The following is a 144,179-nucleotide window of genomic DNA, read 5'->3' on the forward strand; positions in this document are numbered from 1 at the left end:
GACATGTTCAGGCAGGAACAGCTATGCACAGGTGGCAGCTGGGAATTCGAGAGGCGGTACTGAGAAGGGGTCCGGGCTACTTCCAGGAAATGAGGGCACAGTCGCTGATAAGAGGCAGCGAGATCCGGAAGTTAGGAGGGAGTGGCAGAGTACCCTAGTGCTTATCGCTGGTGACTCAAACATGGGGCGCTGCAAAAGAGCTATTCTGGACCGGGTGAAGGGTGATAGGCGGGTAGCAGTCGGGGTGTTTCCAGGAAAGACAATGGACGATGTCCTGACAGCGACTAAAAGTGAACTTTCCGAGAAGGCTGCAAGGCGTAACTTGGTAGTGGTAGCGGCGGGGCTAAATGATGTCCTGAATGGTAACGCCGCACAAGTAGGGAAAACATTAGCTGAGGGAGTTGACGGTATAAGGGCGATAGCACAGCAAGCGCAGATCGTGGTGTGTACAGTGCCTGAGGTACAGGGAAGGAATGCAGAGGTTGCTAAAGACGTTGTGAATCTTAATCGCGAGATAAGGCAGTTAGGCCTCGAGAAAGGCTTTGAGGTGGTAGAAATAAACAAGGAAGTGCACAGGGCAGGTTCGGGCAGAGACTTTGGACGAGATGGCATCCATTTCAGTGGAAGGGTAGGAGAAGAGATAGGCAGGCGCCTGGGAGGCCGAGCGGTAGCTTTTTTAGGGGGTCCACGGTGGCTCAGGGCGTAGGTGTAGGTAGAAGCGATGTAAATGTAACAATGGCGGCTGATCCCAACAAAATGGCCACTAGGAGGCCCAGAAAGAAAACTACGAAAAAGAAATTTAACGCCAGGATCAGTTACATAAACATGCAAGGGGGTAGAAAGAGAGCGAAATGGCTAGAAATAGAACAGCAGTTAAAGGACGAAGCAGTAGGTGTGTACGCTCTATGCGAGACACATCTGAGGGATCTAGAAGATCCACCTTTCATCGATGGCTATGTCTGGGAAGGGTGCAACAGAACAACAACGGAGAAGAAGGGAGGAGGAGTAGGTATGCTGATACATCAAGGAACAAATTGGCAAAGAATAAAATCAACTTGCAAAGAACAAGTCTGGGTATCAGGTACAATTGCTGGCAAAAGGACATGGCTAGGGGTAGTTTATTTAGGGACCGGGGACAAATGCAGGCAAGAAAACAAGGATCTAGTTAAGTGCCTCAATGACGATATAAAGCAGATTGGAGACGGTGTCGATATTATTTTGCTTGGAGACATGAACGGCCACATCGAGGATCTGGATGGATACACAGATTGTAACGGGAAGTTAATGCTAGACTTGTGTGAGCGGCACAACTTAGTTATTGTCAATAGAGAAACTAAATGTGAGGGACAAATCACGTGGGAATCCCGTAACAGGCAAACAACCATTGACTACTGTCTAATGTCGCAGGGCATCTATAGCAAGCTCGCAATAATGGAAATAGACGAAGAGGGGAAGGACAGCCTAGGAAGTGATCATAAACGTATTAGTCTACAGTTGGGAGCCCTAGTCAAAAGAGAAATGCAACGAAGTCCAAAAGACAACGCAAAATTAAATGATGAACAAATAGCGCTAATATCAGCCGATATAGAAGAAATAATTGAGAAACGCCACATGGAAAATTGGGATTATAATCAGTTGGAACTGCTCATCGCTACAAAAATGAAACAAGTGAAAGGAGTTAACCGCTGGAGAGGAAAGAGGAAGCCACGAAGCTGGTGGAATATGGAAATTAAGGAGGCCATCGAACAACGACGGGTGGCTTCAAGGGAACACAGAGAAGCAAAGAGGGCGCAGTTATCTGTAGAGGAAATAGGAAAAAAATGGGAATCTTATCGACAAAAGAAACAGCAAGTTCAGGTCCTAGTCCAGGCTAAAATAAAGCAGTCCTCTGATAAATGGCTGGCTGAAGTTCGTGAGGCAAATAAAGGGGGGCCAAGAAAATTCTGGAACCATATAAGCTGGTTGGGAAAAACAAATCAAAGAAAGCAGGAACAGATTATAGATGCTGAGGGAAAATGTTTGGAGGGAGACGATGCTGTGGACTACATTACGTCATTTATAGCTGCGTCTTTTAGCGACGCCAATGGGGTAATCTCCCCAAGTGAGGCGGCAACACAGGACAGCACAAAAGAGAACAGCTTAGAACTGACTAGTCTTAACTGGGAAAAGGCGGAAGCGAATATTCCTAAAACCACATCCGCAGGGATAGACGAAATTCCAATTAAGCTGATTAATGAACTTGGCCCAAGAAGCAAGGACGCGCTGATAAAAGCATTGGAGGCAGTCATAACAAATCAGCAAATTCCGCACAGCTGGAGACAGAGTAAAATGAATTTGATTTATAAAGGGAAAGGAGATAAGATGAACATAAAATCCTTCCGTCCGATTACGATAACATCTGTTATGTACAGGCTGGCAATGCAGGCGGTGAAATTAAAAATGCAGTCATGGGTAGAAGGGAATAGGATACTCGGAGAACTTCAGAATGGGTTCAGAAGGGGTAGGCGGTTAGATGATAGCCTGTTCGTGCTTACCCAATGCATAGAAATAGCTAAGGCGGAAAATAGACCTCTGTTTATAGCCTTTCTAGACATAAGCGGTGCATACGATAACGTGAACAGGGAACTCCTGTGGAGCATATTGAAAGATTTAGGTATTGGTGATGAGGTAATTGATTTTCTACAGGAAATCTACCGAGATAATGAAGTTGAAATTACATGGGAAGGGAAAAAAAGTACCACAACTGTAGGGGTGCACAAAGGATTAAGGCAAGGTTGCCCTCTATCACCGCTGCTGTTCATGCTTTACGTGATAAATATGGAAAGAAGGCTAGAAGAAAGTAATCTGGGTTATAATCTATCGTACAGATTAGGCGGAAATGTAGTTGAGCAGCGACTCCCGGGTTTAATGTATGCGGACGATATTGTACTGTTAGCAGATAGCCAGGAAGATTTACAAACTTTGGTTAATTGCTGTGGAGACGAAGGAGACGCTCTAGGATTCAGTTTTAGTGCAACTAAATCAGGTGTGATGATTTTTAACGATACAACTGATCAGGTGCTTACAATACAAGGCCACGAAATACCCAAAGTGGCCGAATACAAATACCTCGGGATATGGCTAAACGAAGGGCAGATATACACGGAAAAGCATGAACAGGCTCTTAGGGCAAAAGGACGAAGAGACGCCGGGATAATGAAACATAGGGCATTATGGGGGTACAACAAATATGAAGTACTAAGAGGTATTTGGAAAGGAATAATGGTGCCGGGACTTACTTTCGGCAATGCGGTTCTGTGCTTAAGGGCAGAAGTTCAGTCGAGATTAGACGTAAATCAGAGAGCTGTTGGAAGATTAGCACTAGGTGCCCACGGCAAAACCACAAACGAGGCAGTACAAGGGGATATGGGCTGGGCATCGTTTGAGGCACGGGAAGCTAAGAGTAAAATACTATATGAAGAACGCCTGAGGAAATTGGACGATAACAGATGGGCAGCTAAGGTATTTAAATATTTATACAGAAAGAACGTTGACTCACAGTGGCGGAAAAGAACTAGAAAACTAACCAGTAAGTATGCCGGTCATGAGGACGGAGAAAGAAAGAGCATTAAACGACAGGTTAAAAACGCGGAAGTTAAAAATTGGATGAATTCAATGGAAAAGAAACATAGTGTAGAACTATATCGATTCTGGAAAAGGCAGATCAGGAAAGAATTTTTCTATGATAACTCAAGAGGCAGTGCCCTACTTTTTGAAGCTAGATCAGGGTGTCTTAGAACGCGCAGCTACAAAAAGAAATTTAACGAAGAAGATGACACATGTGCAGTGTGTGGTAGATCTGTGGAAACAATTGAACACCTCATAATCAAATGTGATGGTATCCATCCGGATGTCGATGCAGGCACAGTCACTCTTTCTGAGGCCCTAGGGTTTAAAGATAACAATGGTCATGTAAATAAATCTGCAGTGGAAGTCAGCAAAAAGCGATTGGAGGATTGGTGGTTGAAAAGCAGAGATGTGGCATAAGGTTAGAATAGTAGGAAACCGTAGGCAAAGTTGATGGAGAATCTTAATGAGAATTGCCAACACAGTAAACAAAAAAAATAATAAATAAAGAAAAGCTGAGCATGGTGGCAATTGCCACCACCCCGTTTCAAAGGGGGCGCTCCTATCCATCCATCCATCCATCCATCCAGAAAAACTTAGCATGCATAGAGGCCCTAGCTTGTTTCGGTGTGAAAATGAATTGACCATGCTTTAGTTAATTGATTTTCGAGCTGTTTTTCGCACACAAAGTTATCGTTGGCTCGCTTGTCCCCGTACCCTTCAAGGATGCTTTCCAGCTTAAATAAAAACCAAGTGGAATCAAACATAAGTCGGAAGAGAGTCAGAGCCACGAGGACTGCTGCAAAATCAGCAAACACTAAAAAATAACCAAACATTCAGGATCGCACAACAATCCTCCCGACAAGTTTTTTTTTTATCTCAGAAGAAACATTTTTAGACGTAAAACACAATGCGGTCGAGCGCCGATTAGGATGAATTAGCAGCTGCCTACAGCTTTTTTTATTTTTTGGTGAAAAGGTCTTCTCATGAGACCTTATTATCATACGCGCGAAAGATCTCCACGCATTTTTTTGTCTCTGTTCGTATAACAGTTAAAACTTTCCTCCCTTTCATTCATGCGTAAGCGTTTTACGTTTCTGACTCCAATAAACTTCCTGTTCGGCCAGGCCTCACTGCGCCCCGTGCCATTGGCCCGCTTTGTCGGGCCAGCGGGTGCCAAGTTTTGGTGGCAAAGGAGCAAAGCAAGTACTCCCCCACTCCATAAACACTGGCCTCGGGTGCGGAACCAGCGTTCAGAGAGGCAGGAACGAGGGGAAGGGTGCGGCATTTACCTCAACCGGAGGATGGGGTCGTAAGAGGTGCGTTTGAGCAGGATGAACTGGTTGAAGAGGCGCGAACTGAGCCCCAGGCCGCGGCCTTCCATTCGCGGCGGCAGATCGGCGCCCGGCGTCGACTCGGAAACGACGGCGGCGGAGGAGGCGGCGCAGTGACGGCTACGACGGGAAGCAATCGTGGCGGGGAGCGGACGGTCTCTTGGCACCGCGCAGGCACGTAGTAAGGTTGAATGCCGAGTGGCGACGGTGGTGCTCCGTGCGCTGCGAGAGACGTTGTCGGTAGGGAGCGAAAAACAGGCGCCTGTTCGGGGCTGGGGGCGACTCAGAATAGCAGCATGCCCTCAGGGGGCCAGGTTGGGGGCTGGCGCAGGGGGAAAGGAGGAGGTGGTGGAGGAGGAGAAGGAAGAGTTTCTGAACACCGCTGCCGCCACCATCTCGTCTTCGGAGTCCCGAGAGCGCGTCGGTGAGCCTATCGCGAGCGATTTCTCTTGAGGCACACGAAGCGCTCCGAGCCTGCCTGCCTGGCAGTCGGGCGTGCATGGTGACGAACTCGTAAGTTTTAGAAATGAGAGAGAGTGAGAGAACACGGAGAAGTGAGAGAGAGGCGAGAGGGTGCAAGTGAGATCACCGAAAAAGAGCGTCAATGCTACGTTGAGACTCGCTCGCGGCAGCTTAACGTGTGGGTTGCAGAAGTGCGCTCAAGGGGGGGTGCACAGTTATGACGAAATGCTGTGCCGAGTGCCAAGATAAATAGCCTCAAGCCAGAGTGAAAGAAACGGACAAAAAGAAAGTGAAATACGGGATAAACAATAAATAAAAGGGAGAGAGAGAGAGTAAGCAGGAAATTAAAGAAGGAAAGAAAGGAGGAATATAGGCAGGAAAGCTCACTGAGCGAGCACTCAGCGAGCATGCACTCGACCCCACGGAAGTACTTGTAGATGGACGCCTTAGGCCATGCACCCGAATGTGTGATTGTCCCGAACGAAGGTAACTCAGGTGTACATGTAAATAACAAACCGATTGGATCCCAGAGTTGTGCCGAAGAGTGGCCCCATTGGCTAGTTACTTATCCTGTGCGGTCAGCACTCGCGCTTCTGCTGTCTGCTCCATAGCGGCAAATGGCTTTACCCTTACCAATGTTCTCATTATCAAAGCAAAGCGCAGTTTTTCTGCGTTCGCAGTTTGAACGACATCCCCCAAATCGGCGGCTTTTGAATCCTCAACAAATGAAGCCTCCGCCCTGCAGAAGCATCACCACCGACCACCTCGCCAAACAAGCCCCCCCCCCCCCCCCCCTCCCAACCTCACCCCTCCGCCCCGTACCTTAATTTCACCCACCAACCGAACCCTCCACATACCACGCACCATACTATCCCACATACCATACCATACCCTTCAAAAGTCTTCGCAGCAGTGCAACGAAAAAGCGCCGGCGAAATACAAAAGAGTCGCAGTCGGAAACCAATCAACGTAAAAGCCAAATGTACAATCCCTAGTGCTAACGCAGATTTCTCGCATCACTATGTATGATCGCAAGCTAGCTTGTTATCTTGCTCTTTGCTTTTAGGCAGACATGATGCCCGGCCTACAAAACGTTTGTTGCCTAAGCTGACGTGTTGTCGGCCGACAGAAGCATTTACGTATGAAGGCCGAATCGTCAACTGTTCACTTCACTCGCAGTGTTTAGCCCGGCTTCACGGAGTCTGAGCAGCTAATCGAGCGGAAAATGGACTACTGCAGCGACCTCACGCGTGGTCAAGGTTGCCGGGCACAATAACGAAATAAGCAAGCAGCAGTTGTACGTCTCTGGATTTCGCTCAAAACGAGCGCTCTATAGCGAGTGCGTCCTTTTTCGCCATGTGCAGGGAAGAAGCCTCCATTAAGCGTTACGGTTAGCTTCTCGTCCGCGACCTGAACAAGCAGTACCTCTGGTACAGAAATAAAGGGGAAAATAAAGGTCGTACCGCTCTGTTGACGCACCTTTACGTAATATGAAGTAGTAGGGGCCTTTGAAGCTAGGACGGGGATCGTTAACAAAAGAATCACTGTTTAGTTACCAACTTCATGCAATATTGGTTATGAGAGTTGTTCGTTTATTGGGGTTTTACGTCCCAAAGCGACTCAGGCTATGAGGGACAAATTCGTGTTGAGAGTGTTAGCTCTGCTGTTCGCGTTTCGAGCCTCCGAGTTATGCTGATTACACGGATAGAACCCAAGGTGGCTACCTCCATAGCAAGGACGTTGTACCCAGTGGTTTGTCACGGCAACCGAAATGGTTACATAATCGAATAAAATAATTACAGGCGGCAGCGTTTTGCCCGAGCGCCACAACACGAAACTAAACTATGTCGATCCGGTATATACATATATCCCTGTCTGGCAGGAGTCAAAGTCAGGCCGTTTAGTACAGACATTCGTGTAAAATCTGTGGGCCAACCGTTTGCCGCTTAATGTTCCGGATGATGTCACATGATTACAGCATAAATTTACTAGTTGAGTTAGAGCCTAGCTCACGGCAGGGATTCGATCCGGCGGCCTATGTACCCCCAATTCCATGTATTTATGAATCTTCACATGAACACCGCGGATAAACCGTTTATCGAATAGTGTTTCGAGGTGGTGGCATACGATTTCGCGTTTCGTGCAGCATAAACCTACTAGTTAAGTTAGAGTCTAGCTCGCGGCAGGGATTCGAATCGGCGACCTATGTTAGGTGCATTAACGCTCGATATTCCATCGCTACCTAAGCGTCAACTCATTTTTTTTTTTACCTGACTGCCAGTTTCGTAGAAAGAAAACAGAGTCTTGTAAGTACTTTTCTGATGGAGCGAAGGATCATTGACTGGTTGCAAGTGCAGCCATTATACTTCGAGTGTGTGTAAGCTATCATTCTCTGTCTGGGTAAGTGTGTGAAGAAACACTGTGTCTAGACGTTAAATCACGCATACCATACCATACCATACCATACCATACCATACCATACCATACCATACCATACCATACCATACCATACCATACCATACCATACCATACCATACCATATGTGTTAATAAGCACCAGTCCAAGTGCCGTGTCGAAACATGAAACCCCACACACCACACCACATCACATAGTACCGTAGCTTACCTTATCTTACCTTACCTTATCGCAGGGGCAACACTGCGAGACAGAAAGCAACATAGATGGCAAAAGTAAGGGCAGGTAATGATGTCCGTGCTGAAATTAAAAGGCTGAGATTCACTTGGGCGGGGCAGTGTGACGACGGAAAAAAGACAGCAGGTGGTGCTTAAGATGACATCGCGTATTTCGAAAGAACTCAGTGTGCCCACAGAAAGGGGAGGCTGAGTCAAATGGGGAAATGAGATGTGAAAGGCTGGCTGGGACAGAGTGGTCACGGCAGGTTCAGGACAAGGTTATTTGGAAACCTGTGAGAGGAGCCTTCATTCAGGAGTGCTCTTCCGCTGTTGATTAAGGGAAGAATGGATACTAATCACAGCTTGTTTGCACCATGATCGTCGAAACGGTTTCCATCTTTCCTCTGCCTAGAATTCTTGGGAGACTTAATTGCTGCCACGAACTCCTGTAATTTGTTGGAAGTGATCTTTCTCTTCGTAAAACATATATCGGTAAGTGAATTCCGTCGTATACAAGTGAAGTTTCTTTTTGTTTTTTTTTTTGAAATTGCATCCCCGATTCGCGTCACAAAGGTATCGTCAGAAGCCTTTAAGTCCACTTTTATTTATTTCAGTGCCTGTACCACCGTCATAACGGCATCAGAATGAATTGAGGAGTTTTCGGTGTCATCGCCGTCGCTGTTAAGTTGTCATGGCGACAAAAGAAAATTCAGCGACCACTGCTAGACCACGTGGCTTCTCCGAAACAAAAATGAAACCGCAGCATTGCCGTACTGACCGGTTGTCCTTTGAAGAGGTGCTCCTCATGGGCCTTCGTTCTAACGTCTTGAAAAGAGTGTCTTTTGTGCGGAAGAGGCGAGGGCATTATGCTACTTTGGTGAATACTTTTCGCGTTGACACTAGAGAGTACAGTTAGGGATTTTTCTTGTGTGTCTTGGTCCGCAGCCTCCCTGCTGCGCCATGCGAATGTGTAACTGATAATGAAAAGTTACGGGATATTTCAGGATACTTGGTTCAGTTTTTATTTGAACAGTACATCAACTAATTCTCCGGAAATAATTGTGAACAGAAGAGTAGGACTGATGATCCATATTGCTACCAGCTGCATCGGGATTGCGATGAATGAAACGGTGACGTCGCAAACATTTGACCGTGGCGTTGATTAAAAGAGAATATCTTGATAAATATGAAACCCCCTCAGCGAAGATGCTGTAGCCTTGCTTTGAGAGAGAGGGATTTTCATGACCTTCAGTATCACAGCACGGTCAACAGTTGAGGCCGCGGGATGTGGGAGTAGTTCTGGTTCCTACCCAGATGCGAGGTGCAGGGTTCTGGGAGGCTGCAGAGTTCTATGTTAGTCGACGTGCGTCATGACAACAGTACCATTCCGTGAAAAGTTGAATCCCAGTGCATAACCTGCATGCGGATTTCCTTGTGTGGTCACAAAAATATTACAAACATGAACACTGTAGACATTGAGAAAGAGAAATATTTGAGCATAGAAACACCTTTCTGGCAAAACAGCAATCTTAGCGTGAAATCATCAAGCAGAACAAAAAAGTTCTTACGCTCATTTTCGCTCTGGTAAGAAAAGCGCAAGGCGAAATTTTGACCTGAGTGCATGTGTAGCGTTACAGAAAAAGCAGTCGGCCATTTGTTTGCCATCTATTCAGATTGAGGAGGAGTTTTTTGCTTAATAAATTTTGGAGGGCACCACAACCGAAGTTCATGTTTTATGTGACCCTGATGCTCTCATGATGGCCGCTACCAGCAAAACTCAGACTTGATGTTGTAGTACAATGCGAGAGCACAGCGCATTTAATGAAGATGGAGAATGATTTCACAGGAGTGGATTGCATAATATGGCGGGAAAACGGCTTTGTATTTCAGGTGCCTTCGGTGAATGCGGTGTCTTAGAATCATTGTAAACAAAAAAATAACAGTTTAATATGTCAAGGACAGACAGAGGGTAATTTCATACGTTTGCTGAGATTAGAAAAAAAAAAATGGTTATGAATAGAGAAAGAGGGAATTCGAAAATTCGTCGGATACAATATTGTAGGTACATCGAAAAATAGAGCGAACAAGACAGAGTTTACGTTTCTTGAAAGAGTGCCTGCAAGAGCTACCGCGTTTTCACGTTAAGCACATATGTTACAGAAGGATACGCTCGCGTAGTGCTGTACAACACGACCGCGCGCGTACAAACATTGAATAGAAGAATATAACACATTTGAAGAGCTTCCACCATATATTCAAAGGAGGCAAACCTTCGGGCTAATCGCACAGAACTTCATTCATTCAAAGCAGGCGACTGCACTCAACTGCACTCAATTGCACTCAACTACATGTCTCGGTTAAAGATTTCTGCTTAGTCTCACTGGCTAGCACAAGCTAATTTTTTGACGCTGAAGCATAAACAACAGGCAATTAGTGAGCAAGCACACTGCCGTATTTGTACCTCCTTTTTTTAGCATTCCTTCGTCGACGGCACCGGATGCTTGAGATGTGATATGCGAGTTCCCGGTATAGTTAAGCGCTGCAGCCATGCGAAGCTACTGCCAAAAGAATCGGCGTTCAGAAGGAATTAAGAGACTTAAAAAATTCGGGAAAAAAATACCGCTCCCTCTTTCTATAGCTTTGTGTAAATGGAAGCGAACCGGTAATTAGTTAAGGTTAATGTTTTCGCAAATATTTTGTTTCGTCGGTCTTTTGCAAGTTATGTAGCCTCGCGGAAGGGAAATCCGTTCTGTCTTTATGGTAGGCGCACTTATCTTAGGGGACGAGAAGGGAGAGGGTAGGACTAGGGTCTGTGATTTTAGAGATACGAGTGACATCTACCAACGACACTATTAGCAAAGGAAGTGAAAGGAAATAACGTCAGTTTTGTGAACGAATGGCTACATTCCTAATAATGGATACATGAGGACATATGCAAGGTGCGGGTAAGAAGGACGCGACAGATTGATCGCGGCAGCAGTTTCTAACACCTCGGCTTGACACTCATCGTTAGTACGAATCTAAAAGTGAAGGCTGCCTTGCAGGTTGCCGATGGAGGCTGTAAACGATTCATACAGTGTTCCACACACTTTCCCAGAGCTCGCGAGAAGTGCATTGCGTTGTGCGTTGGGATCGCTTACGAGTGGCTTGGGGCTCGAAAGGGCATTCTGCTATGCGTGTGTTTTCTTGCGGGTCGCGGTTTACTTCTCATGGCTCAAAATGTTCTGCTGAGCATACAGGGCAGGCAAATGTCGTCAGTGAGTACATAATTAAGGGCGCAGTTCAAGCGCTCTAGAAAAGTGCGTCGGGGCCTATACCGCACACCACACGCTTGTCTGGAACGCTCAATGCGTTATTGACATTTACACTTTCATCCTGAATTAGATATAAAGCTTTGGGGAGGGATAGGTAAACCGCGACTTACGCGAAGACGTACAGCCCCCTTCAGAAGCACACAGCTCAAGGAGTTTGCTTCTAAGCTGTTTAGCGGGCCTTGGGAGGTTTGAGGACGCAGAGTCCTTCTTCTTGGGCCGTATACTTTGTACACTGCCGTAAAAACTATACCCATTGGACCGTATGCTTTTTACGGGGGAGGGATGGGGTGGTGAGGGGTGTACATGCGGTCTGAACATGGACACAATCTACAGGTGTGAATCTAGTAGGTACAAAGCCCGCCCTCAAGCGTATACTCATAACAATACTGAGGCGTGCAGCAATCTGCTGCGATTATCGATCCCCTGTGGCAAAACTACAAAACGCTGCGGCCCCGTTCTGACTTGGAAGAAGCTTCGTCGACATATATTAATATTGCTTGAGACATAACTGCAGAGCAAGACCACATTAACATTAGCAGGACACACACACGGACGGACGCTGCACTCAGAATTGGTTTATTGCAAGCAGGCAAACTGAATATAATACTTTACTGCACATGCGCGGTCCGTCTAAACAAAGCCAAATAATGTCTGTCTGCCCATGTGCAACGCAGGTCTTATATTCATTGGTATTAGTATCTAGGGCTTAACATCTCGAAGCGACACATGGGCTATGAAGGGCGCTGCAGTGGAGGGCTCCGGATTAGTTAAATTTACCTTTGGTTCCTCAACGGCCGCTGACATCATACAGCAGTGTGGCGCTTTTGCGTATCTCTTCCATCGAAATGTAGTCGCGGCGAGAGGGGGATTCGATCCCGTGACCTTGGGATCACCATCCGAAGTCCAAAGGCCCTGAGCCACAGTGGCGGGCGGTCATGTATTCAGCTTGCTTTCTTACAATTAACCATTTGTCAGTGTAACATTCATCCCAGTGTGAGTGTCTTCCTAATGTGAACATGGTTGTCGCTCAACAGATTTGTCTGAAGAATCAAACCAATTCGCCCGAAAGCTCGTTTTATTTCTGCACTGTTGCGCTGAGAAGCATGGCTGCGAACGCTGAGCTTTTAGTGAATGCAACTGCACGCAGGTCTGCGAGGTACCGACCACGAAGACTCGCTCTTTGCAAGTGCAAACCAGCACCTCTTGTGCGGCTTTTCACAAAGCTACATGCAAAAAAGGCACGGAATAAAACTATAATCCCATAATGTCGACTCGTGATCAAAAGCATGACACAAGGATTCAGCTTTTGTTGATTGCGATACCATGGCGTTTAGAAGACAGACGCATATCTTCTGCATAACTCTAGGTTTATCTATGCAAAACTTCAAAACACTCACGTTATAATGACAAGTCAGGTTCGTACGAAAGTACTGCGACATTGCAGCACGCAGTCGTTGCTTATCTTACAGCTCACAGAGACAGACTATGTTTAGTGCCTTTCGTGCCGTAGGAGTGTGAACGAGGGTGCGCCTCACTTGATGCTGCCTCCTGCAATACCTCAATTTAAAAGAAATGTTTCTGAAGCAGCCCTGATATTTTTGCACGGTGTAGGACTGAGCGCGCGTCCGCGACCCCCTTCGCGTCTTATTACATTTTGCGCTTTCCTAGCTCCTTTCGGTTCGCAGATTGTTGCTGTCATCATCATCAACATCAGCCTGACTGCGCCCACTGCAGGGCAAATGCTTCGACCATGTCTCTCCAATTAACCCTGCCCTGTTTTCATCTATGGTTACCATTATCGCCAACGACATGCTGCCACTACCACAAGCATAATAGGGCACTGTATCAGCTTGTCATTTAGAGCTCGTAGATGATGCTACTAGAGTCCGCAGTACACCGCTCGCGTGCTCTGGAATGGTGTGCGAAGCACTGTACCGAGAACTCTGCATACAGATAACACACGACAGAAGACGGTACGTGACTTCTATCTACGCGTTACAGAAGCCTCTGAGCTTGAACCGCATATTCACTGGCAAAGCATTCAAAAGGCAATGATTGCACAACTTTCTTTCTTGAGCACCGCTGACACTTCCCCATAGACAAGTTTCTCATATGTTCATCGCTGCAGTGGCACATATTTCTCAAGATGCAACACTCCTGAAGTAGTTGAGGAGAAGGGTGAAGTACGAGTTGAAGACGACAGGGGTATGAGAATAACTGTAGTACTGGCCTTGACGCAGAGAATGCACGTGAAAGACGCGCCCACATGCAGACAGAAGGAAGAGGAGCCCAAAGCAGCGTTACAATCTGTAGGTGGGGTGGGTGTACGCATCCTCGACGCTATCACCTTATCCCTGAAATTTTAAGGACAGAAGTGAATGGAGCAGTGAATGCAATCAACTCATGCAGTTAACTTATTCCCCGTCTATAACTTTTAGCAGAGATTTCAGAACAGAGAAACAAAGAAAGAGAAAAGGAAGAAGTTTTGTTAGAAAAGAATCCTGGTTGGCAACTGCCCATAAGGGAAAGGAAACAGCGGGAGAAAGATTCAGTTATTATAACCATCGGAGCGCAGTGATACCTAAAATGCCTGTACAATGCTAAGAAGCCACACATGCTCTGGCAAACCCTGTAGACCACAGCACAGTAGCCAAACGCGACGCACTTTTTCATTTAGTTCTGTGTAATGTATTCTGCACATCACCGCACTTAGTGCCACAGGTGGCGAAGAGGTTTGTAGCGGCCTGCTTGGCTCGAGGCAGAGTGACGAATCTTCTGCGCCCTGAGTTGAAATGCGAGTATTACCGTCTTTGACGCACTCGGTGCGTCGGCTTGAGATTTACTGCAGGTTTTAATGAGTAGGGGTTCTCTCTGGCCTTATGGTCACTAACCGAACTCCTCCTTAAGAGGAACCCTGACCTTCCGAGGTCGCACTCTTCTTCAGCCGGCTGAGAATGATTTAATGACGACATTCTCGGATAGTTCGTTTATATCCAGGCCGGAAAATAAAATGGATGGACCTGCTAGCAAGTTCGGTCAGCACGGCCGGAGCAGCCCAGTTATTTAACCTTTTTCTCACACGAGGAACACACCGTCGAAGAAAAAGAAAAAAAAAGGTCGCTGTGCAGTTGTGTTCGGGTCCTTCTTGCAATGTTCTTCGCTGTAAGGCGCAAGCACTAAGGGAAGCATTCTGCCTTTATGCACGTCTTCCTCGATAACGTGTAGCACACTGAAGGTAACTCGAAGCACGTCTCTCACCACTCTCACATAAACACATCAGTACAAACACAACCAGGCCGGACGAAAGGGCCACGTAGCATATCGTTCCAAGGCGACGATTTCTGAGAAGAGCGCTGTTTTGTTTTTTGACACTGACACTGGAGTACACAGTCGAAGCGGCTTCACGGTCCTGTTTTGACGGCAACTGGAGAGCGCTCGCTTCTTTGGAGGAGGGGGGTCGGAGGAAGTTGGACGGGCAAGAATGTCAGTTCCAGGTCTCCTCCTCGAGCGCGGTGCTGCCGTTTCGCGCACAGATGTACTTCTTGACGGAGCCGTTGTTTGGGTTGAGCGAGTCGCCGACCGACGTGACGTGCGTAGACACGGACATGCGGGTCATGGCCATGCTGTGGCCTCTGCGACTCGAGAAGCCCCGCTGCAGGCGGTAGCGCCCGTACGAACGTCGCAGCAGGTACAGCACCTGTGAAGGCCGCGTAAGAAGGGGGAACGGGCATAACATTTATTAGAACCGGAGGCATTTGCGCCGAGTAATGAGACCAAAATAAACAGCTACTAAGCGGAGCATGCCGCGACAGACACTCTCGCGGAGAGCTGCACCTTTGATTTCGAAATAAAAGGAGAACTAATAAGGAAGCAATTACTCATTGACATCCCCCCAAGCGCAGCTATACGGCTACAAAGGAAGGGAAAGGTGGCCCTGGGTCGTACCTTGGACCAAGATGAATTTCTTTTTAACTGCGAAGTTTCTGAGAAAGCTGTTTAGGTTTCTTTTGTAGCCATATGGCTGCGCTTGGATGGATGTCAATGAGTAATTACTCCCTTATTACAAATCTACTCCACCTTGAGGGATACCCCTAAGCATTTTACCAAAAGGAAAACTAAAGTTGTTTCATGTCAGAGTGACAGTGTGGCACATATGCTTTGCTAAGGGTCATGCTTTCGAACATTTATGAGGCAATATATTCTGCACAGTACTGCAGACGGCTGTTTTATTCCATGTAGCAATAAAGCACAGCGCTTAGAATTGATGATAATACAAAGAAACAGGGCTATTTTTCATGCTAAGTGAATATAAACAAAGCATATGGTGAAAGAGCGTTGCAGGAAGAGAAACTACGAGTAGCAATGTTTGAACTCCAAAGAAAGCTGTGGAGTTTTAAAACACACGGGCCAACTCACTGCAGCATTTTATCTGACGAAATGTATAGAGAAAGAATTTTAAATAGACTGTAAATCTTGAAAATCTGTAACTCTTGTGCTGGCATGTATCTTCCGAAAGGAAAGTTGAGGGCGAAATACTTGGTCGTCTTGAGTCGCCCTCATTGACGAGCGAATCTTTTATTTGTGTTTACAACAAGGTTTGGAGCGGATGCCCATTAACGGTTACACATCAGCGATTGTACGTTTCGGCTATATACACCTTCCACTTTCTCCGTCTAACTCATGCCTGCTTCAAGTGAATTTATACAGGATGCAGTGCAGATACCTAAGCAGTCCATGCTACCATGTTACTAGCAAAAGTAGTCTGTGTACTCCTAAAAAAAATCTTTCTGGTAGAATTTTCTGCACCCAAGGTCAGTACCAAGTATTGCTACCACAGGTTCTGCTGTACCCTTTGTGTTGTTCATTAATCAAAAGAAGAATACAACGTGTATGGTTGCATTCATCTGCATAGCGTCAGAAACAGTAAGCATAACGACGTAGGTTTAGAGTACTTTCCTTTTTGAAACACTGTGGCCCAAATGCCTACAGGAATGTGTGCAGTTATCTGCAGATATGTGCAGAGATAAAAGCTATGTGCCGGAGAGAGGGCTGCAGTTCATTCATACAGGTTAGTTTAACTGAACAGTAGAAAGAGAACAAGGACGTTGAAGAAACGTACAGACGAGGACGAAGCATCGTCCTCGTCTGTACGTTTATTCAACGTCCTTGTTCTTTTTCTGCTGCTCAGTTACACGATCATGAACCAACTAGCTCACCAAACCACCTTATTACAGGTTAGTTATTTTGAACATGGCTGGAGTGAAAGCAACCTCACCTCTCGAGGTCATGCGAATACTGGATGATGTGCAATAAAATCGTAATTGCAGAAGAACTGAAAACCTTTCCAGGTTGCGCTGTTTTAGCATACAGAACGACTTCTAGGCAAGAAAGTGCCTAAAACTCGCCAATCAATAAGAGGGCATGCTAAATTTGGCAGAGCCGTCCGAAGAGCATGCAAACAGACACTGAAGCACTCGTGCAAGCAGTCCCATAAGGCAGCAATTTTTTGAGGAGAATAAAATGAAATAATGCGAAAAGTTTTGTTAAAACGGAAACAAGCCTTACTGCCTAACAACAGCGCCACATCGTTTTATGAAGACGCACAATAAAAGGACAGAGGCAGTCAACACATCCACATTATCAAAACGGCAGGTGTGATAGACATGCTGCCGCAGAGGCGTGTGCTTGTGGCTTAACCAATACTTAACAATCAGTCACTAGAATTGCTGCATCGAAGATTGCAGAGGATATCTTTGGGAAGTACAGACTTGTTTCGTTTTGAGATATCATGCCAACTGAAGTATCAGAGCACGAGTTTAATCCCAAGCGTTCACAGTACACACTTAAGCAGTCGCCGTCGAGGACAGTACAAAAAGAAGGAACTGTATGGCTAACTTTCCAGTGAAAGCTATCCTTCTTCAGGCGCGACGGCAAAGGTCCTAAGATACTGACTCTTGGTATCGCGTGCAACTTTTCCAGCGCAGGAACCAAGCAGAAGTCGGCAGCCGAAACAGGACACTATGAAGCCTAATCCGCTTTTGAGGGTCTGCACAACAGTGCCCACCAAGATGCCACAAGCAAACGCCTCGCATTTCTTAGAAGACATCTGCAGTCAAGGACATCAAGGACACAGGATAGGGGCGGAGATTGTGCACAGCGTAATATCTCCTTCAAAAACGATAGACCTGGCGGGAAAAAAACGGGGCTGAGAGAGAGAGAGCATGCAGACACGGAACGTGGGGGAGGAGGGAAGCGAATGGCGCTGCACTCACGGAGCACGGCCGAGGGAAGTGAGGGCAAGGCCGAGCACGCTTAGCTGGCAGCCACGACGTCGGAGGCGCCCTGCCGGCGGCGGGGCGAGCGATGCGGAGGCCCCGCCCACTCAGCAAGCTAGGACCTGGGTGCGCGTCGAACGCCGCCGGTCGCTCGCCCTGCCCAGCGACGACTCCAATTTCATCAGTTCGATGGACCGCGAGATTTGGCCCTGAATCTGTCGGGGACACAGGAGCGCGTTAATCACCGTGGATGCTCCCGGAACCATTCCGTCGGCACCGATCTGTGGCTCAGTGAATGTTTCACAGAGAAGCATGCAACGCAAAACATGTGTCCTTGTGTTTCTGATATACTGATCCTATACTTCTGTCAGTAGCTGTGAATTTGGAATAACGGACCGCTTACAGCTGAGAAAATTGTCGGATCTTTCAGAAGCGAGAGCCAAACTGGTTAAGCTCTGGCAACATCCTGCAACCTCCACTGTTCTTTATTTCGCAAACGAAAGCCTTTGGCCGTCTTTTCGATGAATTATAGGCATAGCCGTGGTGCAATGTTTTGCTGTGAGCGAGTGTTTCCGACAGGACAGGTGCATGCTTACAAACGGGTTGTATCAAACGAAAGAAGGCTGATGTCCTCCAGCTTTATATCGCGCTAGTTCCGTGCCTTTCCCAACAGAAAGTATTGCCTGATATGGAGATTTATCACTCTCAATAATGTCACAGAACTTTCCACAGTTGATCAGTACTGAGAAAATATTGAACCAAATCCTTGCTTTGCTCAACTCCTTCGAAGCGCGGGCTCTTCAACTGCTCGGCTTCATGACTAACGGCTTCATAACGATGGAACTTCGTACACGAGTACCTTGCACTAAGTCTAGTAATTCTTTCGCGCATACGAAAAATTTAGCACAATTGCATTATTCAAATGGTTTCAAGACGAAAGTATACCATATGGCGCTGTTGCTAGGCGGTCATGTCATAAGGTGCACATCTCACACTAGCTTTTAGCCTGACGTACCAGGTGGCACCCAACCTCTGCCATGCTGCTTTACCCATTGCACTAGTGCTACATTGTAATTAAGAAAGGTGCTTTTGCGAAAAAGCAACTAAATAACACACAGCCAGACGTGACTGCAGGCACTGCGAATGAAGTTTAGCACTAAGAAAAAAAAAAGAAAGCAACAAATCAAGCAGTGCAAGACATGCATGCCCTGGGAAAGCGAAGCTGGGGGCTTTGGGGTGCGAAAATGCTTATTTTGTTAGGAATAAAAAGTACCCGTTCAGAGTGATGCAGCAGTGCTGTAAAGAGCTAAAGCAGACTACAGTTTGTTCCGAGTGGTAGTAGGTAAGAAATACGCTGACTGGAATGCGAAGGTGCGCTTTACTAGCGTCTTTCTGCAACAAGAGCCTCAGTTTGAGATATCTACCTGATGTACAGGAATTGAGAAGGCATGTTTGTTTTTTTCTTTGAGCTCACAGAAGCCAGCGGTTCTCAGTGTTACCATATGACCGGCAAGTGGGAGTTTCCCTGAAGGTTATAGAAATGCCAATGATGTTTATATAGTAGCGAGTCAAAACGAAGGATGGCCAGTACGACGTGTGCCTATAAAAGCAGGCATGCCGTTAAAGTATCAGGGGGAGGTGGTGAGGAGCAGTGGATACCAATATAGCCACCGACATATTATGGCTACACACGTTCCAAGAGACGATGCAAACAGAATATGTTTGTTTACGATTTGCGATTATGTGCTGGTGTGTCAAAATAGTAAACTCTTTGTTGAAGTCATACGTTTTGGCTAATACGCGGGTTTGCGCTAACAAAGAGCTGGTGAATTTTTTTCCAAAGGCACTTTGGAAAGAAGCCGATAGTGCGTATCACTTGCATATAAGACGCTTGGCTGTGCAGCATATCACCTGTGTTCGTGTCTAATTAATAATGGTTTCCTGTAATATTCCTTGCTTGATGTGTACTATTCATTCATAAGTATATTTAAAAACGTAGTTGGTAAGCACACTTGTGGGATAGTTGAACCAAATTTTGAATATGTTAACACCACATAACTTGACACAATTCATGCAGGTCATGCCTGCACTTATGACCACGCTAGTTGCGTTATCGCTTAATACTCTATGAATATTATCAGCAGCCCAGTTGTCACCCTCCAAGCTACAAGTCTCCCACAGTTTCCTCACTCATCAAGCAAGTGGTAGTTTAGTTTCCGGCCGACATTATTAGTTTTACTAAATAGATAACAGAGCCTAAGAATGACTTTTCACTTACCTCTCCATTGAGATAGCAGAATATCACAGCTACAAAAAATCCCTGCAAGAAAAAAAATAAACATAATAGAGAACATGATTGCCATTTCTCTTAGAAATACGCAAAAAAAAAAATCTTCCCAACTGCGCACATGAATGGTACAAAATGTGTCGAAAATGGCTCCATGTGACGCATGCACCAGTCAACTCATTTCCAGAGTTATATAGAATAATAGTTTGTAATATCAGCCTTCTGCATTGAATATGGGAAGAAAGAAATATTTTTATGTTATGCAACAAACAAACAAAAAAAACATTAGAGCTTACTGCGGCACCCGCATTGGAGAAATGCGTAAGCATGAGTTTTCAAACTTCGCGCCTTGCTTTGTTTTCAAATTTGGCGCCACGCGCTGGCTTCGCCGACACTTCCGGTCACGTGGTGCCACAATTGTGGCGTTTCAAATTTGGCGCCACTTTTGTTTCGGCCCCGACCACTTTTTGAACATTTTTGTCTCTAATTAATTAAATAATGAACCTACCTCCACCCCCCGATTTCCCGCGCGAGAGTTTTTGATGCTCTATTCGATGGTGCTTTCTTTTTGGCAAAAACTCATTCATTCGGACGTAATCGTGCGGACAAGCTCATGATGACACGAAACCGCCAACTTTTCGGACATTTTTGGCTTCAATTAATTAAGTTATTAACCCACCTCAACCCACCGATTTCGCGTACGAGATTTTTGGTGCTCTATCCGATGGTACCATTCTTTTTCGCATAAACCCATTCACTCGGACGTAATCGTGCGGACAAACTACGCAAACCTAGCCATACAATGTTTACGCATTAATAAAAAAGATTGAATTCGATCACACATGTGATCAAGTTGAACAAAGAATGCATTTAGTACTTTGAATGCCCTTGGTTTCAAAGCTCAGTCGAAGAGGATATCGATATTTACCGACGGACTAGGGAATGCGCATCACCCGCATTTATCACCTTTGCATATTACGTAGATAAGACACTCTCCGGATGGGCTGTTTTTCCAGTCCTCGGTTGCTCAAAGCCCTCACAAACTGCACGCGATAGCTCTAAAAGGCACGGGACCTCGGTTCACGATGTGGCTATTTTACAACGCCCAAGCTGCGCGTCTAATTGTCCCTTAATCTTGCCTGGAATGGAATTTGATACAATTATTTTCCGCTCAACGGCTAGCTTAGCATTTCGACGGCACTGGGGAATCGGGGGAATCTACTCCAGCGTTGCGGTAGCAGTTTCCACTGCTAGTGAAGTGCTCATTAAATCACAACCCAGCGTTGCGGCTTCGTTAAAGCCCTCCCCATCGCGCAGGGGCAGGGTCAGTGCGGGGCTTCTGCACGCTTCAATAACTTCCACATTAGAAGGTGCACGAAGGATCTTGTTAGTTGGGGCTTATCTCTCCAGCAGTGAGCGCAGCTGATTTCGGTCGGCGGTTGCGCCACGTCACCCAGTCACGCCCTGCGGAAGCATATTAATGTAGCTCGGTGTTCTAATTAGCTCAGCGAAAACTCCTGCGCGGCGATCCCTAGTTTCCGGTTAGTTGAATTTCGAAAGCACTGATGTCAGCACGGTTCGACGGGCAGCGCTGGGCCTTAAGACGGTCAAACCGGAAGCCGCGAACGGTGTCTTTCGCGCGCGCTTCTTCAATCCGTATGCTAAATTTCTGCATAATAGACGGCTGTGCGTATGCTGACGTCATCACCTGAGCCGTGTGTGCACGTCGCTACTTAGTCAGGCCGCTTGAAGCTGAGATCCAAAGCGTCCATTTAAGGGTCCTGTCTTATCTCTGGAGAAGGTGATGGGTTTATCCCCATTCCTTGTGATTTATATATTTCTGTGCGGGCCTTTAGCGTCTGAGACGTTTCATATCAGCGTGAAACTATAGTGGACAGTGCAGCTTGTAGCAGCTGGCCAAAAATTAATGCGGAGCTGTTCAGTAGGGCGTGCTTAACACGCTCACTACGGCGGAGATTTGCGGAGCCCTAATCCCTGTGCAGCGTAGCCCAACGGTGGGCCACCTGTAATTGTCTTGGGTGCGTTACGGCAGAGTTGCAATGCACAGGGAGCCACGGCGAAGCCAACTTCTTGGAAACGCCAATAAACGGCAACAGCGACATGGCATGTGTGCTCTTCACATGTTCTTTGATAAATCAGAGCTGACCCACGGATTCATCGCGCGACTCAGTATCCATTGCCGCACAACATGAATACACGGCGTGACCCACCGGAGACCCACGACGCAGTGAGCGTTTTAAATGCCGCTCCTTCGCTTTTGGCATTTAAAATGAGCCAACTGATATTAACTTGTGGTTCGTAATTTGAGGCGAATCATTCTTACGCCACTAAAGGTGCTTCCTTACCGCGTCCTGCTTTTTTTTTTCTTTGCGTACGTGGCTGCTTATATTGATCGCATATCCGGCGCATGAATGCTGCCAGAATATTTCGAAAATTCAGGTGAAGGGCAGTGCAAGTGAATTATGGGAATTTTATTAGGAACAAAGTAAAAAGACCTAAAGGAAAAACTGTTGTTGTCACTAGGAGTACCAGTTTCATACACTAACAACTGCACAGAAACTGCAATGGAAGAAGCATTCTAGACTCAGGCCAATGCACAACATACTTCGAAGTGCTCAGTCGGCTTACCAGCCAACACACGCGACCCGAAAGAGGAAGAGGAGCGAACAATCCTGCGTTCTACCTGGAGGCCATCTGACGCCTTGCTGATGTACTGGTAGACCTCCCAGGCCCCGCAGTTTGCTGGGCTCCGGTACACCGTCATCAGGAAGTGCATGCCGAACAGCGGGAACAGCACCAGCACGGCTCGTACGGCTTTCCTGGACAACAGAACAGATAAAGGCTCGTGGTTTGCAAATACCCGTCGGTCTAGTTTTTTATGAAGTTCGAGGGTCATATTTGTGGACACCAAGCGCCTGGAAAAAGTCACCGCAACTTGAGTTCAGTGCACACCGCTCTCCTCGAAGCATTATCACTTTGGGTTGCAAGACACAGTAGGTAGCATGAATCAGACGCTGTGTGAGAAATACAACTCATTGGCCTTGTGGGCAGGACGTATGCGTCTGTAGTCTGACTGCGGTCACACACGTGTTCTGATGAAGCGGCTTCGTTATTCTGTTTACGCGAGCTCGTGGTTTATAGCGAAATGCCGTACAGACATATTTGATAGCCAGGGGCAAAAGGCATTGCTTCGTCCTTCTGACAAGAGCTCATTACAGCCACAGGTTCCTTCTGAAAATTTCGCAGCATCTGGCACATAATTACTTCTCATCGTTTCCACCCGCAGTACTACAGAGCAAGGTTACTAGGCGTGCAGCGGCTTGCCGATCACAACTGAGACATGTCTGATTCTTGGCCAATTCCTCCAAACAGATTGTTATGGTATGGTATACGCATGGGGTTTGATGGCCTGGAGCGACATATGGGCTATGAGGGACGCCGTAGTGGAAGGCTCTGAATTAATCTGTATCACCTGGGGTTCCTTAACATGCGCGAACATCGCACTGCCCACGGCAGCCTTTAGCGATTCACTTCCTTCGAAATGCGGCCGCCGTGACCGGGTTTGATCTGGCGACCTTGGGATTAGTAGCCCAACAGCAAAGCCACTGAGACATCGTTGCTGATGCCTCCGAGCAGGCTGTATACTGCGTCCCAAGGAGAATGTATCTAATTGTGTGTGTGTGTAGGGGGGGAAGGTGGGGGGGAGATACTGAGCGCTCACACTGTTATCCAGAATGGGACTTAACGAGCTGTCTCTAAGTTCGGCCGCATTCCTTTCACGTTGTTGTTTGGTAGATACGTTTTTTCTTATTGCTTACGCATGATAAATACGCGTTCCAGAACACTAAAGAGCAATTAAAAAATGACGCTTTCATATTAATGTTAAAAAAAGAAAAAGAACGAGAAAAAGCTAGCCTGTGCTGATCAAAGCAGAGGAGGCTCGTTTAGAAGTAACTAAGGTTAATGCAGCCTGGAACCTAATTACTCGCAAACCGGCAGCAGAAAAAAAAAGCGTTATGTGAAGTAACTTTGGCAGGACTGAACAAATGGTAAAAGAACACAACCTGCATTACGCAGCTTTGATTGGCGATGAAAGCTTAGCGAACAAGGGTGCCTCCTGCATCACAATATTCCGAAGCCCAAGGCCTCCCCTTTCGGCCGTGACGAAGCGAGTATGGGTGCGAAAATCAATTGCGAGGAAAAGAAGTAAACAAAAAAATTTGCACTGAGTAGCCTCAATTCGTCTCTTAAACGTGAGAGGGAGAGAAAATAGAAAGAAGTTATTCAGGAACGCAAGAGCTAGGTACTTGTATACTATGCATGTTGATGGGGCTGTGGAAATATAAAGAGCACGCAAGTTAGAAAAGGTAAGAGACTAACGCTCAGGGTTTTGGGCTGAAATAATGCCTGGACAACTGTAATGTTTGTTAACGGTTTGGAGGGATACTTAACAGAAAAATTATGGAAATACACAACAAATTAATAATGCAGCGGTGTCAGATGGCTCAGCATCCCGGCTGAAAAAGCGAGGGCTCGTCTCTGATGACGGGTTTATATTTCTTCCTACACAATAAAAGCCCATTTTGAAGGTAACCGAAATCTCTTTCCAGGCGGCGCTGCATTAGGGACAAAAAGTGTAAGCCGAAACGGGCTATAAGACCCACCAGCCCACTCTGCGAACTTTCCATTACACACGACCGGATATGCTCAACCGAGGGCCGCCCTCGTGTGTGTGCCGCTTCCACCCCTCCCCAAACTAAGAAAATAATAAAAATAAAATAAAATCTCGCAAAGAAAAACTGCGCTTCGCGTGTGTACGAATTATCTTGCGTTGAACGTACTCTTGACAGCTGTCAGGTGGCGACACCTGCCTGCCGCTATCATCATCATCATCTTCCGGCTGCGCTGCATCCAACTTGGGTGCATTTAAGTACAGTTCGGAGGCCTGCACAAAGTGGCCCAGACTGGGCGGCTAAGAAGGAATCCGTGCAGCATGTCTGCTCGCGGATTTTAAGTTTGTGGCGTGTGGAGTTCGTGGACATTGTCCCGAGTTTTAAAGGGGAAAGAATTTTAAATGTAGGGGATAGAATCAAACATCACGGAGACGGATCCGAGCAGAAAGGACCGCGATAGCGATGAATAAAATTAAAGGTATCTGAAACTAGACACCAGATATAGGATAAGGAGTTATAGTACAATAAAGCAGTTTTGCGGAGTATAGTTCGAAAGCAGAACTAAAAAATTCCGCTTTCTTATAATGGCCACACGCCGCCAAAATCGCGAGAGAAAAACACGGCCCATCAGAGTCGAATGTATACGGTATATCTCCGCAACGCATGACACACACTGGTTTACTCTGGAGACGCGCGTGGGGGAAGAGCATCCCAATATATATCCTTCTGTGTTGTCAGGAGTGTTTTTTTTTATTTTACGGCTTGAAAAATGCGAACGAAGTGCTCACCGAAACTGGCTCGGTTCGTTGGCGTGAGTGCTTCTCAGCTTGGTGACGAGGACACGGATGATGTTGCAGAGAAAGACGAAGTTGGCCTGGGAGAAATGAAAGCGGAGAAAGAAAAAGTTGAAGGAAGAAGCAAGAAAAACTTTTCAACAGGAAATTTCTTAGCGCTGCCTTGTTTCTCTCTGAATTGCCTTCGACTCTTACTCCACAGCTCCATTCAGGTGCCCACCTAGAGTGATACAGATACAGCTCCTGTCCTGTTCTCTCCTTTTCTCTTTTTCCTTTTCTTTCCTTTCCTTTACTTTCCTTCCCTTTCCTTTCCTTTCCTTTCCTTTCCTTTCCTTTCCTTTCCTTTCCTTTCCTTTCCTTACCTTACCTTACCTTACCTTACCTTACCTTACCTTACCTAAAGTCACTGGAACTCTGAAAGTACCGCAGCTGTTTTCTCTTCGCCGCCGCGCCGCCTATTGGCCAGTTTTGATCACGTGATAAGGCGCCTACATAGATCGTCCACTCGCTCTAGGAGCCGACGGTGCGCAGTGCTTCCGAGGTGGTTGGACGGCGTATTTTATGAAGTAGCACGTTCAGTATAGCGTCTGTGTGCGTGTGCGCGCGTGCCTGTGCCTCTATCTGAGCGTATGTCTGTGTGCGTGTCTCTGTGCGCGCGCCTGTCTCTGTGCGCGCATGTGTGTTGCGCGCGCGCGTGTCTGTGTGCGTACGTGTGTCTGTCAGTGCGTGCGTATCTGTGTGCGCGCGTGTGTCTGTGTATGCGAGTGTCTGCGTGCGTATCTGTGTTCGCGTGCGTCTGTGTATGCGTGTGTCTGCGTGCGTATCTGTGTGCGCGCGTGTCTTTGTGCACCGCGTGTCTCTGTCAGTGCGTGTGTCTGCGTGCGTATCTGTGTGCGCGCGTGTCTGTGCACGGCGTGTGTCTGTGTTTGCGTGTGTCTACGTGCGTATCTGTGTGCGCGCGTGTCTTTGTGCACCGCGTGTGTCTGTGTATGCGTGTCTCTGTCAGTGTGTGTGTCTGCGTGCGTATCTGTGTGCGCGCGTGTCTTTGTGCACCGCATGTGTCTGTGTATGCGCGTCTCTGTCAGTGCGTGTGTCTGCGTGAGTATCTGTGTGCGCATGTGTCTTTGTGCACGGCGTGTGTCTGTGTGCGTCGTGTGTTTGTGTGAGTGTGACAGCAATAAATGTCTTTGAAGACGTTGCTTTACGAGATTTTTTTCCCTGCTGGTCATCGATATTCGCTAATGAGGATTAAATAAAAAATAATAAATTGCAGAGTTTAACGTCCCGAAGAGACACGATAGCTATGAAGGGTGCCGAAGTGGAGCGCAGTGGGAGAATTTATGCCACCTGGAGCTATTTAACGTGTACTTACATCGCACTGCGCACGGGAGTTTTTTGTATTTCGCCTCCATCGAAATACAGCCACAGCGCGACCGCATGCTATCTGGCTATCTGGCCGCACAGTTAGAGCGTTGGACCCGTCGTCGACCTTGGGGTCGCCCAACTACCCCCCACAAGCCTCCGACCGGCGACTGACCACACGGAGGGAAGAACAGGAGGCAGGAAACAGCAAGTGCACATGGAACGTTTTATACGCATCAGACTTCCAAGTGAACCGATTTACTAAACGTTTTGCTATATCCCGCTCGTATGTACGCAGCCTGTCGGCTTTTAAGTTTTCCGGGCCCCGAAAACATGAATTTGGGAGCCTCTCACGGAAGCAAAATAGGACAAGCCTGCTTCTTACGTTGTTAGCTCACACCCGTGGGCTAAAGAATACGAGAGGCTGCGCAGCTGTCGTGCGACGCTTTCAAGGTTTTCGAAACCCTCACCTCATCTAAGGTCTCAATCATGAATACTTTCATTGATTAATTTTCGCGCAAAACCGATGAGCAAGGCGGCCGCAAGGGAGACCTTCTTCGCCTAGCAGACGACGCGCTCGCCGCGCTGGACCACCTCTGGCAACAACACCCCAATGTTGCCCGCGCGCCGCCCGCTGGTTGCGGTACTTTCAGAGTTCCAGTGACTTTAACCTTATCTTACCTTTCCTTTCCTTTCCTTTCCTTTCCTTTCCTTACCTTTCCTTTCCTTTCCTTTCCTTTCCTTTCCTTTCATTTCATTTCCTATCCTTTCCTTTCCTTTCCTTCAACCTCTTGCTCCTAATGCCTGCACGTGCGTACTATTCTCTGTGCCCAAAGGAGGTTCCGAGAAATTGACAGCCATCGCTGGTATCCTCCCCTCCCCAGCTCGAGGTCTGGGAAAGGCCGATGAACGAAATGTAAGGCATCTGCAGACTAACATGTTATTATGCCCAGCAATTTCAAAATATTTTGATCCAAAAGTGAGCGGGCGATTAAAACACTCTGCAGAAGTTGACAACTTTAACATGGTGTGGGCATGTCAAATGACCCCAACCTTCCTCCTACCCCCAACTCCACCCGACAGGACTGGGAGGCGACCCTGCTCAGTTGCTCTAGAGTGGAGAACCAAAAAGTCTTGGTCCATAGAGCGTGTGGCAGCTTTGACCAATGATGTTCCGGACTAGGGATGCCACCTATAGCGTAGCGGGGCATTAAGCCCCGCCCTCTAAAACTTGTATCAACAAAAGTTTATCTTACCCACATGTCAAGAACTGGGGATCCCTGGAATATCCTCGACCACCTGGGAATCTTTAACGGTGGCTCAGCGGTAATGGTGCTCGGCTGCTGATCCGAAAGACGCGAGTTCGATCCCGGCCGTGGCGCTCGAATTTAGATGGAGGCGAAATTCTACAGGCCCGTGTACAGTGCGATGTCAGTGCACGTTAAAGAACCCCAGAAGGTCGAAATTTCTGGAGCCCTTCCCTAAAGAATCTCTCATAGCCTGAGTCGCTTTGGGATGATAAACCCCGTAAACCAAACCAAACCAATCCAAGCCGTGCACTAACGTCGCCTGTGCGCTGTGCGATGTCAGCGCACGTTAAAGATCCCCAGGTGGTCGAAATAATTCCGGAGCCCTCCACTACGGCCCCTCTTTCTTCCTTTCTTTTTTCACTGCCTCCTCTACTCCTTCCCTCACGGTCAGGATTAGGTATCCGCCGAGAAGTGAGGCACCGCGCCTCTCAATTCCTGATAACGAAGGGTTACCAAGAAGCAGGCATCAGTATGGGCGAGCGTTCTCAACAGGGTCGTGACAGTGATGACGAGCTCACATTTTGATTGCGCCCCGCAGTCAATGACCAAACAATGAACAAGCACACGATGCCCGGTGTGGCTGCCAAAGGCTCTCACGCTTCGCCGGTAGTGGTGGTGTGGGCGGCTAATGGACCAGCGCGAGTGCGTGCCAGTCGACCTTGAAATGCTAATGGCGTTCAGAAACTCACTCGCGTGAGCTGCGCAGCGACCGCAAGGCTGCAATTGTCGTTACCCGTCATCATCATCAACCTGACTACGCCCACTGCAGGCATGTCTCTCCAATTAACCCTGTCCTTTGCCATCTGCAGCCGCTCTATCCCCGAAAACTTCTTTATCTCAGCCGCCCACCTAACTTTCCGCCGTTTCCTGCTGCGCTTCCTTTCTCTTGGAATCCACTCCGCTACCCTTAAGGACCAGCGGTTATTATCGTGCCTTCGCAAAACATGCCCTGCCCTAGCCCATTATGTCGTCTTTATTTCGACTAGGATGTCATTAACACCCGGTTTTAGAGCTAAGCTCTTTTGCGCCCGTTTCTGCGTTTCACGGCGTCACCGTCGCCATCGCCGTTGTAACCAGCAGTGGACACCTTAGTCGCGCTTTAAGCTGCGAAACGAATGAAGCGGGAGCTTGGAAAGCAAAGGAAGGGCGCATAACTGGCCTCTTGGAACAGTGAACACCTCAATCGTGCTTTAAGCTACGTGGCGGTAGTGACAGATGTGTGCTGCATGCGTTGGCATTGACAACGTTGTGCCATTTTAAGGAAAGGAAGTGTGCATAACTGGCCTCCTGGGTCATTGGACGCCTGAATGGCACTTATGCCTGCAGCCCACATCTCTCTTTCATCACCCCACGTACCTGTAAGCGCGATTCAGGTGTCCACTGGCCCAGGGAGCCAGTTATGCGCACTATGGCTTCAGCGCCTATGGCTTCAGCGCCGCGTTTCCGGCATAACGTCGTCAACGCCAACGCAAGTAGTGCACACCTTTCGCTACCGCCGCCAGCCGCGGTGGCTCAGTGGTTAACGCGCTCGTCTACTGAGCCACAGTACCCGGGTTCGATCCCGACCGCGGCGGCCGCATAGAGAAACATGTTTCTCTATGGCGGCCGCGTTTCGATGGAGGCGGAACGCAAAAGGCGCCCGTGCGCTTTGCGATGCCAGCGCACGTTAAATATTCCCAGGTGGCTCAGTGGTTATGGTGCTCAGCTGCTGACCCGAAAGACGCGGGTTCGATTCCGGCCGCGGCGGTTGAATTTCTTTGGAGGAGAAATTCTAGAGGCCCGTGTACTGTGCGACGTCAGTACACGTTATAGATCCCCAGGTGGTCGAAATTTCCGGAGCCCTCCACTACGGCGTGTCTCATAGCCTTAGTCGCTTTGGGACGCTAAACCCCATAAACCAACCTATTAAGGCGAAAAGCCTTTAATGGCTCATACTATCGTGACCAAGACGTGTTAGCAAATTTTTCCGCGTTTCAGATTGGTCGAAATGGTCGTGACGTTAATGCGCGCGAATTTTGACGGGTGTCCACCCAAATATGCGATACATTTACTGCACAATTTCATTTCCTCAAATACAATTTTCATTTTCTTCATCACGGCCCATCTTTCTTCTTTCACTCCACTTCCTTCCTTCCTGTACGGTGCGGTTCAGGTGTCCACCGAGATGACAGAGAATTACAGCGCCATTTCGTTTCCTCAAAAAGCGTTGCGTTCAAAGGGCAACGCATCGCGCCGAACGGGTGGTGGCGTTCCGTGGACTCCCTGGCAGCGCTACAACACGCTGTCGCGTTCCACTCCTAAAGGCAAAGATTAAGCGTCATAAATTGACAGTTAATTAACGCACCAACAGAATGCGAAGCGAACAATCGCGTAGCAGAATGCAGCACTGAGGCTTTCGCCTTCCACTACTTTAGCCGCTAAAGTTCCTCGTAATTTTTCCGGAGACCTCCCCTACGGCGCCTCTTTCTCTCCTTCGTTCACTCCCACCTTCCTCCCTTCCCTACGGCCCGGTTCAGGTGTCCGCCGATATATTTGAGACAGATACTGTGTCATTTCCTTTCCTCAAAAACCAATCTACCAATTTTACCGCCATGTAGATTAAAGCACGATTGAGGTGTCCACTGTTCTAAGAGGGCAGTTATTCGCCTTCCCTGCTGGTTACAACCGACAACGGCGACGGCGACGCCGCGAAACACAGAAAGGGGCTCCAAAGAGCTGTGCTCTAAAAGAAAATATGATGTCTCGCTGTAACTGTTGTCTGGCTTTTAAAGGTTTGCAGTTTCGTGATCAGTACCTTATGATGGTAGGCATTTACTTTCCCGAAAAAATTACTCTGCGTGTCAAATACGCAGCAGCCATTAGATGACATTCGAAGAAGCTTTGTAGACGTGATGATCATGGACGCACATTTGCAGCCGATCCAAGAGTGAACTGCCTCAAAATGTGCCAGTCGGGCGATTAGTTTTCAGTTAACAAGCTACAAAGCGCTGTAACGCTTTGAAGAGAAGTTTATTGGACTGATTATTCATACAAAGGGACCATAGTCCCTCACAAAGACAAAAACACCAAGGCAGCGACTAGTGTCGCTCGGTACAAACAAGCTATGAAACAAGCGCTGTTCCAAACGAGAGACGTAGCGTCTCGCGAAGGTCGGTCCGGCCAAACCGTGACATACCCAGATATTCTGGACAAGCGCACTTTTTTCAACTAGAAGTTTTTATGAACGGATTTGCTTTTTATTTGCATATATAAGATTCCACTAGAAAAATTAATGTGCCCGCAGATTCCCCCTCGGGACACTTTTAGTTTTTTGCTACTTATTGTCATAAACGCACCCCATTGGTTTTTTACGGCAGTCTTAACTATTTGGTACGCGGGCAAGACAAACTTTAGAAGCAGGATTAGCTACGCAACGAAAGGTTATATCATTCCCATCAATAAGTTCAAAACAGTTCTTAGGATATTCCACGGTTGCTTTAGAATTAAAAGTGATGTACAAAAAAACTAGAATTGAATCCTGAATTGTCAAATGAGATGCTGCGATGGATGGATGGATGGAAACAACTTTATTACACCAAAAAAAAAAAAATATTCCAGGGTGGTCCCCTACTGGTCCAGGAGTCCACGGGCTTGAGCTTCACGTAAAGCCCGATCCACTAGCCATTTCTGGCCGGCGGGCTGAGCGGTCAGTAAAGCAGCCTCCCAGGAAGAATGAGTGGGATTGGGGATGGGGGGTACTGCCTTTGGGGAAGGACATTCCCAAAGGTAGTGGAAAAGTGTGGATCTGGGCACGCCACAGGTGGTACAATCAGGAGGAAAGGTGGGGTGAAAGCATGAGAGACGGTGGGGGGAAATAAAACAGCCTGTCTGTAATTGTCGCCATGTGGCGCTGGATGAGGGCGACAAGGTACTGTGGGGTGGTGGCAGTGTCATGCGGCTGAGTTTGTAGAATGTTGTAATTTGATGATATGTACACAGGACCGATGTAGCCTATTTTGCAGGGTTGGGTGCCTGATCATCCGGGGTCCGGGAGGAGAGTTCTCGGGCCAGCGCATGAACGCGCTCATTACCGGGGATCGAGGCATGCCCAGGGACCCACGACAGAGTAACCATTCGGTCGAGAGAGGTGACTGTGGCAAGAATACGATGTGTTGCCGGCGCCATGCCCTTTAGGTAGTGGCGGTACGCGGCCTGGGAATCTGTGCAAATTTCGGTAACGTTTTTGACAATGGTGGAGTGGGCCAGAGCAAGTGCGATGGCGGCTCCTTCCGCTTCTGCAGGCGAATTAGTCCGGATAGTGGCGGCGGCCCCCACTGTGCCGTTTTCATAGGCTGCGACTGGTGTGAAATATCCTGGTTTCGAATTTTCTGCCGCGTCGACATAAGATGTGCAGCCTTGGCGGGCCCGCGTCGTAACTCAAAGCTTCTGTCATGCACATATACTATCTCCTTGAAAAACCGCATACGGTCATAGAATGCCTAGGCATGTTTCATTGAAACTTTACTGTCGTTGCCATAGCCTACTGCTGCACTTGGCGGCAGTCTTATGATTTATGAAGGCGTTATTCAGTGCAAATTAACGCGACCGGAGAAGTTAGAACGCGGGCACAAGGAAACAAGAATAGTTAATAAACAGAAATAAATACAAACAAATTTGATTAGCGCTTTCTATTATAGGAATCCGCACTTACGTAGTAATTATCTCGTTGTTCTGCTGACTACGGCGGACTTCCTGTTCTTCCGACCGCGACAATGTACGAACCTACCACGGATTGCTGTAGCTGTGCGATGGTGAATACTGGAACCGAATATATATAACACTGTATCTTGCACACGAGAAGGTTTCATGAAGAACGGCGAAGTACCGTTTTAATAGCACACGTAGGAGAAAAAAAAAACAGAAACGAAGAAAAACGCCGAGAAGGTATCAGAAGAAATGAACGCTGGCGCTACAAGGACGCTAACAAGAAAGGGACACCACATCCGCATGTGGTGTTCCTTTCTTGTTAGTGTCCTTGTGGCGCCGCCGTTCATTTCATCATGCCCCAACTAGCTCCTCAGGCCATTCTTCTGAAGGTATCAAAACTACTTTGTAACAATATTTTCCCAGGTTAGGAGTTCTGTTCGCGCCATGCCGAAAATATGAGAATACAAGCCGTTCTTTCACGAACGGCCCACTTTCACGATGCGTTCAAAGCAATATTTACACACCTTGCCCGAAACTCTCCCTTCAATCCCTACCTAGCAATCTCCTTTCTGTTTGCACATACGCCGCGGCGCGAAAACAAACTTACTGTTGCTTCATGCTCGACATTCCGTTGCGCTGTACGCGTGCAGCCCTCGTCGAAGACAAGCAATTAAAAGAGCACCGCTTCCATGCACAATAGGGACACTCAGTTCGCGTATGCCGGCATCAAGCCCGCGTGGTGCGGGGCCGTATTCTTGGAACGGAAGATTTATTGGCTGCCAGCCTGCCTGCTCTTCTGGAGCGTTGCCTGTCTTGATTATTTTTTGTTAGCGCTGCAAAGTAGGGCAGTGTCTTGGCGTCCACTGTAAAGTGCGTTCGATGCACTGCGGCCCCCGCCTGCAGCCTATGTGTGTATATATAGTTCAAGTGCACCAAACGGCCGGAATAAAAACGGAACAAATAGAGCCGGCTGCCAGCACTTCATTTTCTGCCAGATAGGGACGAGGTAAGAATTTACGGCGTCTCACACTTCCGGAAGCGTATATATATATATATATACACACACACACACACTCTCCCATACCTGTTCCCGACGTACAACAAAGACAGAGGACCCACACTTTATAGCCGTCGCCAGGCTCCCCTATAGGCACCCTGCACCCGCCAGGCACCGCCACCGTCGAGGCTGCGTTCAGCTCCCCCGCGCGCCCAGTTCGTCGTCCCTGTCAGGAAGGCTCACCCCGCGACTGCGAAGGGATGGCGTCTGCTAGCGGCTGCCACTGTTCGTAGAGGCGGGATTTCGACCTATTCATTCGTGAGGCTGAAAAATTCTTTCGAGGAGCGAACGTCAGGAAAGGAACGAAGATTTTTGAAGCTGGCCATGTACACAACGTGAAAGAGGCGGTATCTTGAGACGGGAGCGAAGTAGCAGCCCGGTGCACTGTTCAGACAAGCATCCCTGCGCCACCGAAAACCACCAAATTAACGCTAAGAAATATTTGTATCTGGTGCCTGTTACCGCTGAACTCTCACTCATTTTTTTTTATGTAGCTATATTCCAGTAGACAGCTTGTTACCGCAAGCTGTAGTTACAAGGCAGGCATCGCAGGCAAGTGTAAATGCGCTGCTACCGTTGCCGTGTTTTTGGAGCGGTGTGAAACGCTCTGCAAAACGAGCCAACCGCAAGCCTGGAGCGTTCCTGCATTTAAAAAAACTTACCCTAAACTTTCAAAGACGGCCAGGCGGCATAGCATTGAAGGTAATTAGAAAAGTCCAGTTTTTGAGCGAGCGGCGCAAACTTGACTTCATAACATTCTCGTCTGCCGCACCTTCGGTGTTCGATGTGAAATGCCCTGTTCAAACTACGCCTTGAAATGATGTACCCATGGCGTAATCTGCCGCTCATATTTTCTAATTTTTCCAGCAACTGCCAGGTCCTTGTCGCTGCAACACGTGTGTCAGTGTTTTGATGATATGAGATGTCCAATGAACGAGCTTTTGCAAGCAGAAAAGGATGCAAGCTGCGGCGAAGCGCCTGTGCGCACTGAAACTCCTGCGGAAAACATAAAACTTTTTGACTGGGATTGTGCAAAAAAGGGGCATCCCAGCTACTTCATGCAGGATTCTTGCAGAAAGCGTGTGCTCAAAAAGCGGGATTTCATTGCAAGCTTTGTTTGATTTCTACACATTCAGTACAAGTACCCTAAATTTTCGACATTAGCATTGTACTAAATTATCACTCAGTCGTTCAGATGTGGAGGCAAAGATTTATCAGGAACATGTTGCCGTTGCCCCTGAAAACGTGCCTTTACTGTCGAAAAAGACGCTGGACGACAATGCACAGTGGAAGCGAGAAAGGATTCCGCGCATAACTGGAAGTAAGGTAAACGATTCTTTACTGCGCAAAATTCGGGCTTCTTCCTCAGGCGTGACTGCGGGAGAGTTATGGGTGGCTTTTTAATACCACATATTGTTTACAGCCATGCATGAGTCAAGTAAGCTTCTGCACGGGTTTGACCACTGCTAGACCAGAAACAGCGCGTGCGTGTTGCCCGTCGCGAAGGGCGGGCAGTCTCCCAATGTCGCCTCGGAAATCCACAAAACCTTGTCCCAGGCGAATTTATATACGCATTATTGCATCCTGTAACACAGCAGTGTGTCCTGCTGTTGTTATGTGCCATTTTTTGCTCGGTAAGGACGCCCAAAACTGCTTCGGGACGGCGCGCGCAGCACAGCGGGAGCTGTCGGACTGCTCCCGCCTTCCTGACAGGGACGCGCGCGCCGCCGCCAGTGGCGCGCGCGTCGCGCTGGAGTTAGATGCGCAGGGTGCCTATACCTCTCCTTCAGCGAAAATGTGGAGTTCGTTTGCGTTTTGTATGCTTTGGAGCAAAAGCATGGACAGGGTAGTCAACGACTGCCTGTGGAGAGAGCCGAAAGAATGCGTTTGTGACGACCGTCTTTGGCTTATTTTATACTTCCCGTTCTCGATGCATTTCAATTTTAACCCTACATTTTGTCTCTATTTTCGTCTCCTTGTCTCAATTTTTTACATCTTGTTCTGTGCGTGTTGCTCGTACTGCATATTTTATTGCCCGTCGTCGTATGACCATGAAATATTCACTTGCTGCCTCTAAATAGATCAGGTCTTCCTTCTGTCCGGAGATAAGCTTAATCAAGAATTCCTGGACCGAGTTCACCAATACATCCTTACAACTATGTGCGTAAGACCGGTTCCGGATTGACCGGCCTTTTTTTCCTATGGGCTATCGTGACTGGCTGGTCAGTGGGAGGAAATGAGCCAATTACGAGCCACTGCAGATAGCTTTGTGGATTAGGTGAGTGTGTGTTTTTTTATTATTATCGCGGACTCGTTCATCTCTTGTGCATGCTTGATTTTTTATCTTCCTCATATATCTTTCTTGCTTTTAGTAATTTACACACTTAATGAACCTTTATTTTTGTGCTGGTAGAGAATAATTACACTCTTATACTTGTTCTATTTCTCCAAATATCCATGACAAGTAACTCCCTCTTACTGACTTAGCGCAACAGGAAAAACACGGATTTTTTTTTCCAGGACGGAGAAGACGTCGAGAGGTTTTCATAGATTTTCACCACTACACTCATAATGATGAAGGGGTGAAAAAGATTTACGACGGAAAGAAACAAAGGGTTGCAAGATCACCGATAAATGAAGAAAGCGAATTGTCTGGAACATTTTCTTTCGTTAAAATTTAAGCAGCGCTAACTTTTAGCACGAATACACAGAGGACATGACAGGACGGGCGCTGACTCCAACTATGTTAATTGGACACGTTTTTCGTAGAACATATAAGAACATATCTTATATGTTCTACGAAAAACGTGTCCAATTAACATAGTTGGAGTCAGCGCCCGTCCTGTCATGTCCTCTGTGTATTCGTGCTAAAAGTTAGCGCTGCTTAAATTTGAACGAAAGAAAATGCATAACCAACTAGCCCCGCAGCGTGTTTTACTAAGTGTCTGGAACAGATACTTAAGTTTGGAAGACCAGAAAAATACCGGTGTTTCAGCGAACACTTTCAAAAATTCTCATAAGTAGAATTTTCTTGGTAAAAATATGGCTTTTGCAGCATAGCATTACCAACGTTGGCGGACACCAGAAAACCGGTGAATCATATTAGGTAGTAAACTGGTTCACTAATTTTTAATAATTAATTTTTAACTATTACAGTTAGGCGCCTAGTTGCAATTAGATATTTGTAGCCGGCCGTTAGTAATAGCCATATCAGGTTTTAGAATTTCGAAAATGCGATTATCCTCGGCGCTGTGGCTCGACAAAATTTGACTTTTTCGACTAGTTACGTGCACTGGAAAGGTTGCTTTGCCTGCATGCTTTCGATAGCGCATGTATTTTTCGCACGATGCAGCCAAACTTTGTCGAGCCACAGTGGTGAGGGTAACTGCGTTTTCGAAATTCTAAAAACTGATATGGCTATTACTAACGACCGGCTACAAATATCTAATTGCAACTAGGCGCCTAACTGTAATAGTTAAAAGTTAATTATTAAAAATTAGTGAACCAGTTTACTACCTAATATGATTCACCGGTTTTCTGGTGTCCGCCAACATTGGTAATACTATGCGGCAAGAGCCATATCTTTACCAAGAAAATTCTACTTATGAGAATTTTTTAAAGTGTTCGCTGAAACACCCGGTATATGTACGCATGGCAATGCATGAAACCTAACTGTGACCCCAAATTAGAAAGAATTACAACTGCAGATTTTGTAACTCTGCCCGCTTGTGCGCTTTTCCCAACCTATAAAATTGCAGACAAACAACTCCATGTTGAGCGCATGAATGATGGCAGATTTTTTTTTTCGTTTTTGAAAGTGTAAACCTTCCTTCTGTCTGGCCGCCTTTACACTCCAGCAGCAAACCTTGGGTGTTGATTGAAGTCCGCCCACAACCACTAGCCACATCAAACAACACCGCCAGCAAGTACTGTAACTAATGGTATCCAAACTGTTACTGACACCGAAATCGGAAGGCGCACTTTCAGATCTGCCGGCCCATATTGCCCAGCTATAGGAGGAAGTACTATCTGTCAGGCAGGAAAAAGTAAAAAAAAAAAAGAAATTAAGGAATATAATAAAAAAGAAGGAAACTCCTAGAAAAATCTTTTTTGCAATTTTTCCCAGGAACTTCCAAGAGGCGCTGTGATTTTAGCATGGTATCTTGCGAAAAAATAAAAAAGACTGTATTGTGTAAGAGGAATTAAAATCGCAGGAAGAACGCTTCGTCTGCAGCACCATTCTGTTATGGCTGCTTAGGCAGTGCGCCCTCATTGCCAACTCAGGACACCACAGAAAATAAGCCGAGCCATAGTACTTCAATGCTTGCAAAAAACATTGAAGGACTATGACCGAGCTCATAAAATTTGGGCCTAGGAAACACCGCCGGGCCGAAATCGTTTTCTACAAACATTTACTTCTTGAACTAATGTCACGTGCAGCAGTTAAAGGTAGAATATAATAGCAATTAGAACTGTACCGACGTCTTTCTTGAACTGCATCCTGAACGAACTATTACAATGCTTATTTTCTTCTATGGCCGACAGTTATCGTTTAAATTTCACAGGTTGAATGTTCTTGCTGGCTGGCTTTGGAACTGAAACCCTTAACATATGCCAAGACACAGCAGTCAGCATTTCCCGAATCTGATACCAGCACTCTGAGAAAAGGCGTAGTAATTAACGGAGTAATACAGGAGTACTACGTTACTCAAAAAAAATAATCAGATACAACTCAAGATCGAAGCAGCAAATGTCCCGGAGCCCCTCGAGCCACTGGAGTCGACCGATTCTCCCCCTCTCCCGTTTGAGCGTTCCCTTTGGACCTGCTAGCGGGAAATCGCAAGTTGTTCTAGATGAGTGGGGAATAACGACGGCTTAATCGGAATAACAGCGGCGTCATAAAAATCGGTCGACGCTATTAGATAGAGGGCTTTCTTTGAGGAGTGTCGTCGCCTTCGTATTAGAGTTGTATTCGACTATAGCGACATTCACTTGCAGACTACCGCTGCTTGACCGGGAGAAACAACGGGTTGCGATTAGATGCTAAAAAGCAGTAACAAAAAGCGGGAAACTTACGAAGAGGCAGAAGAGACCGGGAGCCAGCGTGATCCAGTTGTACCCTTCGACGTTGTCCATCCAGCAACTGCGTCCAGGAAGCAAACTCAGCGATCACGTGACAATGTTGCGATAAAAAAGAATTAACATAGGCGTGCATACGTGCACTAAAGCTTCTGTGCCACATAATGACTATGAAATTCTGGCAGTACATCTAATGCAGGAAGAACATCCATGCAAACACGAATACCCCAATATAACGCGTGCAGCTTTGCTGTGTTAAACGTAATCACCATTGCATTTTTATTTATGCAGAACCACTGTTACCGTTTCGTTTATCTCCTGAAAAAAAAAAGTGTATACTGTCAATCACCGCCTGGGCAGAAGTAGCAGTACATGAGGTTGTTTTCGGAATGATATTATATCTTTTTAGCTAAATCTGGAGCATGCACCTGTTAAGGTACCACGGAAGGTACACAGAAGAAGGCAGCACAAGTCTATGTTGAAACATTAATACACATGCACGAAGAAAGTTAATGCAGAGAGCCACATTTCGGTATCCGTAATGCCATTTAAAACAGTTACGAATGAACTGTCTTGTTGGTTGAGAATCGTTATAAGGCATGATGCAGCGTTCACAAGTGCAAGAACCATGAAGAGAAAGGGGTTAAGACGGTGAATACGAAAAAAAACAAGGCCTCTGCCGGCAGAGTACAGGTGAAAAATGGCCCCGAGAATAAAGTTCAAACAAATAAAAGGAAATTGAAAAGATCTTTCTCAGCCGCTACTGATTCTTCATTGGTCTCGTATTTCCACTTTAACCCTCTTTTCGCGGCACAGTTTCCACTCTGGGTGTGCCATCCCTTACATCCAAATTTTTCAGGACATAACGACCCAGCACGTTTTTCTTTTCACACTGTCGGGCACAGCCCTAACATTCAGGAAGGTGATGTCTAGCGATATGTTGTTTGCATTGGCTTTTTTAAGCAATGTGCAAGCCTGAACAGGTTCGACCTTGCCACTACTCGCTCTGAAACTATATTACAGTCCTCCTTGCACGTTATGTTGTTCTAAGCATGAAAATTTCATTTCATTGCTCCAGTTGTCACCTACTACATTAATGGCGATATTTGAAGTTGTCTGTTGGATATGTCAGCCTTATCTTATTTCCTTCTGATTATAATGCCCCTAAACAGAATCACAATGTCTGTTTATTTAGAGTTTTCTAACGGTTTGAACAACGTATTCATTTTAATTGGGCGAAATGTGTTAATTGGTCTCAAGACAATTTGGCCTTGTCCCTATGCCGTATAATCAGAATTTTTATTTTCAGAGCTTTTCCGGACTATTCTGCTTAATTTCATTTTTGAAACTCCTTTTTTTGCGGTCTCAGATAAGACTACAGTACTTCTTATATAAGACCTGAATATGCTTCATAAAAGATTATTTAGTGCGTCATATCCCTGTAAACTGTTTCCTTCTGCGTCCTAAGCGTGAACTGGGACTGTCTCCTTATTTGTGGTGCTATCGCACAGTTTCAAAAAATTTCTCAGCCAAGCACGTCTTGCTTGTCTTGACATGTTTCAGGCTTCCAGAGATCATTTGAAGACGATTTTTTTTCTTCCGGATCCTGGATACACGCCACCAGTTTTTCTTTTGGAGGGGAAAAGTCTCAATTTTTTTCTCGTGCAGTTCCTCTTCGGAGAGCTGTGCCATTCTGGCCGATCTGTGTCTTCACGACGAATAAGACATACCTTTGAACATGACACTTTCTAAAACATCAAGGTTTCCTTTTGTCCTTCCACCGGAATTGCTGTTGTCCTCCTATTACATTAGTCATCATGTGCTCAAAGTAGCAGTAGTTTCAGTTTCCGGGCACTTTTTTCTTCTTCTGCCTCGATGCTTGCTGCGATGTTTGTTATTGGTTGCTCATCAGTAAACGATTCCATGCTTATCTCCTCCGTGGTCAGGTGTCCCATGTTGAAAGAAATTGGTTTGAGATCCCATAATAATCCATTCAAGGTTATTGCAAGCTCCTTCCGATGTATAGCAGTAACCAAAAGCGAATTACTTGTTTCGTTACCAGTAAAACGTTTTAACATCGCATTTGTGTTATCTCTTTAAAATGACATCATCATGTTGCTTTCAGTGAACAAGTATCAAATCAGCCTCATGGTCATCACACACACGCAGGTTCTCGATGTGGGCATTCTCAAAACTTGGCAGTGTGACCCGACTTGCCTCCGAACTCAATGTCTATGCATGCAAACAGTGAATTATAGATTTCCTTTTGTCTGTGGTTGCAGTCTGTCCCCAAAGAGCCTGCTCCCAGTATTGTGTTCTTTCCGCCGATTAGACCTGCAATCCAGAGATGTCCAATACACGCAGTCCACATAATTTGCCAGTAAACCTTCTGATAAGTCACTGAACCTTACTCACATCGTTACATTTCTCTTAATAAAAGCCCTTTACGTGGCCTCAGTTAAGAAGTGAAAAATCAGCTGTCGGTCTCATGCAAACTCTAGAGGGTCCGCCTGCGAATGATGACTGTCTGGGCTTCCATTTGCAAACTAGTCAATCTCTTTCCCAGATCTGTATCGTAATCTCTCTTCCCCCCCCCCCCCCCCCCCCCCCCCCCCCCCCCCCCATCGTACCTTCAAGGACTTTTCGCAACTGATTTGACTAGCTAGCATCTATTCACAAGTGTCATGCACAGTGCCGCCACGCGGTCGCATCGGGTACTGCCGAAGAGATGATGCCGTCGCGTTCCATGCAGCTTCAGAAGACGGTGGGCGCCTCAAAGTTCCGGCTGCCACCCCTGGAGGGCGCGAGTATCGGCGTCTCCCGCTTCTGTTTATAAGCTGGGTCCCACAGCGCGTTTAGCTTGTTATTGTCTTTTGGGTTGTTTTTTGCGCGTACATAATGCCCATGTGCACGTGCAAGCGACAAAATGCGGCTGAGAAATAAAGGAAACTACATTTTTACAACCGCTGCGCTCTAACAGTCCGGCGAAAGGCAATATAAACCGGCATATGTTTCTTTAGATTCTAAGCTCAAGTAAGAAAGGATAATAAAGATTAAAAAGCCCGCGATTAAAGCTATGAAGGTTTCTAGTCCGCATTCAAGCCTCGGCGACTTGTTGAACGCCAGCAGTGAGTCATTATTTTGACTGTCTTAAGTTATATTCAAGACTCAAAGGAAACATTGCGGATAGAATGCGGCTGAAATGCTACATGGGGTAAAACGCGATATCTTATCACTTATCAACGTTAACTTTTTAATGAGCTAACATAACAACTTGATATTTATGCGCTACGATCCATCACATGTTCAATACAATCGAGTTAAAAGTTCTCCAGACTGGCCTGTACTAAGCCAAGGAAAAAAATTGTGAAATGAGCCGTGGTGAACGAGGAGGAAGTGGCCGAAAAGGCACGAAACTCTGCACGCCAGATTTCTTAAACTTGTGCACTTCCATTATCTGGTGTCCGAGAATAACGCCAGTGTTTAGTTAAAACAATTGGTTATTGTATTTTATGCGAAGTTCCAGAATTTTTGCGGCACGGAGAATTAGAGAGGTCATGAGATGGCCTACCAACAAATCGTGCTTTTACGTTGCAGCTACTAGCCACGACGCTGTTAAGGGTAAGTAAAAAAGAAGTAGAATCTCCCACTGGAAGCGCCGCCCATATTCAAGTAGCCTGAGTGACGTCATAACCCGAAAGTGCAGTCGTCTGCTGCACGGTCGATGCGGGAACAGAACGCGCGCCTACTTGAGTCCGGCCGTGGCACATTGACCGTGGCACGTACAAGAACGAAGCGGCACATGCCCTTCAAATGAGGTCCTCCCGCCAAAGTGTTCACTGATTTTCATGACGTCGCGGTTAATCCGATTAAGCAGTGGTTATTGCACTTTCATCTGCCACCCCCGGCGATTTCCCGCTATAGTCCCATACAACTCAAGAATTCGGCGGGTTTTCCCTGTCAAGGGACTCCCTTACAGCCAATGGCGTCGGCCTATTCCCATTACCCTGCTTGTGTGACCACAGCCGGTCGCGACCGGCTGTGGTGTGACAATGCAGAATGGAGAGAGGCGTCTATCTCCGACCACAGAGCGAAAAGATTATCCTCTTGCACCTACTACTTCCTGCTTCGCCCCACTGCAGGGTCACAGAATCGGCCAACGCCGGATGAGTAATGTGGGCAGTCTAGAAGGGTGCCTCATTTTGCCCACGCGGTGGATTTTTAATTTCATTAAAGATGAGCCTGTTCCTATTAAGCTGGACGTTTCATGCTTGGTGAGGGCGATGCCATGACGGTTGCAAATAATTCGGCACTATATGTTTTCATAACTGCTAACAAAACATAACGGCGACGATTTGCGAACTTGTGTCGCACTCTCGCCTACTCTTTGATAAAACAAAAGCGCCTGTTTCCTGTACAGTTCAACCTCTGGAACGCTTGCAATTACCAGTTTCCTTTCCGGATTAGCACAGAATTCGGAGTGCGAACAGCCTTGTAGAACCTTGGAGCTGCCTCCACAGCCTGTATCGGCAGTGACTAGCACTTGTGGTAAGGGAGTAGTAGTAGTTACGACTTTCTTTAAAGCCTCCGCTACGTTGCTTGTGAAGCAATCACTGATAAACATGCTACCGACAGGACTTGTTCACGTTATACGTCATCGGGAATCGTTGCCCACCGGTGTTTAAGGTTTAAGGTTTATCAAAACGAAATACAAATGAGTTATAAGTTTCATAAAAAAGTTAGTACAGTAGGAGGTCCCAAAGTGAAAACTGTCTGGGGGACCTCCCATCAGGAATACATAAGGAAAGTGCAGAAGTTTGGCAGAGGAGCTGGAATAAAAGTATACAATCAAGTTAAAACCTATTAGTGTAATATGCGGCAATGAATAAGTTATACAATAGTTAGCGGGCATAATTTAACAAAAAAGGCATAAAATAGAAAAACATAAGAGCAATAGAAGAACACAAAAAGACATCAGGTAACAATGAGCATTGAATAAATGCAGATATAAAACACAGGCGGAAAAAGAAAGAAAAAAAAAGAGGTCCCAGATGAGTAACAATATGACCGTTTGCTGTCAGAGTGGGAAACGGAAAATAAGATGAAGGCAACCTTAAGCATGGCATGAAGCTGAATGGGTTGATAGGAGATGTTTTTTTAGTAAAGTGTAGAAAGCGGGCTGCGAACGTGCGGATTTGATTGCTAGTGGTAATGAATTCCAGGTTTTGATGGCGGTGTTGCTCCAAGAGAAATCACTAGGGCTTATATGCGCACTCTAAACCGCCATTGATATTTTTATATGTGGTTTGTTGTACGCAGACCACTTTTTTTTGTGTTGTGCTTGTCTACTCATCCAGATGCTATGGCGTATGCGCTAAAGTGAAGTGGAAAACGGCGCCAGCGGCTGTGAGCTCAGCGCACACGGACTACGTGCACTATTTGGCACTTTGCGATGTTTTGAAAGGCTAGCGTTCTCGAGTACTGGAGGATTGCACAAGCCTTACGGAATCTCCTTGCATTCTTGTTGGTTTTTCCGATATTCTATGTGAAAAACAAGAGACAAGGAGGCAATGTTCTGGTGTTGAACTCCTGTTGCGAAACACAAACTTCCTTCTGTCAGTTCCCGTTTTTCTACAATCTTGCTGTGCCCTTGAAGCCAGATTTGTGCATCGTTTTCTCTACCTGTAGCTGTTTGAGAAATCGGGTGTAGGAAAAATTGACCCCGGAAGAAAGGTCCCCATTAGAAAGCGCCTAGTTGAAAAAAAAAGTCCCGAAGTGAAAAATTGCGCGAAGAATAATTTCTTCCAGAGGGGGGGGGGGGGGGGGGGGGAGGGAACCTACTTGAAAAAAAGTTTCTCTTTATTGGACTGTCTCTTGACTTTGAGAATAGATGTAAGCATGAAGTAGTTTGCATTACCAGATCCCACTATGGTTACTTGGTTTGATTTATGGGGTTTAACGTCCAAAAGCGACTAAGGCTATCAGGGACGCCTTAATGAAGGGCTCCGGAAATTTCGACCACGTGGGGTTCTTTAACGTGCACTGAAACAGCACAGTGCACGGGCCTCCACAATTTTGCATCAATCGAAATGCGATTACCGAGGCCACGATCAGACCTGCGTTTTTCGGGTCAGCAGCTGAGCGCCATAACCACTGAGCCACGGCGACGGCTTATACTATTGTTATTTAGTGTAGGTGACGCCATGAAAAGCCACAGTACAACGCACTTCCGCCGGTGACTAGGCTGAAGCCCCCACCGATCCAGAGACGCACTAACCCTCATACACTCTCTTTGCACTGCCATCACATTTTTAATGGACGCACCAAAGTGGGTGGTGGTGGTAAGAACGTACTGGCGGGACTAGACTTAATGTGGGCTGTCGAAAATTGCTCCTCCTGAGTCACTGATTAAAATGATTGTGGCTCTACAACTGATCCATAAGGCCAGTGTCCTCTAAAAATTTCAAAAGTGATTGTGACACTGATCGCCGCTCACTTCATGACCCTTGGGTACTCGATGATTGTCATTGCATTTGTCACAGCACCAGCGGGGGGACGAACACCTCCCGAAATCAGTTCGTTGTTTAGTCAATTCTATGCCGATGGGTGGAATTGGTGTAGCGTGCAATGTTCTATTGTTGGTCCTGTGTCCTCCATCAAGAGTGGCCGAGTGGATGCTCCACATCGCAGGGGATAATTTGGAGGCTTCCGCCGGATAGTTACGACGTTTTAGCTCTGTTTAATTGCTTGTAGATACCGGTAACATATCATGTACCAAATCAGTCTAGAATTTCTCAGGCAGCTTCTGGAACTGGTTGCTTGGGGAACGGTCCATAATTAAAGCTCCTCTGGAGCCAGTACGTTTAGCACAGCCCCACCGGGGACAAGAATCCAATTTAGAGCGCACTACATAACGGTACTGTACGTAACGTAATATAAGCTGAGCTCCTGGCCAGGGGAAAGCTCATGCTGATTAGAAATCCGGTGGGTCCTCGGCGGCGCTAGGGATCTAGCCCCCTACCTGCGCATGCGAGACGGATGCGCTAATCACAGTGGGTTACTGGACGTTAGACGGCACCCGTTCGGGGTTATTTTTTCCTACTTCGAAAATGGGGACGTTTTACCCGGGAATGTTTTCTCCGAGGACATTTTATCCGCGGACGTTTTTTCCGGAACCCTAACCAATCACCGCAGGAAACATGTGCCTGCACGTCAAGGGGCATGCCTAGGCTGTAGTGCGTTTGGTCTCTACATTTGCCTCGCGCAGATGTCACGTTCGTTCGGGAGTCGTTATTTTTTTTATTAGAACCCCTTTGGTGCGTGCCGCACCTCTTTTACCGTGCTGTCACGTGTAGGATGTTTTGTCCACCGTACCAGCCCCAACTGCCTATGGCGGCTTTTATCGCTCTTCTAATGTTTGACTCAGTCTTTAACCAATTAGCGTTAGTTATGCCAGCATGAATATTTGCCGCACACTGTACTTGTGTCAAGATGCTTTTTTCTGAGCCATTTTTTTCTGTGTATATTTCGCTTCCTTGCAACATGCTGGCGGGGATTTCTGCGGTGGTCTAGCCCATCTTTCGGGCCCGACTATGTCGTTATCAAACTTTTCTGCCTGGCATGAGACTAAAGCGAATTCCATCCACAATAAAAGCATCTTATCTCCCCATCGATATCGACCACCTCAAAGTGCTGTCTGTGGCAAGTCCCCAATTATCCACGTACGCTAGCTTTAACTAATGCCCTTCCTACTTCGTTTTCCTGGTCTGCCATATCCGGTATGGTAGTCTAGTGACAATGTGGAAACTTAAGAAACTGTGGCAAACTGCTTCGCTCACACCCTCAGCAGCAACTGCATTCTTCGAAACGACTTTTGGGCCCTCCCTAACAACCAGAAGTTTCTACCCCAAGGTCGATAAAGACTTCTTTGTGATCTTGGTGACTAATGGGACAACCTTCCCGGAAATGGTACCCATTTTGCACCTGACCACTCCTATCGCCAGCTCTTATCCCTGCTTCCGGTACCTTGCCCTACCCTTTTCCTTTGTGCTGCTGCTAATCCTGCTTTCACCCCCTTGAGGCGGTGACTCAACGCCTGCACTCTTCACTGCCGCTTCCGCGAAACTTCTCTTTCGAATGAACTCTTTTGCACCGCTGGACACGTCCGCCATTTTGGCTTCCATAAACAAAAATACTGAAGAGCGTCGGCTCGAAAGAATTTCTTGAGGGAGTTGAAATATTACCATATCTCTGCTCCTAATGTACGTGCCTAATGTATCTGGCTGTGCAAAATTAAATAAACTATGAAAATAAATATTTTACTGCTGATTTCGGCGGAGGCTTTTGTTACACATGTATGATTTCCCCTTAATCTTCTTCACTCTCCTTTGAAAATCTTTTTGGCGGCATTCACGTTTCTTTCCCGCAAGCTTGTATCAGCAGGACTTGATGCTTTTAGAATTTTTTTTTGGGCATATTACAGTCACGATTTATAATTTTCTATCGGCGCCAGGTGCATTCTGAACTAGCCCGAACGGGCCGCGGTCGCAATTTTCTTTTCTGATTATCAACATTTGCAAGGGTTGCAGGCAAAAGTCAACACACCCGCTACGCCCTCCAGTCACTTTACACAGAGTGAAGGAAACACTTCTACACTGCATAACCGAAACGCACCAGACCACTTGATTACTTTTCATTAAAATCGCTTAAAGAAAATATGACACTGAAGGCGTGTAAACCTCAAACAAAAAATAAACTACCAGCACCTGAGCAGAGCACTATGTCGCCCGTCAGGCACCTTCATGTGTTGTTTCTCACGAACACTAAAGCTCACCCATAGCACCCTGTGCACATAATTTGCCCTCTACCTCATTGCCACGCTGTTGCTATACCATCGTCTTTACTCGCTGCGATCATGACTACGACACTTGGCCGGTACAGCCCACGTGCATTGAGAGGTATTCGAAATAAGTGGAGGCTGCATTTGAAAATGAGCTCGTACTAGGCCGGAGGGTGGCAGATAAGCATATTTATTATACTGCGCGCTCGAAGGACGACATCTGCGATTTTTAATGCAAACGAAGAGTGGATCATGAAAACAGTGTGTTCCTGTAGTTTATGCGAAAAAACGGGCTTAAGGTGAGTGGATAAAGGCCCATGTGAATGATTTAGTAAACAAAACCAATTAACACGCTTTTAGTTTGTTTAAGCTCTTATTGAAAACTTAAAGCCCGTCGTATTCCTAAAGTGCTATATTCGCTACAACTGCCGTAGAACGGCCCTGTTCTGAGGTACCTGCCTGCAAATTTTCATCCGCGTTAGCGTAATTACGCAACAATTGACGCAAGGTTCCTCGCTGGTGTTATGCAGCTGTTGCTGATGTCGCTTTGGCTGCTAATGGCGTAGAACAACAGATGGGGTTGGTTATTGCCCCCACTTCACTCTTGGCAAGCAAAATAAGAGAAATGTCGTGTGCAACAGCTGCGTCACAAAAGGGTGAGATTTCGCGGCCGTCGTCAACATGGCGCATGCGTATTTACACAGCTTGTGCCGAAAATTGCGCTATCAGAATTAAACCAGATGGAATAGCCTACGAATGTCAGGGTTCCTTAGTTAAATGTCCAAACATGCACGATAACTACCGTGACCAAAACAACAATTTATTTTAGGTTTAGTTTTATAAAACTGCCAGAAATAATTATCCTGTCACTTGGCGCCCGCATAGTAGCCAAACCCACCTGCAAAATGTTTTTTTGTGTTCTACGCATGACTTGCTTCTGAAAAGAAAATCAAATAAGTTGGCTTGGAATATTGAGATTTAACGTACGAAAGCGACTCAGATTATGAGGGATACCGTAGTGAAGGGTTCCGGGAATTTCGACCAGCGTGGGATCCTTAAAGTGCACTGACATTGCACAGTACACTGGCCTCTAGCAGTCGATGTGCCAGCAGTCGATGGGTCAGAGAGTCAGCAGTCGATGGGCCATAACCACTAAGCCACCGTGGCAGCTTGAAAATCAATAGAGTGTAAGTTTGAAAACGACATAGAAAATATACACTTGCCCTCCAACGAAACAAGAGGAAGAATTAAAGACGAAAACGTGGCACCTAGTGGCGTACTTATCTATCTGATAACCGAAGAGTTGGGTGTTTATCAAAATGCGTTAATCACGTGCTATCGCACCAAGACAGTTCCATGCCAACTCAAGATCAGTCCGAGCGCTGCACGACGGTGACATAAACACTTTATCTACGCAACGTAAAATGAAGGCTTCTTTTCAGGGGTCAGTTCTTTGCGAATTCGGGCCTGAAATGTCGACAGCCTTGCGATTAAAAAAAAATAAGCGTGTCTACGTAGAAGACTGCTTTTTTGTTTCGTAATAGAACGTATGTTCTCCTTGAAGTCGATCACTTGAACGCAACAAATAACCAACTTCTTAGACAAAAGAACAGCGCAAAAAAGACGAGATGAAGAAGGAGCAGACACACAAGCGCTGACTAGCAATTGATTGTATTTGGCCGCACATCAATACACTTCGATCAAATTACGAACGTTGAGTTCTGCAGTTTTCGAGGGTCGCGGAATTCTTTCTTCTACAGTTACTGGCCTAAGGCGCCGACAAGGGCCGATTGGTGCTGGACGAAAAATTTTTCTAATCTGCGTTTTTCTTTTTCTTTTCGAGGGTAATATTTTTTTGATGGTGGGAATTGGAAATATTCTGTTCATCGCGATTCTGTGGTCTCATCGTATGGAACAAGATATAATTCTTGAAATTCGACGCCTGCTAATGGTTTGGTTTGGTTTATGGGGTTTAACGTCCCAAAGCGACTAAGGCTATGAGAGACGCCGTAGTGGAGGGCTCCGGAAATTTCGACCACCTGGGGTTCTTTAACGTGCACCGACATCGCAGAGTACACGGGTCTCTAGAATTTCTCCTCCAAAGAAATTCTAGCCGCCGCGGCCGGGATCGAACCCGCGTCTTTTGGGTCAGCAGCCGAGCACCATACCTGCTGAGCCACCGCGGCGGCTCCCTGCTAGTGGGTTCAGTGGCCTTAGCTTTTTTATTTTTTTTACTTGCTTCCAGCTCCTAGCAGTCAAACAATGAGAAGCAGGGGACGAACCAGTAGGCGATATGAGTCAGGGGGAATAGATGGCTACCAGGAAACAAGACTCAGAGCAAGGGAAGGTCGGGCTCTGGAGTCAGGAGCTTGTTCTTTGTTCAGCAAGGACCAAGGAATGCTGTCTTTTTCACGTATTTTTCATTTTTTTGGTTATTTGATACTTTGCACTTCTCTTCTCAATAAGTACCCATGCCTTAGCCCCCTTTTCCGCTGACACATCCTGTCGAACCCTGCCGCTGACGGTGAAAAGTTTGGTGACTCAGCGGAAAGAAGAGGGCCACCGGCACCAGTGAATCACGTGTCGTGTCGTTCACGTGCACACTTCGTGGAAGTGCAGAACAAAGGAACGGGTCGTATAAAAAGCCGGGTTTGCAGGCTAGAATCGTCAGACCTCGCCAGGCATCCAGCAAGATGAAGCCGACTTCGCTGATCGCCGTCGCAGCCATCCTTGTGCTGACGCTACCCCGGGAGGCCGATGGCTTGTTCCTGACCACTTTGGCCCTGCTTCCTATCTCCGCTATCGTGAGTCTCGGCGGCATCGCTGGTCTCAAGCTCGCCGTCGCCATGAAAATTCTCAGCATGCTGGGCTGGTTCGACGTGAGTCGGTACGGTGTCGGCCTGCGGGCGTCGATCGACGACGACAAGCTGCCAGATCGTGTGGTCCCTCTGCCCCCCAAGCCCCGAAACATTTTCTCCGGCCCCACGATCTCCGTGCCCATCGCCATGCTCCCGTACTTCATCGGAGGGAAGTTCAAGGGGCCAAGCTCGATTCAACTCCCGGTCAAGGACTTCATGATGCTGGCGAACCAGTCCGTTCAGTTTGATTCCCCCAAAGTAAAGTTTGCCTCCGATGGCGCCGCTACTGTTAAGGGAACAAAGGGATCTTCACTTCACGCCTCCGGAACTCTGAAGAGCCCACTGGTCAACGTTGAAGCGCGAAAGACTGCCACGCTGCGGGTAAGTATCTCTTTGTTTGCTGTATCTTGCGATTTTGCTAACAGTAGCTCAATGGTTATATGTCTAGTTCACTGGCTGCTCCACCAACTAGTGCGTCTTTCTCTAATTATGATTTCTAGCGTGAAATTGACCGTGTTTTCCTTTACTGCTCACAGGGCCGGCGCAGCATTGAGAGTGATCCGAAGGTGATCAAGGAAGCCATGGGCCTGGTGCGAGAGCTGGACACGGACGGCTGCATCCTGCGTCTCTCCTGCGAGGTCAGCGCCGATCCCTCGAGCTATGGCACCTACGGGCGCCGCGTGGCAGACTTCGTGAGCGGCCTGGGACCGGTCGGGAGAAACTCTGCCTTCGTGGACTTCGAGAAGGCGCACATGCAGGGCACCTACGGCGGCATGGCTGGATGCAAGAGGGTCTACTCCAAGTGCAAGTTTGACATGCGGGCGCTGGTAGCCCTCGTGGAGTCTTCCTAGTACGGCAACCCTCGCTACGAAAGGCATGGCTGGATGCAAGAGGGCGTACTCCAGGTGAAAGGTTGACCTGCGGGCGCTGCTGGCGGCGCTCGTGGAGCCCTCGTCGACCGACAACCCTCGCTACGCGTGGTCCTCTCGGCTGGATGCAAGAGCACCTACCACTACGCGCTGTCTGTGATATGTAAATAGCTGTGAATAAACCCTTGTACATTGCAATTTTCACGCAGTTCTTCTGGCTGGTGTCTCTAGTTTAGACCCGCCCCGCATCACTGCCGTTTGGTGTGGTGCAAGTATGGTTTTTGAGGTATAGCAGTAGAGGTTTTGGTATTAAGAGTGCTTTCGAAAAGCATGCAGGCATAGTAAAAAAACAAATAGAAGGAATGTTTTTTTTTTCCGCTTTTATGCTGCTGTAAAGGAATAGTAAAGCATATATTCTTAACAATTGCCCTAAAAAAATTCCGATGATTGCTTTACCGACAACTTTTCTATGGATATATTTGAAAGATGGCTATATGCTCGACTTGCAAGAAACAGAAAAAAATGCAACATTTTAGCCCTTTTTCGGTCTTCACGTACGTTGAAGATAGGCCCTCAGATCAGACCTTCTCATGACATTGCAGCTATTTCTTTGTACCGCAGTTGATTGATTGATTGAAAACATCTTTATTTATTCAAGCCGCCTAGTCCGGTAGTCCATTGGCATGCCCACACCACAGCTACCTCTCCACAGTGTGGGCACTGCGAAGAGTATAGTGTAGGGTACCACAGGTGTAATTTAGCTGGTGTTGGGTATGTGTTGGTTTGTAGTCTCCTTATTGAGGGATTTGTGTGGTCAGCATACACTGCTAAACCTATCAGGTCACGGCACCCTTCATGGTCATCAGGGGGAGACGCTCGGTATAGAAGAGCTCGGGCATGCCTGTGAGCGGCTTCGTTTCCTCCTGGTAGTTCCAGGTGACCGGGAAACCAGATGATTGAGGCTTGGTTGGGTGGATTCTTGGTCAGCAATGACAACCCTGACTTATGAATTAATCCGTAATTGAAGTTGCGACAGACGTTCTGGGAATCAGTGAGCACAACGGCGTTGGGGTTAGATGCGACAGCTAATGCAATAGCTGCCTCCTCTGCGTGAGTGGGATTAGGTATTTTCACCGAGGCGCAGTTCACCATCGACCCTGAAGGCGTTGAGACTACAATAGTCATGACTCCATTCTGTGGTCCTGCTGCGTCCACGTAAAGGGTGTTAGTCTGCTTGTCCCATTTCTTCTGCAGGGCTTCCCCTCTCGCCTTCCTCCTCTCGATGTTATCCTAATTCAAGAACCCCACCTAATACCTATTAAACTCCAAGACTCTGCCAACGTTTACCAACTTCTGGCACAACGTTCTCATGCATGCAGCGCGCATCTGCCACTATCGCCACGTAGCTTAAAGCATGATTGAGGTGTCCACTGCCTTCTGGTCCACTTCCCGCTCTACTGGTTTCGCAGCTGTGATTTCCTTTCCTAAGTGATTTCCTTTCACTGGGCCGCTCGCGCGCGTTCTACCACTACTGTGACCCCCCCCCCATGCCCCCCACCGGCGGACCGGTTGGTGAGGAGGGGAGGAGGTTGCGCTTTTACTTTGTCCTTTCCAAGCTCCCACTCCATCGCAGCTTAAAGGGTGTCCACTGCTGGTTACAAAGGCGACGTCGCGAAAAAGCTGCGCATCATTATAGTTACGAAAGTTGCCATTATAAAGCCGCCAGACATGCAATTTGCATCCCATACAGCAAGAACACACACCAGGCACTACGAACTAGCTTGGCTACTCACCTCGAGTCCTCTCTGGAAAAGTATGAAAACAAACAAAAAGCAATTATTCAGACAAGCTGAATAAGCCCGACGACGATTAGCTCTACGTGCGCATAAGAGCACATGTGCTACTTGGTATTATTTTGGCTCGTCGTTTAGCGTCGTTCCTTGCAGGTATTTTAGAACATTGTAACAATGAGCTACTTGTTCACGGGACAAACTTCTCACACATTATTTCAGTTTATTTATGAACGAATAAACGACTGAATGAATTAAGTTTCGTTTAATATTAAGTTTAATATCGTTTCGATGTATGATCCGTGGCGGGGGAATAGATGAAGAGTTTCGACATCATCCCAAGCAGAGATGTATGCTTGGCTTCACTTAAGCTCAAACATGCATGCGGGAACAAGATCAGGGCAAGACGTACGACAGAGAGAACACACAGGCGAATACAAATTAGAGCCAATGCAAAACGGAGAAACAAGCATTGTAGCGTCTACTTACGGGTGGCCCACACGCAAAGCTCGGAGGGCGGCGCTGATGGTGACGAAAATAGCGGGGCAACCTGGATGTAAAAGACGCGTGGTGGTTGCATGCCTGTCCCATTTGGGCCAAGGTAAAAAAAAAAAGAAGCAGGAGAAGAACAAAAGCGACACGACGCCCGCAACGCTAGCGCAATCCCCTGTCGCTGTTTTCGTGTTGTGGTCGCGGTTGACGAAAATAGACAGACAAGGCGCCGGCCTATCAAGACGGCGGTCTCGCCCTCCCCAGAGCTCCGGGCGGATCCGCGGTCATGCCAGGACTGGACGGGTTCCAGTCAGGTGTGGCGAAATATTTCGGCCATTTTTGTCTTATGCTTGGTTTGATATTGAGCGTCAGTTGTGATGATGCGACAGTCAGCAGCGTGGAAGGACCTCCGCGCTATTTTAATGCACATCAGAGATTAATTAACCAGTCACGATAACTACTAAAGAGAGACGAAGACAAATGCAGGAACTAATTAGGACGCCATGGTAGTCTTCACAGTTAAGAGAAGTATTAGGAGTACGCGAAGTATTTTTTTGTTCAAAACTGAATTATGTAGGAACAGTATAGCTAAAATACGATCTGATTGGGTATAGCAAATATTAGAATATTGATTATTTGTGCAAACATTCGCACAAAACGAATATTCCTGTTAAACGATGAAGCGCTTATGAAAGTGCTCCGGTATGGTTCTATAACTCCTGGAGTTATAGCTGTCAAAAGACTCAATACCGATATATACTAGTGGGTACGCACTACGAAATTAGTACAAGGTCAATTCACATGGGTCGCGAAAGCGGGGCTCGAATACGGTCTAGAAACAAGTGCTAGCGACATCAGCTATGGAAGGAGGTAAGGTAAGTGGACAAAAACAAATAAAAGAACAATAATTGGTACACACACTTTTGGTTTATAACCGTCTTAAAAAAAAACGTTTAAGTTACTGTGAATAAACCCCTTGTACAATGAAATTCTCTTCTTTTTATCACGCGAGTCCTCTGACTGGTGTCCCCAATTTCGACCCGCCGAGCGTCATGTACCAGGCGTTTCAGGAATTTTCAACAATAGGCTTTTTAAGATAAAATACCACTTTTGCGGCATAGTGTTACCAGTGTTGGTGGGCACTGGTTCGCCTTAGGTATTAAGCTGCTTGACTAATTTCTGATAACTTTTCTAGCTATCAGAGATAGGAAGCTGATTGCAATTAGAGATTAGAGAGGCAGTTTTTTACAATTTTCTGGCGCTGTACGTAGCTCGACAAAATTCGGTTACATCGCATTCGAAACGCATTCGGACAAAGCAACCTTCCCGGTGAATCGTTTTATGTTACGTGCACCGGGGAGGTTGCTTTGTCTGCATGCTTTTCGAATGCGATGTAGCCGAATCGACCAAGATCAATTGGCTTTGCCCCTAGTTGCGGGCCTAGGCCAGCCACAGTAGGTATCGGGATCTGGCGTGTTCTTTGGCGCCTTTTATCAGCGTCAGTTTCAAGCGCTTGCCGACTTTCGTCTTCTACCTGTTTTTGCTTGTTGTCTGCCATACAAGCCACAGTTTCAGTCGAAGGATTTGGAACTGCATTCTTCGGAAAGACGGTGTGGCTCGAGCAGAGCGCATCGCAAGCGAAGAACTGATGTGCCGTTGATAAGTGTCAAGGTGCGAACTGCTCCGCTGGCATCACATTGCGACGGTAAGGCATTACAGTCATTTTGGTGTGCCGCTGTCAAAGGGTGTGTTAGGGTGCCAGCAGTCTTAGAACGCCTGTGTGGGGGTTGTCAGACCAGACTTTCGGATGACCGCTTAGTAGTTCGTACGAATTAGAGCGTGTTTCAGTGTGATTTTGTTCAGTTCATCGCATCTGCAGTCGGACTGAATTTTCATCCCTTGTGTTGACTGTAATGGGTTAAATAATGCATGAGAACCATTTGTGTTGATGGTGAAGCAACGCCACGGTCAACGTGCGCTCGGCGTTGCTTTAATCTCTAAGGTATGGTGGACAGGTGTTGCGTGCTGTGGCACTTCGGTGATCTGAAGCGCATTAAGGTATTAAAGTGAAGTGAAGTACATATGCTGAATATCTCTAAATGTTGCGGAATACTTTGCAAAAATCTATAGCACGGTTCCTCGCTAAGTGAACGCTGCCTTGAACATTTACGCTACTTACATGTTATCGAGCATGAGAAATTGCGACTAAAAATATTTTTGTACCGAGTGAGTTTTGTAGATATTCTTCTGCCGTGATACCACTTTTTAATAATGCCTTACTTTCGCCGATCACAGAAGAGTGTGTTGTATGTCACGCGTCGTGGTCTTTTATCTTAGTAAAATCACGATGTTTAGACGCTATTTCTTTTCGAGTGTTAGGTACAACGAAATATTTAATGAGATCCGTTGTCTTGTTAAAATTTTCCTGTGCAATCTCCTTGGGTAAGCACTTGACTGAATATTCTCGATGACTAAAAGTTCACTATTCGTGATTTCTTATACTTCCGTAGCTTCTCTTGCTTTCGCATTGTGGCAGCACCAATTTTATGCTTTATATGGTCGGCGCAATTTTTCAACTTAGTAATGAAGATGTCTGTCCTCCATGTGTTCTAAAAGGCAGACCTATTTTCACTTCTTTGCACGTGTAGGTTTTAAAACCGGTCTCGTGCGCTAGTTCAGCAACTTCTTGTTGCGCCGCTGCTCTGACCCTGAACATAATACGCTTTTAGTGAAATCGTTATGCCAGCTTTGCGTAGGCTGAGTGACTGCAGCCATATGTACAGGTGAAGTGTAGTGGTTTTCAGAAATTTTGCAGGCAATATGGCATATGAACGGCATCGTCTTTAATTCATGCTATAGAGCTTCTCTTGCGCTCAGAAGACCCCACAAATAAACGAAAAGTGTTCTTTTTGCATCCAGGCTCACCATAAGTGCGACAGGAGCCACAGAAACTGCAATTCACGGGTAACTCTTGTTAAGAAATCATTCACCTTGGAAGCCAATGTTTCTATGGATACTCTAGGCTCGCGGCGAGAGCCTTATGCATTACAAGCTTGCGGTATTCCATTCCAATCCTCCGTCATCTAAATGACTGCAACCTCTGAGAAAAACTTCGAGCTTAGAGCTAAGACCATTTGGTCCACCAGTGTAGTCTTTCTCAAAAGAGGTATGTTCCGGAGAAGCTCCCCGAGCTGTTTTGCAACATAGATTTAGTTATTTTGGCGACAGTTTGGAGTTGCTATGCGAGGCTTCGTCTGTCTTTCTGTTTACTGACTAGTCTGCGCACTGTTTCCGTTATCGGAAGCGTATCTTTCCTAAGTGAGTGACACGAAATCCCCCTACCGGCAAGATACATACCACAGCTTTTTTCTTTGCGTGAAGTATTTAGTTTAACGATAGTTATGTGTCAGAGTAAAAAGTAAAACCTTAGAAGTGTTGTCTCTAAACGTCACCGCTAATCCTGTCGAACAAAACGGCCCGTCTACCAAAACGAGTTGCGGGCCTGGTCGTCATCGTTGCGATAAAGCAAGCTGAAGAAAAGATAAATTTAAAAGCATCGATTTGGGACAGCTAACCTGAAAGTCTTCTAACCTAAAAAAAAACATACACAAACAAAACTTCCTTTCGGCAATTCCAGTCATGTTTTTTTTGTTCGTAGCAAAGTCCCCGAGGAAATCTTTAGTATGAGGTACCAGTGCAACGAAAGCTCTTAGCGAAGAAGTGGGCGTCTGATTCGAACCAGCAAGAGGAAAGTCTTGTTTGTTGACTCGTGGTTCGAGCTCCTACTGGCGCGGTCAAATACCCTTTGACGAAAGCTGATCTGTCGCTGTAGTCACTCCCACATTTTTCTTTTTTATGACCGCCTCGCTGAGCGTCCGTCCGACTTTTGTCGGGCACTTGGCTCTGCTGTTTTCGTTTCGAGATGCCCGAAAAAAGCAATTTTCGTGGAGATTGCCCAGAAACACGAGATAAGTTTCCAACAGGCACTTGATCATCTTTGGAAACTAGGCTTCATGATTCTTCCGTCCACAGAAAGGTTTCTCATATTAGAAGAAACGAGACGATAGAAGAGAAAAGGGGCGAAACGTTTTGTGATCCTGTTTGCGCGGAGCTTGTGGAAAACGCGCAATCAGGGCCAAGTGAGTAGACACCGTTGCGCCTCACCTTACAGCCATGTCTTTCTTTTTTTTTTGCTCAAACTCCTGTTTATTCTGCTCTCTTTGCATCTTATTGTGCTGTTACTGGCGCGACAGTACAGTATCGGACCGTTGAAGACGGAGAAAAAAGTAGTACAAAAGGCATTCCACGAAAAACGTTACGACATCACTGGATTATAAAAAAGGATATAGAATGAAAGAAACTGATTAATATAAAGATGAAAAAGGAAAGCTGTCATTTAACGAAAGCTGCTTTTTTACCGGTGCTTCTTTCTTTCTTTTCTGTTAAAGTTTATCACCCTTTAAATGAAAGAAAAGGTTCTAAGCAGAAGTTTCATCTTTCAGAATAATAGAATTAAACGCGTAATTGTCTTGCTGATTCTAATCAGTCCCACATGACGAACATTACATATTAACTTTTTGTTGGAAATTTTCTGCTCATAAAGTAGTTTACTATACAGTGCTTGCTAATTATGCCATAATGCGCCATCAAACCATGTAGCAACCATGGTTTAAAGTGTGTCTGCAAGTTCTCATTGAAACCTCTTCTGTGAGAACTCCCCGCAAAATCTATAGCATCTGGTCACACCTGCTTGTCCTCTGACGAATTAAGTGAAGAGAAAATGAAGTAGGCTGCGTGAATTCTCACCCCAGCCGATGACGTAGAAGACGAGCAGCGACTTCTGTTCAGCGAAGGCGGAAGCGATCAGCTTGTGGAGGTAGAAGCCTTCGCAGAACATCCAGGCGTACTGGCACAACCGGAAGTAGCGAGAGAGGGTGTAGAGCACCTTGCACAGGTTCTGTGTGAACAAGAAGGGAATGAGGTACGGTCGATGTTCGAGACCTGGTTAACGTGAGAAAAGGCGAAATCGTTGCATCGTCCGTAGTTCAAGTTCATTATAAGTACGATGCGGTAATACCGAGTGAGGAGAAATAAAACTAGAACTATACGGCATCAAAGTCTGTGGACATGCCAACATTTCGAGTAGCAACGTTTGTTATGCTAGATGTACATATGGAATGTCGCGTGAGGACAGACATGTCGAAATAAACAAGAACCTAGAGACGTCGGCACACGCAAGCGCATGTGATGCAAGAAAGGAAACTAAAGATGCAAGCAGACATAAGGAAACAAGATACTACTTTTCAACTTGTTCTTCGCCGCATTTTCGCCTTTGGCGTTTCCCTCAATGGCATAAATTCACGGAGCCTAATGTAGTACCAGCAATACTTTGATTTGAGCTAGTTGGTTGTAGCATGACATATTTACGCAAAAAACGTACTGGCGCTAAAAGACGAAGACCATACACACAACGAGACAGGACTGGCGCCAACTTCCAACTGGCGCCAGTCCTGTCTCGTTGTGTGTATGGTCTTCGTCTTTTAGCGCCAGTACGTTTTTTGCGTATACATGTTAATGTAGTACGTCCGCCAACGCTGCGTTTCTCGGAAAGGTTGTAACCAAAACAAATCGCCCAGCAAAATACCTTGCCCATCTTGTAAGTTAGATGGGAAACGCGGCTTGTTACACGACTGCTATGACTACCAGGGAATCACAGCCGCAGGCAAGCAAGCAATCATTATTGAAGCACGTGTAGCACACCCCTATTGTTATAAAAACACTTGGCATTAGTCGTCAAGCTGAAAAGCCTTTGTGCTGCTCACCGAATGGCGCTCGGAGCTATTTCTGAGATTTGGGATGTTCCGCAAAATGAGTTCAATGAAAGTAAACGAGCCAGATTCAAGCACGTGTGGCGACACAGGCATGCGAGAAGCAACAGTGTCATCAACGTCCATTTAGCAGAGCTGATGAGGCACGGCCAAGTTGCTGGCCATACTCGAGTTCTCCCGCGAGGTTGACGTCTTGGCAGGGCTGCATGTAAACCTTATCCTTCCCTTACATTCCCAACATTCACAACGGACTATCTTTTGAATTAACCCTACTAGTTGTCTGACTGACAAGTGTGTCATAAGGCCGCCGCTGCAGTCACAATAGCATTGCGGCTGTGCCTTGCGCGTCCCTTCGCATTGCGTCCATTGCGCACCCCTTCGCATGGTAAAATTGTAGCTGACACGGGCATCTTTTGTTCAGCATGTACAGTTCCCTGCAGCATTACACGGCACCAACTTTTAGCAGTAAATAATTGATAACTGTGTAACTACGTGTGAAAAGCATACTCTTCCCCGTTTCCTTACTAGTTTTCCTCTCTTCGAACAAGATAGAAAAGTTATTTTCAACTTTAGTAGATAAAAAACGAAATATAATGTCTTCTTTTTTTAAATTGTTGTTCCCTGAAGGCGCCTGTAAGTCGCAGCACAAGAACTGGTAACACAGCTTCACAGACCGCAAACATAAACGGGTGGGTGGGAAGGACGAATCAGCCCGGAATAAACGGGAGTGTTTTGCATACCGGATTCTCATTGACGCGTATGTTCTTTTCTTCGTTGACGTGGTCCAAGATGAACACGGAGTCGACCAGGATGACGCTGATGTCGTACAGCACCATGGCCACGCAGAAGTTCTTGTGTAAAGAGATGCGGTGCACCTGAAGCTGCCTGCACACATCGTAAAAAGAGAAAGTTGTGTCAGTTGAGTATTTTTGCAATCAATCGAAACATCCAGAGAGAGGAATCATTGGTATGTTAAAAAAATTAGGAGCAAAGGCATCTCTGAACGATCGCTTCTGATAGAAAATTATCAAGGCGTTAAGAAGATTTGCGCACGTATAAACGCATGCGAAAAGAGGTGAACACAACATGTAATTCTAGAAAAGGTGGCCTTGCAACAGGTTAGAAAATACTAAACTCTGAAGAGAAGACAGCGCACTTAAAGGTGCCAAATGACTGCAACTTGTTGAAACGCTAAATTGGCTAGGCCCTTCTAAAATGGGGCTCTTATCGGCGAATATAGCACGAGCGCTCAGATGCTTTCTGGAGTCACTTTACTATCCTCGCCTTTGCTGTAGACGCCGCGCTAGTACACAACATTGTAGAACAGTATAGAACTCTCCTATTCCTAGTCTCAAATGCAATAATTGCAACATGTCCTTTCTGTTCCTCTCCGGAGTCACACTCTGATATTGTTTCACACGTTATGCAAAAGTAAAGTTGTGTAGTAAAAAAAGAAATTGGTAATACGCACTTGTACACATTGAAGATGACAATGGCAGGCACCAAGACGATGACGGACAGCGAATGAAGCACGATGGAGAAGATGGTCATGGACCGGTGGTACTGCATTCCCCGGGACACACCGGAAAGATATATTCAGGGCAAGAAGCAAACCAGAGCAATGCCAGTAAATTGTTTGCTTTTTTCTTTTCCTGTCGTCAAGTTAATGTCATAGAAGCTTTACTGCGAATAGCTGAAACATGAAGTTGAACATCCAGGTCTGCAACAATCATGTGATGCTGTCTTGAAAATGTAAGATTAAGCAGTATACTAATAGTGATACTGGCAAAACTTGGTTTTTTAGAGTGCGCATTGCTAACCAGAAATGTTTTTCAATTTTTAAAAGAAGGTTGCGCGAAAAAAACGCGAATGTTCAGGTGAGCCCGATATCTTTTTATTTGCATTAGTTGCGATGCCCGATTTGTCGACTTCAGGTCGTTATTCTTGTACTGTTTCGTCTCCTTACTGCCAACTAACCATTTGCAGGTAAGAATTACGAAGATGCTTTATTTGCAGTTTAAGCGCCATTGTCATACCGTTTACCGGGCACACTCTTGTATTTAGAATTTACTGCGATTCGAGCTGGAAAGGCCCTGTTCGCATTTTAGAGTTTTGGGTGTCCTGATGAAGATATACCATTGCTATGCATTCAAGTGTAAATACTAAATAAAAATGTTGAACATTGTTGTTCGATGTGGTATTATTAGGCATTTCGAGTGTTTTCGCACACTGTCAGGTGCAATGGGCAAAACTGCTATTGAAGAAGAATCTTCGCGCAGACCTCGAGGGAGCCGCAGTCGTAGAAGGTGTACTCCTTGCCGTATTCCAGGCTGTAGAACCACGTGCCGTTCTCCCAACACGTCTTCTTCGACATCTCTGCAGCGCAAACAGTTAGAAAGCATTAAGTCTCAAACAAAACCTTATGATTCATTCGTGCGACAAAGAACCTTACAGAAGGCATATTTATGAATTCAATGGCATTGTTAATGTAAGATTTCTGGGCAATAATGGTGTTACAATAGTAGCAAAAACTTTGAAGTGCAGTTAGGGCTTTACAGTTCAGCGTACATCATTGTTATGTTCTGTATTGAACTGTGTAACCTGTTTAGTAGTGTTGCTTTGTAGCTTTGTTAGAAGCATCTTGTGAACGCGTAGACTGGACGTTTTGAAGATTCCACTTAAGAGAATGCTTAGAAACCCGTTGGCGCAATGCACGAAGCCGTCTTTCAAAGTATGCTTTCGGCTATTTGCTACATTTCATCTTTTATATCTAAATTATATAATTACATCTGAGCAATTACCTATCGGTCAAATTTTTGTGTTCATTTAGCCACACTTTTATTTCAACCATCATTACATTCCCCTTTTATGCCCTGAGGCAATAAATATAGCATAACAAAATATCTTTTGAAATTTATGAGCTCACTCGAAACCGTTGTACTAAAAAGTTGTGGAGTGTCTTAGAAAACATCTGAACCATCAGCTTTCATGTTGCAACGTAAATATTAATCTGTATGCCACTGCTGGCGCTATAACGGCGCGAAAATTGCCTTTGTGCTTCAAAAAGCCCATTTGAAATATTGCTGAAAGTCTTCGTTGAAACTCCATGCTCACTGCATGGTTGTGACACACTCGGCAAATAGAAAACTTGCTTTTTCTCTCGTTCCGTGGAGCAAACTATTTCGTTATCTCATGTCAAGTTAAAACAACATTAGCACTCATTACAATGACTTCGACATGAGCATCTAGTGTTTGCATTATGAGTTTACTAGTAATTCTCCTGGCCATCTACGAACACTTTCTCTCTCACACAAATGCGCAAAGTCGCATCCATCATGAGCGTTGTTTGATAGCAGCTGAAGACATATACTCAGCTTTAGTGTGTTACCTGCAAACACGTTTATGAAGTGGACAATTCAAAGGGTTAAAGTTACTTAACTCAAACAAAAATAATCCTGCGCTTTATTTTTAGCAGCTGTTTAATGAGCGGGGTTCAATGAATTTTTTTTTATTTTGACCACTGATTTCTGCTGTGCGTCAGTGCTCCTTCTTCAACCCCCAATCGCTCCTAACACACCATAGACGCGGCCCGAAAGCCGTCCTACTTCTCATTATTTATTTTTCAGAAATGCCAACTCTACCCTGCTGCCTCCTAGCTCTTCCGCTTCCATTCATAACACTTCCCCAAGCTTTATTGGCAGGATTGGAATCGCGAATAACGGCCCAGTTACGACGATCAAAACTCTTCATTATCTCGTTCCACCGAACAAAAATAGAGCCGCCTACAGTTCCTAGAAAACTTCGAACATTAAGAGGAAAACTTCGCAGTCTTTGCATCGAAATGAGTGCACCGATCAGTTACCAACATCCTCTAGCTCTTATTTTGTGTGCATTGCAAGCTAGGGTGCATCAAGCGGGAAGCAGGCGACACCTGGTGACCAAGACAAAAATAGCGAATCGAGAGTGGCTTACTGATGCACTGCGGCTTTTCTGTGATGAAGTACGCATGCGCGGGACACGGCTTCTGCACGGTCGTCCCGGCAGGTGTATCCTTGTAGCACGTCCAACCATCCCACGTGGCAGGACAGTGAAGACCATCTGTAACAGGAAAATAACATAGATCTGATCAAGCCCATATCTTTTAAATGGATTACAAGCGGCACGAGTTGGCTGGCACCGATTAACCTTTCTGGGGCCAATGGTACAACGAGGGTGTTGCGTAGGCATGTCAAAACCTCTCTAATTGCTAAGAAAGGGAGATGTATGGAAATGCACGAAGACAGTGAACTTCCTGACGGCGGAGACCTGCGTAACGATTTAGCCGCGGCAGCGGAGTGGTAATGCGCAATCAATCAATCAATCAATCAATCAATCAATCAATCAATCAATCAATCAATCAATCAATCAATCAATCAATCAATCAATCAATCAATCAATCAATCAATCAATCAATCAATCATTTAATCAATCAATCAATTAAAAGGTCCGGTTGGTCGGTAGGTCAATGCCTTCCTCGCTGTCTAACAACAAACGCAAAGCGTGGATTTAGATTGCGCACTCCGATAAACGTATGCGAAGGCGTCAAGGCATTCGAGCTCAAATCCGTCGCAGGGATTAGTGACCAAGCACGAGAGAAAGGACAACAGTAGGAAAACACTGTTACGTGAGGTACTTAAGATGCACTTTCATGTGATAATTAAAGCGCTCACAGATTTTTTTTTCTGATTTTGTGCGTACTGCTAGATTTTGACACCTCTATTTCCGCAAAATTCGTGTCCTAAGCACCTGTTCCATGAAAGCGATTTATATTTGCGTGCTTCCAGCGCGTCGCCGAATTAGTGCACTTTGGCCCGCGTTTGAAGTCCACCGACGCGGCCACGCGCTGGGAGGAACGAAGGAGAATGGTACTGCAGGGCGCTTGGTTTGGTTGGTCGAAACTTTATTTGAACCTCTTCAGTGGACCAGGTGAGAGTGGGGAAGAGGGAGGGGAATGAGCAAGACGCCGACGTGTCCTCGGGCCGCTCTAGATGACCGGGCCCTGTTTGCCCGCGCCGACCTTCAAGGCCCCGCCCACGACGCGAAACACACCATCATTTACTTTTCACTAGCTTGGTGGTGAGAGCAGAGTGAGGGCTCATTATATATAAATGCGAGTACCCTTTCTGCCCTGGCACCGCAGTTTCTTATTTCACTCGGGGCTCACAACGCATACATTTCCTTCCGTAAATGGGGCTTCACTGCCGCAAGGAAAATATAAGCACACCGCAAACATTTCATCTTAAAATGTTGGAAGAGTGCCTGCAGGAAATGGAGTTCGTAAACAACCTCTGGAAGCTATTTTAGCACATGATCTTTCGCTGCTACTGCAGCGCAAATAACCTTCAGGTGCTTGCTTATGCACCAGAGTGTCTCTTTTGAGTACACGTGGCGGTGACACGAGTGTGCCTTCCAGTGTTTGCAGACGCCACACGTGTGGCAATGCCGTTCGTGACTATGGAAAAGGGGCTCATGCATGCGCAAAACCCACTGCTTACTCTCTTGTGCGATACAGCTTGAGCGCACCTTACGGCACCTCTCGCAGTGCAGTTTGAAATTTGTTTAAAGATTACTTTGTATTTTAAAATAATAAGAAAGGTAATGTGTGCGCGTGGGAGTCTTAGCCTGCGGCACGAAAGTTTGCCCAGGACATTCAAAGTTTCAAGCCATCTAGAAACGTGAACGTTTTGCTTCAGTCACTCGTACAAGCATTTTTTTGGGGTGATAGCTTGATACCAGGTGGGTTTAGATGTGAGAAAGCCATTCAAAAGCTTATAAAAAGATCATTTCTGCCTGCGTGCGGCCGAAACATGCTTTCATGAAAACAAGTACCAGTCAGAATAGTCAGACAAAAGTTTATAGCGCCGCAGTAGACTTTCGATGGTGAAGCGTGTCCTCATCCTCGAAACAAAAAAAGGCAAGGAGAAGAATATTGAGAATAAATAAAAGCGAAACGAAGGCAGCTGCGGAACTGCACGGGACATGGAAAATGTTTTTTTTTCTTATTTTAAACGCTAAGAAAGGCTTATTTTCATGAGCTGTAGAGGCTGGCTCATTCTGCCATGCCAGACCTCATATACGTCAATTCGCTCGGACGTGGTACGTTGTTCAGTAACGACTCGTCGAGGCAAAGAGCTGTAATTGTAGCATTTCGCTAAACAAAACTGCTGTTTCCCTCTTCAGGAACGCTCATTGACTGCATGTGGTCGTGCCTGCATCATTACTAATAATAGTACGAATCATACATGACACAGGACAAAACGAATCCCTTGCACATAAGACTTTCACTGAATGATGCCATTTTTGTTTACCTTCGTATTGTTTGGTTTAAAACCCGACTGAAATGAAGACCTGGCCGCAATGCTAGTGATGAATTAGTTTTTTTTTGTGTGCACCGCCACTCATGTCGAACGGTGGCTGAGTTGCTTAGTTAAAAAAAAGGGCAATTGCATTGTCTACGCATCCTGCTTTCACTTAAGTATACTGCAATCGAAACGCCATGTAGCTTAAAATTTCGAAATATAGCACTATTTCTCTAACTTCTGTGATATTTTCACAACGCTTTCGTTGCATAACGTTGTAAAGCCGATTTTTTTTGCACATTGTTGGTAGTTACTTTTTCAGCAATGCGCTAGCTTGCATACATAAACGCCTTTGGCAGGAAATTTGGAGTATGTATTTGGCAAGTGTATATAAGACAATTTTGTATATATATATATATATATATATATATATATAGGGCAGAAAAAGTTCCTTGGGATAGGTTGGCAATACTCTTTAGAGAAAACAGACGCAGTGAAAAAACGCTGTTCTGTACAGTGTTTCATCTCCACGTCTGTTTTCTCTCAAGAATATATATATATATATATATATATATATATATATATATATATATATATATATATACATGAAAAAAGTTTGAGCAAGTTCTTTTGGACTTATATAGTGTGAGGGCAAAAAACAACACGAAAACTGCTTCGCTGAAAATTTGAAGTCTGTAAAAACTTCAGGCAGAATCGTATGAAGACTTATTCGCCTCGAGTGCGCAATATTCGCTAAGAGGGCAAATAAGTTGTAACGCAATTTCACCTTGAATAGCCCTTTTTTCCAGGTCCTTTAATTTATACGCGCAACATCCTGTTACGACAACGATACCGTCCGCATACTCAACTGACACGATGACAGGGCGCTATTTTCGTCTATGTCGTACCTTTGACGACGGTCTGCTCGGTCTGTTCGTCCTGCAGCATCTCCCGGCAGCATTCGCGCGCTGCACGGCAGCAGCTTTCCCAACGGTCCGCGTAGAGCCCCTTCTTGAAGGTGTCCAGGATGAGCGCGTCGCTCTCGTTGCCGTATGGCTGGAAGCATTCTCCGTCGCAATCGCCGCGGCACAACCGGCCCCTGCGGCAGTACCTGCGCGGGGTATGAACGAGTTCAGGAGGTTTTGTAGCGAAAGCTACATTGGCCACGAACTTGCGATTTCGCTATGGCGGTGTTCCGAGGAGGTACAGAGACCGACCTTGAGCCGTTGCCTAGCAACCGCCGCCGCTGGCGGACGCCGCGCTGTCGCCGCGCGCTCGCCGCGCCATCTGGCAAGACGTCACACCTCGCCTCGGAGCCGTCGCCGCCGCCGTTTGGTATGACGTCACACCGCTTGCCTCGTTGTTGCGCTCGCTTTTGCTAAGTATATCTTGGCATAGCCTAGCTAAGCCACTGACATTTTTTTTTTCTTCCGGCAGTAGTGGACTGGACGATATCACATTTACTGCTATGCATATCCAATTTTTGGCTTCTGTGCTTCTTTTACTACGAATTCTCTCTCTTTCTCTTGTTCTCGGCCAACTGAACGAATGTATCATGGTCTTCGTTGGTCTGCATATAGAGATAATTTTTTTTCTCTGATCTGCAGCGTCGAGTAAGCTGAACGAAAGTATGTGACGAAGGAGGCTTTCACGGCTGGCAAACGTCAGATGAGCTCGATGAACTATTGCTATCTGACCGCAGCATGCAGTACGTGGTAGTCTGCCAGTAACATTAATATACTTTTTGAGCAAGAACACACCAGTGGCAATGTACAAAAAAAAGAACAGCAGGGACTAGCGCGTCGTATACAACAGGTCTTTTCTTTACCTGTACCGACCGATTTCGTCCAATACCACCTTTTTTTTTTTACTCGACAAGATAGCAGCGCTAAACGCATGCTCTTAGACTGACCACAAATTGTTTCCTGAAGTCTGAAAAATACCAGCTGTGTTTAAATGCTATAACTCAAACAGTAGAACCACAAGTGCTTTCCTTGCCATATGAAGCAGTTAGGTGACCCACTAGTGAATAATCGGACACTTTTTGCTTGCAGTTCAGCTTCGCCATACTGCGCCATAACGGAAGAAAGGAGTACAGATCCGCCCGGAGAAACCAGATAGGGTAGTTGTCATGAATTTATAAAGTTATCCAAATGACACAAGAGGTACGGGTTTCAAGCACATCAAGCACAGCGTTGTCCTGCCTTTCGTTTGTTAAGATGGTGGCTCTACACATTACATGCTGGCCCTAACCAGCTAGAAAAACGAAGCACATATCTTATCGGCGCAGTATTTATATATTAAAGATTACCTTGGCTGACACTAGCCCAACACTGCACTCCGCCTCTCTCTCAGCAGTGCCTTGAGGAGTGGACATGACTTAGAGGGCTGTATGTTAGTTTCATCTAACACCTTTCATCTTATATCCCTTCTCGAAAACCATCTTAAAGTCATGGTTTAAACAATACCTTCTTTGGGTATGACACTGTAGTTAAGTTAGTTTTTACTTTATTTTCTAACCTAAACGCTGCCTTTCTCACACTGCGGGTACGTTGTTCTGCGCCAACATCATATTTGCCAATTGTTTTGTGCTGGTCACTTTCTGTTTTACTTCTGTGCAAGGCCCAAGATTCCATTTTATTTGAGAAAGGTCGGTTCTCGAACACCAGCCCCACAAAGGTGCCCTCTTCTTGCACGCTCCTAGCAGAAAGCCATGGGCCAAGCCGCTGTAGAGGTGGACCGCAGTACGTACTCCCGTCGCCACCGAAAGAGACAAATGCGAGCTGTTTTGTTCGTACGTGAGCCTGGATGCATTCTTGAAGGCCAGGTTGGGCATGTACTTGTAGCAGCGTGCGCACGTGAGCCGGCTGAAGAGGTGGGGAGAGAGGTAGAGCTGGCTCTCCATCCGGCAGGTGCCGGGAGCCTTCTCGTACAGGGAGCTCCGTGCCCATACACCACCGGCCGCCAGCTGCGAGGGAGAGAGACGACGTGACCACGGCTCGAATCACGCCTCAAGAGTATCTGTGCAATATAGCGCAACATGAGACACGGATATAAAAAAATCAAGACGAATGTGGACACAGCAGTGCTTGCGTGCCTTGCTGTGTTGGTGTCCTTAGTGACGCTAGACTATTCAAATCATGCCGCGCCTAATCACTCCAGCTGCGAAATCATTAAAACGCATTCGGCGGTCAGTGCGAAAAGAAAATGACTGCCTCGCGTGAAATGAGGAGATAACTGAACAGAACTCTGCCTTTCCGTTATTTACGCGCCTTTTTTGTTGACGCAAAGTGCGACAGCAGCAGAGCAACAGTTCACTGTCTGCGGCCACACACTCAGTCCTGCTTGGCTTGGCGGTTGCCGTTGGCATTCGAGATTAGTGCTTGGTTGTCAGTGAATTTACCAGAATTGTATTTTAGTGCCCGTCAGAAACAGGGACTGTACTCAGAAGGATAAGGCGCTGGTGAAGCCTCAAGGGACTGCTCAATTGAAACAATACCTCATTGATTCAGAATCATGCAACTTGACTCTATCACTGCCAGTAATAAACGCGCCGCTTCAACCTAATAGTATGGGATGCCCAATCGTATGCCTAGTGTTTTAATCTTGCCAAATAACTTGAGCCCATAAAGTACAAAAATGGTAATAAATACATTAATGTAATGAAATTATTGCAATTCAGCACCTTTTTTCTAGTAATGATCAATTATTGAAAAAAAAAAGTTTGGTGTTCTAGGCTATGAATTTTGCAGCAAAAGTATTTATTTAATGGCGAAGCTACTTTTGTTTCAATTAAACAGCTTCTTATCTTGCATACACATGGTGTCCCAGCTAAATGTAACCAAGATTTTTAAAAACCACGGGGTGTCCTTGCCGTCTGAAACCAAATGAGGGTTGTTTAGAGTCGCGTGACCTAGTCTGCAGTACTTTTTTCGTTCTTCAAGGTTGACTAATTAGTGAAGCTTAATTAACTAACTTTTTAATTATTGACTTGAGGAACAAAGTGTTAATGGAAAAGTTGTAGATCGCTTTGGGAAACAGCTTACTGATACATTTGCAGTAAAGTAATATTTACGTAACTCGGCACGCGTGAGCCTCGTGGAGACCTGAGCGTCGAGTGACCACGCGCCGGAGGAGGTGAGTTACAGAGTGGCAGGTGGTGACAGCGTCCTCAACAAGGTCTTGTACTTTGCACCCTACGCTTCCTTCACTCAGACTCAACTTAACGCTCTCGAGACTGCCCTTGTGGGCCTCTACAAGGCAGCTCTCAACCTCCCTATCACTACCTCTACCACTAAGCTCTTTGCCACAGGCCTCTTCCATCCTCTTCGTTCTCTTCTCAGTCTCCATCGTGACTCGCAGCTTGCCCGGCTTTCCCTTACCCGTCAGGGTCAGTGGTTATTGACTCAAGCGGGTATCTCGCCCATTCCAATCTCCCCGTTTACCTCTCCTATTCCCACCCCCGCCCCCAATCTTCGTATCCTTCCCCTCCCGACCAACATGTCCCCCGTCCTGCACGCCGGACGTCGTCATGCGGCCGTACAGCACCATTCCCCTCTCTTTGATACCCAGGGTGTAGCTTACACGGATGCCTCCTTCGTGGCTCCTCGAGGTTCCTGCGGCTACGCCCTGTACCATCCACACCTCCCTGCTCCTGAAACCCACACCAGCGGGCCGTATCTACACCCTCCAGACGTATTGTCCCTCGAGGTCCTCGCCATTGCGCATGCCCTCCAGTCATTTTCCCTCCTTCCCTCTCTCCAAGAGTACACAGTCTATTCGGACTCACAAGCCGCTATACACCACATACAGAAACGCACCCTGACCCCTTCTCTCCAACAGGAGGTCGAACGAGCGGTCTCCGCACTGCAGCCTTCCATCGTTTTCCTCCGCTGGGTCCCTGGGCATTCAGGGATTGACGGCAATGAGCTGGCCCATCAGCTCGCCCGCGACACACTTTTCCGGGCACCGTTGATCCCCTGGCCCAAGCCCTCGGAGGACGGTGGGAGACTCACCCTTCGCCGCACCATAAAAGAGGTCTACCTTGAGCTCCGCCTCGACAAACGCCTTTACCCTCCCCCTCATCCATCACTCACGGTGCCGGAGTCTCGCCTTCTTCGGCACATTCAGATGAATGTAGTTATCACCCCGTCCCGCCTCTTCCTCTATCGCTATCGATCAGACCCTTCCTGTCCCAACTGCCCCTGTATCTATGCGGACCTGGCCCATTGCCTATTCTATTGCCCGGCTGCTCAGCAGTCGGGTTCCTTCCCCCCACCCTCTCTATCCATCACCACCTGGCTCGACTGGCTTGGCGCTGAAGGGGAAGAACAGCGGTTTCTGGTCGCCCAGGCGGTCGAAATGCTCGGCCTGCAAATTATGGTCGATTAAAAGTCTTTTACTACTACTATTTACGTAAAGTAGTTTTCTTACCGGCCTTTAACCATAACCCTTACTGCAAATGTATCAGACAACTGACAACTGGGCCACTTCAACGTCCCAAGACGCACCTTAAACAATACAATCCTTTTTTCTGAAGTCCTCTCCTCGATGAGACTTTGGGTGTACATTGGAGCAGAGAAGTGAGCGAGCAGCTGGTCACGTGACCAGCTTTATTTTAAGGCCAGTAAATGAAGCTACGTAAATCGTAACTTAACGGAAACAGCACTACTAGCGGTTTTTCGAGGTGATCTAAAACATTTGCAGTGACACTTTCTTCCTGGAGTCAATAATTAAAAAGTTAGCTAATTAAACCTAACTAATTAATTAACTTTGAAGAGAGAAAAAATACTGAAGACTAGGCCACCCGACTATGACCAACCCTCAGTTGGTTTGACTGGACTAGGACACTTCGCCTTTTTTAAAAGTGTGGTTACATTTAGCTGGGACACCCGGTATAGTGTCTTTATCTCGCGTCTGCCATGATGGGTGTCTCGAAAGCAGAAAAAGCGTGTGGCAAGCCTTGGCCAGCACATTTTGCGGAAGGGGTAACTAAGCATCTTAAAGCGCTACGGGCGCTCAGGCAAAGACACTGGCTGAGCCGCCAGGCGGCGCTCCGTGGCAACCGTATGTCCCTCACGCACAGACGCACTGCGAACGCTTGAGCGGGAGCTTCCCTCTGGACTGCCTCATATGTTACATGTCGCTGCGTGTACAATGTATACGAACTCTCGATAGGCATATCTGACAGACGCGGTTAATAGTTTTCGGGAAAACGAGCTTTTGTGGCCGGATTTGAGGTTCTATTTTGAACTCAAGGGCAAGATCTGTCGTAACGCTGGCGCGACGTGCAATTCATGTCCGGAAGCTTGGCTCTGGGACGAGAAGTTTGGGCAGAAAAAATGACAGCTTGACCGCTGCTGTTACCAGGAGTATTTGCGGGACACTGAGCAGGAATAAAGAGTCGCTGCACCACTTGGAGCTGACGGGTATGACGAATTCTTGGAAATCAGAGTGCGGGACTGATGTATCGAACAAATGATTTCACCGCCGCACGAAGGGGGATGTCAGCAATTTTACCAAATTTGCGATTATGGCTGCCCTCTTCTACGTCAGGTCACCAGCAAAAGGTTGTTCAGCGTGGCCAAGGGCGCGCTGTCCTCAAAGTGAAGAAAAATTTCCGACGCCCACACTGAAGCTCACCCGTTGTGAAATAAAGAAATATAAAAATGTTTGATGGCGCTAGTGCGCTTTTTGGCCTGCATAAAAGCAAATAAATATTAAAATTAACTGCATAACTTTTCAATAAAGTAATGCCATTTTTTGGGGGCGACTGCAAGTTGTAATGTAATTTAATTAAATTTGCGAGATTTCTAGGAGAGCAGAAGGTATTTAATTTAGTTACTTTTCAAAAGCATTTCACCATGCATGTAGAGCATAAAGACAAGATCACCGAATTATCAGCATGACTTGGCAAAGACAGTGTTCGGTAATTCCGCTAAAGCTCGAAAGGTGTTAAGTAAGCTAAACAAAATTTTTTTAAAATAAAAAAAATCACTTAAATGCGGTTTTGGGAACGAAGAATAAGTGCCCACCCAAATATGGTGCCCATTAGCGTTTTTGAGAGCTATTATTTCGGCTTCAGCAAGGTATTCCTGATTTACGGGAAATGCGCAGTACAGTAATTCTACCGAGACTCAGAGGCCTGAGAAAGCAACAAAAAAAAAGGTGCCTATGAAAACGGCCACGCGCTCTTAATGACAGAGCTCCAATGACGCAGCTTATATTGCGTTTTGCAGCAATTTCATGCTACCCCGACCGCATCACTCAAGAACGCGCAAGGTGGCAGGTATGCATGCTGCAGGCACGTCCCGTCGTGCAAGTAAAAAGTGTATTACTCAGCGCACAGAGAGGGAATTTGTTTGTTGAATACCGATTAATTCATAGACAGAGAATCGGCGTGAATGGGTCAACTTACCACAGAAACAAGGAAGTATAGGCGGAGACAGCGCAGTGGCATGCTGCCCTCAGTGGATGGCGAGCAGGTTGCGTTTGGACTGGTCAGCTTATCTTTCGTATTCACCAGCGTTCAACTTCGCGCGCAGTGGACCTAGAAGATGCAGAAAACATAAAGAAAGAATTGTCATGCATATCACCTCACTCACCGAAATTCTCACTGTTATGACCCGCCTAGAGAATGGCTAATAAAAGAAAGAAGGAAATAAAGAAATGAAGAAAAAAAAGAAAGAATGACGCCAAATGCAAGGAAATAATAGAGGGCTACCAAAGATTCGAGCTTCTATAAATAATCCGACGTTCCTAATGCATTCCTCCTCCTCCTCCACCTCCTCCTCCTCCTCCTCTTCTTTCTCCAGGCGTTCGTTTCCGCTGTCCAGCAGTGGGTAGCACGTGCTATTTTTTTTTTGTCAGGATATCATCATGGGATCCCACAGTGGAGACATGGCTTAGAATTATGCGTGACATACTAACCTAAGTACTAGTGTCAGTAATACTATTAATACACTAGAGATAACAAGTGAATCTCAACCTTCTTTCCTACTACTAACAGCATCAGTGCTACTACTACTATTAGAGCTACAACTGCTACTACTACACCCAAACTGACAAACACATTACTGATAAAGCTACATTTGTGACAGGGGCTGTAGGTATTGGCAATCGCAGCCATTGCAAATCTTTATTCAAGTCTGAAACGCATCTATTTTATCACTTCCTACAAGTCACACATTGCGAACGCAGACGCAGGTGAGACAAAGTTTCAAAAAAATTTCGAAGAGTAATACTTCTCTTATACCGCTTTGTTAGGCTTATTTTATACAGTTCAGGTATTGGCGTTATGCTGAAAGAATTAAAGAGGGTTTGGTCGTGGCGTCGTAAGGAATGTTAGCAATGCTTATAATTGCCATTTTCAACGCGAAAGCACTACTTCACGAGGTCAGACCAGCTCACCGAGTTTGTGTGAAGGTTGACCTTGAGGGTGACCTTGTCCAAACCATAAATTTATAAATAATTAAAATACACATTGACACGACTTCGATTCGAACCTGCGGCAGCGCCAACAGATTAGCTTTGCTGGCCACTGCACGAAAGCACTGTGCCATCGCCGCAGCTGATGACGCCTCATGTTAAGCTATAATGCACTCTCGCGATGTGCATTGCACATAGTCGTTTGAATCAACTAAAGCACTATCGAACTAATATCGTCGTCAGACATGCCGCCGACCGAGCAAAACAAAACCGCGAGGCAACCAGGATAATCTCATGGTATCGCACGTCCACTCGGCTTAACTACGTTCAAACCCTACAACGTTTTTTAATTATATAAAGCCTGTTTAGAATGGAGAGTGTTGTAGTTCCCTAGACAGTAAAACCGTAGTTTAAAACATAAGCGAACATTGAATTATATAGAATTAGTTCTATGCTATGCGGCAAAAAATAACGCAGTTTAGTCAGGATGCTTACTATTTTGATAACTTGTCAACTGTCTTACTGATATGTACTGACCACGATAAATCCTTCTCGGAAAAGAACCCTAACCTTTTCACGACAGGGACGACTTGCAACAACACTGAAACAATGGCAAGCGAAATGTCAGTATGGGACACCGATTTATTTCTTGCTCTAAATAGAACGGCTTCCGTTTTGTTTGTATTAATGACTAGTGAATTTATGATTGATTAGTTATTTAATAAGCGTAGGGTCCTGTTTGCTTGTTTAGTCAGATCCTTAGTGCTGCTAGAGGTGAAGAATAGGCTCGTGTCATCAGCATGTATTATGAAAGTTGGGCGTGAGTCAATGAAAACGGTGTCGTTAATGGAAATGATGAAAAGTAATGGCCCCAATATGCTATGTGAGGAGTGTCTGAATAGTAACTGGAATTTCTTATCAGCAGCGCTAACTGGATAAAACGTCCAGCCTGATCAGCCGGTTTAGGTGAAACAAGCCCTCTCGTTTTCTTCTCTTACCCATCCAGTGTATTCATTCATGCTCTTTTGTTTGCTTTCTTTTGTATGTTTGGGTAACCGAGTGCATTTAACCTTGCTCTTTGTCTTTCTATAAAACCCTGCGTGTTAGCTTTTGCTTCTTTATTCGCATTTTTACTTGCTTTGTTTTGTCGCGATGTACGATGTACCCTTGTACCACTCCTGCCTTGGCCACCAAATGGAGGCTGGCAGTATTGAATAAAATAAAATAAAATAAATAAATAATCCGTTAACATTCATGCCTGCTCCGTATGTGCTGCAAAAGGAAGAGAGCGGCGAACTACTACATAGCGCTAGGAGGTGCTTTACATTCATCTATAGGGAGCCTACAGCCCTTTCGAGACATTCTAACAACTCAGTCTATTACGGTAGGCACCGCTCCCCGCAGGTGGCGCCACATCGTGACCAGCGAACGAAGTAAAGGATTCAAAGGGGCCCTAATGTGAAGCAGCTGATGCGACTGACTTTAAAAAACAAGAGGTGCTGCTTTGAGAAATGTCTTTGCTTACAAAACATTTTCAAAATGACGTTATGTCTATCCAATATAAACTTTAAGAATAATGCCGCGAAGCTTTGCACTTTTAGTTGTTCACGCTGAAAGCTGCAAGGTAGGCGGCTTTCTCATTTAGTGACTCGAGGTGCGACCCGTTTTGTGTTGAATGATCGCAGCCACATGCAACTTCTACCTTGTTCGAGACTGGTGTAGTTGCTTTTGTCGCTTTATCTTTAATCTACTCAGCCAGCTTTAAATTGAGCGTGGCCAAGAGCTGCGGTGATTCTCTGCCTCGACGACCACCGAGCACGTTTGTTGCTGTCGCCGCCGAGGTGGTGTTCTTTGCGAGCGCAGGTCAGGCCAATAAAGAATCTCTGTTGTGAAACCTTTCACTCTCTTTATAACCGCTGGACTGCCGTCACAGCTAAACGACATCGCTTGCAAGTGCGGCATCGCCAAACCACCATGCATACGGGGATGAAGTCTGGCCCCAAGTCCTCGTCGCTACTCTTCCAGCAGCCATGGGATCCGCCCTCTTTCCACGGCTGACATCAGGAAGAGTTGGAAGAACGGTTGGACCAGTATGATCGGGTGGCAATGTTCAACAGGTGGGATGAACGGGCCAAACTGCGGTACGTCTTCTTTGCTCTTGATGGCGCAGAAAGAACGCGGTTTGATAATAATGAGAATTGCTTGCCAACGCGAGAAGAATGTAAGAACTCTTGAAGACATTCGCTAACACCTTCCGCAGAGAATGAACCGAATCGATGCTCCAGATGCGCATGGAGGACCCAAATGAAAGCGTCTTTGCAAACGCGGTAGAGATGAAACGGCTTTTCCTGTGCGTTAACCCTGAGATGACTGAAGAAAAGAAGGTCACTTTTCTAATGCATGGCGTAAAGTAGCAACTGCTTGCCGGCCTACTCCGGAATCCTCCAAAAACGGTTGCTGAATTCGTGGAAGAAGCATCAACCGTCAGCAGACCCTTGACGACGGAATGCGCCAGTACAACCGACCACTTCGAGTGCGGTCAGCAAGTACCTCAGATGATGCATCTACATGGAGGGATAACTTGCAGAATCTAATATGTGAGATTTTTCGGGAAGAGCTGCGCCGGATGGAGCTATCTTCCTACCAGCCCCAGGCTATTTGAAAGCCTGGCTATAAATCTTCAACTCTGAGCTTCGATTGAGTCTGTGTGCATTGGTTTATTACTTTTAACATTGACTAATAACCGATACTGGTTTATCAAATATGAGCCAGCTTGTACAAGAAGGAATACTTCTTGTCCTCGCCCTTGAGGGTCGAATACCGGCTAGCCTGTAGCTTTTGCGCACTAGAAAAGGTCTTAACGAATTGCACTTGAAACCCTGTGGCCCAACTGTCTCCGCCGCATCCCGTGCCTCTCAAAAGTCCCAGGAGGCGCTACAATCGCAGTCTGATTACTTATTGTAACGCCATACATTTCCCGTTGTTGAGACCCCTCGATTCCCTCCCAACGGCAGCACTTCCTTTCGCGCCACTAGCGCAAAGCCGCGTGAGTTTTCCGAACTAGATTAAGTATGAAGCACTCCTTTCACAGTATGAACAAAGCCTACGGCTTCCTTGAGAAGGAGAAGCTTTGAGGAATTTAGCACGTTAACAGCGAAAAGACAGGTTTTCCGTATCCAAACAACAAAGGGTGAATGTGGCAAGCGTGCCAAGGGGTATTCAATATCGAAGACATTTTCCACTCCCCCGCTTTCTCATGGCGAAAATAAAATGGTAGAGGAGTTGAAAAAAGCGAGCGGATGAATTACAACTCAAGTTTCGCTGAAATCGTGCCGAACGGAAAAGAAAGAATTCAGGGAGCCGAGCGCTAGCAAGAGCCCACGCATGTGCACGCACCAGCGAACTATGCAATAAAATGGATATTACTTCTGAGAAAAAAAAATGCCAGAGGCTTTGAGGTCCCGAAGGTGTAACGTACAGAGCTCCACGCGTGGCGAGATCGCGGGCTGTTTGGCTTTTCAGTTTTGCCGGTGCCATAAATCTTTAAAATAGCTCGAAGTCTGACACTTGGAATTGTCAGGCAACACGGTATATGGTGCCCGTCAATGCGGCAGTTTCCAGCAGCAGAAACAATATGCCGCCATACCTTCTGGATGCACATGGTGTTTAAGGAGAACGTACTGTCTGCTTAAACGAGTGTTGCGACGAAGCTTTCGCTTAACAATCTCTCTCTCTCCCAGCGTACCAGCCCTAACTACTCGATCTTGTTTATTTTTTTTTGTTTATTTTGATCCTTCGGGCAACATACAGGTATTGCCCACGAGGCAAGACAAAAGGAGGTGCTGAACCTCCTGACTGGGTCTTGTCCTCGCCTGGGTACAGCAGCAGGAGCGGTATTGGATTATACAACAAAAAAAGGCTATCTTTGCCATCACTTACACAACAGACGCATCATAAACAGTTCCTGTAAATATATACAGATAATAAAATAATAATACACACTAAATCATATACAAAAATGGTACAGAAATACAATACATTAGGGTTGTTCGAACCGACATAGCATTCCCTGCTGAAAAAAAAGCTCCACGACGCAACAACCCCACAGACCATCCACCACAGAACACCACACAATCTGCACGACACACCGCATAATCCGTATGACATATCATACGAATTGTATGACATATCACACAGACCGCACGATATGCCACAGAGACCGCACGACATCCCACGATGAACGATCTATGAGTCCATTGCATCATAGAACTCCCCCCCCCCCCCCCCCCCCCCCCAGCAGGGTTACATCAAACGGAACCAGAAGTAAGCATTTTGTCGTCTAGGACACAACGTTAGACAAAAAGAAAGACGAACAGATGCGTTTAAAACCCCTGCGCGTGGAACTATTTTTAGCTGCATCTATTACAAACGGATGAGAATTACACATCAACATGATTTGGTGCTCAATTGATTGTGTTCCGTAGTTGGTGCGAGACCTATTTACCACAACAGAAGTCTGACGCAAGCTGTAACCAGTGCATCTATTTAGGTACGTGTTAAAAAAATTAATGTAATTTGTTTTTATTTCGTTATAAATAATATCTGTATTTAATATTTAATATCTACTCTTACCACAAGGCGGCGAGAAGCCACATTTTCGTGAAAAGAACAAGTAATCGAAGCCGCAACATCAGGTTCGAGCAAATGGCCAGATTTTTCTTTTCAAAAAGAGAGAAGTGAATAAGTGTATCTCAATCACTTCTAGGCTATCTCACGTATTTTGGCTCTGGTGAGGTAAATAAGGAAGGAACAATAGATATTCAAAGCCTTCTTCATCAAAGATCATCTTACCGAAGATTAAGAAAAGCTCGAAGCAGTTTTCCCACCTCTAACCTTTCAGTAGAAGGATGCATGCACTCGATACATATGCGTGATGCCCGTTATTTGCAACGACTGTTCTGGGCCATTCAAAAGGTTGCCAGTAGACTTAGCCCCAACTAACGGTTGTGCCAGTGAAAATCTGGAGGTAAATGTGGTCTGCTTGATGCAGCACAGAAGGGTGCGACAGTATGCGATTAGTGATTTGCAGATGGGTAGCTTAAAAGCCCTCGAAATTTCCGTATTTGTTCTTCGTATGTACCGCAATATTCGGTATTAACGTGAGAGTGTTAAAGGCCCCGTTACGCAGAAAATCCGGCGTCGGAGTTGTGAGTGATAAATAGGGTGGCCCAGGCAGCCACTCCCAGAGAAGCAATCTAAGTGGGCAACCTAGGTCACGTGACATTGTAGGGTCATCACACCCTACCCCCCGGACTGTAAGAAAGTTAGCCACATTGGCAGGTGGCAGTTAAATCAATGGCTGACTGCTAGAGGTTGCTCGGGAAGAGCAACTTGGTTAACACTAGGGCCACCGGTGGCAGCACCTGCCATCGCAGGGCAGTGCCGCATTCCTTAACTGCTGCACTATTGCGCAAGGAGTAGTCATGAGAACTCCCAGGGACATATGAATGTAAAGGTGAGAGTCATCAATTTCGCATATATGGGCATTAACTCATTAACGTTATCGCGGCATATCCTTCAGGCAGACCTTAAGTGTGCCTTCCGATTTTTTAAGTTACGTGTTTTGCTCAACAATTGGTTTTAGTGTCTCATGCCATCGCGCGACAAAAATTTCACACTAAGCCACCGTGGTGGCGCAGCGATTATGGGGCTCGGCTGCACGCGGCGGTCACATTTCATTGAAGGCAAAATGCTGCAAGACCTGTGTACTGTGCGATGTCAGTGCACGTTAGAGTACCCAAGGTAGTCGAAATTACCCGGAGCCCTCCACTAGGGTATCCCTCACAGTTTGAGTCGCTTTGGGACACTGATCGAACCCAGAACCATTATTCGAAAATAGAACAATAAATCTGGGTAATTCGTGCTCTCTTGATTACAACTGACTGGTAAATCGAACTCAGGCTGAGGGTTTGTACAAAGGGCAAATCCTCTGAAATGTGCGCAAACCCACTTTATCCTGATGCTGTATGACTACAATGTACGTATGTAACGCATATGATTACAGGAGTCCAGTTTCATCTCGTAGGCTGTGTAGTAGACCATGACTTGAACACAGGTGCGGTTAGTTCGCAACATGTTTCCAGGAAACGGCAGTTTATGACGGCATGACGGTTACGAAAGAGCGTCAGCCCCACAACGAAAAATGCGCTACACGTTTCTAAACAAGGCCCAGAAACCAGACAAGCTCGTCGGAGCTTTTTCGTCTAGCGTCCTCTGACCATCTTCGGAGAAAATAAAGATTTATTTGATTTAGAAGCTTTCAAGCGAAATTTGCTACAAGCAGTCCAGTGATCTGGAGCTTGTCTTTCAATCAGAAATTCTATTCTACACCGTTACTTTGAGGAGCTCATTGAAATCTCTGCCCAAGCGGACTCGTGGTAGCCGGCGTTCATTATAGCTTGCTTCTTCCTTACAGTAAATAAACCACTGCCACCGATTTTTGAAAGTAGCAACCTCGAAGCCTACTGACGCAGTTTGCATCTTGTTATCCATTTTTCCTCGTGCCACAAGTGCGAGCTTCAGGCGAAGTAATACGCCATTGCGCAACTCTCGTAAAGGAAAGAAAATTGGCAAAGATACAAGATAGGCCTCCGAATGTGACAGGCGATGGCTCGAGCGACTGGAATTCCTTTGGTAATTGCCGGGTGCTGCCATCTTCGTTTACATGAGCAAGACAGTCGAGGCAGGCAGCCGCTGCTTTCGCTTGAATACCCGCCAAACGCTTTCTTTAAAGCCCTTGTTGATTGTGAAGGTGCGCTCACTGGCTCATCTGCAGATCGTTGCAATGACTATTTTGCAGCAAATAACAAAAATCGCATGCAATAGTGGGACACATCACATCACATCACATCCCATTACACCACATTATTTCCCTTAAAGATCCTAGTGGGATGGGGTGTTACATAAGGTGTGGGATCTACAACCCTGATCAGGAAATCGTGCTTCACGAAGTCCTAGTTTTGAGTATTGAGAAAATACAGTAGAGATTTATTTTTACTTAAACTGCACAAAACTAGCAACCAAAAGACCCTGTTAGCATCGTTTCCGCTGTAAAAGATTCCCGTAGTACTCTTCGGAGACATCCATTGCAAACGCAAGGAACATATGGACTCTAGGTTTTTTAGTGCGCGAAAGCATTATTCTTATCGGTAAACCCCGAGCAACGCACTCTCGCGCTGTGCATTGGACATCGTCGTCTTCATCAACTTCCATCTGCGACACGGATACACAGAGAATTCCTTGCCATCATCGTCGTCGTTATGGTTCATGCAATTCTGCTTTCGCACGTTCATAGATTTTGCGCAAAAATGCTGTCATTTTAACTTCTGAACCGTTGACTTTTTTAGATCAGTCAGCAAATACAGTTTTATACAGTGGCAACAAGCAAGGCCGACACCATAGAAAGATCTACGCGTAGCCTGTCACCTACCACACTTCATGCACAATGCCCTTTGTGAATAGATTATGTAGAAGTAAACGAGCTGTACTCATTACTTGCGCAACTGGAGGATAAAGAAAGCGGTCCAGACACATGTCTTGTGTCACTGGATAAAGCTCTCGGACAGTGACCAACTATCGAGCTAAGCTTGTTGAAGGGATTTTCGAAGAGTCTAGAAATTCTATGCTACTCTCTGAATAACGCTCTTCGTTTTCGTCAGTGGTCGTTGCTGCTCGTGCCCATCAAATAAACGCGCTTGATACTTGTCTGCTTTTGTTTTGAATCGTGAGGGCAATTTTTGCTTTTGCTTTATTAGAAACTGAGTTTTCGATTCAATAGTTCAATACACACCCGGAGATATGTGCCGTTGTTAAGCCTTAGAAGCTTTTAAACTAATATGTTGAGTAATATTTATTGGAACGCCGCGAGGTACCAAGAACTACCTGCGAAATAAGTTCGTCATGATCCATTACCACAGACCTATAGGCATCAGTGTGGCACGCTGCGGGAACGCCCAGCAACTAAAAAAAGCCAGAGAAACAAATAAAAACCTCTCATGACGATGATTAAGCGGACAACACTCCATTCATTTGGCCAGCGGTGTCCGACTGACTTTTCATGCTATTGTATCAACGTGCCGCTCTATGCTTCGAGAACGTGCTCGAAACACTTTTATCTGGTCCGCAAAGTTATATGTTAAAACATTTAGTTTTCTAACTGTTTCTCATTTGTTATTCTAATATGCATTATTAGTTATTTTATTACATTTATTGAATCGAGGGTTACATTTATTAAATAGGATGCCACGTGTTTTTATCAGGGGCTACACTTGAGTAACTTTAGTTTTCAACTAACTGAACCACGGCATATCCACGACAATGTGCGCACACACAGGCTTGAAATGCTAGCAGACACGGCGACGACGATTGAGATTTCTGAGCAAACACTGTGACAGAAGCTAAGTCCTTTCGTTTTCGATGTCTTACCGTGAAAAGTTGCGTGCATTTCTTCTCAGTAAACCCTTCGGTAGAGCTCTCAAAATGGTCGCCTGCAGAGCAGCGCATCGACGGAGTCCGTGTGGTCATAGTTGGATCTGCATGAAAGAAGAAGAAAGAAAGAAAAGCGAGAACAGAATGAATCGGAGTTGCTCTTTAACGTAACGTACAAGTTGCGAGACTCACAGCTACAGGTGCACGGCGAGGCGTGGCTGTCTCCTAGCTATTCCAACCACGTGCATGGTTATCGAAAACGGCGTGTCGTTCTCGCTCTGCGACACCCGCAGCGTTTGGCACGATGCTAAGGAAGAAGAAGGGGACGGAGAACTTCGGCGATGTCAAATCGACGCGCGCACTACACAACCTTGAAAAACTGGTCGCCGTCGCCGCGGCGCGCAGAGCGAGTTATTAATATGTGCGCTGAAAAGCTACGAAAAGAAATATGTGGGTTCCCTTGTTAATGGGTTGTTAACGGTTTCGCGCAGACGTGAGACGCGTACGAGTGTATACGTAGTCGCATAAGCAGAGCATGCTTTTGCTCTGACTCTGTCTGGCTCTCTCTCTCTCTCTCTCTCTCTATATATATATATATATATATATATATATATTGAAACAAAGACTGCCGTAACAAGAGCACTTTATGAACTTCTCTAATGGTTGTTCCGTTTTGCTTTCATGTCACGCGTTCCAACAGGTTTACAACCAGCGCTTAATTCAAACCACGAAACAGGATCACGATAGACATTTTTCATCCTAATGGAGGAGCTGTAGCTTCGGCTCAGGATACATTAAAATACATACTACAGTCGAGCTCACTTTCCTTCGCTGCGAGGGCTAGTATGAGGTGGCTAATTGTCCGGTATAACCGAGTGGTGCGGCCACGGTTGTTCGTTTTATCTGAGACGCAGTACCATAGCACTAACACATATTTTGGCCACAGCTCCACCCTCGTTCGTAACAAGCGAGCGTTCGTTATAAGTGGGCTCGACTGTATCAAGTAGCCAAAAGACCTGCGCAATTGGGAAACTGCACGGCAAAATTTATCAAGTTGGTTCTCGCCTTTCCTTTCCGTTTATCATATAATTATTTGTCTTCAATAATTGGCACGGCTGCGAAAAATGTCCCCGTACTCAAGACATAGCAGCATTCTCCTTTTCCTGCCGATTTTCTCCTAAAACCTCCTATCTTATAATTGCCTGGAACGCTCCCTATAAGAGTAAAAAATCGTCAGCTGATTTATGAAATGACAATTTCTGCCCCTCCTGTGGGCCGCGATCATAATCAATATTTGGTGCAAAACTTCATCCTACCTCGTACGTAGTTAACATTGATGCAGTCGCTAGCCTCAATCCATCACGAAGCCGTCGTGCTTGGCGCATACGCTGAAGTTCGGACCCTTTTCCGACGAAAAAAATAAAAAAAAAAGGTTCGCTCTGCTGCTACGTTTCAACCCACCCCCTGTGACACGCCTACACATGCCACTTGTCAGGTGGTGTGTTACGCCGACTACGCCGACAACGCCAACGACTCGGAACGCAGGAACGGGCGCCCAACAGCTGAGCTGTAATCATAATTCGCTGCTGGATGAACTCGCGGCATTGGACTTACTATTTACTATTTCTGCACACTTCGCTATCATAAGTATGTGCGGTTCTTCGAAGCGAAGTGCCTGACAATGTTAGGCAGGCTTTTTGTTTTGGATGTTTTACTGTCAAGAAAGTCTTTGCCTTTTCGCTCATTAAGCGAGAAATTTGAGATTTGAGGCAAACCAATTACCTATATGCTGGACATTTCAGACTCTGGAAGCCACGGAATATATTCGAACTTTCTAGTATGATTTGAAACCTGAGAGCATCATCGGAATTAAACGAACGGTTTTTAATATGTTTTTAGAATTTTCTTCGTTCACTTTTCCATACCATAAAATCACATCCCACCAATAATCCCCTCAAAATGTTTTAATTTCTTATGCGAACCTGATGCCTTATGGAATACTCGCAAAAAACGAGCTTTTTAAGAGAATAAAGGAGAAGTGTAATGAAAGCTGTTGCTCTCCTCGCCCTGGTCTCTCCAAAGAATTTTTTTTTCTCGTCGCAAAATGACGTTTTGCTCTACAGACACGGATGAAATACTATAGTTGAAAAGATTACGGAAGCTATTTCTTAACCAGGTTGAACGAGCTAATTTAAGTAAGGCGAGCAAAAGAAGAGGTGCAGGACACCGTGGTGCAGGTAAATTATGCAATCAGCGAGCTACCTAAATTTTCTTTTCTTCCCATAAACTAGGCTGGGCGCACAGCACCCAGCACAGCACATGAAATTTAAAACCGTCCCGAAGCCGCGGATTGTCAGGCGTTTCAATTTATTGAGTTAACCACCGCACTCAGTTCTTTGCAGGAGCAGGGCAGGTATTGACCCGGGCCTAAAAAACGAAACAACGTTAAAAGCAAGGCGCGGAGTCGCCTCTGCAGGTCTTGCACTCACACACACACACACAAAAAAAAGTAATGTAAAGTACCTTGTGTTCCCATGCCCCAAACCAGGAAAAGAAGAAAACCACGAATAATTCGCGTTTTTTTTTCAGCATTCCCTTTTAGCAGCCGGGATAATACAAACACCGAACTGAAAGAAGTGCTTAAATCAGTCAATTATCGAAGCAGGCGCACACTTAATGCTGGCAGCGCCGTCAAGACAATAGGTGTGACGATGACGACATACATGTAGCCACATAACGAGCCACCTCGTTATGTGGTAACGAGAAGACTCGCGAGGGTGCAAGGGAGGGAGTGGAACGAGGAATGAGGGGGCGACGGTGGTTTAGCGGCGGGAAAGAAAGGTGGTGAAACGGGAGCGCCTGAACAAAGAGGCACAAAAGGCCCTGGCAAGCAGAGATTCCCAAATCCGCTGCACGTTACCTTCCTTTGTGATAGTTTGCTTTAATACACGCGTGCCTTTTCTCGTCACCTGGGCGGGAAAGAGAGCGGGGGGGGGGGGGGGGGGCGCCTTTGTCGAAAACTGACACCCTGTTAGCACGACAGCGCTAGGCGGCCTTTCGAAAAATCTCCGCCCAGCTCTCATGTTGCCGCCCGCACGAACAGGCGCCAATCCCCGCTGCCGTCATTAGCGAACGCGGCGCGACGTCCCCATCGCTTCATGCGCGAAGCCGGGGGCGATTATCGATGGAAAGATTGTCTTTCGCGCTTTCGCACGCCAAAGCGAACTCGACGCGACTGCGTCACAGTCAGGGTGGTTGTGTACTTAGTTTATACCCCATGTTTATTTGGCCGCAGACGAGGCGCCATTGCTGCTCGGTAAGCCGCTGTGAGGTGCGGCAGTTTGAAAGGCGAGATGTGCAGGTAGTGTTTAGGCAGGCGTTTAATGCCGGCATTGAAGTGGGAGTGGTCCGTGTCAACCGTAACGAGCAAAGGCGTTTGGAGCGCGAGTGCTAGCGTCTGTTGGGGGCTCAATTAAGTCCTCGAAGCATCTATGGAGAGGCGGGAGCTGACACCACGCGTTTGACTACCGGTTCTGAAGCGGTAGTGAACGTAATGGCGAACGTGTCATGCGGAAAGTAAAGTTTTAGTGTGGCGTTCGGCTTACTTCGCCTTCACCGACGCATAACGAAAGCAGCGGTGAAGTGCTTCCGAAATGCGTGCGCGCGTGTTTTATTTATTTTTTATTGATGTTAAACGTATGCGAAAGACATGGAGCGTTCGAGCCAGTGCTGTAATGCAAACAACAGCGGAATAAAGCGAGCAGGTTATTTTTTTTTCTTTCATGAAGACACGAGGCAACTAAGCTTATGGTGGCTAGTAAAATGGAAAAATACAGGTGGCTGCCATCAGTCGACCGAGGATGACACGAAAACGCTCGCGCTTTTACAGTGTACTTTGTAGTCTTGAAAAAAAGCCAACCCGAGAGAAGACTGATTGTGCGGAATTCGAAACCGCGAACCGTTGTCGGCTCTGATTTGAAGAAAACAAAAAGAAGTCGGCCGATAATCGGCTTATCGGCACCAAGCAAAGGTAATTTGCGGAAAACAGCTGCATGTTAGGAATTACACGTGGCGACGAGTCCCTAAGCTCTTACTGTTCAGTTCTATTTTCGAACCGCGAATTGCGGGGACTGAACACGAGAACATGTTGACAGAAGATGTGCTTTCCTAGAGACATCCGAGAGCATTGTTTTAAATGGGTGGTGGCTTCGGAACTAGAATTTCTGAGGGATTTTCGGCGCTCCCTCCATCACACTATTACAGTTACATATCTTTTACTTCAGTCGGTCGACTGACAGTGAGCGACTTAACTGAGAACTTTCTGCTTTGTATTGCATGCTGTCGCTGTCGTGCTGTGCTACCGATTAGATTTGATAATTTTTTCTGCCTGTGCAATACAGAGTGTGAAAATGTCGCAGGCGCTTTCAAGTAATGTGACACGAACTTCCGCTTCAGCATTTGATGGGTTCAATTTGCGTAGGCACAACTTGTAGGTCACAGAACTTAATACTAAGGAAGAAGGTCAGATAGAGGTACATCACTCGTGGCAACATGGCCAAGTATTTGTTAATGGCTGTCATTGCGCATAGTTCTACCCTGCACGAGCCTAGTGATGGGAGTGCAGAATAGTGGGCCACGCGAGCCATTAATAAATACTTCAAGTCAAGTCAAGTCAAGTAAACTTTATTCCAGACATGTAAAGAAAATCACATGGCTGAGGAGGAGGAAAAAAAAGCCGCAATATTGCGGCTGGTTACCACGAGTGATGTAACTTGAATCTCACCCATTTCCCTCACTAGTAAGTTTTGTGGCCTACTAATTGTCACTACGCAATTTGAGTCTCTAAAATGCTGTCGATGTAGCTGACGCTGGCGCTGAAAGCGCCTTCAGCATTTTTACACAGGATGTTGCACACGCCGAAAAATTATCAGTTCTAAACGGCAGCACGGCAGAACAGTGACATCATGTATTTCTCTCTTCTTTAACAACCCAATTCCCCAAAAACGGCCTCGAGCCTCTCTTTCTAAATAAACAATTCATTCATTCATTCATTCATTCATTCATTCATTCATTCATTCATTCATTCATTCATTCATTCATTCATTCATTCATTCATTCATTCATTCATTCATTCGTTCGTTCGTTCGTTCTATACTACAGTGCGATGACGTCATTTTGTGCGTGCGGCAACTACAAACTTTCAGGAGGGGTCCAGTCATAAATGCCGACGCCGTACAAGCTACGGGAAATGAAATGCAGTTAAAAACGAAAACAACCTGAGGGCTGATGTTACGCCGGGACCTAAAAAAAACAACATTGACTTCCAAAATAAACCAAGACATGATCCGCAATGTCCGCAAGAGGAAGTACTTAACGACCTAACATATCGTTTGACGTGTAATTGGCGTGAAAGAAAATAAACTCAAATACAAGGGCTCGGTTAAGAAGTGGGAAGGAGCAGGAACAACGAAGACTGTGTAATGGCAGCCAAGGCATAGAATTTGCGACCGTCGAGCTAGGTGATCTGCCCTCCCGTCTCCCTCCTTCCATAGGCGTGGGTGCTTTTAATGACCAAGTTTAATGACCAATGACCCTTTTAATGACCAATGACCCTTTGACCAGGTTCCGCGCACATCACAGTGATTCGAATTTGGAGGCGCACTGGGACCGTTCCGTAAGGGAACTCCAACAGTGAACTCAAACGGGTCTCCAGCCTTGTGGTCACTGGAAGCTCAACCCAGCCTAGTCATTGAGCGACATCTGGATAGTGCTGAGGGAACTTCGCTGCGGGCGACTCGGCAGCAACCTTGGAGGGCGTAGCTGAATCTATACGACTTATTTTCTTTTGATGCTAATGCATTTCTAGTCAAATTACGAGAAAAGCCGGCGCCATACCTGTATGTGTGTACTTGCAGTAGTACAAAAATTTTTAGCGATGACAATAAAAATAGGGCGGCGTCATCAAACGGCCATATGACGCACACAGCAAGCCGAGCACGACCACTTCATACCATCCTATACATATTGTTTGTCTATATGTACTCGCCCCTGGCCGACATCCATGTGGCGCCAGTTTTCCCGACATTCGTAGCAAAATTGTAACACAACAGTTTGTCATACAGCGTTCGGCTGGCGTCATAGCATTTATCGTTGCGTATAACTTATATGTGGTAGTCAAGTTGGAGGCTATCTTGAGAGGGGAATTCAAGCCGACGACACGACATATGCCCCTTCAGTTTCATGCCTTCATAGACTTTTTGCATCAAAACTGATACAACTGTTCGTCATTTCAGAGAGAAAGTCTGAAGTGGCGGTTCTCGGCTTGTTGTGTGCGTCTTAAGGCGGCTGGATGACGTCACCCTATTTTTTTTGGAATCGCTGGGATTTTTTGTGCCATCTAAGAGTACCCCCCCCCCCCCCCCCCCCCCCCCTCGCCACACACGCATGCTATCGGCTCTCCTCGTAATGCAACTAGCAATGCTTGCGAGCCGCGTTTATTATGCCACTCTCGGCACACGAGAACAACCGAGATTGTTGGATAGCACGCGTAAAATAATGACAGGCCTGCCTGGATCTTTTGACAAACTCGGCATTACTAGCAAAACGTGCGCAAACACTTCTGGTTAGTGATGCCCGTAACTTCTTATTAGTTTATTTTTTTGTTAGGGGGGGGGGGGAGAGGCGGGAGGAAGTTGCGAGAGTATCTTTCTCAAAAGGGGTAATATTAATACAATAATCCCGAGAAGAGCACTTCAGATACGTTGAGTTCGCCGTTCGTCGAAAACACGAAAGCCGTGATTGAAGAGCCTGAAAGGAAACAAGCACGAGGACAGAACCTCTCAGACTAATGAACTTTGCTTGTAGCCAGTGAGGACGAAGTTTCATATATTATCTTGGGCTTAACGTCCCAAAGCTCTGAAAGACGCCGTAATTGAAGGCTGCGGATTAACTTCGGTCACTTGTGGTTATTTAACGTGCACTGACATTGCCCAACACACGGTTGAGGACAGGTATATTATTTGGAGTGCTGTCCACGGCGGAAAGCGGAAATTGCTTATGATCACTTTAACACCACTGGAAGAGAAAAGACAGTAACAAAGCATTTCCTGAAAGGGCTTGTATTCCGTACTGCAACTAAAAAGAAATTGCGAATTCATTAGTGGACAAAAACGGTTTGGCATTGTTTAGTTCATGGTTATTCTCAAATGGCAGCTCTCACAGCATAAAATATTTGTTGATCGACACATTTAAGGCTAAAAATGCTTGTACATTTAAAGGAAGTGCAGAGTGGCTGCTATATACTATAATAAAGAGTCGGCGTGCATCGCGAATAATGCCAGTAAATATAAACGACGTAAACTTGAAAAGTAACTTAGAACCATATGAAAGTCATGAGGCGCGGAACGCACGGAGACCTTCAAGTTGTCTGCTCACCAGGAAATCGGAAAGCTCATACCTTCATTACTTCTCAGCTTTCTTTTCGGTGACACCAGAATACGTACGGGCCCATGCTTATAGCTTAGTATTTGAATGCTGGGTATGCGAGGCTATCCGTGAGCTAGGAAAAACTTCTCACATGCTGTCATTATATGAATACCCTTCACAGCAAGAGATGAGTCCCTTCGTCCGAACCGTTAGTTGTGGCACAGCTCTCAAGAGCGTTCGTGTGTAACGCTGCTGTAATGACAGAGTACTCAGTTTGTGATACCCTCATTTATTGGTTATTAGCGTGTTTACGCGACCGGTATATGCTGAATATACTAATTACATTTCTTCAAAGATTATTGAGAAGGAGGTCATTATGTAGGTAATGAGGTCATGAGTTGCTATCTTTCTTTGTGGGCTAACGCTGCCAGCGGACAGACTTCTTACAAGTTCCACCAAAAGCAGGTTCTTATTTCTATGGGAAACTGCAAGCTCTTCACGTTGCTGTGTTCGCGTCCGCAGAACTTACCGCATTCTTGTAGGTTTAATCGAGGGTTCTTAAATTGAAGAAAGCAGCAGTTTTGGAACAAAACGGTTTCTTCTTATTGCGAAAGCACTTCTAGCAGCGCTCTCCGGGATTCAGCAGTGTTTGTCTGTGTATGCGTGTGAAGCCCCTCGGTTGCTACAATGTGGGTATACAGTGGCCACAGAGGGTGGCTACAGTGGTCAGAGGAGGTTCTGACGCTGGCGGAGGAATACGCAACTTCAGGGTGGGGACCCCGGGAACATCCCGGCGGGTGGCTACAGTGGAAGGCGGAGGGTGAGGAGGATTGGGTGCTGAGAGGAGGAGTGGAGATAGCAGAGCGGCAAGCGCGTACCGGGTGCCTCTCTTCCGTCGCAGTCGACGTTGTGTGCGAACCACATCCAGAACCGAGTGTCGATGAATAAGGGAGATCAGGCATTGAATAAAAGACCAAGTGCGCGAGGAAATCAAATGCAATGACTGACCAAGAGGCGTAAGTGTGCAAAAAAGTGTATGCAAAGAATTGTGTGCGATGTGTTGTGCCATGTAAAGTAAAAGAAAGTCCAATACTAGACATTTCTATCCAATGAGTTGTACACAGCGGGCAGGCTTCACGCACTTGCGTAGGACATCACGATTTCCGCGTGGAATTCCGGCCAACTTACCAATTCACGTTTAAAATCATTGGACCCAGATCTGAAGCTCTGCCGTCCATCCGGCCAACCACGACGAGAAGAAACTTTACTGTGTTGCCTCTGGCTTGGTGTAGCTTTCACCAACCATTACTCTTTTTTAATCTGAATGGCTGATAGCCCTGCATGTGCCATCTGCGGGTATAACGAGACTAAATCCCACATTCTTTGTGACTGCCCTGCCTACAGCGCCGAAAGGCAGTCTCTAAGCCGTGCGCTGGAGCGCCTAGATTCACGCCCACTGACGGAAATGAAGATTCTCGGCCACTGGCCGCGGCGATCGTCGGCGGTGAAGGCCTCCAAGGCACTGCTCCGCTTCTTGCGAACTTATGGCCTGCATGATAGGCTGTGATGTTAACGAACGCTGACTTTACATGTGACTTCAATTTTCTGATACTCTCTTTTCTCTTTCTTTTTTTTATCCCCTCACCCCCTTTCCCCCCGTGTAGGGCAGCAAACCGATTATTCTTCCGGTTAACCTCCCTGCCTTTCCTTTTATTCCTCCTCCTTGTCCTCTACACATCCGTGCACTAGCAGGTTTAGCAGCTTTAAAACGAAGGGCTATTATCGTCTGTCCCTGAGGACATATACGTGTACGGTATGCAGCCTATGGTTTATTAGGGTTTAACGTCCCAAAGCGACTCGGGCTATGAGGGACGCCGTAGTGAAGGGCTCCGGAAATTTCGACCACTGGGTGTTCTTTAACGTGCATTAACAACGCACAACACACGGGCCTCCAGAATTTCGCCTCCATCGAAATTCAGCCTACGCGGCCGGGATCGAATCCCCATCTTTCAGGTCAGCAGCCGAGCGTCATAACCACTGAGCCACCGTGGCGGCCTGGTTTGCAGCCTATTTTAGAGGTCTAAGTTTTCTTGCTAAAAATCTAGGCTCAAAACGGAGTGCTACTTTATCTAACTTTATTACGAAATGGTCATTTCCCTGAAAGCACAGGAGTGCGGCGTTTACGGACGTAGACGACGATCAGTTGCAGGGAGGGTTGGTACTTTTGCGGGCGATGATGAAGTAGTATTTCGAAGATTGCGAGCGGAGTGTCGATGAAATTTCTGCTTCCGTGAAAATGTGTTATATATAATTATTTTCTTCTGTGTGATTCTGAAACCAACCTAGAATATGCGCGTGCGTTTTCGGCCCAGCTTACTGATAAGAACAGACTTCTTCAAGAGGCAGCCTAGAAACACATTATTTTTCTTTCGTTATCTATTGAAAGCGTTTTTTTTTTCAGGATAAGCTTTGCTATGTGTAGTCATGAGAAGTCGTAATCGAAAACTCCGTAATGTCGCTGTGTCAAATGGACTGTTATTGTATGATAATTTTGTTTTTAGAATTAAAGATAGCTGGGCCTGAAGATAGTCTACGCCAGGAAAACCGTCTTCAGGGACGCGAAAAAAGAGCGAGAATTAAACCTTGCCTTCCAAATTATTTCTCAAAAACTTATAAAAATGCCTTTATCTTTTATTGCTTCATTAGATTCTATGAAGATGGTAAAGAGCAGAAATAGCAAAGTGATAAACTTTATTTCCGCATAAAAGTCTGAAATAAGTCATTGATAAACAAAAAGAATTTGGCTTCAATGCAAAACATTTGCGACAGTCTGGGTTCTCTGCGCATGGGTATGGAGTTCGCAGTTGTGCCTGAAGTTTTCGGCGGCGAAGCTAACATCCACATGTCGTTATGTTCATAAAGTGGTTGCAGATAACCTCTATGGTATGGTGCGGTATGGTATGGTATGGTATGGTACGGTATGGTATGGTATGGTATGGTATGGTATGGTATGGTACGGTATGGTATGGTATGGTATGGTATGGCATCGTATCGTATCGTATCGTATGGTATGGTATGGTATCGTATTGTATGTGATGCTTAACGTCCTAAAACAACCCATGTGTTACAAGTGACCCTGCAGCGAACGGCTCTGAATTAATTTTGAGCACGTGGGCTTCTGTAACGAGCCCTGAAATCGTGCAGTACACGGGCGCATTTCGTCTGCACTGAAATACGGAAGCCGTGGCTGGGATGAAACTCTCGACATTAGGATCCATAGGTAAACGTCAAAGCCACTGAGCCATCGCGGCAGGTGCAGTTACAGGATGGAAGGGAAATGCTGACTATGTTCGGGAAGAGTATTTATTTTTGAGTCGCTTTTTTGAGCCCGATCGCGTAGGTTATTTTAAATGTCAACATGCGAACAACGACGAGACCACTGACGGAAAATGTATATTTTAGACTGTTGAATTGTCACGGTTTTATAATGGTTATTTCCGATGCAGGCCATGAAATATACAACTGATCCTCCTGACTTCTCCTACTTTCCCTTACGAGTCCAGATAAGTCAACGTGAGCATGACGCTTTTAAAGCAGTCTTTTCTTTCCTCCGTCAAAGTTCGTTTCAACGCCATATTACCGCTTGCTGGCATAGAACGACTTGTAGATATGATCATAAAAACACAGAAGAAAAGATGAAGTAAAGAAACGTGAGGGCAAAAAAGAAACCGCTCTCTTGGTATCGAGGTCGCTGTCTTAAACCACTGAAAGCTTACGCTGCGCTTCATATATGTGCATTCTTGTTGCATATATGTGCACCTGCGGTGGCTTAGCGGTTATGGTGCTTGGCTGCTAACCTAAAGAAGCGGTTTTTATTCCGGCCGTGGCGGTCGCATTTCAATGGAGGCGAAAAGCTAGAGGCCCGTGTACTGTGCGATGTCAGTGCACGTTAAAGAGCCCCAGGTGGTCGAAATTGTCCGCAGCTCTCCACTATGGCGTCCGTCATAGCCTGAGTTGCTTTAGGATGTTAGCCCTATACAATCCTCTTTTCCTTTTTACAGCAGTTGTTTCGTACCTCATGCCCAGCCCACTTAAAGACTGCCTGCCTTTCGAAATCCGCACCAAGCTTTGGGAGCAGCGCTAGTAATCCTCGGGGACGAAGAGTGAAAAGTTTGATGGTTGGTTTGGTTGGCTTATGGGGTTTAACGTCCCAAAGCGACTAAGGCTATGAGAGACGTTTGAGTTCGCTGCGCTTTTGCCTCTTTCCAGTTTCGGAGGCTAAAGCCATAGATGCCGTCGGTAGACTCAGTCACTTTTGTGTTATCTTTGTCGTGTTTGGGTGGAAAAGATACAAGCAGCACTCTGACGAAAGCTCTAACGACAATGACAGCAATGACAGGGCAGCATTGGTGCGACATGCGGTTTTAAACGCGTTAAAAAAGGAGAAAATAACTAAGTAACTCTGGCTCGTATTGAGTAATAAACAATGGGATAAAAAAAACAGTTAGTTGCAACGGATATAACGTCCCAGGTAATATGTTAGTATAAACTTCGTACAGAAAAATTCTATACTGTAATTTCTTATTAATGCCATTGATTCGATGTGTTTTTTTACGAGATCATTGAAACTGTTCCATGGGGAGTGTACAAGCAATTATGACGGTCATAGCTAAGGCGTGAGAACAGGATGTCATGAAAACGAGCGGCGATAGGGCAAATGTATTCCTTTTTTGCTGACAGATGAACGAGTGTTGGAATGGAATAGGGTTGTTTTAGAAGGGAAAAAAAAGACATTACTCTGTGCCTAGCGCCAGTGAACCCAGATGCACTCTACCCAGTAGCCTCCACCGAGAGCTGATGACAACCGTAGTTGCGCAAGCTTAGCAGCGTTATGAAGAACCAATATACTGTGCGCGTTGCCAGGCGCAGCGTAGTCAATACGCACTTTGACCTTTGCTAAACTTCTTGTTTTAAGGGTGGGAGAGGGAGGGACGAAGAAAGACAAAGAAAGGAGATGACAGTCTGATAAAGGTTAATCTTGTTAAATTGAGATAGACTAAGTCATTTTCCCCCACCCTGAAAGCACGTCTGCGACAAGTAATAATGGCTGTTAAATTTTTACCATGCGCAACATACATTCGGGCTGTGGGCTAGTTAAGCTGCATTGAAGCCAGAACTCACTGGCGGTCTTGTCATGAGGACCATGGCCGCAAATTGAGCCCGGGAAATCACAAGCAGCACTGGAATGACACACTGTGATGAATGTACCAGACACGGACCGCGCAAGAGTTACGTAATACAGAGAAAGTGTTTTGCTTGTCCAAGAAATTAAGAGCGACTCTAATTAAATTATGTAACTGAACTTGCTGGAGGGAGACTTTAAAATGTGTATTAGGTGGTTCTACTGGCATTCGCTGCAGCTCCTTTCGCTTTCCGTAACTACTCTTGCATGCAGCGAAAAAACAAACATAAAACCTTGGAACACATCGAAAAAAAAACAAAAGATGCGTTATTGATCAATCTTCCCACAACACCTTCAGTTCGGCATTTATAAAGCTTTATTATCGTACCGGCGGTCAGTTAGATCATGCGAATTGAATGTGCTTGGCTGCTGATGCGTGAGTTTTTGATCGCAGGACGCAGGTTCGCTAAAAGAAAGCGGTCCGGTAAAACAACAGGCGGCCAGAAGTGTATTGACAAAATTTTATGCGTTAAGAGCTAATCCACATTAAGAAATAGTCTACAATCAGCAAAACTTGTTTTACATGTATGAGTGTGGGAACTGTCTAAAACAGCCAGTGCTATGAGCGTCCAAATATCGGTTCATTTCTTCCTTCATGCGCGGCGGCCACGTTTCGATGGAGGTGAAGCGCAAAAGGTGCCAGTGTGCTGTGCGATGTAAGTGCACGTTAAAGGTGGTCAAAATTATTCCGGAGACCTCCACTATGACACCTCTTTCTCTCTTTCTTCTTTCTCTCCCACCTTCCTCCCTTCCCTTACGGCGTGGTTCAGGTGTCCGCCGAGATATGCGAGACGGCTACTGCGCAATTTCTTTTCCTCAAAAATCAATTTTCAATTATTTTCTTTCTTCATGGAAGTGAGAAAAAAAGGGAGTGTCCGCAGCATCACAACGGTTGTTTTAAGTCTTGAAATCGGTTCTTTGCTGATTGCATCACTTTTTCCTTACAACAAAGTTTCTTAGCGATGATGGGAATCTCCATAATTAAATTTCTTGAGCTAACGGGGATCGGAGGATGTTGTACTATGGCCGTCCGTGTCTTGTTTACTTTTATTGCGAAAGCAATACTACTTGCACTTTCAGCCCGTCGCGTAGCGAGGCCGGTAGCTACCAAATTAGCCTATTGGATTGGATTGGATTGGATTGTATAACCGATGCATCACCACAAGTCTAACCACAAGCACCACCACCAGCTACACTACCAGCTGAACCATGGCGTAGCTACGGATATTGCTTTCGCAATTACCGGGCTTAACCAAGCTAAGCCACAGCGAATTTTTTGTCTGAGTATGCGGTTTTCCCAATGACCTGGTAGTTTCTTGCGTCGGAACATCGCAAGGAACATGAGGTTTGTTTTAATACTAGTGAGGGATGAAAGTACAGGGATTAATACGATTAGATTGAGGACAATGCACATTTAACGCGGTGAGGTTTTTTCTCTCAACTGCAATGTTATCTTTCAACATTTGTCGTGTTTCTCGATTTAAGTAAACACAATTAGCAGTCCCAAAATATATCCCATATCTATTCTTCTAAAATAGAAATAAAAAACGGTTTGACTGTTGGTGGACTCTATGCACGAATGCACCTATATGGGATTAGAAAAAGAGTAAGTTCGTTAAAACGCTCCACTTTATAAAAGAGAGTGCGCTGGAGGACAGCGTACTCTTTTTTTATTCCGTTGTGTTTTAGTGTAGGATATGCCCTGTGGATACAGCGTATTCTGCCGGAAGGACAGACTATATTTATTGGGCATGGTGCAGAATTTTCACCTTTCGTGCGGAGTTTACAACAGATTATTTTTTGAAGAAAAGCTACTTTGGATGAGAAGGTATTTTTTTGCCTCGCTACTGTGGATGGTTAGGACCCAATGGCTTGGGCGAGCTAAAGCCAGCAGTCTGCATCCGTGACTGTAGATCGTGGCGGATCTGTCGAAGGTTTACGACAGCTGAGCGATAAGCCATAATCGAGTAAGGGGGCTATTCTTGAAATAAGTTTCCGTTCAGTTTCTTTTAGCTCTTTTTCGCTTGGCGTAAGTTTTTGTAAACTGACAGGAATAAAAAGAAAGCCAGCTGGCGTCTAGTGCACTCTCTTTCATAAAAGAAAGCGCGCAAAAGGACCGCTTACTCCTTTGTTTACTGTAATAAAGGCGTATTTTTGTTTAGACTTTAACTGGGCCATTTTCAGGATATGTGCTGTCCTTGACTGCTTGTCCGGGTAAAATTACTTCCTACCACTCACCGCTTTAACCTTTGATTGCAGGGAGGAGGGATGTTGACACACTGTCGCCTCGGGTGCGCGCGCTGCGAAAGAGGGACCTTTCTCCTTACCTTCATTTAGATAAGAATGGGAAGCTATGTGCACACTCCGGGGCTCATTTTCATCTAAACTGAGCCATGACATTTTCTGTGGACACGCGGGTGCATCACAATTTGTCCTCTCACTGCAGGTACCTAGGCATCACAGGCAATTGGCCCAATATTATAAATATATACCAGCAGTCTGCTTTTTGTAGGCCCACCCTTGACGAATGCATTTCCAATATTGAGCCGATAGTCCGCCCCTGACTTGTAGTGTTTGAGCACCGCCGCCCTGCGTTGCTGTTCCCTGCCCGTCTTGAGGAGCGTATCTGGTCGGCGAAATAATAGAGGAGATTGCGTTTAAGAGAAGTGTGCGAAGTGAGTTAGATGTAAGGATTAGAAAAATTGAGACTACAATGAAGTGGAGGCTATTAGTGGTTGTGGCAATATGGTGGGCGTTTGGTGCCGACGAATCACTGAGTCGCCGAAGAAGCTGCCGGGATGTCGACATTAAGTGCATACTTTTATTTTACTGCCATCTTTAATTATATACAATTCGGGCAAAACGATTATCATATCTTCATAGCTTAAGTAAAAATTTTTTTGCGATGTCACATTCAGCAGGAACCGCGCAGTAAAAGGCTGCACGTTGAAAACAGCAATACATTGAAACCATGCGAAGATGCAGCTGCCCACGCTTAGACATAGTCTTTCATGTCCACGTCCGGTATATCTCCAACCTCCCCAAACCTCGGATTTCGCTCTGCCGAACATTTATAAAAGTGTCTAATCGTCTTTGCAGGCACAGTGCCTGGACAACAGATTTTCAAGTTCACGCTGCTCGTCCCAGCACCCTTCCCACATCGCACCCTCTTCCCCCTCACGGACGCTTCCACCTCGGAGTGAAGTCCCTATTTATCCCTCGCCAGTGATGAACGCTTTGGCCAGTCGAAGAGAAGTTCTCTTGCCGAAAAGTTTGTTAAACACACTGCGGCTTGGTTCAGACTTCAACACTTGTTGTCTTCATTTTGTGTTGTCATAAAACGGAACGAAAGAGAAAGAAATTAGCAAATATATTCCCGGTCGATTTATTCTGTGCATTAAACGTTTTGCTCACTGAGTAGGAATCTAAATGTCATCCATGCCAGGTGTCATAACCTTGAAGAATGAAACTGCTCTTTTTTATGTTTCTTTTTTGCATGACTATTCAGGAAATACCGGAGAATTTCTAGTCGAAACCACTGCTCCTGCAGTAAGCTCTTCTAGCACATGCCGATCTTTGTTTCTGTATGCGATAACTATGAACGAAGCTTCACTCTTTTTCAAGTCGTTTCGGTGAAACTCCAAAACTTTACCAAAGACAAGTTTCTCTTATATAGCTCCATTCAAGGTCTTAACACATCAGGTGCCCGACGGCTACCCTATGACGTGAGGGTTAGGCCACGTGTGCTTGTGTCTAAAGCAACACCAACAGTCGCATATGAGTTGTATCGTTCGACGCCGCCAAACTGCCAAAGTCAGAACACTCGTGTGGCCTAACGCCAAACGATAAGCGATTGAGTGTAAAAAAAGTTTAACATGAGCGTTTGAATATCTTTAACTCAAATTCGCGCACATGCACTCAAGAAAACAAACACAAAGTTCGAACATGTCTCAGATGCAGCCATTCCCTGCGGCTAGACGGGCGCTTGAAATGTAAACACTTAGACCGCATTTACATTCAACACTTAGCGGACTTTCAACTGTTTTGTTTGTCAAAAGCTTTGAGGCACCTCCATACACCAACTTGCTGCGTGACACTGAAAATTATTCCGAGTGTCTTTTCGAAATGCAAACCCGCTTACAGAAAGAAGAAAAAAAAGGCAACAATGAGCGAGTGCCCCGGGGCAGTGTACCCGGATAAACAAACATTGCACCCCGATGGACGTGCCTATACGAAGTGCTGTGCAGCAAGCTAAAGTAAAGACTGAAGCAAGCAATGAAATGCATGGCACAGCTCAGCGTCTTTCCAAACCGAGGATATGGGTGTGGACGCGTCGGCCACTCGGCGCTAGGACTGTGTGCGTTTACTAGGCCTCGATGCGAAGGTTCACGCGCCTGAGCTGCGTTCGGTCTGCGTCGTAGCCCGAGGTGTGAAACAGGGGCGGCCCTTGCGAAAACACTCCGGGTATAACTTCGTGGTGCTTCTCTGCGCCTACGTGTACATAAAAGCCTGCCGGCGAGCGGCGCGTGCCTTGACTCCTGACCGTTGGCTAACTCGTCCCTTAGGCTCTCCTCCTACGCTCACAGATGCGGCAAAAACGAACAAAGAAAAGGCGGAAAAACCGCTGAGGTGTGCGAAAGGAGTTTTCACAACGTATACAGCGCTCGAAAAGAGAGAAGGGAAAGACATGGACGGGTGGGCAGTGGTGGGACTAAAAGGCAAATATATATATATATATATATATATATATATATATATATATATATATATATATATATATATATATATATATATATATATATATATATATATATATATATATATGGGAAGGATACGCTGAGCCCAAAAGCATGGCTTAGCTTAAAGGGGAAGCTGCTTACTTCAGACGGGAGTTGAAACAGTAGGATAGAAGTTGTTCTGGTCAGCGGCGAAGGCTATAGCCCGAGGCGAAAAGTTCGAAAGACGAGACGAAATTGAGGTATTTTGTGCCTGGGGAATGACAAGAGCGTGCTATATGAGCTTTGAATTGGATTAGACGTGGGAGGCTCGCAGGGTGTGGGTTACGTCTTATCGTCAGTCTCTTTCCTTGGACTGTCGGTACGCTCGCAGACAGAGAGGGGTACAGAGAATTAATGCCTCGAGTCCGGCGCTCTAACATCGTTTCTAATTTTCCTCTTTCAACATGTCATTAACATGAAATATTAGAACCAGCAGTGAGATGCATTCGAGTTGTTTTGTTGGTGGTGCCGGCGTGCTTTTTTAAGATGTAAAGTGAAAGGTTTCGGGAAGGTGGCACAACGTGCTTTATGTTAGAAGTAATGCGCGCGTGTGTGTGTGGGGGGGGAGGTCGTTTGAAAATCTGTGTGCGTTTTATTCGCATTCCCACAATTGGACCACTGACGGGGAACTATACCCATTCAGAATATAATTAAAAAAACAAAACAAACTGCATAAAATAGAGAAAAAGATTGCAGAAAAAAAAGTTCAGACAAAAGAAATGCAGTAAACAGGTTGAAAAATTAAGCAGACAATGTTGCATGAATGATTTTCTTTCTAGGTGGGTCGGGACGTCTCGAATTGAATACGCAAAATGAATAGCCTCCAGCAAGCGTAGCACGAAATGGGTAGCGTTCGTAGTTTGACTTTCCAGGCTCACTGCTGCACTCTGAACCTGAATACACCTATATGGGAGTGATAAGAGAGTAAGGTGTCCTCTACCGCACTTCCCTTTATAAAAGAGAGTGCGGTAGAGGACATCTTGCTATCTTTTTGCTCCTTTCTGCGCAGAGTGTGGAAGCACATCTACTCATGAGCATGAGACGTCAATTGACGCGTAGCGGCTTGTTGAACGTCAGGAATTCATCAAACGCAAAAAGAAAGAATATAGAAGAAAAATAATATAGCATACAGAAGAACGAAAAAAAAAAAGATGCCCCTCGCTTCAAAACGCAACCACGCCGAGAAGAGCTCGGGAGCAGGAAGACAGAACTACAGAAAATGAAGAAAAACAGACAATAAAAATGAAGGAACTAGACCATAGAGAAAGAGTACCAGGAAATAGAAAGAAAGCGGAAGAGAAAGAGAGAAAAATCAAAGAAAAAGGAAAATCGATGCGAGCACGTACGTCGTCTCGGAAGGAACATAAGGGCGCAATCAAGTACACGCGCGCACACGTGAGCTGCACTGCAGCGCGCACTGACATAGAAACGACGAAGCGAATGTGCACTGACACGCATCTTATGCATGCAGAGCATTTTCCTCGCCACCGCTCTGGCGCGACGAGGGGACGCAATCTCAGCGCGCCTCCGCGAGTTCTTCCAAGCTGCGATGGGCAACGCGGGCGCTCCGGAGGTGCGACATCAAGGTTTACACGAATGCAGGGGCTGAAGAATGCTTGCAACAGCAAAATTTACATTCTCCCGAATGAGGATGAAGCTAGTCAAAACCTGGTGTGAGGCGCAAGAGATTACAGGGGTGCTGTTTTATTTAATCACCTAGCTCGTTTTGTTGTACAGGGTGTTGTCCTAGTTCACAGAGTAAAAGCAAAGGTGACAAATAACGCGACGAAACCAAATGCACCAGCCAACGTTGGAAAGCAATGCTTTGTCCGCAAACCCACGACGCGTGTCTCGTATGTAACTCTTTCTTCTCATCTTTTAACTATCCTCTATCTGCACGTGGCATCTATGGTGGCTCAGCTCGAGCTAGTCGGCAGGACCGTGCACTTTACTTTTCATCCCTCTCTCAGTCGCAACAACAGCCGCAACAAGGCAATTTTGTATTCTCTTCGGAATGTGAAAGCACACCCTCAAAACTCAAGGCACTTTAGCATTGTGAGCATACTTCATTCCGAATAAAAAATTTGGGAAATATAGAAGCGAAATCACGGACTTTCCACATGTGTTTTTGCTTATTTTTTTGACGTTAATAAAGACGCACCGTTGGAGAAAACGCTTGAGATCTGCGCCTGCATGAAAATGACTTGGAGGCCCGGATAAAACATGTTTTGTGAGCTTGCGCTGGTCTTCTTGCGTCGCTAGTTGCCGCTTTTTAATCTCTGAACGGACATCAGCTCAAGCCGCGGTTGTCATTCTATACTTGATTCCGAACCATTAGGCTTAGCGCGTAACGATGAGAAGGGAAGAGAAGTAGCGCCAGCCGAAAGAGGCTGGTAAAAATCGAGAAAGGATGAGCACGCACGACCAGCGGCGACAGCGCGAGGATAAAGAATAATCCGCTTGTTCGAAGGAGAAACAAAATTAGCTCGTGATTTCTAGCTAGCCCTACCCTGTGACCGAGAACCCTATCGAGCAGAAATCAAACGAAGTCAGTCAAATTAAATTAATTTCAATCGGATTTCTTGACGCTGCCGGCTAATATGTGGGCAGAGCGTGATCACGTGACGTCTAGTGGTACACGTTGATGATGTGCCCACCATTCTGCTGTCCGGTTGCAGTGCTCTGCAATTTTAAACCCATATAAAATAGGTACACAGTGACCGCTAATGCCTGCTGCTGTACTGGGAATCACATCTTTTCAGTCAGGAGTATTTACGTTTATTGAAATTTAGCGCAGAAAAGCAGAAAAATTGAGTTGAACACAGCAAATGCATTATTACCTTACTTACTGATTTTTAGAATCTGCAAAGAAATGCAATGAGGTTAAGAAAAATCAAGTCCGGCTTGCGACATTGCATGCAGAAAGGAAGCAAAAGCAAAAACAAAGACAAAAGCTGCAGAGAAAAGAAAAAGACACATAAAACACATAGCACACAGAAGAGTGCTGAATGTACATTATCAAAGGAAAAATTGGCCTCCGATTTGCCAGGTTAAGTAAAATGCGACTTAGGAGCGCTATCACGTTCGCCCTTGTTTAGGGGCGGTCAGCTGGAATGATGCGGAGGAAATGCTATAGCATTAGCTTCAGCGTCTAATGCTGACGATAGTGCTTCTTTTCAGCAATATCAGCCGGTGTTATAGACGCATTCAATTTTGCGAAGCCATTCTGTGTGATGTTCATTTTTGCTGAATCATTCTTAGTTTTGCCTCTCCATTCTCTCCACTACAAATGGAGAGTGGTGTTTCTCTGCATTGACAGGTGGCAGGTGAAGAGAAAGAAATCCCCCGAAACTCCACCCGCCACCGGCCAGTTTGGCAGGCGAAGGCTTCACCTGGACGTAACGGCTTTTCGCTAGTCACCCGTATAGTACTAGCGCACCAATATATTTGGTAAATACGCGAGCAGCTCAAGCGAACACCAGTTCCTGGGAACTTAAGAAAACAGTGGGCGGACAAGTAACATATCTCTCTCCCATTCATGTGGCCAATGCAAAAGCGCTGCTTTTCATGATGTTCTGAAATCTACACTAATTTGTAATACCGCCATGGTGGCTTTATAGCTTACCATACCATACCATACCATACCATACCATACCATACCATACCATACCATACCATACCATACCATACCATACCATACCATACCATACCATACCATACCATACCATACCATACCATACCGTTCCGTACCACACCATACCATACAATATGATGCCATACCATACAATATCATACCTTACGATGCCATACGATACAATGCCATATGAGGTCATACAATACCATCTCATATGATGTCACACCATAAAATACCATACCACACCATACTGTTCCGTACCATACTGTACCATACCACACTATACTATACAATATGATGCCGTACCTTACCATATGATGCCACAACACACCATACCATACAATACCATACCTCATGATGCCATACTATGCAATACCATATGGTGCAATACAATACCGTGCCATATGATGCCACACCATACAATACCATACCACACCATACCTTTCCGTACCATACCATACCATAGCATACAATGTGATGCCATACCATACCATATGATGCCACACCATACCTACAATACCACACCACACCATACCGTACCGTGCCATACCGTACCGTACCATACCACAATGTACCGTACCGTGCTGTACCAACTAGCCCAAATAGCATTGTGATGTGCCATTTCTTGCGCGCGAACCTCAACAAGCCGCTACTCGAGAACAGGGCTTAGTGCGCAAAATTGTTCTAGCGAGTGCTAATGCGACAGCAACACGAAACTCTTTTTCATTCGCGCTCTATGGTCGACAAAAACGAAGGAGACACTTGTTTCACTTGGTTTTATGAATGGACGTCCGGAAGGCCGTTAACGGCGCCTCACAGACGCTTCACCGCCAATCTGTCGGGCATCGCCCTTGACGGCAACTGTATTGCGGCATCGAAAATCGCACGAAGTATGACGTGTGGATGCCGGCAGTTGGGACGTTGCCGCTTCGGGGCATGACAGAGCCTCGGCGGCCGATGTGCAAGCACCGTCTGAAATCTGGCCGCGGGGAGCCACAAACGAACGTGCTCAGACTCACCGCAGACTTCTGCTTCTAGCAGTGAATGTCACTAAATTCGACTCCTACCCTCTCCCCTTGATTTTTTTATTTGCCCACTACTTCTTTCCTTTTGGTCCCAGGTATAGGCTTCGCTTAGTCGCTGTCTGCTACTTTTGCCCTTACGGCTGTTATATTGAGGCTGACTGGCGTTGGACTTGCAACATTGCCGTTAAAGGAGCATTACAGGGCATTGGCCGCCGTTTCGGGCCGCACGTAATAGCGCTTGTTAGCAGAAACACGAACCAGTTTGCGAGCTTAACTGTTGTTGAATGCCCGGTCGACGTGTTGCGAAGGACGGGTTTATAGCTGTGCGAAAATGTCAACTACATTGCTCAAGCGCCCAGGTTTGTCTGGAAAGAGAAGCTGCAGTCTACTGATCTCCAGTCTTTGTGGCCGTCGTGTCATTGCGCCAGTGTGCTAGTTGTAGGAATTGGCAACGGAAATCCTTCGCATCCTTTTATACACTATCTGAACCGTTAGGCGGCGCGTTTGTGCAAATTTGCGCAAGCTTTCATTCGGCGGGTGGACTAAAAGAGTTAGAAAAGAAGTATTGGCACGGATCACTTTCGTTTAGTTTTATTTAAGCATTAGAAGTAAGAGCCCACTTAATAAAAACAACTGCGTGAAGTAGGTAATAAAAAGTAAGCAGGTGTAGACATCGGACATGCGTTACTTTTATTTGCATTCATGCGCAAATCGCTTCTCAACAGGAAACAGAGCAATGGTTTCACAAACTGCGCGATAACTACTAAAGCATCGCCGAACCCGCAGCCGACATTGTGCTTTGTTTGTTGGGTTGATGAGAAGAGCTAAATCTAGCAGCGCTCTAATTCTTGGTTTTCGCATCTTCTTTTGCAGTGTCTGTGTTACGAGCAAAAGTGATTGCTTCTTTCTTTACCCTTCTTCATTCGTAGTACATTGTTTTTGCGCCCTAATTTTGAGCACAGAAATCGTTGCTACGTCTGTTATTCGCAAGAAGCAAAAAGTGAAGAATTTTATGGCAAAGAAGTCGTATTTTTAATTTGCCCTATGGTCTATTTAGTTTATTCCTACTTTGGGAAATTATATTGAAGAAAAGAAGAAGGGAAAAAGTAAGCATAATAACAATTTTAGCACTCAGTAACGTTGTAGAGGATTTACCTCGCTTAAAAATAACCGCAGTGAAAGGAACGCGCTTCACTTTATTCCAGCGGAAAAAGACCATCACCTCAGTCTCCACGAACCAAATGCAAAAGGCAAACTGTAATACAAAGGTCGGCACCCCGTCTGGTTTAGAAATAGCACTCTAACGAGAATAGAGTTTTTAGAATTATTCTTTCTATTCGTCGAACCGTATAGAGAGGGAAAGAAAGATAGGAGAAGTTTTATTACAGTTTTGTCATCGTGGGTGGTCTTTTTTATTTAAGGAGCCCAGTGTTTCCAGAAGCTTCTCGAATCTGTTGAGGTGCGCGGAGGGTCTCCGAGCTGACGATTAAAACAACCAGTTTTCTTATCACCTGTGAAATATTGTTTCCGGAACTATCTGAAAAACCCTAACTCATTCTTCCAGACTCGGTTCTTTGTCCTCTATCTAGTCCGGCGCAAAGTGGCCATTATATTTAGAACGTTGGACGGCTAGCCCAGGACGGCTGACACATAGCGCCATACATCAGGCGTTCTATCATGTACCGTGTCCTACAACTAATGCCTACTTAATGCGACGCAATGAAAAAATAAACATCCTCTTAATGGCGCCCTCAAAATCGTTGGCCGTGATTTCACTCTTGCATTTTGATAATTTCATGCTCCCTCCTTGATAGGATACCAGTTGGAAAGAGAGACTTAGAGGGGAAGGCGGATATGATGTGATACAAATTAGTTGGAAGGAGTGCATATATTGTCACGTGTCAGCCTGGTTTTTCTTCCTAATTTAAAGCTTCTGAACTTGTTTAAGCCCCATTAGGTGGTGCTTGTCGTTCATAAAAGCATTAAAAAGTGGCGGAGCGCTTGTTCGCCAAGTTGTCTGCAGTTCCACGGCATTTCAGCAGTCCGGAGCCAACTGAAGTGTGACCACTTAAAGGGCAACTGCAGCACTTTTTTGAGAATTTCGCGAAATTCAAGGATTCAAATCTATATAGGCTGTAGGTAAAGCATGCCAAGTGTTTGTGCACTAGCGTTTAAAACAGTGACGTAATCGACGATTGAATTTTGCGCTTCTTCTCAATGCACCGGAGAAGTGCGGGGAAACTCAGCGTGACGTCAAGGAAGGTATGATTTCAAATTACCGCTGTCGTCATCCACACCCTGCCCTGACTCGTTATACGCTGCCAAACAACTATCGGCAGGGTTTGCCTTCGGTGGCCTTGGTTGTTTTCCTTCAGAGCAGGCGTTTGTGCGTTGGAAATGTTCCGATACCTTCGATGACGTCATCATGCGCCCCCCACTTGGCGTTGTGCTCTGCGGAGAAGCTTGAAGGGCGTCCGGATTTTATTCGGCGACTACTTCACTATTTCAATTGCTAGCCCAAAAAGACTTCGCATGGTTTACCTTCAAGTTTCACACATTCGACCCTCTTAAGGTCGTTGATTTCTAAAACCTATGCAGTTTCCCTTTAAAAGAGATGGTAATAACGAAGCCGTACAGCATAGCTATAATTTAAGATTAACAATGAGTTTTCCTATTCTTCGGTTACAGTATATAATAAGCAGGCCGACATCAGCCTGCAGGTTTTCAGCATGTTCGCCTCGATGGTAGCGCTTTAAATAGCGAGCGTCTTCCTCACGTGTTCTTTAACTGTCGTACAAAGAATCTTCCGAGATTGTTTCCTCCTGTATTTAAGGGGTTCAATTAATTTTATGCCTCGAATCAAAACTTGTTTTATAATTCATGTTTTGCCGGCGCCAGCAGCCGAAGCATTTGTTCTTGAAAGCATGATCCGTGACTTGCAGAAAATCAGGCTTGCAGAAGATCGCGCGGCGCATATGTTGAGAGCACTCCTCATTAGGAAAAAAAGAACAGCACCAGTTTTACACCAATTTTGACACGCTATCTCTTTCTGCGCTTCGATAAATGTGACTGTGATCATTGGCTTGTGCTAACTGCTTCGTTAGCAGGGATTACGAAACGCAGTCGCAGAGTGATATCAGTTGTAAGTTTACGTTTGTGATGAACGGCGTAGAGTATTATTGCGAAATCAAAGTACACAAAGTACCCACAACTGAAGAATTCTTTCCCTCCAGATATTTTCGCTCTCATCGCTTATTTCAACACAGGACGGCGTGCTGCACGACTGACCTTTAACCATTTCTCGCGTGATGAGCCAACACAGCAAGCGGCATGCAAGAGCGGACACATTTCACTCGCAACCACTTAGCAGCGAGGTGCCCGTTGGCGTATTCACGTAAACGAACCTGGCTTAACGCCAGACTACAGCGACACCTGAGGGATCCAGCAGGCCGCGCGTCGGCCGACGCAGTTTAGAGCGGAAAATGCAGCTTCGCCTTTCGACACTGCGGTGCAGTGGCACAACATCCGAACAGGCGATAGTAAAGAGGACGCTTTAGCTCAGGCTGCGTTTCGCCTCTGGCAATGCTGCAAAGGGGCGTGGGCACTCTCATGAGGGCGAGCTTTCATGAGGACGCCCTCACCCTTACTTCATGAGGCAGTCTGCAACAGAGGGAGAGGGAGGATTAGAGCCCAAAATTGACGAGGGCGATGGTGAGAGAGGGCAGAAGGGATGAGACGAGGGAGGAGAGGATGGACGGGTTGAATGTGAGGGAGTGTCACAGAGTTCATGCCTATCCTGGTTTTAGTTTCCCGTCCCTGCCGCACCTGTTCCTGAGCTCGTAAAGGCACAGGGAGAACAATTAAGTGATGAAAGCTAAACAAGAACTGTAATTAAACGGCGGGTTTACAAACGCCAGTTTTTGGACGACCGTTCTCTGGTGGATGGTCCCCCTTGGATGGTCCGTTCCACATTCTCCGTTGGGAAGGGAGTTAATTTGGTCACAAAAATTGAGTGTGTATGAGTTCCTGCATTCCCGCTGTTCTGAATGACTTGCTTCTCTCGCCTAAGGACCATCGTGTTTCCCTGCTCTAGAAGCCTTCCCAGCAGTTGTCAAGACTTTCAGGTACTCCGATGACTACGTTGCCCTTTTGGATCATACCCGTGACCCTTTACAGAGTCGCACATCTGATGTTCAAGATGATTTCCGTGGTGCCTTTGTTCCGCTCGAAGTGACACATTAATTCCTTTTAAAACATTCGACCAAATTTCTTGGCCGAAGGCTGGTTTTTCTCTCCGTCCATGATTGCAAGGTCTACGGATGAAGACAGGCGAAACCTGTTCTGTCATGCCATTCCGACAGCCACTCGAAATCAGGGAAATGAAACATTGTCACAATGTGATTTTTGGATAGGGTTAGCAGATCCTGCCTCTACTCCATGTATTCTAGCTTCAGCCAACAACAGGTTGAGTGAGTCATCGCCGCACTGTTCCCTCCCCAATATCTGAAAGCTGTGGCAGGGCACATAAAAGAACAATTAAAGAAGCAGCTTGCTTGCTTGGACCCGTCGAAGGCCGCTCTATAAAAAAAGAGTAAAAAAAGAACGCTCACCGCCACACTTTATTGCCAGACTTCCTCCCGCCATCTAAAAAGAATTGGGCAAAGAATTCGGCCTCTACCATTTTTTTTAGTGCTTTGCAACTCGTCAACCTGCCTAACAGAGAGGAAAGCGCATGCAGCATGAACCACATATTGCAGTTCGTGCAGTGCGCGGTCAGAGTTGGTTCCATTGCCTAAGGTTATGGCGCGGTATACATTGACCAAACCGGTGAGTGCGTCAATGATCGCGATCGCCTACATGAACACTACTTAAAGCGGAGCAATTGATTCCGGGGCACCACGGTGTCCACTGCACGGATTCCGACTGCCTGCCGTCCATCGCAGGCTGCTCCATAATCAGAAAAAAAAAAGCGGCAACCGATTTATTAGGGCCTTTAAAAAAAGTCTTCAAAAATAACGGCGCCAAATACCACTGCGTAAGAGCCCGTTCGGTCACCTTCACTGAAAGAGAAAAGGCGTGCCTTTCGCTTAAGAGGATGGTCATCGAACAGCGGTTTTTCTTCCTCGTTTCCCCTTCTTTCGTGCATTTTTTTCCCCTCTCGACGACCGCTGTCGTCGAAGATCGTGCCTTTCCAGGGTTGTACTCTTTCGGCGTTGTTCTTCCCACCTCCTCAAAACTTTTCAAGTTTCCTTTTCATTTTTTTTTTTTGCCCCTTCGTCACCCCCCGTCCCCTTTCTCGGATAGATTTGCAGCAATACATCTTTAGCCCCGGTTTTCTCCCGACTTTCGTACCTCCCTCGCATCTCCGCTTCCCGACTTAGACTGTTCTCTGCTTGGTGCGGGTTCATTTGCGGCCTCACTTCGATGTGCTCATAGATGTTTTTCTCTTTTCGTACCTTCGATGTTTCTCGAAGGGAGGTTGCTTAGGGACGTTTTTTTCGCGGCTGACCTTTAGGAAGAAGTGCCACTCGAGGGGGGGGGGGGGGGGGGGGGAAGGGGAGGGGGGGGGGCTTCGCCTTGTGTTTTTGTGCTCTATTTTGTCTTGTTTAGCGCACACTCCAAACTAATGGAGCTTACATCGATGGGCAGGTTGTCCCGATTTATTACGGCAGTGCCTCTTCTACTGGGAGCTGGGAGAATTTTCAGGCTGAAATTATCCCGGCACTCAATTCCGATTAGCTACTTAAGGTGGTATGAGAAGTATGCATACTGCGCTTTTCATAGTTCCGATTCTGTGGCACAGTTTACTTCTGCCGCTGCCGGGAGAAGAATCTGACTGACCTGGCTCTGCCAGAGAACTTTAGAGTGGTAAGCTTAAAGGATCCATGCAGCTGGAGACGGCTGAAAGCGGACGCAATGAAAAATAATTTGCACCTATTGTGACTGTAATATCGGCTTTTATCGGCTATAATAAAATGAAACTCGTGTGTTAAACTGCCGTTTGTCTGGGCAAGGCTGAAGGAGGGTTGAATAAGTGATGGTGAGGGAGGACCAGCAAATTTTATGAAGTGAGGGTAAGGGAGGGCCAGGGAGTCTTTGGTGAGGGTGAGGTAGGAGAAGCGAAAATGAGGGCGTTTGCCCACCTCTGGTCGATATGCCTACCGTATTGTCGAGTGGCTTCTTACAGAGCCTTAAAGGTGTTCAGATTCCAATTTTCTTTCAGTTGTCAGTAAACGTAGATCAGCATATTGACTCCGCCCACGCCTGGTAAATTATTTCTAACTTAATTTCTTTTCTAACGTAACCTCGGTTTAAACCATCAAACGGGGAAATAAAGAAGTTTATTTGACGTGAAATAAAAAGATCAAAATCACAGCTCCTTGCTCATTCGTTGTCATTGCGCCTTTTGGGGCAGTCTGGCTGAAGAGGGGTAGTGAACTAAAAAGACAAGACGTATATATGGCAGTTTTTGAAGCTCATGTGACCTAAACAAAGCGTTGACCTCATAGCCATCTTTCAGCTGCTGAAGCCGAAAAGAAAAACAAAATGAGCTAAGAAATTCAATTTTTTAGTTCCTTACAGGGCCTGGGTGGATTCCACTTGATGGTCCATTTATATGAATATCTTATGCATCATTTAAAGACCAAAACACGCGACCAAAAAAGTGATGTCCCTACTTCCTCGAAGCACCGTCCGGTAGTACGTCAAAGGGGCTTGCCGGCGCTGTTTTTATTTTTCTACATCAGGTTGGCGGGGACATCAGTGCATCTATTTTCTGTCGTGCCACAGTGTAACAACTCTGAGGTAAAAGAAATAGTCTTAAGCTTAGCATAAAGATCGCAGCGCCTATTTCAGTCTCACCCAGAAGTTTTAAGTCCAGCTGAACCTTAATCCCCCCCCCCCCAAAAAAGTGTGTTGACGATTTCAGCGTTTACCGACACTCTGTAAACAATATTCCCGTTTTGCAGTTACCTAATAAAGAACTCAGACAAGAACGCTGTCATGTGCACGCTACAGCACTGTCAGGACACGAACAAGTATTCGTCATATCCCTGCTAAACTAGTTTCCGTTACCATGGCAGGTGAACGGCTAATAAGCTCCTCTTTTGGAGCAAACAAGAACTACTGCCTTAGGTGATGATGCACTAGGGGTATTGGGTTAATGGTCGTATAAGCGGTATCGTTCATTCTGTAATATACATACACCGATCCCTGGGAGTTCTGATACCCCTCCTGGCGCAGTGGTGCAGCTGTTAAGCGATGCGTCACTGCCCCGTCTGGTTGCAGGTGGCAGCCACAGGTGGAGCTTGTGAGATCCAGGCTACTCTTCCCGTGCAACCTATCGCGACCAGTGCTTAATTTATGCCACCTGGCACGGTGGGCAGGTTGTGATGACGTCACAAAGCCACCTCTAGGGATTTCTCCGGAGATTTTTTGCTCACGCCACCGCGGCCGCCGCCGACGACGCTGGGTTTTCCGATAAACGGGACACTTAACGCTATGGCGATTAAAAAAAAAAAACACTTTGAAGCACACTGTCACGCTGAAACGTTGTAAAGGGCGAAATGCTTACAAAGTACGCAAACCCAATACTTCAACGGAAGGTCAAAATCAAACACTTTTGGAATAGAACATTTGGATGGGTGTCGTATTGCTTAATTTCGCAGCTGTGCCATACCGCGCCGCGCGATGAAATAATATCAGACTGCCATATAAGAAGCCTCGAATTCGAACAGGAAGTACGCAAAGCTATATGCTTTTTTCTTTATATTTTCGTCTAGCATCGCATGTCGGATTTCACGTCCCAAATCTGCACATGAGACTGTGAGACACACCGTTTCGCAGGCCTCCGGCTTAATTTAGACCTCCTGGGGCCCTGTAACATGCTCCGAAATCTCGGTATAGAGACTGACCTTGTAGTCAACCTGCATCCATATGCGGCCACCGCGGCCGCGATTCGACCCCTCAAACTCGTGCTCAGAACCTGCTCTCGTGCTCAGTGCGCCTAATGCATGCACATTGTGTTGCGTGATTGTGTCGTACGGAGAGCGTTTTGCAAACATTCGGGCGCTATGATGAAGGGCGTTGCTGCTAAGCCTTATACCGCTGAGCCTAACCGGTAACCAGCGCTACAATATTTACAGGTGAAGCACACCCTCGGCCTACAATACTCTCGGTAGCATAAATCGAGCTTAATAGTGATTGCCATGATTGCAGCGGGAACGCTGCGCGTCTGAGCCTCAGTGACACTCTACACAAGCAAACGCAAATTATACCGCAATCGATGCCGCTCGTTTCCCTCAAACGAACCCCAAAACGATGTGATCCCTTTCTATCGCTTCATGCGAAGTTTTAGGTACACGCCAGCGGTCCAACTGAAGACTTCTCAGTGCTCGTTAGGCACCTATTGTCATTTTCATCAGAGAAGTAGTGTTAATATCACTTACTACGAAGAACGGCATCCAAAAAGCAGATAACAAGAACGCGTACGAAGTGATTCACTGCGCGATATTTCCTCTTCTCGTTATCACATGTCACTGTTTTGCGTGAGAACTCTGCCAGTTTTTGGACCAGGTTCTGTTTCAGTCGCGCGTATCGCGGTTCTGCTCACACCAAAAGCGTTTGTATGAGTGTTGTTCATTACACGCATAGGCGAGCACCAGACGCTTAAGCACGTGCAAAAAGAGAGGAAACCCTGTGCCAGATCGACACGGTGTGGGCCATCACAAAGTTCTCTTCCTCCTGCCTTCTTGTGAAGTCATAAACAACTACAGTTTGGCTCTTGACCGGCAGGACGACGATCTCCCAAGGTCCGCGGCTGAGTTAATGCTGCTGTGCAGTTGAGTGGAAAATCAACATCCGCATTTACCAATTTTACTTTATTGTGTTTTGTTTGCGTCGATCACCCGTTTAGAGCCTGGAGCTAAATAACTGAGAAAAGGCTACACCGACAACAGCCGTCGTTATTGCAACCATGTCGCGGAACAATCCAGGCGCGGCTTGGATCACATCGGGCCTTGTTGACGACAGAGACAAGTTTGCAGAGGAGCAATTTTAAAGTTTACATGATATGTGCTCTCAAAGCTTCCAGTGCCAGAAAGGCTGACTATTCCGCTTTGCTACCGCTGTTAATTTTTTGGAAGTTCTAGCAGAAAGCAATATGCGTTCTCAAAGTACCGGCGATAGAAGGGAGGCTTTAGTTCCGCTTCAATGGCGCGTATTCTGCATAAAGCTGCAATCTCCTTTAACCATACCAAATATATCCCAGCCGTACGCTTTACGATAAAATGTTGTGTACAGCTTGGAGCGAGCGGCTATGGACTCAAGTGGCTATAGCGCGCTGATACTCGTTACAGTAAACGTAAAATTCTCTTATGCATCCCGTCATAAAATTTTATGACAGATATAGCTGGCTCCCTATTGGGCACGTGGCAGCGGTTGTAAGCAAGAGCAGTTGTCGAAGGCAAATAAACGAGAGGCTCACAACGACGACCGTTAGGCTAACGATGTTTTTTTGTGTCTTTTTTTTGTCTTCTTTGCGCACGTTAGCAAACTCGCAGAAGCCTGCGCGACTTCAATCGCTAGCCGTCAGAGTCTTTAGGTGGTTGCATATTCAGTGCTATTGCAACAATTAATGCAATGAGTGCTAAGTTAATTATATTTATTTTCCCTTTGTCGAAGAGCCACGCGCATATGACTGCGCATAATGTGGCGTTTCGTGACGGCTGCTGAGGCAGTACCACTGTTTCGAAACATATTGCCACGTGCCTAACGCGACGCGCGGCCTCCGCGTTGAGTCGAAAACGACGACGAACCGGCGTTTGGCTCTCGAGGCGCGCTGGCTCTGTGATCTGGGACCTGGCTCTCTAATTAATAGGCTCTCAGTCTTGGGCTCTTCCCGATGCCGACTTGCGTGGCTCCTCAGGTCGTGACAATATTTAAGGGTGGAAGATTTTAAGGCATCTTAAAAATCAGATGAGAAGGAAATAAGAAAAAAGTGACGTAATAAATTACAAAATTAAAAATGCATTGAATTCAACAACAAGAACGATAATATTCTGCAGCCCTCGAGATAGAAATGTCATGAAACGTCGACCACATGGGAGTGGATTTGGCAATCTGGAGGCAGAACCTTTGAAAGCGTGATGTTATAAGGCAAAAGAGTTCTTTTTCTCCGAACTGTTACCCACTAGGACCGAGCATTTAAAAATGTTCATAGAACAGACCGCATACCTAGGGCCGTGCGTTGCAGTACATGGGCTTGGAGGAAATTGTATCGATATGGATGCGGACATGTATGTATACGACCAGGGCACCAGATTGACCGCTTAATGTACGCCGAATAGGACCCATGAAGTCAGAATGCGTTATGAGGAGCCTATAAAAAAAAATGATTCGCATGCAGAACTCGGTCCCACGCCACTACAAAAAAAATCCCAAATGCCCACGTTTATTCCAGGATGCTTCGAACAGCCCAGTGCAAAGGTCAAGGGGAGGTTTTTACATTAGAAAGGAAAAATGCGTTAAGCACGCTGCCGTGACAAGGCTTCCTTGATGAATATTTAGTACAGGTGCTTAGTATTTATTACTGACACTGGCTTTTAAATTAGGTAACTCATCTGAGTGAATTTGCACTTGACATCGGACAGCAAATGTGCGCAAAATTCATTTATTGATTCCTCAAAATTTCTAGGGTAGTTCTTGACCCTGATGGGCGAATTAAGAATCATTTTGAGCAACTGAACTCGTTCAAAAACAAGGGGTGGATTCATGCGCAAGTAATGCGATAGTATTCTTCTTTCATTCGCCGATACATTCCAATTTTGATTCTGTTCCAATTATGATTCGATCTCCTTTCTTAGTCCATTGTCTTTCACTCCCCCAGTATATTTAAATGCCGATTATGCTGCAATTCCGACAACGCAACTACGCAAAATGTGTCACACTGTAAGATTACGGTAAGTATATGATAGCACTATCGACGTGGTGGAGCTGTAGTTAAGCGGTGCGCCCTTGCACTGGTTTATACTTGTGAGAATCAGGTTACTCTTCCCGGGCAATGAGAGAAAGAAAAGCTGCTGCGAGGTTCATTTTAGCACAGATAGCTCTTCGGGAGGTTATACAGGGTGTTTCACATAAGACTTTACGATATTTTTAAAAATAAGCTGAGTTAGAAAAGCGCTTTTTTTTTCGGCATAGCATTGTGATGCTATGCCGCGCTCTATATGATCATGCGGCGCTCTATGTTATCAAGGGGACCCGCAGGGCCCCGAAACGTCGTTTCCTTTTGAAGAATTTGTTGGCCAGTGTATGTTTGTTATTTACGCTACAGCATTGTCAGCGGCGTAGTACAACAGAATACGGATAAGACTGGTTAACTGTTAAGTAAAGAATGACCAATCCTGCAAATAATGGCTTATGCGTCATACCCTTAAGGAGGAGCTTAACTGTCTCCTCCATTTTTTTTTTTCTGAGGTCCCTTGCTCTTGGCGTTTTGGTTAGAACTCTTGAACAAACGTAGACGCCGACTACTGGATTTAAGTAATTGCATACAACAATAATACAGAAACGTTCTTTATCCCCGCGTAAATATCTACTCGTAGCTACCTCTCGTCAGAGGAGCTCATAAAATGCTTAACGACCGGGCAATGAGAATGAGCAACGCGTGTTGCCGTCACAAAAAAAAGAGAAAATAAAATCTGTCAAACCGACTCTCCAAAGCCCGCAGGCAGCACCGCGAGAAATCGCTTGCAATCTCGTTCATCGCGTGTTTTTTTTCCGGCTGTTTGTATTAGTCGGTCCTTTCGGAATAAAGGGTTACTTCCAATCCTCTGCGATATAAAAGTCTTAACGGCACTCCTGGCTCCGAATCCTTGTTCGACGTGTTTTGCTCGCGGGGAAAAAGTATAAACTAGAAGTGGCTGGAATTTGGCAGCGCTCAGGCGTGTCGCACGCAGCTTGGAATAGGCGGCCCGTGCTACTGACAGATGCTAATTGCATAAACTCCAGCGGGCGGGAAGCGAAATGTTCTTGCAGGAAAACAGGAAAAGGCCTGCGCTTCCCTTTCCGCTTGACTTAGCTCCTGCTCCTGATGGAAGCACCATTTCACTCCCGAATGCAGTCTTCGAAAAGTCTTCGGCCCTTTTTCCGGCTTTTCCTCCCAGTTTTAAGGTTAACAAGAAAATACGATTTAGTTTGATTCACATTTGTTCGGGAACTTGCTTTTAACTGCTTGCTGCTGCTACGAACACAAATGTCATGCACGTGACTGCATATGAAGTTGTTTTCTAGTGTATTGAAAAGGTTGGAAGGGATTTAGAAACTTTTTGAGACTGGATGCAACGTGCAAACCTTGTAAGATGCATGCATTGACGTGCAACACAAAAATATTAATAATACCTCCTCCTGCCCCCCTTTCTTTCCATGACTTGTTAAGCACTTCATGAATGTCCCCGCGGGTTCCGCGTAAGTTAAAGTTGAAGTTCCGGTTTACTTATTTGCTCTTCAGTGAGTGGGAAACATTGAGAGGAAAGAGCTCCCGGGAAGTTGGCAGGGTGCCGAGCTATGAAAAGAATGACAGCCCTCGAAAATCGATCGTACAGCGGAAATGACATGGCATTATACAAACTGTGGGAACTCAAGGTTTCTGCATAAACTAAACAAAAATGTCAAATAAATGAGGACTAAGGAACTCAGCCGCAAGGTTAAGAGATTTTATGAAAAAAGAATACTAAAATAAAAAAATTAAAGGAATGTGACAATTCCAGGATACTATATGCGTTTAGCAGGCAAAAATTAAAATGTCAAACTAAACAAGAATTAGAAAACATTGAAAGCATTTTATACCCAGGTGACCACCAGTTATGAACATGATAATTACACAGAATAAATTGAGTACAAGAGGAAACGCTCACATGAGCATCTATAATATCATTGAGAAGGGAGGCAAGACTACGCCTCAGCATCTGTAGACAGTTATTTCAAGGAGTACTCACGTCATGTTATCATCGAATAAATGGAGAAGTTGACACTCCTAAAATAATCGGGTTAGCAGCCAATGAGGACCGAACTGTGTATTCTGGCATGCGGCGAACTATGGCAGCACAAATAATAAAATAGTAGTAATACGTAGAAAAGTAACTGACGCCTCCTGTGGGCCACAAGAATTCTATATTTAGTCTTTTTCTGCCTTCAATGTGCTGTGGCTGCATGCGAAGAACTAGATCTACAGTAGATTTTCAAAGTCCAGGCGAACAAACTAATTATTATGCCGACCTTCAACTCCGTGTGCGCTTTCAGGTCCTGCGCATGTTTCATGTTGGATATGAAAATAAAAAGAATAAAGCGACAGGTCTGACTGGCAAGCACCGGGACAGCTTGATGGTTCAACACAACCGCAGCAGGTACGGATGTAATGCTCACGGCCTATCAGTGAATGGTTGTATTTATTGCAGATTCATAAAACATAGACGTCTACAAAAACAAATCAACAAAAAATGACGCGTGTTGAAGAAGGCAATTTCTAGGTTCATCAAATAAAAAAAACGCTTTTTTAGTTATATTTCATGCTATTCTCACCCATAACTGCAGTGGACCGCTGGAACAAAAAGAAAAGAGTACAATTATGTATTTTATTTTCTGAAGGGGCGCTACATTTTACCAAGATGCAGTAAGCTCCCGCTATATTCTGCTTCTCATTGACAGTGCCGTTATAAGTGGTGCATAGCGAATGTTAGCCCCAAAATACCACTGCCCTTGACCAGGACACTTGAACACTACACCTCGGCGCCAGGTCATTCGTCCCCGCTGTGCGTCTCTCTGCACGGCGTAGTCACGTGTGATTCGAAAGCAAAATTGCTTTGCGACGTTCAGCATCTTTGGTGGGTTTGATAGTTTTCTTTGCCGCGATGCATGCCTATTATGCAGTGAAGCATGCTTGCTATGAGACGAAGATCTTTGAAATAGGCATATCGAAAGGGCACTGAGGAAAATTCGATCAAATTAATGTTCTGAGTTAAAATTTACTCTCTGGTTCGCTTTGGTTACGGTGACGCTAATGCGGCAGCAAAAGTGGTATTTATGTTTGGAAAGCTGAACGTAAAACCTCTGCTCTCTTTTTAGGCCTTGGGCCTTGCGCTGTTTCAATTATCTCAGAGAACTACTGTTGCCAAAATTTTGAAGGGGGTGGCGGTATAGCCTAGCTGTGAAGATCTTTGCCTAAAATCAGTGGCGACGCATGTAATATAGTTGCGAAATTGGCGCTGCTAGTGACACTTCAGTTTTTTCTCTTCTAGTTTATGAAAGCTTCGTTTTCTGTGAGAGTGGTCTCTTTATGATTACAAGGCGGTACCTTCGATCTGTCCGTCAGTATAAGAACACGAAGTACCTGTAGTAGCTGTTAAGAGACACTGTGAATGCACAGAGAAGTCGCAATAACGCTGTGACTGACGGTCAAAAGAACGTAATTGTTGGTTCACTAGCTGACACGCGGAAAATATTAGGGAGACTAGCGACCTCTTAGTCCTGTTGCAAGGACCTAGAGTTTCCAGATGTGGTTAGAGATGCATCGGCTAATACTCTTGAAGTAACAAGCAGTCCTTTCGTTGCTGGGCTTGAATTCCTGCACTGGCTGTCAGAGACCCCAAATTTAACGCTGCCAGTCCTCGCGTCTCTCATCAAGTCAGATACTTGATGGACGGGCTGGATCGAAGCCAGTCAGATGGCCACTTCCTGGCCAGGCGCAAGTTTACTTGGCAGTGTATGCAAACGCAAGGCCCACGCCACAGGACCCGTCACAACTCCGAGTTTCAAGCTGGTAAATGCAGGGCTAACTGGTCCCGATTACACTCACTCTTTTAAAGGAAGGCTTTTAACTAGAAGAGGACAAAACGACATCGATAAACTGAATTGCTCATTGTATTAGTGCGCTAGCCCGAGCTTCCGCTCAGTAACGTAGTCGTCGTCTGTGCGGTCCCTCCGTGTGAAGAAGTGCAACTAAGGCGTAGATACCAGGATGAGAAGAGATTAGAAACCATCTTCGACGAAAACATCGACCAGACCTTGAAGGTCAAGACGAAGTACAACCGAGGCGTGACCGTATAAGAGATGCGGTCTAAGTTCGAGGAAATTATCCAAGGCAACGAAGGAGCCGGTAATAAACAAGCGGCAAACCGACAAGAACAAGACGAATACGCTCCTCTGAAGGTGTGTACGCTGCTGAAACCAAATGAACAGAGTCAAGCCAGTTAAAACCAGTCAAACAAGCCAACCGGGCGACACCAGTAACACCACTGACTAGTAAACTACAGCAATGCCAGGGCACTCCAGTCAAACCAAGTGACAACACAGCATAACCAAGCAAACCGCAGGCGAACACAGGCAAAAACTCCTAGCGCACCTAATTCGCATTTAAACTAAACACGCTAAATCGTCCGTAATATTTTCGATTGTCATCATCGAATCATTAAAGGTCATCGAATTATTCGCGAGAAAGACAAGGACAGTAGACATAGGAACGAAAACGACACCGCGAGCACAAACTTCCAACTGTTTATTGATGGATGCAAGTGCATGCTATATAACCGCAGAACCCAGGCGCGCGACAGCTTTAGTCAATATGCACATGCGCTCATATTAGACAGCACACACTTTTTCGCACAGTCCTGGATTTTAATGAAATGAACCAACTAGCCCACAAGAGCGTTCTACTACATCATCGAATCCTTCGTCGTAACTCTGCTGCCTTTATGCAGATAGCTGTTTTTAAATACTGCAAGGTGGTGCGCATGTATCTTTTGTGCTTGGCCGCAATATGGTCGCAGCAGGTAAACGCGTGCTTTGCCTGATTAGAAAGCGAAGCATGTTTAGGTGGTCCCTTAACGCGTTCTGACGGCCCTGACTGCTCTGAATGCTGCGGGCATTGCAGGCAGGGGATGCGAGCTTCGAGTGCTTCATATAGCCGAGGCTGTGACCTTCCGGCGAAAGGCCGAAAAACAACTCTCTCTTCAGCGACCTCCCATTAAAGGCGTTGCTCTATGAGGAGCATCTGGAGACGTCGGAAGGAAACGGGAACGAGACACGATATAGGAGAGACACTCTAATTTAAGTGCGGCTTCCGGCCAATTAGTGCTAAACTGTCATCTTGATTCTTGACGTTAAGGCATCTGACCTGGATAGCACAAGTAAAAGGCAGAGGTGTAACCTGCGAAAAGCACCGGCTAAAGGAAACAAAAAGTGATGCGTGTATACTGACAATATGTGATGAACGTTTCGGGTGTATGCGCCGGCATTAGTACAGGGTCCATCTAGGCAGCCAGCAGCAGGCAAAACGTTCACGTCGACAGCCTGTGACTGTTTTCTGCCGTTAAGATTGAACGCAAGAAATTAGGCATGAATAATTTGTCTGACAGACGTTTTTGATTTCAAGGCTGATATTTAAATGCTCGTTCTTGTATTACAAGCAATAAGAATAACAGCAATAAAAATGGCAATGCACAGGCTTTTCCTGTGGAGTCAAAAACTTACTGGCGCAGAGGAAATCTTTTTGTAAAGATTGTTCCCGAGAGCTGACACTGTCTGTAACTTTTCAGCAAGGATAGACATTCGTATTTGGCAGAGTCCCTCAGAAAAGAGACATATTCCAGTCTCCTATAGTCGCATTGACAAGGAAAATAATTATCGGGTCATGAAGTCTCATCAGATGCTATAAAAGGAGAAAACAGTGTAGGCAAAAATTGCTAGCCGCTTACAGCCGAGATCCGCCGTGCCTACCTTAGCTGGAAGGTAATAGCGAAACATTTATGCTCCTACCCGAATCGAACACGCTCGAACTTAATTCCTAAGGGGGAGCTGTGGCATGACGTGACATTCATCACTGTCGTGAGCGCAGACTTTGTTAAGAGATGGATGGAAGCGTTGTAGTAGTGGTTTCGGTTTCGGTCGCCTATCGTCATGGCATCACAGAACACAGGATCTCTGGCGCACGCACTGAAGCTGTTGATGACGCCTTCGCTGCTAGGTTCTTGCGGAGGGTAGTAATGAAAACTGGTTTTGAGGAAAACAAATGGCGTAACAACTGTCTCACCTTCGGGCGGGCGCCTCCATTGCGTCATGAACGAAGGAATGAAGGAGGCAGTGAAAGAAGGAAGAGAGGAAGAGGTGCTGGAGTTCATGTCTCTAGAAAAATTCCGACCACCTGGAGGTCTTTGACGTGCATTGAGGCAGTTGTCCTATTTCTTGGTTGCTCTTATACTGTGGCCTTAGCCGGGACAATCACCTAATACCCGGGATGGAAAACTTCTTCAGTGCAACTCGCACTGCAGGCGCAGAGCATAAAGCATCATTTAAACTGAATTGTCAGTTTAGTGGCGAAAGCAACAGCACGCAGGTTCACAACAGCAGCACGGCAAGATTTCAAATATGTCACTCATACTGGAGGGCATAGCTCTGGGAACTGCCAGTGTCGGCATTCTGAGTTGACAACTACAAGGCAGCGCCGGCAAGACCAATGACGAATAGGAACTTTGTGTCTGCGATCTCCTATGAGAAGTTTTGACGGACGGCGTTAAAAAAAAAGCGCGCAGTCTTGAAACCTCGCTAAGTATCTGGTGTCCATCATTCTACAGATCAAAACGTAGATGAGATACTTGGTTTCACCTTCTCATGGGATGTCGTAACTTGAAGATTTTCCAACTCAGCGTTGGAGTCAACGCAGAAGTATAATTTTCTTATCCATGCCTAATCACTGACACTTTACCTCGTCCAGCCTACATCCTTTCTTACGTCGTGCTCAAAGTCACGCTTCCTTTCCGACAACATGTGTGATAAACTGGCCCAAAGTTCTAACCTCCAAACTTTATCTAAAACATGATTGCTTGCGAGACACAAGCGCACGCTTAAATCGTGACAGCCTTGGTTACGCGTGACTAAATTGAAATTAGCTTGACAAAAGGAGGCCAAACAAAGTAACACATCGGGCTTCTGTGACCTCTGGACGTGCCGCAGCTAGCGCTGGTTATCGGCAAGCTGAAAACCTCCATGTTAGGAAAAATAACACTTAAACAAAATAACAATTAAGCTGCGTGGTTTTTTGCACTCCGTCGGCTACAGACAATCTGACTTTGCCTTTTAGCTTCGTATAGACCTTTTCACGACTCACGGAGCAGCCAGTTTTTTGGGCTGTTGAGAGAGCATGGAAGAACTTCATACCTCGATTCTATCATACAGTTCCCTTTTACCGCCCTTGAGTCCAATACTGTGACGCCCTTCTACATTTCCTTGAAAGTCTGTAAATAATATCCTGTAAATAGCAGCTGGAAAATAGCAGCAGGAAAAGAATTGGACCTCTAAGACTGACCGCGCATGGCTAAGCCTGCATTCGGTCTTAAACAGACAGAGCGGCAAAATGGGCCTCGCCTTGTTGATGTAGCTGATTGAAACCCTCATCAGGGTTGATGTTGGAGTCATTCCGACTGTGTGCGAGCGATTTCTTAAAAGCACAAAGACAAGCTTGCGCCTGCCCTGTCGTATGAATGCTTGCTGCATGGGGAATGGTGGTGAATTTCTTCTCATTCAAGAGGCAGAGCGAGCATCTGGGCAAAGCTTTACATTTGTACCGAGAAGTCGCAGAACTTGCTGGGCGACTGAGAGCCAGAGGCAGTACTTCATCGGGAAATTGCCGAAGGAAACTTGGACGCAAATATGGTTCTTGGTAAACTTACACAAGATACAGACAACCTTGTGGTGACCAACTGAAGTAGATATTAATCGGGTATATTAAAACCGCGAAATAAGGACGCGCCACCTATGATCGTATCTTCCCCCTCGAAGCGTAGTACCGACATGATTGCGAGACTCAACGCAAAACGCGTAAACCAAGCCCGGGGCGATATTGACTTGCCCTGGCGAGCGATGCTGCCGTCTGTGCCACAGCCCGCCAACAGTTGGGTTCAGATTCAAAGTAATAAAATTTACGAACCGACTGCAGACCAGCTTTACGACTCTTGGCACTCCCTTTCGCGCTTGATGCTCTTGAGACTCTTCGCACCGTATGGTGCTGGCAGCGTCGGGCGTGAAGAACACGTGACACTTGCTCATGCTCCTTCTTTGAAGTACGCGCAGGCGTTTTATTAGGTGGACACGTGGTCGTGACCGTTCGGCTAGCTTACGGGCGCACGCGAGGGCTTCCAAAATTAAAGATTTTATCACTCTTTCTGCGGAGGCGAAGCCCAGATGCCTCTCCTCAGGAACGCCGTTAAAGGCTGGCGTGTGGAAATCAGCGAAGGTCCACAGGGTCGCCATGTGCACACACGTCCTTGTGGGCGGAACGTAAAAAGGTTTGCAGGATGTTTCCCAGACGAGAACTCCATCCGTGGCAGACTCACAAAGATACACAGTGTCAAAGAGCATATGTACCTCTTGCGACAAAATAGCGGCATTTTTTGAGCCGTATGTTGTGAAGGTCGATCCGGTCACTATGTGTATACGTACATGTTTATATGGACGGAGCATAAATGAAGTAAACAGCGCGAACTGATGGGTTAGTTGGTCAGACATCACGATGAAATAGCGCGACGGCACCAAGCCAAAAAGAAAAGACACTGTGTTACATCTTTCTTCAGTCCTTCAGCCGTTGCGCTCTTTCAAGACCATAAAAAGTGCGTATGACCCTCAAGAAAGCTCCTCCCTCTCCCTGCTGTGGGCGTAGTCAGGCTGGTGATGATAAGGCTTAGCTCAGGTTCGAACTTTTTCCTTAAACTTTAGGCAATAAATACTCGCAATACTACGTCTTAGTCAAGCTGCAGCAGGGCACCTCTTGTAATGTAACTAGTAACTAGAAAAAGAAAAGCAAAGGGACTTCATAAATCTCGTTAAAGCTAGTAGTCAAGTATTTAAAAGTACCCACATATAGATCCTTTGAAAGCCCTTTTACGAGTGAGTCACAAGCTCTTCAACGCCGCAGGGCTTTCCGAGGAACCGCTCCACTGTTCGAGTGAGCATAACAGAGAGTATTTGTGTACAGTAATGCAGAGCATGTAGGTCTCAAGGGTGCAGCGGGCCACGGCACTTCAGGCCTACGTATTTTATTTTTATTTGATCAGAAAAACTCCCAAACCTATACGACAGGGCTGTGTTCACTTTTTTCAGCTTCTCAGTGGCTAACTAGAGAACCACCAAACCGCGAAAATGACAGGGTATGACATTTTAAGGCGGAAGCCTTTAATGCCTCATCGTTGTAAGCATAAGTTGTCGTCAGAAATGTCACGCTTTTCAATTGGTCGAAACGGTCGTGACGTCACAGTGCGCGAATTTCAAACGGGGCGTATTGTACTTACGCTAGTAACCATGCAAGCAATTAAAGGGATCGTATAGTGATGCTTCAAGTAAGTGGGACTGAGTTTAGTTAATTGCTTAATTAACCAATTAGCCTAAATAACCTTTCTAGTCAGGTCAGATAAATAAATAAACCCGATTAGGAAATTGGTTGAGTTCGGGAATCGAACGACGGTCTCCGGAGTGCGATACGAGCATGCTAACCACTCCGCCATGCCAGCTCGATGGTTTGGAATGAACAAAGGTGAATCTAGGGAGTACGGTGTCTTCGTTCACTCCCATCTTCCTCCCTTCCGTTACGGCGAGGTACAGGTGTCCACAGAGATATGCGACCGATACATTTCCTTTCCTCAAAAACCAATTTACCAACGAGCAAGGCGTAGAACCGAACGGGCGACGGCGTTCTATGGACTCCCTGGCAGCGTTGTAATACGCTGTCGCGTTTCACGCTTAGAGGCGAAGCCTAACATCCTAACAACGCATCAGTGACACAAGCAGCAACACCGCGCTTAAGGCTTTCGCCCCACCGCACTTTAGGTTAGCAAAGTGCCCCCCCCCCCCTTGAATTTTATGAATACATCCCGGAGCTGCCATAAATGGAAGGTGCCATAAATGTAGGCTGCAGATTAATTTCCACCGCCTGGGGTTATTTAACGCGCACCGACATCCCGTAGCACACGCATGCTATTGCATTCCTTCTCTGTCAAAATGATGTCACCGCGGCCGAGATTTGATCAGCGACCTTGGCATCAGCAGCTCAACGCCACGCTAGCTATGCCACCACCGCGTGTCAACCCAGAAAAAAAAATGAAGGGACAGGTAATATTTTCGTTCAATACCCAGAGTTTTTCTTCCAGGGTCTGAATGATCGAAAAGGTTTGGACGAAAAGCAGCTTGCTTTGTGATAGTTATTTACTTAAGATCGTTAGAGCGCCGAAAATTACCAACGCTTGGCTTCTCCTGACGCCTCGTTCCTCCACCGATTAGGTGATTAGGTTTGACATACGCATTAAATTTTGTACCGCTCAAAATCGAGCTTGAGATTTTAAGACAGAGCCACTTCATACCTCAACACTTCTGGCAGAGACAGACTTAAAGCGCAATGCTTACGCGTCATTCGTTTGCCATTAGAGCATGGCACAATGAGTGAACGGAGTTAAATTCGTCGCGAAACAAGTGACTGCCGCTTCGACGAGCGCTGTTATGTTCCCCGACGCTAAGCGACTTTGGAGCGGTCGCTATGTATTTTATATATATATAAAAAAAAATGTCCGCCTCTAATCGAAACCGAAGTCTCAAAGTCCGGCTGTGGTTCTGCGCGTTTTTTTTTTACGATGCCACAAACTGTTTACTGCATCACGCCGAAATTTGCGACCGCTTTTCTAAAACTCCCTGACATCCCACCGGTTGGCGCGTTCCTCAAGCACAACAGATTGACAGCGACATAATATATATGCCGATCTCTCCGAAATTTTCGGGAAGGGGAGGCCGAGATTAGACTCGCTTGCGAAAGCGTTTCCTTGAGCCTTTTGAGCCACATAAAGCTGACACGTGCTTACTGGAAGTAAAGTAGCGGCTCATGAAAATTGATGAGCGATGAAAAATGGAGAAAAGAAGGCAGAAAGAAACGAAGTTGCGGCCAGTACTTCAAAGAAGGCCTCCCTTTTAATAGCGTCCACGTAGACAGTGGTCGGAGGTGTACACAGGACTGCGGTGTTTACAGTTCTCTTGAAAGGAGGGAAGAAGATGAAACGCCGCTGGAGATTGCATCGCAGAGGGCATACAAGGCTGCAAACTATTAGCCACTGCTGCTCTGTGTACGGAGGGGTTCGAGAACGCTTTCAAACCGGTGGAGTATGAAAGGCTGGCTCACTCAAATTCGCCAGCACTGTTCACTAACGCATTTTTGAAGTTGTAGCTGCGGACTTTTAGGGGCTGCGGTGACATTATTGCCGGGATGTTTGCGGCACCCACGCTTGATAGGCGGCTGTGTATGCGTGGGCTCCTGTATTTCAAGAGTGATGTCTTGCAGCGTCAGTTGTGCGCGAAGTGAAAACAGGGAGAAGCAAACAGCAAGGAACTTTTGAAGCTGGCCAAAGACTTGGAACTAACCGAAAAAAAAAAACAAATAAACACGAAGGTGGCTTGCATTCGTTCAAGTGTTTTTCTTCGCTAGCTTGCAAGAGAGCTTGGGCAGAAGAAAAGGCTTTACTTAGTGATCAGTAGTGTTTACTGACGGTGTCATTAGCAGATTATTTTTAAGAGACTATAAAGTAACAAGACGACGATGAGCTCGGGAAAAGAAGACATCATTAGCGAGAATTATGAGCAATCTTTTTTTTGGCGAAAAACGCGTATAAGTATGCCAGGCTACAAATTTGGATGTACTATTAGACTGAATTTCATACATAAGCCCATATATATATATATAAAAAACCTATTGTTGCACGTTAGTGCTTGCATTGTCATATTTTTTCGCTAGGTCACTTTTCTTGTTGTATCACAGCTTGTTCAAGACGCTTAGGAGACCTGTTTTCAGCTAGCTTTAAGTAGGAACCATTTTGTTGGCGTAAAATTGATTTCGGAAGAGTCGCATTTTAAAATAATTTGTTCGACTCCATTGTGCACGTGAAATGTATGTATAGCCACTTCTTTCAATTTAAGCCACCACCCTCCAGTAGTCTCTTTTTGTATAGTTACGAATGACATTTACTTTAGGGAAAGAAAATGGAAGTTTTTTCTTACCACTTAATGAAGATGCCGAAGCGTAGTCACTTCTTTTCCGACCTGCACAGCAAAATGTAAGTTTGAGTAGGTTGCACAGATAACAAAATTCTTGGCAAAACGAAGTGGATGATTCTTATTTTCACTACTTTCTAACGGGAACAAATATTTTTGAACCTCTCGTTGATTGCTGCAGTGAATTGTGCTGAAGCATACTCCCCTCATGCGACCTGTTGTCATACGCAACTCAAGAATGAAGAGGCAAGTGCCCCTGAAAACATGCTCTCCGGTAAATGGCGTCGCGCGGTTCTCATAACGTCGTGACATCGTAGGGGGCTGACAGGTGCGGAGGGTTTAACCATGGATTAACGGATTAACCACGACGCCAGGACAACCGGTCGACGCCGTTAACTCGAGGGCTTCCATCGAGGGGCATCTGCCGCTTCGTTTTTGAGTAGTATTCGAATGCAGTGCAAAACAATGATCACATAGTAAGTCAGGTTTAAGTCGCAACCTGAGTTAGAGCAGTGGAAGGTTTTTAATGACTTTTAAAGCGAAAGAGCTTGGCGATTACGCTACACGAATAATGTACGAGTCTCCACTAATACTCTCTAAGACTAGAAGCTGGCTTTTTCGCACTGCAGGTGTGTTCGAGAGAAGGCCGCCTATTTTACTGCAAGGGCGCGAGCCCGAGGGGAATGGGAGTCGGGCTGTAGCAGGGTTGGCCTCCACTTCAACCTCAAACTCAAACCCGTCGCTAGGACCACGTGCTGAAATTTTCCTATACACCGCTTTCAGTAGAGTGGTAGACTAATTCAAAGGATCGCGAGTGCAAACCCTCCCTCACGTGTAAACACGTTTCGAGAAACGGCACAAGCGTGGCGTTGAGTCGAGAGAATCTCTTTAGGCGCATCTCCATGGGCCCATCCGAGGCGCACGAGCGCAGCGCCTACGCGTACGCCGGAACCAGTCTGCGCATGCGCGAGGCGCCGGCGCGAGCGGACGCTGGCGCGTGGCAAATATCTGTCCATGTCAGATATTTGCGCCTCGCTCGCGTCGCGCTCTCGCCGGCGTCGGAAGTGGCTCGCTGGTTTGCTGTCAATGTAACCAATCAGAGAGTGCAGTTATTCTGGAATCCAGTACGGCCCTTCGTGCCGTTTTCTTCGCTGAGCTGCGATGAGTGCGAGTACCAGCCACAAGAGGTTTCCCGACGCTTGTCGCGGCGTGGCGCTGGGCGCCTAGGCGCTGCGCTCGTGCGCCGCGGTTGGCTCCATGGAGTGCGCCTTTTGCGAAGGACTCTTTTTACCATGCAGATTAGGTAACAGGTTGTAGAGAAAGCAGTCAGTCAGGAATCGGCGCCGTCAAAATGTGTGCCCGGCTATGGACCGAGCTGCGCGGTGACTAAAGAAACTATAGAAAACGACGCTTGCTCAGCTGGGAGTCTCAGTTTGATTTTGTTTTTGTTTTTGCACGCGTCGTCTGGCCCTACATGTTTCGTTCTGCTTTAACCTTAGACGCTGTTACAAAAAAACATGAACCTCTGTATCTTGAAGTTAAGATGTGTCCGACAGTAGCTGAGAGACGAATGTTGCGAGCTGACTACTGCCGGAGCAAACTAAAAAAAAAAAATGCATTAAGTCGCTTTCAAAACTTGAGAGTGCCTATAGGAACAATGCAATAAATTCCATGCGACATGAAATATACGAATAATAGAATATACAACTTAATGAAGCGTTGCTAAAAGAAACATAAAAAAAAGCGCCCACAGTCTATTTACTGATACGGACGAGCGAAACTTCCTGCTCAAGTGCTGTAAAATCGGGGGCAGGGTTTCGCTCATTTCCGCTGGCTTACATTACCGGGTTACTGAGCTAGCCAAAGTGCCTTATTCGTAACTCACAGGAAATGCATCTGCAACGTTTGTAACACTCTCTCCACCATGCAATCAACTCTAATTTAGATATACACAGCGCCTAACGCCTAATGAAACATTCCCGCCTACTTCGCACGTATCCGTTAACGTTAGCATGCCACGAGGGACGACAGGCTTCACCTTGTAAGCGAAACATGCGAGACCAGAGACCGGAGGTAGGGGGTCCTTTATTCTTTATCGCGAGCCCCGAGAGAGTCGTGAACACTTGCAATGCAATTATTTTTTCATTACTTCTTCCGCGAGGACCGTATGGTCCTCGTAAACATGTATATGTTGTCTTGTGATCAAAATGAAGAGACAGCTATACCCGCATGTGCTAAAAGAGCTGAGCCATTTTGTTGGAGAGCGCGCTTTGAAGTAGCTTGCCGAAAAAAAGAAAAAAAAAGAAAAGTAGAAGGCAAAGTGCTCATTGGGGAGAGATGGTAATTTCATTATCACACTGACACTTTCTTTAGGGCAAGGCCTGACGGAACGAGCGGACATTTCGGCCCAAGGTTAGGCCGCATGCACTGTTTATATCGTCCGAGGAAACGCCAAATCGTTTCGCAGAACGACTCGAGACATATCCCTGCAAGGCGGAGAGAACAGGTCGTAAAAGTTTTGTTAGGTTTAGCTTTGCAAGGACTCTATTCACCGAGGGTCGAGACATTCGCTGTTAAAAGCGGGTAAGGTTAAGCGTTTAGCTGCTACAAGTATAGGCATGCCGGAATTTCTGGTATGGAAGAAAAAGTGACGTACTTAATAAGCTCTTGATATTTTCCCGGAATACGAGTGGGGTAGAAAAGACTGGAAAATACACTGGTGTGTATACGAGCAAATTTTGTGTTCGCCTACTGATTGCTCGGAAAAAAATCTTGTACTCGAGAGGAAGACGAAAAAGACTGGCTTAGGTAGCACTATAAAAAGAATAATTTGTTGTATTCTCGTTGCTTTATAGCCAAGACACGTTTTATGAGCCTAGACATATGTGTTGTATACAGTATTTACCAGCCAGGCCTCGGAGAGAAGGTTTTGCGTGTATCGTTGAGACAGTATTCAGCTTCGTTTGCGTACAAGTTGGGACTGTACACGCCCCTTGAATGCAACAAAATTTCAGTTTGGCCGAACTGAATAAGGTAATAAAGTGAGGTCTTCGCTTCTGCGCTTTAAACGGAATGAATATAAAGGTAGTAAGCTGTTCTCTAGCGCACTCCAAACGCTTATTCATGTTTAGAGTGTGCATTGTATACAGAGTGTTTCAGGGAAGACGTTTTGATCTCAGAAATTAGGTTTGGTTTGGTTTATGGGGCTTAACGCGTCAAAGTGACAAAGGCTACGAAGTGTGTTTAGGTAAAAATATCGCTTTCTCAGCATGGTATTACCATTGTTGGCGGACACCAGAGAGTCGGTGAATCGTCCCAAGTAGTAAGTAGAGTAACTAATTTTTAATAGGTAACTTTTTAATTATTAGAATTAGGCGCCTAGGTGGCCTTATAGATTTGTAGATGGTAGGTAGTAATAGCCATATCAGTTTTTAGAATTTCGAAAACGCAATTACCGTTTGCTCTGCGGCGCGACAAAATTGGCTTTTTTGACTAGTTACGTACACTGGAACGGTTGCTTTGCTTGCATGCTTTTCGAAAGGTCATGTATTTGGGCACGATGTAGCCAAGTTTTGTCGAGCCACATCGCGGAGATTAATCATGCCTTCGACATTCTAAAAACTGATATGGCTATTGCTAACGAGCGGCTACAAATATTTAATTGCAATCAGTTGCCTAGATGTGATAGCTAGAAAGTTAATTATCAGAAATTGTTTAACCAGCTTACTACTTAAGACAGTTCACACGCACACACGCGTGTGACACACGCACACATGCAAGCACCTACGCAGGCACATGCACAAAAACGACCGCATTTGCTTGCATATCAGTTGTTCTGCCCAACTACTGTGCACTGTCGCACAAACGTATCTGTCGGTCGACTGCGTCGCGCTCTTAGGAGTAGCATTTATGTACCTCCACATCGGCCCACTCTTGTTTTACAATTTCTTTACTGCGACAAATAAGCGCTGATCGTTGTCTCCACATTTGCCGTTTCCATTTGCTTTACACACAGCCTAAGAGCCCTGCAAAATTTTTAGCCACCTTTTAAAACCTATCACGTGGCTGGAAAGTGTTGGTTTGGTTTGGTTTATGGGGTTTAACGTCCCAAAGCGACTAGGGCTATGAGAGACGCCGTAGTGGAGGGCTCCGGAAATTTCGACCACCTGGGGTTCTTTAACGTGCACTGACATCGCGCAGTACATGGGCCTCTACAATTTCTCCTCCAAAGAAATTCTAGCCGCCGCGGCCGGGATCGAACCCGCGTCTTTTGGGTCAGCAGCCGAGCACCATAAGCACTGAGCCACCGCGGGGGCTGGAAAGTGTTGGGAAGGTAAACACAGGAATGCGGCCCGAACGTTACTTTCGCTTTTTTCTACAACATGCGCCTGTGTTTGCCAAGAATATCGCTGCACTCAGGGTAGAGGGCGTCTGTGACGCCAACAGAAGAGTACACCCTCTCATAAGCATCAATAGCAGCAAATGTTGGCGTGGATAAGCGAAAAGATGCAAGTCGAATCAATGCTGGCGAGACTGGTTACCAATTAAGTTTACCACATTGGGTTAAAAAAGGTATTTTTGGCGGCCTGTTTGGGTTTCATGATTCGTGATTCGCTGGCCAGACTGCCGGTTAACCACGAGGGGGAACACTTGAAAGGAGCGCCAGCCGGTGTTAGACCGAGCCTCTGCCGCTTGATTCGTGTGCATGCGTTGGATGCGGATTGTTTCGTCTTAGAAGAACACTGCAGGCCGAAAAAGCGGCAGCTGCCTGAAAAATGAATCGCACAGAGCCGCTCTCTTTGTACTTTCAAGAAGCTTGGCAGGAGAGCACACGAAGACGAGGGGTCCTTGGCAAAGGAAGTTTAAAATGTAGAGCAATAATGTGGTTAACTATCATTGCTGATAAATCTCTCCAAGCTGGAAGTTCTCATTCTACCTCCTCCACTTATTTTCCTCGTCATATGATTTATTCAGCAATTAACTAAAATGGCTGACAGTCCTCTTTCTACCTTACCTGATCACTTATTTTCCTCGTCATCTGATTTATTCGATAATTAATTAAAATGCCTCGTAACGCTTACATGTTTGTCCTTGAACAACTTGTGCCACTGAACAGTTGGTCAGCGATCTTCTTGTAACGCTTCCTCTATTAATTGCCTAAATCCTCACTACTGACTTCTAATCTTTCTTATATCTATTCATATTGATGTGGTGCAAACACGTGCCAGCACTGTCAAGCCTGGCGACGGGAAAGGCCGATGAGCGCCAAACCTCCAACCTCACTCGCGTCACCTCTTCCTCGCTTACTCATTTCTTTTCGTTCCTCTCTTTCATTTTCTTTCTGTATGACTGCCTTTCTGTATTGCTTTTTTACCACCCGTCACTGGCATTTTCCTGATGTGCGTGTCCGAAACGGAGCGCCCTGCACACGTCACTCACAGTGGTGAGCATCGGAGTGACAGGCGCAATCAGGGGGCTTCCAATCACGTCAACCGGCTCGCTCCAAAGTCATGGAGCTCGGACCACGTAATGTAAATACGGAAGCACGTCTACCCCACCGTAGATATAGCGGAGAGAGAGAAAGACGGGTCGTATGCAAGCGCGAAGGGACGTCGTTGGCATGTTGTTGGCACTGAGGGTTGAAGCCTCGGGTGGTGGCGCTTAGGTGACAGCGCGGTGGACAGAGCCACGTATAGGACCGAGCCGTCGTGGGAAGGCCACGTCGCTTTATGAGAAAAGCAGGGCGTGCCGGTGAAGTTTTTGAAGCTGCATGGTACCTTTTGGAACTGCTGGAACTGGTGGAAAAGGCTGTGGAGAAACATAAATAAAATTTGGTCGCGTTTCAGCGGAAGATCATCGCAGGGTGAAACACAGACGAGTTCGGTCTTGCCGAGTTTGATACCCCCCCCCCCCCCCCCCCCCAACTTTACGCTTCGCTGACTTCGTTGTAGCACCAAGGATGTGCATACAAAGGGTTGAGGAGAATTGAGAGTCCTTATTTTTCACGGTGGCGAAAAATTATCAGCGCAGCGACTGGAAAATGCGGCCACTGCCAATCGCGGAGCTCTCTGCGAAGTTTCGACAAATGATGCAAGTTGTTTTTATTGCGAAAGCAATACTGCTTGCACTTTTCTGCCATAGATGGTCGTGGCGCCTCCTTACACAGAGGCGCGTCACGTGACCGTGTGACGTCACGACAGACCGAGAGACGGGGCCCCAGCTCACGCCATCGATGGCGCAGGTTCAGCCTTACACGCCAGCTGCGCCGCTGCCGAGAGAGGGCGCTCGCCAGAGCGGGATAAAACGGGGGGGGGGGGGGGTGCAGCTGCGATCCTCTCAGTGCGATATGTCGGATGATGTGTACAAGGCTAGGCTGGAACGATCTGCTGCGGCCAAGCGACGGCGCCGCGCCGAAGAAACAGACGAAGAACGGCTAGCTAAACAACGTGCGTATGCAGCAGCCTGGCGAGCTCGCCGGTCAACATCGCTTGATGCGGGTGCATCTACAAGTGCAGGGCCAAGTTAATGAGTGCTGTTTATCTTTCCTCATATCTTTCAACTCTCTGCTATCTGCACGTGGCAGCGGTGGTGGCTCGGCTGGAGCCAGTTGGAAGGCCCGTGCACTTTCCTTTTCATCCTTCTCTCAGTCGCAACCAACCAACCGTCGGCGCAGAGCGGCGGTAGCCACGGCGGATGCGGGCTGAAGAAACGGATGAAGTTTCTTTCGCAATTTCCGGGCTTAACCAAGCTGAGCCTCTGCCAATTTTTTTATAGTATTTGTCTCTGCATGCTGCAAGATTGAGAAAACTCTGTTTTCGTATGCATCCATCAAACGCGATGCGAAAGAAGAAACTGGGCAGACATTAAGCCAATTTAGCCACAACATTCATTGCATGACACTTCAAAAGCCACACTTCGGCCTTTAATGTACGCGATAACACTGATGGGACATGGCGTCTTCAGGAGGGAATTCCTTGTGATGGGGTACCTTGTCTGAAGTCTGACTCCATTCTAGCGCAATTCTGCCGTCTATTTCATTTTGCCCAGCGTGGTTAGGCCATCGGCTTCTAAGGAATCAACTTAAAGAAACATTGTCTTGATGAATCAATTACGGAACTGTTCACAAAGCAATCTCACTAAGTGCCTCGAGTTCTTCAAACACGAGCGGCCCATTTTTGTTAAAGCCTGTTGTAATTGAATTTGAGAACTTTCTAAATGCGCTATAAAGATCACCCTAGGAAAATACTTTCGACAGCTCTCTATTCTAAGAAAATCTAAAAAAAGAGTAATATGCAAAGAGACATCAGCTGGAAAGAAGTTCTAAAATGGCGCCAAATGTAGGCTCTCCCTTTGCTTTCCTAATGAATTCTTTAATTGTTTTACAAATGGAAATTCTTGGATTGTAAGTCTGCCTTTCCGTAGCTTGATTTAGGGAGCCGTAACGAACTATGCCGCGGTTAGGAGGAGGAAGGGGTAGGCGGGCGAGGGCTGGGCCAGAAAGGTTTTTGGAGTGGTCGCTCAAATACGCCAGGTTCCGACCCTGGCTCCCAGAGGCGACCCTAACGTTACGACGAAGACGACGCTTAAAGCTTTCCGCTGCGCCCCCGGGCGACAGAACATGGCAAAAGACCGCGGGGATCAAAGGTGACCGAAAAGTGGGCGCAGGGAACGTCACTTTCTGTGATTAGCTTCCTACCGTTCCGGCCAATCTGTTCCCTGTCTGGGGAACGAAAGACCCAGTGAGTAAAGTGAGGAGACAAAGGTCGTGTGTGTGGAAGAGGGAGACAGGAATGGGGAGAGGGTTAAGTCCAGTCAAGGATTGAGGGAAGACTGTGGCCATTTGCAATTCTGTTGGAAATTAAGCTAACAGGTTCGGAACCCGAGACCAGCCTTTTACGTATTGAGGTATAGTCCTGCTGTGCAGGCGCTCGGTAAAAGCATGGTAAGTTGATTTCACTGAAAAAGGGAGAACACCCTGAAATCTGACGCAATATCTAAACTCAGCAGTTGGAAGAACGTTAGCGGACACGAATGCTGAGTGACAAAAAAACGAAATCTGAAACGAGGACGTTTCTGAGGTTCAAAGAACACGAGGCTCAGAAAAGAGCTCGCCTATCACGCGTAGAACCCTTGTAGCTGTTGCTGCTTAAACGCTGTGAGGCGATTGTGCACCTAGAGTAACTTTCGTGCCGATTTGTGGAGCGCTTTTTGAAGCTTCGGAGCAGAGCGTGACCGCTGAAGGGAGGTCCCTGCCGCGAAGAACTGTAGGCTCTTTAATGTAATATATCAATTTGGATGTCATATGTGCTGAAAGCAAATTACCTCGCAATGGGGTACTATGCTGGCTGTCAGGAACGAAACGACGTGCGATGGCTCGCGATGGTGCGTCATACGTACAAGAAAAGATTTGGTTTTATTTTTTCTTCTTTTGAGGCCTTTAACTTTGGCATACTGGTTTTTGAAGCCTTGACAAAAAAAAAAATATCTAACGCTGCCAGAAAATTGTTCATATTGTTTTTTTTTTTTTCGTCCGAGTCTCTTTCTAAGTGGAGGCCGAATTTCAAGTAGCGAAAAAATTTTCCGACCAAAGACAAATCCAAAGAACGCACGACAAAAGCAACTTTCTGCTATCTCAATTTTTATCGGTCTCTCTATTTCCAAAATGAAGAAGCATTTAATGAAGAATGACTTCTAAACGCCGTGCGAGCATAATTTTAGTGAGTTCTCGTGAGAAGTTTGCATGTTTAGCGCGCTATTCCTTTACTGATCGCGGCAGTAACTTCTCTTTGCGCGTGAAGTGGTTCCAGCTCCTGTGTTCAAGGTTTCAGCCCTAAGACTCTATATATGCGACGCAAATTTTACTGCCAATTCGCCGCATAAATATGCTCATATATATGGCTCACTCCTTCGGATGTTCACACGCCTTAAGAAAGAGGTGGAAGTCACTTGCTGCAGGCAGCTTTAAACTCAGCAGAGTAGTGCCAGCTGCTCTTGCTCTCTAGCGCTGTCAATCGGAAGGAGACGATCGTCCAGTGCTTGCAAAGATAGAACGGATATGCATCCCTTCCCGGCACAAACGCAGAGAGTCGAAACGGACTGGGAACGGGGCAGGCTACTTTGAGTTCAGGTTAGTGGCTTGTGAGAGGAAAAGAGGAAAAAAAAAAAGAAACAGAGAGAGAGAGAGAGAGAGAACGAGGCGCACGCTCTTGACAACTCTCCAGTCGCACGCGAGAAGTCTATAAGCGAAATTGGTGCCAACGCCAGACAGCCGCTCGCAACCGCTTGATCCCGTCAGGGGTGAAGTGGGTCTCAGTGCCAAGAGAACATCACAGCGCCCACTCGTCCGAACGACGTAGCGGTGCAAGAGGACGCCCGCGCAGCAGCCTGTAAGCAACAGCGCAACCCTCACGGACTCTGTTATGTTCCATGCGAAAGCATTTCGAACTTAGCTCTCTGTACTTGCATGGTAACAAAAGGTAGATGAACAAAAGACACGAAAAATAGCAAAAAATATGCAGTTTTTTTTTTTCTCGCGGGTACTCAAGAAAAGTGGTTGAAAAGCCGCAAGGATATGCTGAACTATGCTGAGCTGGATACTCTAGAGGCTTCACTTCATCGCCTGCTCTGAAACTGCCCAGAGCTGGTCGGGATAAGTCTTTCCAACCATGTACGCTGTGTTTAAAGTTGCCTCTGTCCATATCCTTTTCTTTCTTTCTTTCTTTCTTTCTTTCTTTCTTTCTTTCTTTCTTTCTTTCTTTCTTTCTTTCTTTCTTTCTTTCTTTCTTTCTTTCTTTCTTTCTTTCTTTCTTTCTTTCTTTCTTTCTTTCTTTCTTTCTTTCTTTCTTTCTTTCTTTCTTTCTTTCTTTCTTTCTTTCTTTCTTTCTTTCTTTCTTTCTTTCTTTCTTTCTTTCTATCTTTCTTTCTCTCTTTCTTTCTTTCTTTCTTTCTTTCTTTCTTTCTTAGCAATGAAGTAGGTAGATCTCGAAACAAAAAACGGCAAAAAGTGCCCACATGCAGTAGCCGTTTCGTAGGTCGCTTTAAACTGGCTGAAGAATGCTGCCAGACATTGACTTCCGCAGGTATCATGGGCGCGAGTAGGAAGGGGATCTGGATCATGAGCACTGAGCGGCTGAATGGAGATGTCCGCAAGTAATGAGCGTGGTGAGACAGAAAGGAAAGGAAGACGGAAGCTGGACCTTTCTAGTTCTTGGCCACCTTTCGTGCTCGAGTCCTCTTACATACATGAATACCTGCGTATCTGAATACCTTTTCCTTTCTTCGTGCAGTTTTTATTGTGCTCGCTTTTGATGCCTTTAAGTCGGACAGTTGGAAGCAGATGTGTCCCGACCTACGACCACATTTCTTTGTTTTTCGCTTTAAAGCGCCACGTTCGCTACTGGCCTTGCATTGTCCACACACCTCTCAGCGAAGACGTCAGCAGTTGCCGGAAGCCGGTACCGCAGGGTCCGGAAACTTTGTTACGTCCGATGTCGAACTTTTGCGTCTCTGTGTGCGCGCTTCGCAGTCCTGCCAAAAAAAAGTGGCTGCACTCTCGTAACGCACGAAAAAAAAAAAGTAAATACGTATTGGCCATTCTTATCACCTGTCGCGGACATCTACGTTTGTTCGAAGGCACATACATGAGTATTTATTTTATCGACATTGCCTGTTTCTTTTGCATTCAGTTTGTTTCACCTCTGCTGCCTCTTACACACAGGGATGGTACGGAAAAGCAGCTTCGGGTGTTGCACAAGGCCCTCAGACCAAAATAAAAAGAAGCTTAAAAGACTTCGCTTGCACGAAGTTGTTGTAGCGGACTGCGAAGAAGTGCGTGAAGGAATAACGAAACCATCACACACGGCCGGCGTAGTCGAGAGAGAAAACTCGTAACGAGACCGCAGGAAGGACCGGCGGAAGCTCGAGTGGACGACAGAGAAAGTTAGGCGCAGCTAACGCGCTCCCATTCATGCTGCCATAGAATCAAACACACGTTCGTCTAAGTGCATCATGCTCTCGTTACGGCTTTCAATCAATCTCTGCGCACGTACCTAGCCTTCCCCCATTTTCCATCCCGCCAGCCACTCCTGTGCGCGGGGGCCTAAACCTTCGCCTCGCCTTAACGAGCGGAGCAAGCGTTATTTACGGCGCCGAAGTCGCGCTCACTCTAATCCGCGTCAGAGGCAATCAGACGGGCCGCGGTGCTAGTCGCTCGCCCGCTCTACACCATTAACCTCCCCGCAGTAAACAGCCTTCGTGGGAGCGCCGGCGGCATCTTGCGCAGAAAACCTGCGCTATTCTTGCGGTGGTCGGCGTTCGCTTTCTCCGGTCTTCGTCTCATTGTATGCTAAGAAGCTTCCCCTAACCGGCTCTGGCGGTCAGTTAGGAGTGGGCGTCACGGAGGGCCCTATTCGTTTCGCGCAGGCACGTCTGGCTGCTGGGACTACGTCTGGACGTCTGGCTTTTAGAGAGGCGAGCAAGTCGACTGGCCACTCTTAGTGGTGCCGTTGTCCTTGGCGCACCGTCGAGGAGTCAGTGAATCAACATTACAAATAGCTGACAACAACCTGAAGCGTTCTCTGCGCGACGTTCCGGGTCGTTTGCTCATGAGCGAAAATGCATAAACAAGAAAGGAAGGTAGCCAGGAAGGGAAGAAAGAGAGAATGAAAGAAGGAAGGAAGGAAAGATGCAATGAATAACGTATGAGGAGCTGTAAAGAAGGGTTGTTAGCCTTGTTTCAGCGTTTACTATTAATACATGTACCTTGGGGAGTAAATTTTAAGTCCTTCTGCTTACGGTTCCTCGCCTGTTCATCATTGTTACGTGCTATTGTTCACCATGAAAAGGGAGGAAGAGAAGGAGAGAAGCAAGTAAGGAAAGAAGAGAAGAAGGAAGAGAAGTAGGAAAGCAGGCGGTAAGCGATGAAGCTAGAAAGAGAGGGAGAGAAGTTAGAAAGGAAGGAATGAAGGAGAGTAAAGAGGGGTGGAAGAAGCAAGGAATCAAGGAAATGAAGAAGAAAAAAGGGAGGCAGGGAAGTAGCTCGAAAGAAAGGGAGATAAGAAGGAAGGAACGAAGCAAAGTAAAGCGGAAGCGAAGAAACAAGGATCTAGGTAAGTGCAGAAGGAAAGGTGGGAAAAAGGGAAAAGGTACAAAGAAAACGAAAAAGAAATGAAGAAAGGAACGACGAAAAGATGAAAAAAAGAAAACTCAAAAAAGAGAAGAGGAGGACGAAAACATGAAATGCAGCAAACGCTGCATTGTTTTCCGGTGTCCAAGGAGCATAGGACGCAGAACTGTCCAGTGAGAGACGCGTTGCTGGCTGGCGTCCGGTACGCACCTATCTGTTCGCGTACCCACTATTATGAAGCGAAAAAACAATGTTCTCGCCATTGAAGCTTTAAAATTTCGTCATAAACCTAGATTAGGGCGCAACTAGAATGATTAAGGTTTCAACGAATCAATAGCTGTTAGCTAAACAATTTGCAGAGGGCAGCGTTGGATCCATTTTTTAGTCACCGTGCATCATTGTATGCACGTTACGTTAGTTTATGCGAAGCATGATATTCAGCAAATTTCTTCAGGGGTCTTTCGTCATCTTTACTATCAAGCCTTCTTGAATACTTGCAAGCTATGTTCACTGTTTTAACAAGTTGACCTTGACGTGGGTCACCTGTAGGTCGCATCATTTGTTCATGCTTTGCAGACACAAATACCGGATCGCACCCTAAAGCCGTGGACAGATTTTATTGTGAGGTCCTCCTTCTTAGACCGTACAATAAATTCTGTCCCACGGCTTTATTGTGTGATTCGGTAATGGTGGCCGCACAGCATGGATAAATGACGTGATCCACCGATGGCCCACGACAGAGTGAACGGCGCAGCGGTGTCCAAGTGGTTCGAGCACCTGCCTGGCATGCGGGAGGGCCGGGGTTCGAACCCCAGTGCTGCCACGTGCCCACCGACCCACCGCTCATACTATGGGTACAGGCTTTCCCCTGGCCTGGTGCTCGGCTCCTATGGAGTGAAATGCTTGGAAAACGGGTCTTTAAATCTCACATTGAGTAGAGAGAAACACCTTGTGCCATGGTGCTCTTTGACCAAGATTTTATTGCGAAAGCAATACTACTTGCACTTTCCAGGGTGACCACCATCGTGCCGCGGCGGTGACCACCATTGACCTTCATTTGACCTTGATTGCATTAGTTGGATTAGATTGGATTACATTGGATTACATTAGATTGGGCCGCCGGGGTGGCTCAGCGGTTATGGTGCTCGGCTGCTGACCCGAAAGACGCGGGTTCGATCCCGGCCGCGGCGGCTGGAATTTGTTTGGAGGAGAAATTCTAGAGGCCCGTGTACTGTGCGATGTCAGTGCACGTTAAAGAACCCCAGGTGGTCGAAATTTCCGGAGCCCTCCACTACGGCGTCTCTCATAGCCTTAGTCGCTTTGGGACGTTAAACCCCCTAAACCATAAACCATAAACATTGGATTGGATTGGAATGAAATAGAATGGATTGGATTGGATTGGATTGCATAACCGATGCATCACCACAAGTCTAACCACAAGCACAACCACCAGCTACACTACCAGCTGTACCATGGCGTAGGTACAGATATTGCTTTCGCAATTACCGGGGTTAACCAAGCTAAGCCACAGCGAATTTTTTTTCTATCATTAAAAAGTGAGCATCGTCATAAGTTCCCAATGGGAAGCCTGTACGCTGAGTACGGAAAGGTGTTAGTCCGCAGATAAATTGGTTGGTCATTATCTTGGCAAAACTGAGCACGGTGAATGTTTCCTTATGATGCAGGCCCTTCAAGCCTCACTTTCCCACTTCCTTTTGCGGTACGCATTGCTGAGGTACAAAGTAAAGGGAGTGACATGACGCAGTAGCAAAGCTTATCGAGAAATTGTGCTTAATAGCAAGAGGTCGCCGGAGTTATTTCCGGTGACGGCACTGTCGTTTCTAAGGGCTTGTAAGAAACACAAAATTAAAGTGAAGTCTTATGTAATGGGGCTTTGGTAACGTCGTTGAAAAGCCTCAGTGGTCGAATAATCAGAAATTTTTTTGTTTTCAATTGAACCTGCTCAAACGACGTAAAGCCCAAAGCTTGAGCTGCATAGATATATAACTACATTTTATACATGCACTTCGAATACTGGACTTGGGTATCAGCAGTTTTTGTTATAAGGTACATTAATGTTCCGTCGTACTTCTCGTATTTTCAATATTTCATACACAAAAGTCTGCTTAATTTTTGACGATTTCTTAACCACCCAAGTAACAAACCCATAAAAGATGACATCGCTTCGTTTAGATCGGAAAGCGAAATTGAAGCCAATATGCAGCCTGTCAACTTTTCAGCGTATAACTGACGCGAATGATTGCCTGTTTTGCATTGTCTCTTATTTCAATTACTCTCATTGGGCCTCTGCTTGGTTCATTCGAACAAAGACTTAGGCGACGTATTTAACGAAGCAGAATGCGCAACACATAGTGCAGGTGGAAAGACAAGGGAATTGAAGTATTTTTTCACCATATTTAGTTCTTTTAAATATACAGCTTGGCTACGCGACCGACTTGACTCAACGTACTTTCTTTTTTACCGCTTTAAAGTTTAAAACCAGTTGTTCAAGTCAAATAAACCGGACGATCTTTTCGGCACTAAGTGCCGGAGTTCAAACACTTTTTCAGGGTTCAGACACTCTTCACTTTCGCAATTTGCTAAGATCTGTGCCTGAACTCTGTGCACTCGGCTTGAAGCGGCCTGTCCAAATACTGCTTTCTTTTACCAGTGTGAGAACGGCGCTTATCTAAATGCCATTAGAACGAAGTGAAAGACTCGTAACGAAGCGCTCAGCAGCTGGAACGCTTGTCGCAATTCTCGTGAACCGGCCTGTGAGATTTGCGCTGTCAGCGGTGTCCCTCCATTTCAGCACGTTACGCATTTAGCTTTTCTCTTCAGTCATCGCTTCTAAGTGAGCAGAAGCTTTTTCTTCTTTGTGATTTTGGCTAGCATCGGCGGATAAACGTGGTAAATTCGCTACGAGGTTCCTGGCCTGTATCGCGCGCTTATCCTTGAGAAAGCTGCCGTGAAAGTGTCTCGCAAATTGGCCTCACAGCCTTAGAGCACAAGCGCGCTTTCGACTCGAGTAGGTAGATTAAATCGCAGGCTTTCGCTGAGAGGTCACTCTGTATCAACACCCTGGTCGATAGAGAGAGTGGAAAATGCCACCCCCTATGGTTGGTTTTCTTCGTTTTTACGAGAAGAAAAAGACGCAGGGAAATTGACATCGCTGTCTGTAAAGACAAAAAAAAAAAAGGCGGCGTCAAGGAACTCATTTACACCTCGGCAACGTTGCCGGGTACCTCATGAACGCTGGAAAAAAATGTGGGCGTACGAAAATCATGGAGCTGTCTTTCGAAGCACAGCTTCTTGGAAAGGTCAGTAATTGCTAGGACCGCCATATATTTTTTCGTTGTTGGGTACATTGCTTTGCTTTGAACGCTTCAGAAAAAATTTTAATCTTAATCGGAGATGCTGGGCTGAAGACCAATCTTTGAACAGCTGCGCCGACATTGATGAAATTTCAGGCACGATGTGTTCTTATGCCTTTCGAGCATAACCAAAATTTCGATACTTACTTTTGAGTTGAAAAAAGTTGTTTGCTTCCCATTCAATATATAAAAAAAACTTAGTTATAAAATTTAGGAAAACTAATTTGAAAATACTTGCAATTTGTCAATGTTTTCGTCACAAGTAAACCAGCTCTACTGCCACCGACGTTTAATTGACGGCCATACTCGTTCATTTTGCCGCATAACATCCCAGCGCTACTCAGACGCATTAATTGTGGACGCCATATCTCATAAAACGCAGCCTTTTTTGAAAATACACCTAAAACTTGACGCCTACTCGCTTTTGAGATAAATCTTCGCCAACACGTCGAGTTTTCACATCAGTCGGGCGTTCAGTACTTATTACCCGTTCCCAACACGGCGAAGTGCGCAAGTACGTCTGGCTTCCTCTGGCGCCGTTGGCACTCGAATGAAGCAGTCGGCCGTGAACTTTCAATTAGCTCTCACTCAACTCGGTAGATTCTCGCAGCTGCATCTTCCGCTCCCACGGGCGGCACCGAAAATTGCCTGTCTGCCTACGTGCATCTCGCTGGCACGTTGCTTCC

General features: G+C 46.1%; 3 protein-coding genes across 6 annotated transcripts in view; 1 reads left to right on the forward strand and 2 right to left on the reverse strand.

Annotated features, from left to right (window-relative positions):
* The window catches only part of LOC149343207 (excitatory amino acid transporter 2-like), a 69,623-nt gene extending 64,375 nt beyond the window's left edge, over positions 1 to 5,248 (reverse strand). Inside the window, exon 1 of the mRNA XM_089545752.1 lies at positions 4,899 to 5,248. The gene's annotated coding sequence lies outside the window, so the exon portion shown is untranslated. The remainder of the gene's footprint in view (positions 1 to 4,898) is intronic.
* A 3,785-nt stretch (positions 5,249 to 9,033) lies between these two features.
* On the reverse strand, positions 9,034 to 82,925 carry LOC149343208 (calcitonin gene-related peptide type 1 receptor-like). Of its 4 annotated transcripts, XR_016283108.1 has the most exons (17): positions 82,819 to 82,925; positions 73,325 to 73,456; positions 68,706 to 68,875; positions 66,816 to 67,018; positions 63,542 to 63,667; positions 61,851 to 61,945; positions 61,041 to 61,132; positions 60,310 to 60,454; positions 58,548 to 58,698; positions 53,739 to 53,799; positions 53,253 to 53,264; positions 38,891 to 38,957; positions 25,394 to 25,479; positions 22,616 to 22,751; positions 19,903 to 19,944; positions 17,622 to 17,839; positions 14,906 to 15,046 (listed from the first exon to the last, which is right to left on the reverse strand). XR_016283108.1 is itself a non-coding variant. In XM_089545756.1 (16 exons), exons 2-16 carry the CDS (start codon positions 73,364 to 73,366, stop codon positions 14,834 to 14,836), a joined length of 1,641 nt encoding a protein of 546 aa, XP_089401882.1. In that variant the 5' UTR covers positions 73,367 to 73,456; positions 82,819 to 82,925; the 3' UTR covers positions 9,034 to 14,833. The 4 variants fall into 4 exon arrangements, 2 of the variants coding, with proteins under 2 accessions (XP_089401882.1, XP_089401883.1); XM_089545756.1 differs by lacking the exon at positions 17,622 to 17,839 and having other exon boundaries at positions 9,034 to 15,046; XR_016283109.1 differs by lacking the exon at positions 53,253 to 53,264.
* Positions 50,080 to 51,657, forward strand: LOC149343209 (uncharacterized). Its single transcript, XM_089542327.1, has 2 exons — positions 50,080 to 50,971; positions 51,127 to 51,657. Exons 1-2 carry the CDS (start codon positions 50,426 to 50,428, stop codon positions 51,439 to 51,441), a joined length of 861 nt encoding a protein of 286 aa, XP_089398453.1. The 5' UTR covers positions 50,080 to 50,425; the 3' UTR covers positions 51,442 to 51,657.
* Positions 82,926 to 144,179: the final 61,254 nt, after the last annotated feature.

This window comes from Amblyomma mixtum, chromosome 5, assembly GCF_055824585.1.
Source record: "Amblyomma mixtum isolate Tamu chromosome 5, ASM5582458v1, whole genome shotgun sequence".
Classification (NCBI taxonomy): domain Eukaryota; kingdom Metazoa; phylum Arthropoda; class Arachnida; order Ixodida; family Ixodidae; genus Amblyomma; species Amblyomma mixtum.

What these genes read in the sequence shown, in the direction of transcription:
- LOC149343209 (XM_089542327.1), top strand. Translation starts at nt 50,426, where the DNA reads ATGAAGCCGACTTCGCTGATCGCCGTCGCAGCCATCCTTGTGCTGACG. An exon ending in GAAAGACTGCCACGCTGCGG is followed by an intron (nt 50,972 to 51,126) that starts GTAAGTATCTCT and finishes TACTGCTCACAG; the next exon opens with GGCCGGCGCAGCATTGAGAG.
- LOC149343208 (XM_089545756.1), bottom strand. Translation starts at nt 73,366, where the DNA reads ATGCCACTGCGCTGTCTCCGCCTATACTTCCTTGTTTCTGTG. An exon ending in CGAGCAGACCGTCGTCAAAG is followed by an intron (nt 63,668 to 66,815) that starts GTACGACATAGA and finishes TTCCTGTTACAG; the next exon opens with ATGGTCTTCACTGTCCTGCC. An exon ending in CTTCTACGTCATCGGCTGGG is followed by an intron (nt 53,800 to 58,547) that starts GTGAGAATTCAC and finishes TTTTACATCCAG; the next exon opens with GTTGCCCCGCTATTTTCGTC.